The 144,179-nt window shown below is 46.6% G+C and overlaps 1 protein-coding gene across 2 annotated transcripts; it reads left to right on the top strand.

The window, feature by feature from the left end:
* The first annotated feature begins 3,522 nt into the window (after positions 1-3,522).
* FRMD5 (FERM domain containing 5) lies at positions 3,523-112,917 on the top strand. 2 transcript variants are annotated; one of them, XM_075346098.1, is made up of 14 exons: positions 3,523-3,687; positions 37,992-38,096; positions 47,186-47,228; positions 52,565-52,643; positions 67,983-68,080; positions 68,280-68,403; positions 69,933-70,020; positions 70,126-70,214; positions 96,919-96,982; positions 98,021-98,112; positions 98,207-98,281; positions 100,230-100,298; positions 100,578-100,684; positions 107,071-112,917. In XM_075346098.1, the coding sequence occupies exons 1-14, from the start codon at positions 3,583-3,585 to the stop codon at positions 107,616-107,618; spliced, it is 1,686 nt and encodes a 561-aa protein (XP_075202213.1). In that variant the 5' UTR covers positions 3,523-3,582; the 3' UTR covers positions 107,619-112,917. The 2 variants fall into 2 exon arrangements, with proteins under 2 accessions (XP_075202213.1, XP_075202215.1); XM_075346100.1 differs by lacking the exons at positions 3,523-3,687; positions 37,992-38,096; positions 47,186-47,228; positions 52,565-52,643; positions 67,983-68,080 and having other exon boundaries at positions 68,314-68,403; positions 69,933-70,015.
* Positions 112,918-144,179: the final 31,262 nt, after the last annotated feature.

Here is a 144,179-nt window from a genome sequence, read left to right on the forward strand (position 1 = left end):
AACACACCAGTGGACGGCTTGAGTGGAATAGAGTCACCCACTTGGAGGGTTGGAGAGGGGAGGTCAGGAGTGTCAGGAGAGAGAGTTGAGCTTGGGAAATGAAAGTTAGAGGAGGTCAGGAGCAGGGCTCCTGGGAAGCTATCTAAGTGGCAGATGGTGGTCTGGGCCTAGAGGAGCTGGACCCCCGGTCGCAGGGGATCGTGGCAAGTGGAACAGAACTGTCGAGGAGGACAGCCGTCGGCCTTGCACCATCACCGGGCTGGGACCAAGGCAGAACGGGGTACACGGACCCTAGGTCAGGGACTAACTTCAGGCAACCTGACAATTTACCAGAGGAGAACGGAGTCTTCAAGAGCCATTCCCACCCGCTCCAAAATCGGGATACTAGCGTAATGAGGGGGATAGGACTTTCCACTCAAAACGGTCCATAAAATCCCAAGCATGAACCCTGAGAGCAAGCTCCCACACTTAGCCATAGTGGGGAGCGGGACCCGGCAGGTTTCATACTACTGGGACCAACAGAGAAGTAAACTTAGTGCCAAGAGGCAGGTCACGGATCAGGCAGCACCATTGGGGATGGGACCAAACTATGCTCCCTCAGCGGCAGCGATAACCAGAACTTTGGTTTATCTGGTTGTCGGTATCAACTTAATGGACTGAGTGAGTACGCAAGTGTCCCCTTTGCATCCAACGGCACTCCCCCTAACCATCACCGAGTCCCGGGATATTCCCCCTACCCGTGGAGGGTCACAACACCAGGCTGCCCCATTCCATCACCCCAGGGTCTTCCCAACTGCAGCGGTGGTACTCCTAATTACCACATACCACGGGTGGCATCACGAACTCTAATACATCCCCTGTAAATACCCCCCTTCATTTGAGTGGCCGCACGACCCCCGGGTCCGGAGACCCTTGAGTCACCACGGATCCAGATCTGGGCAGCTTGGCTGCTGGCACGGGGGCGGCACATCACCATCCTCTCTGGATATATAGAATGTACAGTGTGGGACCAGTGCCCTAGCAAGGTGCTGTACCGGCCTGGCTGTACACTCCAACAGCTCCATCAGTATCACCCTCCTCTCTGGGTATTTAGTGTATAATGTGGAGCCGTTGCCTCGGTGCCCCCCGCAGGGTGCTGTGCCAGCTTGGCTGTAAACTTCACCAGCTCCATCAGTGTCACCGTCCTCTCTGGGTATATAGTGTATAATTGTGAGCCATGCCCCTGCAGGGTGCTGTGCCGGCCTGGCTGTACACTCCATCAGTGTCACCGTCCTCTCTGGGTATATAGTGTATAGTGTGGGGCTGGTGCCCCAGTTCCCCCCGCAGGGTGCTGTGCCGGCCTGGCTATACACTCTACCAGTGTCACCGTCCTCTCTGGGTATATAGTGTATAGTGTGGGGCTGGTGCCCCAGTTCCCCCCACAGGGTGCTGTGCCGGCCTGGCCGTACACTCCACCAGTGTCACCGTCCTCTCTGGGTATATAGTGCATAGTGTGGAGCTGGCGCCCCGGTGCCCCCTGCAGGGTGCTGTGCCGGCCTGGCGTACACTCCACCAGTGTCACTGTCCTCTCTTGGTATATAGTGTAAAGTGTGGGGCTGGTGCCCCCCGCAGGGTGCTGTGCCGGCCTGGCCGTACACTCCACCAGTGTCACTGTCCTCTCTGGGTATATACTGTATAGTGTGGGGCTGGTGCCCCCCGCAGGGTGCTGTGCCGGCCTGGCCGTACACTCCACCAGTGTCACCGTCCTCTCTGGGTATATAGTGTATAGTGTGGAGCTGGTGCCCCGGTGCCCCCCGCAGGGTGCTGTGCCGGCCTGGCTGTACACTCCACCAGTGTCACTGTCCTCTCTGGGTATATAGTGTATAGTGTGGAGCTGGTGCCCCGGTGCCCCCCGCAGGGTGCTGTTCCGGCCTGGCTGTACACTCCACCAGTGTCACTGTCCTCTCTGGGTATATAGTGTATAGTGTGGGGCTGGTGCCCCCCGCAGGGTGCTGTGCCGGCCTGGCCATACACTACACCAGTGTCACAGTCCTCTCTGGGTATATAGTGTATAGTGTGGGGCTGGTGCCCCCCGCAGGGTGCTGTGCCGGCCTGGCCATACACTCCATCAGTGTCACCGTCCTCTCTGGGTATATAGTGTATAGTGTGGGGCTGGTGCCCCCCGCAGGGTGCTGTGCCGGCCTGGCCGTACACTCCACCAGTGTCACCGTCCTCTCTGGGTATATAGTGTATAGTGTGGGGCTGGTGCCCCCCGCAGGGTGCTGTGCCGGCCTGGCCGTACACTCCATCAGTGTCACAGTCCTCTCTGGGTATATAGTGTATAGTGTGGGGCTGGTGCCCCCCGCAGGGTGCTGTGCCGGCCTGGCCGTACACTCCATCAGTGTCACAGTCCTCTCTGGGTATATAGTGTATAGTGTGGGGCTGATGCCCCCCGCAGGGTGCTGTGCCGGCCTGGCCGTACACTCCACCATTGTCACTGTCCTCTCTGGGTATATAGTGTATAGTGTGGGGCTGGTGCCCCCCGCAGGGTGCTGTGCCGGCCTGGCTGTACACTCCACCAGTGTCACCGTCCTCTCTGGGTATATAGTGTATAGTGTGGGGCTGGTGCCCCGGTGCCCCCTGCAGGGTGCTGTGCCGGCCTGGCCATACACTCCACCAGTGTCACCGTCCTCTCTGGGTATATAGTGTATAGTGTGGGGCTGGTGCCCCGGTGCCCCCTGCAGGGTGCTGTGCCGGCCTGGCCATACACTCCACCAGTGTCACTGTCCTCTCTGGGTATATAGTGTATAGTGTGGGGCTGGTGCCCCCCGCAGGGTGCTGTGCCGGCCTGGCTGTACACTCCACCAGTGTCACTGTCCTCTCTGGGTATATAGTGTACAGTGTGGGGCTGGTGCCCCCCGCAGGGTGCTGTGCCGGCCTGGCCATACACTCCACCAGTGTCACTGTCCTCTCTGGGTATATAGTGTATAGTGTATAGTGTGGGGCTGGTGCCCCCCGCAGGGTGCTGTGCCCGCCTGGCCATACACTCCACCAGTGTCACTGTCCTCTCTGGGTATATAGTGTATAGTGTGGGGCTGGTGCCCCCCGCAGGGTGCTGTGCCGGCCTGGCTGTACACTCCACCAGTGTCACCGTCCTCTCTGGGTATATAGTGTATAGTGTGGGGCTGGTGCCCCCCGCAGGGTGCTGTGCCGGCCTGGCTGTACACTCCACCAGTGTCACTGTCCTCTCTGGGTATATAGTGTATAGTGTGGGGCTGGTGCCCCCCGCAGGGTGCTGTGCCGGCCTGGCCGTACACTCCACCAGCTCCATCAGTGTCACCGTCCTCTCTGGGTACCAGCAATTAATGTAGTGATGATGGGGATGCAGAGCCACGCCCCCAGACCGCCCCTTTCGCCAATTAGCGGATAGTGCTTCTTTCTTAGGCGATTCTGTAATCCTATTGGCTACCGAGCCATCATTCACATATTCTGCGGCCTTGATTGGCCGGCTGGATTGTAGGGGCGGGCTGTGTCTGCAGCACAGCCCGGCGGGCGCACTGTGACCCGGAGCGGGTGTGTGCCCGTTGTGTGCCCGGTTTCGGGATGATGTTAAGTCGCTTAATGAGCGGAAGCAACCGCAGTCTGGACCTCCCGTGTGTGTGCACCGTGCGGCTGCTGGACGACTCGGAGTATACGTGTAATGTGCAGGTGACAGAGGGAGCAGGGGGACTGGATGGTGGCGAGGGGGACACGAAGGACACAGGGCACGGGTGGGCCTGTGTGTGGGCAGGGGCCGTCTGTGCGGGCAGACTGCACACAATGCTGTGTACACACATGAGCCATGTGTCGGGGTCTCACATTGTATCCTGCTTGTAATGCCATTCCCTGTATCGCTTCACCTGTGCACTCATTACCAGGGGCGCCCTCCACAACTTCACCCCGCAGTACCCAGCCCTGCCGGCAGGGGGCAGCAAGCACCAGGTCATCTCCGGGGGCGGAGGAGGGCTCAGCACTTGTCTCCTCAGGCACAAAAGTTCCTTTATATATTATTAGAAATGTCTTAATAAGTGTCGCCGCTGCTTTATAATGGTGTAACCCTTGTGTGTAACTTCTGTGTGCGGCAATGTGGGGTCCGCAGCCTCCATGTATACCCCTCATCAGCTAATGGCGGTCAGCCCAGGGCTCAGACTGCTGAGCCTTGTACAAGCCAGCGCTGTCCATGAGTAGTCAGGTAGGCGGGGCCATGCGGAATCAGTGGGTGGAGCCATGCGCTAAGCCTGTTGGCCACTCTCAGTGTGCGCCAAGCATTCTAATTAGCACATTTTGCAATAGTAGCAGCAGTTTGTACACTAAAGCAGTGATTTCTGTAGGGGCCTTGTCCCCCATGTGCCGGGTTTATACTGTCAGTTTGGTTGAAAGACTCCCTTGAAAAATAACAGAATTTGCATTACACACTTCACCTGTTTATCCGCCGTTGATCGTGGTGACTATTAACAGGCTGCAGTGGTGATGCCTCGAATGAAGTACATGAGTGCTGCAGCCAATCACTGGGCTCAGTGGCTTATTGCATCTATATCAGCATAGTCACTGAGCCCAGTGATTGGCTGCAGCGGTCCCTTGCTCCATAGTCATGACATCAGTGCTGCAGCCTGTATACAGTCCCTGGGATCAGCGGTATGGATCCAGCACTGTAATAACGCTACTATTTTTAACTGAAGCCAATAAAGGGGTTAAAGAATTTATAGATGGAAACCCCCTTTAAGGGGTTATTACTAGGGATGATCGAATACCACAAATATTCGGCTTCGCGTATATTCGCCGAATAGATCGCCGCTATTTGACTATTCGCGAATATTGGATGCGCAATGTAAGTCTATGGGAAACCCGAATAAACAACTATTCGGGCTTCCCATAGACTTACATTGTGCATCGAATATTCGCATAGTGGCGACTTATTCGTCGGATATTCGCGAGGCCGATTATTTGTGGTATTCAATCATCCCTAGTTATTACCAAAATATAAAGTTGTCCTCTATCTGTTGAATAGGGTATAATTTGCTGATCACTGGGGGTCCAGCAATCCTGAGATGGGGGCTCTGGAGCAAAGAGAAGAGCGCTGTCCTCCACTCTCTTGTCAGTCCTATAGACAATGAATGGAGAGGAGTTGGGCTTGTCCATTCAAGACATGAGCCATAATCTCAGGACAGGACCCCTATCTGGGGTAACGTAAAGGGGTTGTCCAGTCTAAGAAGAAAAAGTCTGTGTTCGCTGCAGGCTGGTGAGTGTTCGGTGCGGTGGATGTCAGGGGACTGGGCATCTGATGGGCATCCAGCTTTTCTCATTATGGGATATAACTCTTTAATAATTTTATTTACATTTCTGCTTTTTGACCCTGATATTTAGTGCAGTGATGGACCCTCCTGTATTATAGTGGGGAATGGGCTTCAGATGAGGAGGAGGATGTGAGCTCGGCCGCTTTCTCTGCAGGAGTGGTGCCCATAATGTGCATGGTCCATGGTTATTTAGGATTCTGCTTCTGTCACAGATAGGACCCCATCTATCAGGAGAACCGGCTTTGCTGTGATATAGCGAATATCACCATTTATTTCTATGGTTGGTCCAAAAATTGCCAAGTGGGCTTTCCCTGCTATTTTCGGAGCGCCAATAAAAATGAATGGAGATAGCGCTGCATGTAGTATTAGAAAAACAAGTATGTTTATTATTGCTTCAGGATTTTTCCTTTTATATAGATGAGTTGTGCAGCCTGCAGTCGTGTGAGATGTGCAGTCATACACTATGCTTCTGTTAGCGGGGGTCTCCTCTGTTGTGCCTTATACTAATACACTTTGTGTGTCTGATAAATAACCACAAGCAAAGGGCAGATGTCCTATTCCTGTGATCTGTATGGTCAGACACAGCCGAGTACAGAGACTCCTCCATAAGGACCAAAAGAGAGCGATCTACTGACGGCCAATTCAGGGTTCTTGAAGCTCAGGGGATCACTTGCTCTCATAAGTATTCCGAAAATTAAACATTGTCCCATATCCATAGGATACACAGTGGGAATGAAAAGTATTCAGACCCCTTTAATTTTTTCACTCTTTGTTTCATTGCAGCCATTTGGTAAATTCAAAAAGGTTCATTTTTTTTTGGGGGGGGGGAGCCTCTGACATTCTTCCTTGCAGATCCTCTCCAGTTCCGTCAGGGTGGATGGTGAACGTTGGTGGACAGCAATTTTCAGGTCTCTCCAGAGATGCTCAATTGGGTTTAGGTCAGGGCTCTGGCTGGGTCAGTTAAGAATGATCACAGAGTTGTTCTGAAGCCACTCCTTTATTATTTTAGTTGTGTGCTTAGGGTTATTGTCTTGTTGAAAGGTGAACCTTCAGCCAAGTCTGAGGTCCAGAGCACTCTGGGACAGATTTTCTTCTGGGATATCTCTGTACTTGGCTGCATTCATCTTTCCTTCATTTGCAACCAGTCGTCCTGTCTCTGCAGCTGAAAAATACCACCATAGCATGATGCTGCCACCACCATGTTTCACTGTTGGGATTGCATTGGGCAGGTGATGAGCAGTGCCTGTTTTCTCCACACATACCACTTACATTTATCACCAAACAGTTCTATCTTCGTCTCATCAGGCCAGAGAATCTTATTTCTCATAGTCTGGGAGTCCTTCATGTGTTTTATTGCAAACTCTATATGGGCTTTCATATGTCTTGCACTGAGGAGAGGCTTCCGTCGGGCCACTCTGCCATAAAGGCCCAACTGGTGGAGCACTGCAATGATAGTTGACTTTGTGGAAATTTCTCCCATCTCCCTACTGCTTCTCTGGAGCTCAGCCACAGTGATCTTGTGGTTCTTCTTTACCTCTCTCACTAAGGCTCTTCTCCCACGATTGCTCAGTTTGGCTAGATGACCAGGTCTAGGAAGATGTGGTGGTCCCAAACCTCTTCCATTTAAAGATTACGGTGGCCACTGTGCTCTTAGGAACCTTGAGGACTGCAGAAATTCTTTTGTAACCTTGGCCAGATCGGTGTCTTGCCATAATTCTGTCTCTGAGCTCCTTGGGCAGTTCCTTTGACCTCATGATTCTCATTTGGTGTGACATGCACAGTGAGCTGTGAGGTCTTATATAGACAGGTGTGTGCCTTTCCAAATCAAGTCCTATCAGTTTAATAAAACACAGCTGGACTCCAATGAAGGAGTCGAACCATCTCAAGGAGGATCACAAGGAAATGGACAGCATGTGACTTAAATATAAGTGTCTGAGCAAAGGGTCTGAATACTTATGACCATGTGATATTTCATTTTTTCTTGTTTAATAAATTTGTAAAAATGTCTACATTTCTGATTTTTTCAGCCAAGATGGGATTGCAGTGTACATTAATGAGAAAAAAAAGAATTTTTTTGAATTTACCAAACAGCTGCAATGAAACAAAGAGTGGGAAATTTAAAGGGTCTGAATACTTTCCGTACCCCCTGAATAGGGTAGGAATCCAGCAATCAGGTCCAAAATAGGTTAAAATTTCATTCTTTCTTTATTTCATGTTAAAGTTAAAAAAAGTTTCCATCATGAATTCATAGGAATATAGGTGAGAGGACGTGTTTCGAACAGGGTTAGTTCTTAGTCTGTCTCAGAGACAGACTAAGAACTAACCCTGTTCGAAACGCGTCCTCTCACCTATATTCCTATGAATTCATGATGGAAATTTTTTTAACTTTAACATGAAATAAAGAAAGAATGAAATTTTAACCTATTTTGGACCTGATTGCTGGATTCCTACCCTATTCATGCTGCTGTTGAGGTCTGCCTACCTCTCCTTCCGTGCACGGTCTGGACTTGATCTCGGGTACAAGTGAGCAGGGTCACCCCCCTTCTCTTTCCGTACCCCCTGTATATAGAATAACGGATAACTTACTTATCATTGGTGGTCTGATTGTCGGGACCTCCAGCAATTCTGAGAACAACGCTTTGGCTATGGAGAACAGAGCTCCTCAGATTTCCATCTTGAAGGGAGTGATGATGTACAGTACAGACCAAAAGTTTGGACACACCTTCTCATTCAAAGAGTTTTCTTTATTTTCAGGACTCTGAAAATTGTAGATTCAAATTGAAGGCATCAAAACTATGAATTGAAACATGTGGAATGAAATACTTAAAATGTGAAACAACTGAAAATATGTCTTATATTTTAGGTTCTTCAAAGTAGCCACCTTTTGCTTTCATTACTACTTTGCACACTCTTGGCATTCTCTTGCTGAGCTTCTAGAGGTAGTCACCGGAAATGGTTTTCCAACAGTCTTGAAGGAGTTCCCAGAGATGCTTATCAATTGTTGGCCCTTTTGCCTTCACTCTGTGGTCCATCTCACCCCAAACCATCTCGATTGGGTTCAGGTCTGGTGACTGTGGAGACCGGGTCATCTGGCGTAGCACCCCATCACTCTCCTTCTTAATCAAATAGCCCTTACACAGCCGGAGGTGTTTTTGGGGTCATTGTCCTGTTAAATGATTGTCCAACTAAACGCAAACCGGATGGAATAGCACGCCGCTAGAAGATGCTGTGGTAGGCATGCTGGTTCTGTATGCCTTCAATTTTTAATAAATCCCCAACAGTGTCACCAGCAAAGCACCCCCACACAATCACACCTCCTCCTCCATGCTTCACGGTGGGAACCAGCCATGTAGAGTCCATCCGTTCACCTTTTCTACAAAGACACGGTGGTTGGATCCAAAGATCTCAAATTTGGACTCATCAGACCAAATCACAAATTTCCACTGGTCTATTGTCCATTCCTTGTGTTCTTTAGCCCAAAAAAGTCTCTTCTGCTTGTTGCCTGTCCTTAGCAGTGGTTTCCTAGCAGCTATTTTACCATGAAGGCCTGCTGCACAAAGTCTCCTCTTAACAGTTGTTCTAGAGATGAGAAGGTGTGTCCAAACTTTTGGTCTGTACTGTATATCAGTGGTTCCCAAACTGCAGTCCTCACTACCCCCAACAGGTCATGTTTTCAGCATTTCCTTAATATAGCACAGGTGATGCCTTGATAATGATTCTATCACCTGTAGAATAGTAAGGAAACCCTGAAAAAATGACTTGTTTGGGAAACACTAATGAATATGCTCGATCCCTGCTCTATTCATTGTTTTGGGGATTGCTGGAAAAAAGAGTACAACGCTCAGTTATGTCTGGCAGTCCCATAGACTGAAGCTGAGGTTGAGCATGTGCAGTGCACCTCCGCTCCAGTCAAGATGGGCCTAATCTCTGGATGTCCCAGCAATCTGACTACCAGAAATAGGGGACAACGGCAAATTGTTGGAACACCCCTTTACAGTTATGCTGTACGGGAAAACCGCTTGGAAGTTAGCATTCCTCCAAAAATAAGAAAACTGTGTCATATCAGCGTGTAACTCATCATGGATGAGACATGCTAACTCTCATCACTTTGCTGGTTCTATAATACGCAGAGGATTTCTGCCCCGTATAACCCTAATTCTCAGAGGGGACCTCTTACCCTACAGACATGTATTTAGTGGGTGTATGAGCCTCTGTTAAGGTCCAGTCACACTAAGCAACTTACCAGCGATCCCAACAACGATAGGGATCGCTGGTAAGTTGCTAGGAGGTTGCTGGTGAGCTGTCACACTGCGACGCTCCAGCGATCCCACCAGAACCTGACCTGGCAGGGATCGCTGGAGCGTGGCTACACGAGTTGCTGGTGAGCTCACCAGCAACCAGTGACCAGCCCCCAGTCTCCTAGTTACAGCACACATCAGGTTAATTAACCCGATGTGTGCTGCAGCTAAATGTGCACAGAGCAGGGAGCAGCGCACAATGCTTAGCGCTGGCTCCTTGCTCTCCTAGTTACAGCACACATCGGGTTAATTACCTGATGTGTGCTGCAGCTAAATGTGCACAGAGCAGGGAGCAGCGCACACTGCTTAGTGCTGGCTCCTTGCTCTCCTAGTTACAGCACACATCGGGTTAATTACCTGATGTGTGCTGCAGCTACATGTGCACAGAGCAGGAGCCGGCACTGACAGTGAGAGCGGAGGAGGCTGGTATCAAAGGTAAATATCGGGTAACCAAGGACAGGGCTTCTTGGTTACCCGATGTTTACATTGGTTACCAGCCTCAGCAGAAGCTGGCTCCCTGCTCACTGCACATTAGTTGTTGCTGTCTCGCTGTCACACACAGCGATCTGTGCTTCACAGCAGGACAGCAACAACTAAAAAATGGCCCAGGACATTCAGCAACAACCAACGACCTCACAGCAGGGGCCAGGTTGTTGCTGGATGTCACACACAGCAACATCGCTAGCAACGTCACAAAAGTTGTTCGTTACCAGCGATGTTGCTAGCGATGTTGCTTAGTGTGACGGGGCCTTTAGAGGACATGTCAGATACTGATCAGGGTGGCTTTGCTTCAGGGAGAACATTTGACATTTTCCAAAACTCATTCATTTCAATAATGAGGATTGTGCATGCGTGGCCCGGTGTCCACCATTAGCCCAGGGGCTGATCAGAATGTCACCGTGCACTGCTGAGCTAATACTCCTTCATTTGTCAGTGATTCACAAAGGAACTCTTCTCGTGGTCTTTATTATCTTTATTGTCTGGCAACCGAGGATAATTCTCAGGATTGTCAAATCCATTTTCTGGTCAGCGTGATCTGATTTCCACAAGATTTAGCTTGTCCCCCATTATCGCTCTGCAGCCAAACTAGCAGTCGTATCCGCACCTATCTGGTCACATTTAGATGTGCTGTGACTGCTATATATATATATATATATATATAGCTGTATAATAAAGCCGCACATTTGTAACTCGTGTATACAATGATAAAGTAGTTTAAAGGGGCACTCCAACAACAAATGGAGATCCTAATAACTATTCATTAGAAAGTCTGGCGCAATCCTTTACAAATATTCTTGGCAGCCTGAATGTCACCCATCCGAGGGTCAGGCGGCTTTGGGCTCTTCTCTCTATAGCCATATAACCATAAAGTGAATTTATGGGGGGTGCATAGAGTAATGGCCTCCCTAATATTAGAGATGATGTGACGCCAGACAGACTTATTGAATCTTTATTAGGAATATGGTGTAACAGTAAAAGCACTTTAGGTCTTAAAACCTGTCTTTTATGAAGTTCTTGGCGTCTTATGTTGTTTTTCAGCACTTCTCACGTGTGACCCTTTCGCATCCTTTGGTTGCTCAGCATCTCTTGTGCGCAGCACCTGTCCTATAAATAAGAATAGGTGCGTGCTGTGTATCGCCGGATGTTAGTCATGGTTGCTGAAAATCACAGCACATTGTGGGACTACGATCTATTTATAACATTTCTATATCCCCCTGTGTTTGCATAGCACCTGCATACTCCACAGTGCTGTACATGGATTGTCATTACATAGTAAAAACAACCCAAAAATCTGTAGCAGTAATTTTTTAGGCCCGTTAAGTACCGTAACCTATTCCTGTGATTTGTCAATCCTTGAATATCTTACATCAGATCCTGTCCCACATAGAGCTCACAATCGAATTTCACTACTTTATGTTATACACATATGCACAGTAGGGCTAAGTTTGTTGAGTCATCACACAAATAAAATTATAATATAATGAGCAATTGATAATAATAAAAATAGAGTAAAAATGTAAATAAATAAAGTAATGAAATCAGAACTTTGACCATACGGTCTGTTTGTCCAGATGGTGAAAGGAACTGAAATGCTCCTCTAAATTGATGCTACAGTGCATCCACCAATGTTGCTAACTAGTGATGATTGAGCACTACCATGCTCGGGTGCTTGGTACTTGTAACTAGTCATGAGCGGGCACTACCATGCTCGGGTGCTCAGTACTCTGTACTAGTGATGAGCGAGCACTACCATGCTCAGGTGCTCGGTACTTGTGACGAGCAGTTGGACGCTTGGACAGGTTCAACTCATCTAGCTAATATAAAGAAAGTCAATTGGGAACTCGAGCATTTTTCCAGAAAATCTTCCTAAAAATTACTCGAGTTTCCCATTGACTTCCATTATACTCGATACTCAAGTCTTGCCTGTCCGACTATTCGTCACGAGTACCGAGTACTTGAGCATGGTAGGGCTCACCATTAACAATGCTAGAGTTCCCCCATAATCTATCCTTAGGAGTAGTCAGTATTTTTCACCTTTCTACAGTCTGCATGCTGCCAGGACGTGACGTGATATAAGGCGCTATGTAATATGATGGCGGTACAGTGGGTAAGGAAAGTATTCAGACACCTTTAAATTTTTGATTCTTTGTTTTATTGCAGCTATTTGGTAAATTCAAAAAAGTTCATTTTTGCTCAGACACTCATATTTAAGTCACATGCTGTCCATTTCCTTGTGATCCTCCTTGAGATGGTTCTACTTTTTCATTGTGGCGAGGCACAGATCTGGACAAGGTTACAAAAGAATTTATGCAGTACTCAAGGTTCCTAATAACACAGTGGCCTCCATAATGATTAAATGAAAGACGTTTGGAATCACCAGAACTCTTCCTAGACCTGGCCGTCCAGCCAAACTGAGCAATCGTGGGAGAAGAGCCTTGGTGAGAGAGGTAAAGAAGAACCCCAAAATCACTGTGGCTGAGCTCCAGAGCTTCAGTAGGAAGATGGGAGAAAGTTCCACAAAGTCAACTATCACTGCAGCCCTCTAACAGTCGGGCCTTTATGGCAGAGTGGCCCGATGGAAGCCTCTCCTCAGTGCAAGACTAATGAAAGCCCGCATAGAGTTTGCAAAAAAACACATGAAGGACTCCCAGACTATGAGACATAAGATTCTCTGGTGTGATGAGACGAAGATAGAACTTTATGGTGATAATTCTAAGCGGTATGTGTGGAGAAAACCAGGCACTGCTCATCACCTGTCCAATACAATCCCAACAGTGAAATATGGTGGTGGCAGCATCATGTTATGGGGGTGTTTTTCAGCTGCAGGGACACGACGCAATTGCAATTGAAAGAAAAATGAATGCGGCCAAGTACAGAAATATCCTGGAATAAAACCTCTTCCTCAGTGCTCTGGACCTCAGACTTGGCCGAAGGTTCACCTTCCAGCAAGACAATAACCCTAAGCACACAGGTAAAATAACAGAGGAGTGACTTCAGAACAACTCTGTGACCATTCTTGACTGGCTAAGCCAGAGCCCTGACCTAAACCCAATTGAGCATCTCTGGAGAGACCTGAAAATGGCTGTCCACCAACGTTCACCATCCAGCCTGACGGAACTGGAGAAGATCTGCAAGGAAGAACGGCAGAGGATCCCCAAATCCAGGTGTGAAAAACTTGTTGCATCATTTCCAAGAAGACTCATGGCTGTACTAGCTCAAAAGAAAGAGGCTTCTACTCAATACTGAGGAAAGGGCCTGAATACTTATGACCATGTGATATTTCAGTTTTTCTTGTTTAATACATTTGCAAAAATTTCTACATTTCTGGGTTTTTTTCTATCGAGATAGGGTGCAGAGTGTACATTAATGAGAAAAAAACCCTTTTTTGAATTTACCAAATGGCTGCAATGAAACATAGTGAAAAATTTAAAGGGTCTGAATACTTTCCGTACCCACTGTATATAAGCAAAGCATAATAAATAATTGTGAGCACCCAACAAGCAGTAGCTTTCTTTCCACTTCCTGGCACTGATCTCTATATTCACTTAGTTTCTTCATACAATACACTCATTTTTGATATGGCTTATAGATGAGTTTTTCATGTGTTTTTGTTTTTTTTTCTGTTTAATTAAATTGGAAAAAAGCCCAGCAAATACGCCAAGAGAATTGACATATTGCGGTTTTAAATGCACTGCAGCTAAAAAAAAAAAATGCATGGAAGAAAATTAACAATGTGAATGAGATTTTAGATATAATATCATCTATTGTGATGCTGCATTGCTGCATATGCTTCATTGTTTTTTTGCCCGGAAAATTGCACTGAAATAAAACCCAGCAAAAAGGCTACATGTGAACAAGCCCTAAGTGTTTCGATGGTGATTTTTTTTTCTTTATTTTCCATCCTAACAGGAGTCTTTTATGAGAGAGACTAGCTTGAATGTTAAAAATAATTACTCCTTGTTGATGACTTTTCACACAGAATATATATATATATATATATATATATATGTATATATTAGTTTTCATCCTTGTCATGCCTAGTTGTGAGACCTTATTCGCACATCAGTATTTTTGATCAGTATTTGCAAAACCAGGAGTGTCTCCACAACACAGAGGAGGTGTCAGTCTTTCAATGATATTTTTGTAAGTTGCACTCCTGGATTTGACATACAACCACGGATACACAAGTACTGATGTGTGAATGAGACCTTAGGCAAAGTTCTCACTATTGGAGGCCTCTTTTCTCTCTTTTAGCTTGGGTCATCAGAACTAAAGAGTACTTTACACACTGCGATATCGGTACCGATATCACTAGCGAGCGTACCCAGCCCCGTCGGTTGTGCATCACGGGCAAATCGCTGCCCGTGGCACACAGCATCGCTAACACCCGTCACACGCACTTACCTTCCCTGCCACGTCGCTGTTGCCGGCGAACCGCTTCCTTTCTAAGGGGGCGGTTCGTGCTGCGTCACAGCGACGTCACACGGCAGCCGTCCAATAGCAGAGGAGGGGCGGAGATGAGGGGCTGGAACATGCCGCCCACCTCCTTCCTTCCTCATTGCCGGCGGGACGGAGGTAAGGAGATGTTCGTCGCTCCTGCGGTGTCACACATAGCGATGTGTGATGCCGCAGGAATGAGGAACAACATCGCTACTGACCAGACAACGATTTTTCATAAATAAACGACCTCTCACAGACAAATGATTTTTGCCTCTTTTGTGATCGCTCCAGCCTGTCACACGCTGCGATATCGCTAACGACGCCGGATGTGCGTCACAAACACCATGACCCCAACGATATATCGATTGCGATGTCGCAGCGTGTAAATGGCCCTTAAGACCCTACCTCTCCTAGAAGTAGGAATAAAAAGTGGAAAGCCACCATAACTTCTGTTCGAAGACCTCTTACAACTCGGGGCACCAGGAATGAAAAATTTTCATTCTTAATTATTGTGGTCTCTTAGTGTAATTTTTTAATTGATCTCCTTACCATTTACTGAGTTCCTTATCTCTGTCCATGTCTATAATTATATCAGAATTACTGCCAACTCTCGGCATTGACTGCTCTCGACTATGATCACTTTGTCTTGTGCACAAAACCCTTTTCTCCTTGTGGCGACTCCAGTGACTGAATGGCGCTTTGTGACTGGTGAATGCTCGGTATTATATCCAGTATAACATGATAACAAGGACAATGAGCTCTATGAGAGGTTTTCTAGCACAATTTGGCTTCACTTCAAAATTATATAATGTCTTGACTGGCTAGTCTGTGTGATACACAGTTCATTACCCATATATATCCTTGAGCTTCCTTAGCAATGGGGTGTAATTCCTTGTAGTCAAGTATATGGACCAGATTTTTTGTAGGAACACCTTTAGGCCACGGCACACATTGAGTATTTGGTAAGTTTTTTTTCCCCTCAGTATTTGTAAGCCAAAACCAGGAGTGGGTGATAAATACAGAAGTGGTGCCCTTTCAACTGATTATTCCACTCATGGATTTGGCCTACAAATATTGAGGTAAAAAAATTACCACATACTCTACCTGTGTGCAGGGCCTTACTTTTCTCCAATGATTTTCCAAAAATGTTGGATTATTGATGTGTGATAGACAACAATAGCATTAGGGAGGTTGGCATTGGGTTACGGTGGATGTGTTTCATAGGGGTTACATGGGATGAGGCAAATGCTTTTTGTGCAGGTGATTTGTTCTTTATACCAATCCTGCCTGGTTTTTTTTTCCCTCGCTATACATCAACAGTGTACTATCAATTATCTCCATCCAATGGAGCTTCCCCAACAAGAAATATTGGGGAAAAGAAGTATGGGACATGTTGTTTTTTTACATTAACAATTCTTATGTTTCCATGCAGTGTATGTACTGCAATGTGGATGGTTTTCTCAGAAAGTGTATGGAGGGTGGAAAGAGTAGACTTTGGGTCAACGAGCACTTGGCCAATCACTATTTAAGCTGCATGACCAGTCATAAGCTGGCCATACACAATAGATGGCTGTGTGACCAACAGTGCTTTGTCAGATTGTTCATCCGACAGCCATCTCCACTACTATCCAATACACATTGGCGCTCGTTTTTACCAGCGGCTTATCTCCAGGAGAACAATGTGATTGTCAGTCTGAAATTGAACATGAGCGATCGATTTGTCTCCTGACCATGAGTCGGCCGTCCCCCCATACACATTAGATTGTCGGCTGAATCTGTTGATATTGCCAGGTTTGGCCGACATTAGTCTTATGTGTATGGAGGTCTTTAGTCCGGTTCTGTAGCCTACTACTTTTTGTCATTGCTCTGAGGCTTTCGTTCTTTATTGTACAGTATTAGCATTTACAGCCGACTCACTGGACTGATGACATTGAAACACTGAAGGTCACTGAGATCCTCAAAACGAACCCCAAACAGTAATACTGCATTGGAGTGTGGAGGGGTACAGTCAGAGCCTGGTATTCTGGACAGCCGCAAGAGAGCAGTCTACAGAAACACATTCAATCATAGCTCCGTTTTAAAACCTATGGTGTGGACAGACCATAAAAAAAGGCTAGTTTCTATAGTTTTTACACTTGAAATCTGCCTGAAAAAAAACCCAAAAAGTTAAAAATGCCCTAAAATGAATTAACACATGAATTGCAATGTCAAAACGACTTACTGTTCATATGTTCAGTTTTTTCTAGCTTCTTTTATCGACTTCCGGCTAAAAGAAGAGACCTGACCATGCTCAGGCTGCTTCTGTTTGAAAGCTTTTCACTAGTTTATATACACAGTTAAAGAAAAAAGACACAACCAAAAATATGCTAAAAAAGACGCTCCGGGAAAAACACCTGAAGCTTCATCTGCTTCAAAAACTCGATGTGCTCGTACCCAGAAAGGAGTATTCTATGGCCGAGACCCTGCAGCTACTAAATGTCTGCTGCTTGTTCGTAGTAGAATAACTTTACACCCATGGTCATTACATTGTAATTTGGCGTAAATAAGCCAAAATGCAGAACGGTAGATATTGTGAATTAGCCCCGATTTCTATTTCTGATCATGTACTTTGTTACTTCCAGAAATTCTATTCACCTGGAGATATAATTCTGATCGGCAGGTAAATAGCGTTTACATCATGTCTGTCAGACTTGGGCATGTGCTCAGTATTTGCAACAGATTTTTGCACCCCCCCTCCACCTTTGCCAAAATAGTATTGGCAAGAAAAATGCTGCTTAAAATACGTGTTTTTGCACATAATTTTTATGCGTTTTTGCCATTTATTTCAATGAGTGAAAAATGCAGAAAGAATTGACAGGCTGGAGATTTAAAAAGCAAACAAACAAAACAAAAACACTTTTGTTGTACAAATCTGCAAGGAAAAAAAAAGAAGCATGTGTGTATACTATTTCATAAAACTCTTTCAAGTTGCTGGTAATTTATAACACTGCATTTTTTGGATAAAAAAAAATCCCAGCGTGTGAACTCACTGGAGCGGAGGCTACAAGGAGAAAACGAGGTTTTATTCTCCCTGCAGCCGCTTGCTTCCACTCATCAGGACGGTGCAGGTTGTTCTTACAGTGACCACTCAGTATACATCAAGTCCAGCTGTAATCACTCCGCAGTACAATGATTGACAACTCTGCCGCATATATGTCCAGCTTACACAAGGTCGTATTTGGAATCCAGACAACAAAGTATCAGCATATGATACCAGACCAGTGGAAATGTACAGTTAGGTCCAGAAATATTTGGACAGTGACACAAGTTTTGTTATTTTAGCTGTTTACAAAAACATGTTCAGAAATACAATTATATATATAATATGGGCTGAAAGTGCACACTCCCAGCTGCAATATGAGAGTTTTCACATCCAAATCGGAGAAAGGGTTTAGGAATCATAGCTCTGTAATGCATAGCCTCCTCTTTTTCAAGGGACCAAAAGTAATTGGACAAGGGACTCTAAGGGCTGCAATTAACTCTGAAGGCGTCTCCCTCGTTAACCTGTAATCAATGAAGTAGTTAAAAGGTCTGGGGTTGATTACAGGTGTGTGGTTTTGCATTTGGAAGCTGTTGCTGTGACCAGACAACATGCGGTCTAAGGAACTCTCAATTGAGGTGAAGCAGAACATCCTGAGGCTGAAAAAAAAGAAAAAATCCATCAGAGAGATAGCAGACATGCTTGGAGTAGCAAAATCAACAGTCGGGTACATTCTGAGAAAAAAGGAATTGACTGGTGAGCTTGGGAACTCAAAAAGGCCTGGGCGTCCACGGATGACAACAGTGATGGATGATCCCCGCATACTTTCTTTGGTGAAGAAGAACCCGTTCACAACATCAACTGAAGTCCAGAACACTCTCAGTGAAGTAGGTGTATCTGTCTCTAAGTCAACAGTAAAGAGAAGACTCCATGAAAGTAAATACAAAGGGTTCACATCTAGATGCAAACCATTCATCAATTCCAAAAATAGACAGGCCAGAGTTAAATTTGCTGAAAAACACCTCATGAAGCCAGCTCAGTTCTGGAAAAGTATTCTATGGACAGATGAGACAAAGATCAACCTGTACCAGAATGATGGGAAGAAAAAAGTTTGGAGAAGAAAGGGAACGGCACATGATCCAAGGCACACCACATCCTCTGTAAAACAGGGTGGAGGCAACGTGATGGCATGGGCATGCATGGCTTTCAATGGCACTGGGTCACTTGTGTTTATTGATGACATAACAGCAGACAAGAGTAGCTGGATGAATTCTGAAGTGTACAGGGATATACTTTCAGCCTAGATTCAGCCAAATGCCGCAAAGTTGATCGGACGGCGCTTCATAGTACAGATGGACAATGACCCCATGCATACAGCCAAAGCTACCCAGGAGTTCATGAGTGCAAAAAAGTGGAACATTCTGCAATGGCCAAGTCAATCACCAGATCTTAACCCAATTGAGCATGCATTTCACTTGCTCAAATCCAGACTTAAGATGGAAAGACCCACAAACAAGCAAGACCTGAAGGCTGCGGCTGTAAAGGCCTGGCAAAGCATTAAGAAGGAGGAAACCCAGCGTTTGGTGATGTCCATGGGTTCCAGACTTAAGGCAGTGATTGCCTCCAAAGGATTCGCAACAAAATATTGAAAATAAAAATATTTTGTTTGGGTTTGGTTTATTTGTCCAATTACTTTTGACCTCCTAAAATGTGGAGTGTTTGTAAAGAAATGTGTACAATTCCTACAATTTCTATCAGATATTTTTGTTCAAACCTTCAAATTAAACGTTACAATCTGCACTTGAATTCTGTTGTAGAGGTTTCATTTCAAATCCAATGTGGAGGCATGCAGAGCCCAACTCGCGAAAATTGTGTCACTGTCCAAATATTTCTGGACCTAACTGTACCTGACCACACTGGACCTCCACGTGTGTCGGATATCATATGTGACAGAGATATTCTCTTTTAGAAGTATTATATTAATTTAGAGATTTCACAGTTTGAGCGCATTTGTAAACTTTGTATCTGCTTGAGTTTTGCTCTTTTCCTACTTTATATTTTGTTCCCTGTGGATATGACTGTTTATTTGCTGTTATTGGATCCACAGTAATGTGTACTGCCAGTCTTCAGGTTGCGTTCACTGATAGGCACAGGAGTGGAACCTAGGGAGGCAAAAATGGTTCCTTTGGCTCATACGAGAAGACCAATACTATTAAAGACCCATAATAATCGTGGAATCTGTTGGAAGTTTTGTATTGGGGTCAAAAAAACTTCAAATTACGCCATTGCATAAACTGTGCATGTACAGAAAGAGTGCTGTCATTCTCGTCTATGGGTGGGTGTCATTTTTTTTACGACCCTGCGTTCTGAAGGTAATGATTACTGTACGCTGCAGCAGGTGATCTCGGGAGGTATAGGGCTGTGTGCTGATGTGACGCCCCTGGACTAGTCAGGGCGTCACAGGGTACTGCATGCTCTTTACCCCTTAGTGCAGGACTAAACCCCCCATGGTTCTGGGTTCCCAACCTATAGTACTGCCTCCATCCGCATCCAAATCCCAACCACACCTCACACCACACCCTGTCAGACACACCAGTGGGCTGCTGAGCTGGAATAGGGCCACCAACCTGGGGGTCGGGCAGACTGGTGGGAGGGAAGTAGAGGAGAACAGAAGGAGCTCCCAGAGAGTGAGGAGCTGGGAATAGCAGCTCCCTGGAAAACAGTGTTAGCCCTCGAGGAGTGAGGAGCTAGGGGAGTGTGTGGCTCCCTGGGAGTTAGAGGTTGGGTCGCAGATGGTGGTCTGGGACCGAATGAGTCGGAGACCCGGTCGCAGGGTATTGAGGCCGGGTGCCTAGACCTGGTCTTGGAGGATGGTCAGCAGCGCGAGTCTAATAACCAGTCCGGGACCAAAAGAACGGCAGGGTACTGGACCCTACGTCGGGGAGTAGCTTCAGGCAACACGGCAATTAACCTGCGGAGGATAGTGACTTTATAGACTGTCCCCAAGAAGCTCAGAGCTCAGGGTCACTTGCGCAACGAGGGAGATAGGGCTTTCCAACCCACGCAGCCCACAGAAATCCCAAGCGTGAGCCCTTGAGAGCACAGCTCCACTACCAACAGTAGGGAGCGGAGCCACGAGAACACTTCAAATTTGTGCACGGAGGCAGTCTCCGGACCACCCGGCAGTACTATAGGGGACGGATACCCAGACTGGCTCCCCCAAGAGGACAGTGGCACCCAGATACTTGGTTTATCTTGTTGTCAGAGTCTGCTGTTCACCACCGATGCTGCCTGAATGAGTGCATGGTCCTCCCCTGCTTCCAACCAGCGCTGCGCTCCATTACACCAGCATCTCACCATCAAGAGTCCCGTGGCCTCCCCTATCCGTGGAGGGAACGTCATCTGGCTGCCCTGCTCCATCTCCACCGGGTGCTCCCATTGGCAGCGGCGGTACTCCCCTTTACCGCGAACCACAGGTGGCGTCACAAACTATTATCCCCTGTAAATAGTCCCCTTTACATTTGAGTGGCCGCAAGCCCCCGGGTCCGGAGACCCTCGAGCCACAGCAGCAAACCCCGGATCTGAGCGGTTCGACCACTGCAGGGGCGGCACACTGACCCAATCACTAATACAATGCAGACGTAATGGGATCTAATAGGGGCGCAGTCTGAGAGTATCCTTGTTTAGCCTCCATTTTGCAGCCAATCAGGACTGTACATAGAACTTAAAGATATGCTGATTGGCTGAGAGCTGGAGGACAGACCGGGATTCCCTTGCAAGGCTGTACATAAAGAGTGGCTAATTAGATCCAATGCATATTTATAGTCTTGGCAAAGTGGGTCAAAATAAACTAACAAAGCAAAGTACGGCCCTGGGGATCTCCTGTGCTTGTTTCTGGTACATCTGATCAAAACAAGTGTGTGTAGTAAATCTGAGGATCCGTTCACCTGGGACTGGTAAGACATCAAACACTGGTGAGCGACGGCTTACCTGAGCTAAGATACTAACTTCATCATCTGAATCAAGAGCCAATGAATTTCTTATGACATCCATTTCACATAGCTGCTGTATGGGGTGCTGTTGTATTTGCTCGCAATATTTAACATTTCACGCTCATTTTTCCATGAAATAGACCCCATGAGCAGAGTTGTGCTCCACATCACACACATCCTGGCACCTATAGAATTCAGTTCTCACCTAGGGGTACTATATGGAGATGCAATGTTAAAGGACTTATTAAAAATAGATAGCTTTTGCTAAGGTTAGGACCATCCTTATTACATTTTTAGGCGTCACACTCTTACCATCGATGACATTGAAGAGTCTGCAGCTCCTGAGACCACCGCTCCACTTTCACTGTGTACATGGGTCCGTACTGCACAATGTCGTCATTTTATTAGCGCTATGCTTAGTATTGCAGTTTTTTTCTATTCCCTTAATGTAATATTGATGTCCAGCGCTGAGGATAGACCAGCATTTTTTAAGAACTGGGTGACTCTTTTACGAGTCTATTTATACACAGAAGCTTCCCGTTCTTCTGAATTTGGGTTGCAGAAAAAAAATCTACTTCCCGCCAAAACAGCCCTATACAGATGCAAGGAACTGATTTTCAGACGCAGAAATGTATACATTTTATATTTTATTTAGTTTAATATGTAGCATATGTTTTTCTGGTTGTTCATTTTTATGTCTTAAGGGAAAACTACCAGAAAAAAACCCCAAAACTTAAACCCAAAGCTTGAAGCTTTCAACAAAAATGGTACTGACCCAAAAACACCACAGAACCATATGATTATGTAGTTGTAGTGCATTTTATATTAAGCATAACATGACAGCACATAAAATGAAGCTGTTATAACACAATGAATGATGCCCTGATAGGTTGGGCCGGGATTGTGGCCATTGTACAGGCACAGAAATGACCCCACCTTATGCATGTGTTAAACGGAACCTCTTACCTTTTGGTGTGCTAATGAGCTTTGCTGGCCACGGGGGCAGGCTGTATTTCTTCCGTTATTCCCCCTCCTGCCGCTGTTCTCCGTCCCCCTGTGTTGATTTACATCGATGAGGCCGCCGCCCACATGTTGCACTGTTCAAATCATGAGCGCCGGTAATTGCGCAGGCGCGAGATTATAGGCGGCGCTGTGAATGTCATCACCAGCGTCATCCAAGTACCCACCCATAATCTCGTGCCCGCGGTAATAGGTAACGTGGGTGATATGGCCAGCGCTAGTGCATAACGGTGGAGGCAGAGGGAAAAGCCTGGACACGAGATTATGGGCGGGTACTTGGATGACGCTGGTGCTGACATTCATAGTGCTGCCTATAATCTCGTGCCTGCGCAATTACCGGCGCTCGCGATTTGAACAGCGCAACATGTGGGCGGCGGCCTCATCGATGTAAATCAACACAGGGGGGCGGCGAACAGCGGCAGGAGGGGGAATAAGGGAAGAAATACAGCCCTCCCCCGTGGCCAGCAAAGCTCATTAGCATACCAAAAGGTAAGATTTTATAAGGTGTTTATTTAGGCCTGAAAGGGGGGCCAGTACAAAGAGGAACCTTTCTAGAATGCAGCCCAGGAGCTGCAGAAGGGGGTTCCTGTAGTTTCATAGCGAAAATTCTGGTGACAGGTTCCCTTTAAAGTGGCTTGAAGGAGTGGATCTGTCAGGAGACTCCATTAAAAAGGCTATTCCCAAAATATACAGCAGTTGAAGTAAGTATTGAAACCGTCACCAATTTTCTAAGTAAATATATTCCTAAATGTGCTATTTACATGAATTTCTCACCAGATGTAACAACCCATTCAATCCACACAGGCAAAGAAATCAAACCTTATATGTCCATAAATTAAGTTTTTTGTGTAATTATGAGAAATGATACAGAGAAAAAGTATTGAACGCGCTGACTGAAATTTATTTAATACATCGTACACAAGCCTTGCTGTTATTGACCGCTTCAAGACACCTCCTGTTTGGAGAAACTAGTGGCATGCATTGCTCTGGTCTGATTTTGGACCATTCTTTCACACAAACTCTCTTCAAATTCTGAAGGTCCCGTGAGCTCCTTCTAAGAACGCTGAGCTATTGTTCCTTTCATACATTTCTGTTGCATTCAGGTCAGGTGATTGACTCAGCCTTTTTAGCAGCTTTACTTTCTTTTTCTGAAACCAACTACATTTCCTTGGCTGTGTGTTTGGGATTATTGTCTAGGTAGATGGCAGCAGATTTTTATCAAGAATGTCTCTGTACATTTGTCCATCGTTCCTTCAATCATATGAAGTTTGCCAGTGCCGTATGCTAAAAAACAGCAGCCCCGCCCCATGATGATCCCACCTCCACACTTTACTGTTAGTATGGTATATTTTGAGGTGCTATCCGGTGCCTTTTTGCCTCCCAACATGGTGTGTATTATGGCATCCAAAGAGATAAAATCTGGTCTCATTTGACCAAACTGTATTCTCCCAGCATTTCACAAACTTGTCTAAATGTTGTTCAGTAAACGTTAAACCTCCTTGAACATGCTTTTTGTTCAGCAATGGAGTCTTGCGTGGTGAGCGTGCATACAGGCCATGGAGGGTGAGTTCATTACTTATTGTTTTGTTTGAAACAATTGTACCTGCTGATTCCAGGTCTTTCTGTAGCTCTCCACAGGTGGTCCTTGGCTCTTGGACAACTCTCCTGATAATTCTTCTCACTCCTCTGTCTGAAATCTTGCAGGGAGCACCTGGTCGTGCCTGGTTTATTGTAAAATGATGTTCTTTCCACTTCTGGATTAAGGTCCCAACAGTGCTCACTGGAACCTTAAAGGGTGCTTTACACGCTGCGACATTGCTAGCGATCTCGTTAGTGATGTAACACGCCAGATCGCACATACGATTTGCCTAGATCGCACATGTGACCGGCGCTACAAAGAATGACCTATGTGCGATCTCGGCAAATCTTATCTGCGATCTGGCGTGTCACATCGCTAACGAGATCGCTAGCGATGTCGCAGCGTGTAAAGCACCCTTACGTAGTTTAGAAACTTCTCTAACCAATACCATACGTATGTTTTGCAACAATAAGGCTACATTCCTACGATAAGGATCAGTTGAGTTTTTGACACTACAGAATTTCTGCACCTTAAGCTGGTGTCACACTAAACGACAGCGACAACGACGTCGCTGTTACGTCACCATTTTCGGTGACGTAACAGCGACCTTGTAAGTCGCTGTTATGATCGCTGCTTAGCTGTCAAACACAGCAGAAGCAGCGATCATAAGGTCGCTGTGCTACATGTTCAGAGAGCAGGGAGCCGCGCTTAGCGCTGGCTCCTTGCTCTCCTGCAGCACACATCGGGTTAATTAACCCGATGTGTGCTGCAGCTACATGTCACAGTGCAGAGAGCAGGGAGCCGCGCGCACTGCTTAGCGCTGGCTCCTTGCTCTCCTTGCTACAGTATACATCGGGTTAATTACCCGATGCATACTGCAGCCACATGTCACAGTGCAGGAGCCGGCGCTGGCAGCAAGAGCGGAGGCTGGTAACCAGCGTAAACATCGGGTAACCAGGGAAAGGTCTTCCCTTGGTTACCCGATGTTTACGCTGGTTACAGCTTACCGCAGCTGCCAGACGCCGGCTCCTGATCGCTTCATTTCGTCGCTCTCTCGCTGTCACACACAGCGATGTGTGTGTCACAGCGGGAGAGTGACGACCAAAAAATGAAGCTGGACATTCAGCAACGACCGGCGACCTCACAGCAGGGGCCAGGTCGTTGCTGGATGTCGCACACAGCGACAGCGACGGGACGTCGCTGCAACGTCACAGAAAATGGTGACGTAGCAGCGACGTCGTTGGCGTCGTCGTTATGTGTGACACCAGCTTTAGTGTACTTGCATTGTTTAAATTGCATTTTTGTGTGGGTTTTTATCATGTTTTTGGCTCTGCATTATGTTATCTCCATTTGGTGTATCATCCTTTTAAATAAAGCTGTTTTGTTGTTGAGACTTCATTAAATGCGGATTACATACGTTTCCGCTCGTAAACACAACATAAACGCATGTGCGTTTTTTCCCTGTGTCATTTCTCATTATTACACTTCACTAAATTTATGGACATCTGTGGTTTGATTTTCTTGCCTGTGTGGATTGGATGGATTGTTACCGACATCTGGTCAGAAATTGATGTTAATTTCACCTTTAGAAATTTATTTTCTTGGAAAATTGGTGATGTATTCAATACTTATTTCACCCACTGTATTGTTATCCCCTATCTATTGGATGGAGGATAATTTGCTGAACGGTGAAGGTCCGACCTCAGGGACTACCAGCGATGACGGGGGCAGCGTCATCCATGCAGAGGAGCTGCAGAAGGTGATATTTTTGGTTTAATAGGGGAAAAACTGGTGACAGGTTCCCTTTAAATAGCCATCCGTTTTCTTTCATTTGAAACTGATCTAGTAAGCAAAAAACGGATCCTTTAGAAATGAAAGAAAAATGGATGGCTAAATCGCAATCAGATAACAGATCCATTTTCCATAGGCTTTAATGTAAAAAACTAATACAGGATCCTGCCTATATTAGTTTTTAAGAAACGGACATTAAAGTGTTGTCCGCACAACGTTTTGACAATGGTTAGCTGTTGGATCCGTTCTAATGGTTAATTGATTACTGTACATGTCAGGGGTCCCCAACTTGTGGCTCATGGGCCTGTGATATGTGGCTTGTGGCTGTCTGCCAACTTGTTGCATTAGCACTAGGTCTAGCAAACAGCTATGAAGAGCAGGTCTCCAAATGATGAATTATGTGAATAGCCTAGAACAGAAGAACAAATCAGGGTGCCCATATATTGGCCTTGGGGGTTTAGAGATAATTTAAAGGGAATCTGTCACCAGGTTTTTGCTCCCCCATCTGAGAGCAGCATAATGTATAGACAGAGACCCTGATTCCAGCGATGTGTCACTTTCTGAGCTTTTGCTGCCATTTTGATAAAATCAATGTTTGCTGCAGATCTAGCAGTTATACAGAGCTCATGAATACGTTGGACTACCTGGTAGCACGTCAATTAGTGCTATCATGATAAAATCACTGTTTAATCAGCAGTAGATTATCAAAACTACACTAAGCAGCCAAGTAAGTGACACATCGCTGAAATCAGGGTCTCTGCCCCTACATTATGCTGTTCTCAGATTAGGTGGGAAAAACCTGGTGACAGATTCCCTTTAAGTATGGTAGGTTGGAGAAAGGATGATACTAACCATCAGAGGAGATACTTGAAGCTGGATGTGACAGTGTGGTGGGAATGCTTGATGAGAGAATACTGAACGGGGGTAATATGGGAACCCCTGAATTTTGGTATACAGCCCTGAAGTGATTTTTGTGGAAGAGCTTTGGCTGTAATTATACCAGTAATGGGGGCTTTGGGTGTCACTACTGTGGAGGGTGGGGGGGAGCCCTCGGGACCCTCTCACACAACTGAATGTGACTCTTGAGGTCAGAAAGGTTGGAGACCACTGGTATGTACACCAATATCGTGTGCCAAAATTTTGTGGTATGTTTCAGAGTAAATGTGATAGATACCGTATATATATATATATATATATATATATATATATACAGTTAGGTCCAGAAATATTTGGACAGTGACACAAGTTTTGTTATTTTAGCTGTTTACAAAAACATGTTCAGAAATACAATTATATATATAATATGGGCTGAAAGTGCACACTCCCAGCTGCAATATGAGAGTTTTCACATCCAAATCGGAGAAAGGGTTTAGGAATCATAGCTCTGTAATGCATAGCCTCCTCTTTTTCAAGGGACCAAAAGTAATTGGACAAGGGACTCTAAGGGCTGCAATTAACTCTGAAGGCGTCTCCCTCGTTAACCTGTAATCAATGAAGTAGTTAAAAGGTCTGGGGTTGATTACAGGTGTGTGGTTTTGCATTTGGAAGCTGTTGCTGTGACTAAACAACATGCGGTCTAAGGAACTCTCAATTGAGGTGAAGCAGAACATCCTGTGGCTGAAAAAAAAGAAAAATCCATCAGAGAGATAGCAGACATGCTTGGAGTAGCAAAATCAACAGTCGGGTACATTCTGAGAAAAAAGGAATTGACTGGTGAGCTTGGGAACTCAAAAAGGCCTGGGCGTCCACGGATGACAACAGTGGTTGATGATCGCCGTATACTGTCTTTGGTGAAGAAGAACCCGTTCACAACATCAACTGAAGTCCAGAACACTCTCAGTGAAGTAGGTGTATCTGTCTCTAAGTCAACAGTAAAGAGAAGACTCCATGAAAGTAAATACAAAGGGTTCACATCTAGATGCAAACCATTCATCAATTCCAAAAATAGACAGGCCAGAGTTAAATTTGCTGAAAAACACCTCATGAAGCCAGCTCAGTTCTGGAAAAGTATTCTATGGACAGATGAGACAAAGATCAACCTGTACCTGAATGATGGGAAGAAAAAAGTTTGAAGAAGAAAGGGAACGGCACATGATCCAAGGCACACAACATCCTCTGTAAAACATGGTGGAGGCAACGTGATGGCATGGGCATGCATGGCTTTCAATGGCACTGGGTCACTTGTGTTTATTGATGACATAACAGCAGACAAGAGTAGCCGGATGAATTCTGAAGTGTACCGGGATATACTTTCAGCCCAGATTCAGCCAAATGCCGCAAAGTTGATCGGACGGCGCTTCATAGTACAGATGGACAATGACCCCAAGCATACAGCCAAAGCTACCCAGGAGTTCATGAGTGCAAAAAAGTGGAACATTCTGCAATGGCCAAGTCAATCACTAGATCTTAACCCAATTGAGCATACATTTCACTTGCTCAAATCCAGACTTAAGACGGAAAGACCCACAAACAAGCAAGACCTGAAGGCTGCGGCTGTAAAGGCCTGGCAAAGCATTAAGAAGGAGGAAACCCAGCGTTTGGTGATGTCCATGGGTTCCAGACTTAAGGCAGTGATTGCCTCCAAAGGATTCGCAACAAAATATTGAAAATAAAAATATTTTGTTTGGGTTTGGTTTATTTGTCCAATTACTTTTGACCTCCTAAAATGTGGAGTGTTTGTAAAGAAATGTGACAATTCCTACAATTTCTATCAGATATTTTTGTTCAAACCTTCAAATTAAACGTTACAATCTGCACTTGAATTCTGTTGTAGAGATTTCATTTCAAATCCAATGTGGTGGCATGCAGAGCCCAACTCGCGAAAATTGTGTCACTGTCCAAATATTTCTGGACCTAACTGTACATATATAGTGGTCTCCACATCATGTAAACGCTCCTGGGTATTCTGAATAGGGGCAAGGGGCCACAAACGGATGCCAAGGTGTTTTCTACGTCTTTGCACACCAGAAACGATTTTGGTTTAGTCTTGCTCTCTAGATTCTAGTCATTACGGTATCTGCAGGATGGTTTATATGGGGGACCTATTTTCTATAAGAACCTATATACTGTACATAAAATTCTCTTTGGGGCTTCTCTCTTGTGGAGTGAGGGTTTGGCGAGTGTGAAGATAGAGGAGCTACGCGGCGATAATAAAGCAGCGGCTGCATGTGCTTGTGCGTTATCACAGGAATTAGTCAGGGTGAATTCTATTACAAGCCGTGCGAGGGAAGGAGGGGAATCTGGAGCTGGAACAGGCCGAGAGAGACTCCAGTAAACCAGAGCTCAGGGAATAAAGAAATTAAATGGCTTGATGAGAAATCTGTGTTCTTTCATCAGACACTTTCTTTTTGTGCGTCGTCTCTGGGGGTATGTGCTAAAGCAAATGCTATTTTAAAGGGTAAATATGCTTGGAAAATGAAGATATAGCCGGCGTACTTCTGCTGAGGCTCAGGAAAGGCGGCGATCACTATCATCTCATTACATGTATTAGCGAATATTATATTACACATAATATGGCACATAGCTCTAGCACATAAGGAAATTAGTTATGGGATTTACCCATTGTCCTGTATCCAAGATGATGGTAATATAGGGTATCTAGTATGTTTAGGACCAGATTCTGTATGGCCAATTGAGGGCAAATCCCAGATGTGCTTATCCATAGGGTGGCCGTAGATTGCTCCGTCCAACACACATTGCACCTCCAAGGAGCTCTGAATTTATTTGTAAGAAACTATAATAAAAAAACAAAATTCTGTGTTCCATTGCACAGATAAAACCATACCTTATAATGAATACCTCAAAGTTACAACACAAAAAACCCTTATTCGTACTGTTCTGTGGATCTTTTGCAAATGGAAAGTGCAGTAATTGTGTTTTCTGATATTCTATAACTATGGAGCTAAAATCAGTATCCCAATTTCTGTCCCCCTCTTAAGGCCCTGTCACACACAGATAAATCTTTGGCAGATCTATGGTTGCAGTGAAATTGTGGACAATCAGTGCCAGGTTTGTGGCTGTGTACAAATGGAACAATATGTCCATGATTTCACTGCAACCACAGATCTGCCAAAGATTTATCTCTGTGTGTGACGGGGCCTTTAGGGTATGTGCACATGATCATGACCCGCTATGTCCTGGATACGGCGGGTCCTGACCTGCGGGGCCACGAGTCTCTTCCACAGGGGACCACATCTGATTATGCCCACAATCCAGGCTCTGGCAGTTGCGGTCTCTTGCTGTGGTCTCCTTACAGAGGGCGCTTGCGTCTCCGCAGAAAAGAAATTACATGCTGTGGCTTGGGAAGCCGTGCAGGTCAGTTTTTGCTGCGGGCAAAACAAGAAATCCCATCCACTGTGCTTGTATTGTACAATGCAGCTTTTTGGACGCAGCGAAAACACACTGCGTCCAAAACGCTGTGAACCCTGATTGTGGGCACGTACCCTTAGGGTCTTGCATGAAAAAGGATGTCTGTTGACGAAGCTTATTTTTTGAGCCAGCCCCCTTCTTTGTGCATCAGCTGTAGAGGAGAAGGAGGAGGAGTTATGAAACAGAGATATTCATGTATTTGTAGGGACTGCTAGAGGAGGGGGTCCGATATCGGGATATTTGTGTCAATGTATTTATAGCAGGTTTTCGCTATGTAAGCTGAAGACAGCATACTGTAAGGGTTAAAACATGGAATTCAGGGATGCCTGTCTTGTCAAGGTCTGATCTGTTGTTTATTTGCTATATTTGTTTAAGCAGCAGGACTTATCATTGCTTGGACTACAAAGTCACTCACATGTCAGTTCAGCACACCCCCTCCTCTGATTAACACCTCACTGTCAATGTACAATCTCCATTGAGAGCCTTATGTGGGTGGGGCAGCTCTCCTAGCTCTGCTACATGACTAACTCTAAAAATTCTGATTGTGTCAGAACGGCTGCATCCAGTAATCTAAGTGATACACCGCTGGAATCAGGATCTCTGTCTCTACATTATGCTGCTCTCAGATGAGGTAGTAAAACCCTGGTGACAGATTCCCTGTAAAGTAAAATAATAAATTCAATTAATTTCTTTTTGCACAAAAGTTAAATAACATTTTATTTTCCCTGACAATCTTTTTAGAGGGAACCTGTCACCAGATTTTTGCGTTCAACTTCTAAAGCAAAACTAGAACCTCAAGCAATGCCTCTGCTGTATTCTATAAAGGTGCATGTTGTCCCCTGACGTCCCTGTAGACCCCACAAATACCTTTACAAAAACTCCCGCTGTATATGCTAATCGTTGGGTGCGATCCGATGGACGTCCTCTTGTCTCTCCTTTCAGCGTGGACTGCTGTCCTCCTTTCATGATGGACGTGGATGATGTATTCGACGCCATCCACGTAGTTGGGCAAAATCCCACGTAGGCTGCGCAAAGACATTGCTGTCTTGCACAGGCGCACTTCGCTCTGCCTATTGTGGGTAGAGCTGAAAACCTCGGTGCACCTGCGCGAGCCAGCAATGTCTGTGTGCAGGCATAAGATTTTGCCTGGCTATGCGGATGACGCAGGTGACGTCATCCACATCATTGGGCAAATTGCACCTGCGCAGAGAACTATCCATCTAGTGCAGGTGCACCAGTGTTTTTGGCTCTGCTCGCAATAGGGCAGAGTGAAGTGCGCCTGCGCGAGCCGGCAATGTCTCTGCACAGACGCAAAATTTTGTCTGGCGTCAGCCATGTCAATCATCAAAGGAAGATGGTGATAAGTGCTGAAAGGAGGGACAAAATAGGACGCTCATCGGACCGTATCCAATGATTAGCATACATGGTGGGAGATTTTATAAAAGTATTTTTGGGGTCTACAGGGGTATTCAATGGACAACATGCACCTTATAGAATGTAGCACAGGCGTTGCTGAAGGTGCTAGTTTTGGTATAGAGCGCAAAAATCTGATGACAGGTTCCCTGGGCATTTTAAGCTGCGCTGTGAAGTTTGTGACTGCACAAGAAATTTGCAGCTGTCTGTCCGGTATAGTCAGGTATACAGAGACCGCATTTAGTCTTGTAGATTATTATAGCACAACTGCAAAACGTGCATCTGCCGTGGTTTTTCTGAACTGAATTCAGATCATAAAAGGATCCTCTATTGCTAATTCAAAAGGTTCTTGTATTGTGGCAGAAAAACAGATAATACAATATATATATATATATATATATATATATATATATATATATATATATATATATTTCGTACACCACCTAAAAATGAAAACGGTATGTAAGAAGTAACATTGGTTTAAAACAAACCCAAAGGTCTGGCATGACCATTGTGTAAAGAACACCCCCCCCCCCCTCTCCACCAAAACATATAATTGTAAAAAAAAAATACATGAACCTTTAACCCTTTAATGACCACCAATACGTCTTTTTACTGTCCTGAGATACAGTATAAGAGAATAGTTTCCCCTGACAGGTGAAAAGACTAATGTTCTAGAATCACAACGGAAAAGAAAACATGGTTTCATGACCTTCAGTTCTTTACCTTGTACACTTGGCAGTAAAACACCTCAGAAGTGGAATCACAACGCAGCCATAGTGTGTGGCGCCTATGGAGAGCTGGCCCCTGACCTAGAAGCCCTGAGAGCGAGCGCTGCAGGTGAGGTGAATACTGCCCAGCCACCGACAGCACATCAGCTCTCTCAAACTCCCATTTCCCTGCTAAGAGATTATAGTCCACTCAAGCACACAATAAGATCAGAGCCGCTCAATTAACCCAGGGCCTGCGAGCCCCATGCCTGGAAATGATAGGGAGAGCGAGGCAAGGCCTAGAAAGAAAGGATTTATTTTTTTTTACCATTTTGTACAATCAAGGATTTTGTTTCTTAAAATTGACTCACCAGTATAGTTGTGTAATCGCCTGTAAAGGATCAGTGCTTCATAGAGACTCCACACTGTAATACAGTCATCTGCTGTGAGTGTGTAAGCTGTGGGGGATGCACCCACCTGTCTAAAGTACATTGCTTTAATCAAATTTTTAACAGATGCATATCTTTTAAAAAGAAGAGATGACAAATGCATAAAACAGTAAAAAGTAGCAAATCATTTTCTATAACAGTGTGCCCCAAAATTTGTGAAAACATAGTATGTAGAGATCCTAATAAATGTCCTCCTATAAACCTAACGCTGGCTACACACGCTAGGTGGAAGTTAGGCCTATGAGTAAGAACTTCGTTCGAAACGCGTCAGCGTTTAGGGGCTGTGTCCCCACATACATTTTTTATTCTTGACATGCAAATAAAATTAATATTAAAAATTAAATAAAATATTGAAGATTTTAATGAAGAGACGACTGGTGCAGGAATTTCTCCTGTTTTTCATGGAAGTTGGACAAACCTGCCTGTGTTACAACCTGGCGTTCTCCATTCCCAAAATGTCTACAATTGGGAGAAGGAGTCACATATTGGGTTTCACCATACCTGATCCTTTGCTGTCTGGTAGCAACTTATTCCCATCTTCCCGATAGACTATACATTAATTAGTCAAAACATTAAGACAACTTGCCTAATATTGTGCAGATTTGCCTCATCAAAGCAAAAAGCCCACAAGACCTCCAAGGGTGTCCTGTGCTATCTGGCACCAAGACACTATCAGTTGATCCTCTAAGGCAGGGCTGGGCAAGGTGTGGCCCATGGGCCACATCCAGCTCTTCAGCTATTCCAGTCTGGTCCGTGGACTGAGCCACCTGAAAACAGTGGACCGCATTGTGACCTTCCTGCTGCCCGTCCGCTGCCGCTTGCCTGCCCGATATCACCGCTGTTTGCATCCACACAGCGGTAAATACATTGGAGGAGGACAGTGCCGCTGGCTGTGTGTTTCACCAGTTAGCTGAGGCACAGCAGAGGTGATGACGTCACATCATCGCGTGTGCTGTACTGTGCTGAGCGTCAGTGCATCGGAGATTGCACTGAGCGTTGAGGAAACAGGAGCGAGGTGAGTATGTGGTGTTTTTTTTTTCATGTGTATGGGATGTTTGCATATATGTCAGCGCCTGTGTGGGGCCTCATAATGTATATAGGGGTCTATGTCGGAGCTCATAATGTGTATTGAAGGCTATGTGGGGGTCAGACATATAGATATAGGATGCTCTGTGGGGTTCACAATGTACTGTATATCGGAGGCTATGTGAGGCTCATACAGGGCCGGCTCCAGGTTTTTGTGGGCCCCGGGTGGAAGAGTCTCACTGGGCCCCATCCACATGCAGACACGCAAATACACAGTAACGTACACATAGAAGCATACGTACATATACATATTTATTATTATTATTTTTATTATCATATTTGAAGACAAACTCACAAAAATACTTATAAACAGACAAATCTATACAGAGTCATTTACAGCGACATACAGATATGATGATGTGAGATACACATCATACATGCATACAGACACATTCCCGCTTGTCTCCATCCAGCTCCTCCTGGGCATGTGGCTGTGCTGCATGATGGTCGTCACTAACAGAAATGGCCACGCACAGTGCACACTGACACTGCTGTATATACATCACAGGAGGGGCTAAGGGCTACAATATATACATCACAGGAGGGGCAGGGGGCATAGACATTACTGGAGGGCATAGATGTTACTGGGATAGCAAACAGCTCTGGGGGTATAAACATCACATTACTGGGGTGGGTTGCATAGTGCTCTGGGGGGGGCTACATGCACAGCTCTGATCCATACATACACACTCACACAGCTCTGCTACACACACCCCTTGATAGCACTGTTGCACACATCTCTGCTGCATATGTACAGACACACACACATACACACACAGCTCTGCTGCATATATATATACACTCTGCTGCACATATACACATGTCTGCTGTCTGAAGACTATATATACACACAGCTTTGCTGCACACATCTCTGCTACGCTGCCCAAACAGTACATATTCACAAAGCTATGCTGCCCAGAGTAAATACACACTCTGCTGCCCAAAGAGTATATATACACACAGCTCTACTGCACACATACACACATCTCTACTTCACACAAACACACACAGCTCTGCTGCAGACAGACACACACAGCACCCAGACACACACTTGGTTCTGTTGCACCCAAACACACACACGGCCCTGCTGCATCCAAACACACACACACGGCCCTGCTGCACCCAAACACACACTCGGCCCTGCTGCACCCAAACACACACTCGGCCCTGCTGCACCCAAACACACACTCATCTCTGCTGCACCCAAACACACACACACACGGCCCTGCTGCACCCAAACACACACTCGGCCCTGCTGCACCCAAACACACACTCGGCCCTGCTGCACCCAGACACACACTCGGCCCTGCTGCACCCAGACACACACTCGGCCCTGCTGCACCCAGACACACACTCGGCCCTGCTGCACCCAGACACACACTCGGCTCTACTGCACCGAGACACACACACACACACACACACTGTTGTAGTTATCTCCTTTTAATGCAGGGGGTTTTAGCTTATGATGGGACATCTGAGAAATGTGCACATGCGGCTCTGGGAGCCCCACACACATGGCTCTGGGGGGCCCGAACACACACCTCTGGGGGCCAGCACATACGGCTTCGAGGGGGGCCAGGAAATACATCTCCGGGGGGAGCCAGGACATACATCTCCTGGGGGAAGGGAGCCAGGACATACATCTCGGAGGGGGAGAGCCCATACAGCTTACTGGGGTCCATAAATCGGGGGGCGGGGAGGGCACTTACAGATCGGGTGGGGGAGGGGTGTAGAACCTGCCACTCAAATCATGGTGGAGAGGGGGCCCACACAGCGCTGGAGGGCAGTTCTGTGCTGGGGGTCGCTGGCTGGCACTGCTCCTCGTCTTCATCTGTGGGACAGTGACTGGAGCAGGACGCTGCGTGATAGCTCCGCCCACAGATAAAGTTCAAACAAGGAGTTCATAGCGAACGCTGTGGACAGCATGCCTTAAAGGGACTGCAGCCGCAGTTTCCTGCCGAGGACTGCGGTCCCCAGAACTCGCGAATGGGCCCCCCCAGCTGCCCAGGGCCACGGCATTTGCCCGGGTGTGCCGGGTGCTGACGCCGGGCTCATACTTTGTATATGAGGCTAAGTGGGGCTCATAATGTATAGTATATCACAAAAGTGAGCACACCCCTTACATTTTTGTAAATATTTTGTAACTTCTTTTGATTTGATAACACTGAAGATTTGACACTGATACAATGTAAAGTAGTCAATGTGCAGCTTGTATAACAGTGTAAATTTGGTGACCTCTATATAACGCAACGCACAGCCATTCATGTGGTCTTCTTGGAGGTGTGTTTGGGGTCTTTATATTGGAATACTGCCCTGCGCCCAGTTTCCAAAGTAATGGGGATCATGCTCTGCTTCATTATTCAGTATTCTGGAATGCTGTATATAAAGGCTAACTGGTGGTGGCCGCAGCTCATAAGGGAAAAAACATATTAATGCACAGTTATGGCCTTTTTAGCTAATAAGGGGGCTTCCCAGAATATTCAGGGGGTTCCAAGGTGGTAATCCTATTAGCCTGGTTGTTCCTGGGTTGAGTTTGCACAGATACTTAGCATTCTTGTATTTCTGGAGCAATTCATTAGCTGCGGCTCCTGAGTATATATATAAAGGCCACAAGATGAATTAGAAGTCACAGTTTACTCATAACAAGCAATAAATGAGGAGCTCCCCGGATGTGAGTGATCTCCAGTAATGGAGTCTCTCATGGGGTGAGATACTTGTGTCCTGCCTCATATTTTCCTCTTGCATTATTTTTCATTACTGGCGTAATCCTCCAGAGCTTTAGAAGACGTGTTTTAGCTGGAGCATACTTAGTATTAGCCACAGTAGGGCTTTGCCTGGGGGAGATAAAGGCTTCCCTCGCACAGAATATTTGTCAGGGTGGATTTATCATTTTATTTTCCTGCAGAAACAAAAATATAAAGTGTGAGAAAAAGCAGCAAATAAATGTGTTTGAGATGATACCTATCCTGATATAAAAGTACAGAAGTACACACATACATATAGCAGCAGTGTAGACATACCAACACTCCAAACAGTATAAACATACTCACATAGCAGAACTAGATACATATACACACATACATACATGTAGAAAGAGTATACATGTATGGACATAAACATACATGTAGCAGCATTACATTTATACTCTTTAACAGCAATGTAGTATGTGTTACATTCATACATACGGTATACATACCAGCAGAATATAGATGGATACATACTGTATATAGAGACATAAGAAGTATATACATACACATTTACAGACCTAGTCCCTTCATATAAACATATACATAAATAGAGTTGCAGTTTATACATACACACAATAACAATACACTATGTAGGCTAGCTATAGAAAATTGCATATTCTGAATACCGCTTTACAACTTTTCATTCAGTTGGCAGAGGATGGTCACTATGGGTGAATTCAAGTCCCCGTTACTCATTTGTTATTTTAGTACCGTCCGCTTAATAGAAATGGCTGTCTGTCACAATTTTCAACAGTGGAGGTTGTAAATGGCACCAGAATTCCTTAAAAAAAATAAATCTTTTTTTATTTCTTAACCAAATACCCTTTAAAGGGGATTTTCGACCAGTATATTTTATGAAATTAATGATAATATGGTCATAAAATATTGATTGCTAGGACAGATTGCTGGATTACCAACCAATTCCTCGTAGTTTTCCTGAGCACCCACTGATTTTCAGTTTTTAATCCAGTATATATATACATATATAACACATATATAACATATATATATGTGTATGTGTGTGTGCGTGTGTATATATATATATATATATATATATATATATATATATATAGTGTATAATCGTCTAATTAGCCAATCCAGACTCCATCTGTAGACAGCAGTTTCGGGCTCTTGCCCCTCATCAGCACAGAGCAGGGCACTGTTTTGCATTTGACTCCTTTGCCGCAGTCCTGGCCCGGGGATTGGGGGGCGGCTGTCATTGAAGACATTGATATTACTTACATCGCATTTTGTCTTGTCTTACAGAGAGATGCCAAGGGCCAGCAGCTGTTTGACCTCCTCTGCCACCACCTGAATCTGCTGGAGAAAGACTACTTTGGAATCCGATATGTAGATCCCGACAAGCAGAGAGTAAGTGATAAAACAGTTGAAAAGGAGGCATCAAGCCATTTATTATATCAATGATCCAAATAAGACTATCAATTACGCAGTTATTTCCACTATACATTGGAGATCAGGCGCAGTTATAGACTAAGCCATTAAATGACATTATAGTTAACATCTTCTCTGACTATAGTTTTACTTATCAATCACAATGGCTTTAATGCTCGACATGATGGCAATATTCTCCCTCATGTATACACGTCTGTCAGCTCTATCTCTACTCCCTATGATGACCACCACAATGCCCTTCATAACAGCTGCTATGCCCTTCATGCCAGCCACACTGCCACCCTTGCTTGCCAGAATGTCCCCATGCCAGCCCTCTTTTGCATTATTCCAGCCCATGCTTTCCTCTGCTAGAGGGAATTCTTTCCAACATATGACATTCTCGCCCGCTCTGTCCACAGGGAAACAGATGTTTCCTTGCTAGCTTTTAATTGTAGTCACATCCTACAAACTGTATAGTGAAAATATTCAATTCCAGATTATTCAAGGAGGGCACTGGGCAAAAGACGTTCCTCACATGCCTCCAATGCTAAGGTCTAGTGAGGACACTAATCCTGAAAAAGGTGGCACAACTTCTATTCAATAGAACCAGTCATTTGATTCATCCTGCCAAAACCACGGGCAGCATGAGGCCGGTGTCACGCTGGCGAGTGACTCGCGCAAGAATCAAGTCACATTACCCGGCACGGCCTGCCGCTCTCCGATCAGGAGTGTGCAGCTGCATAAAAATACATATGGCTGCACGCTCCTGTCCGGAGAGCCGCAGGGCTTGCCGGGTGATGCGACTCTATTCTCGAATGAGTCACTCCCAAGTGTGACACCGGCCTGAACCAGAGCCCGGCTGCAAGATTGCAGATGTGTGATGCTTTTTTTCTGAAATAAAGGCACAACATAGTTTAACGATCCACACTGATCCAGTTGATTGACACGTTTCTCACATATGTGTGCATTAGGGGAAACATACCAATCTCCTAGAGTAGGGCGCTGAAAAGCTGGGCATGTGCAGTATCGGGTAGCCTCGTCTATTTCTATAGACCCTGGACGGATCTTCTCTGAAATACCAGAGCATTACCGAGAAAAAAACATACTTGATACTCTGTGCAACATGAATAAACTGACAGGGTACCATTAAAAAAAAAACCACATGTGTCCCATGTAATGCTGTGTTCGCAAGTCCAGTATTCATTAGAACGGATCCACCAGCAATCCGCTGGCAATAAGGCCTCTTTCACACGTCCGTGAAAATCACACATGTTTTTCACGGACGTGTCAAAGGTGCATATTGCCCTCCATGAGCCGTGTTTATGGCACACGTGTGTTCTCCGTGTGTTATCCGTGATCCGTGATAACACACGGAAAACGGGAACTTTCTACTCACCTGTCCCTGGCGTTGCTGTCCGGGGTGCTGATCTTCGGTCTCCGGTCCTGCCGACTCCCCACTGCTGCTGCTTCCGGCTGCAGTGAAGTGAATATGCAATGAGCATAATGAGCGGCGGTCGGAAGCAAGTGACAGCAGCGGCAGAGACAGCAAGGCTGGAGAAGGTGAGTAAAGTTTTTTTTGTTTTTTTTTCTCGCAGATGTGACGCCCTGGACCCCAGGGGTCACAGGTTACTACACTCACCGCACACCCCCCACACTAGAAAGGTACAAACATTCAACCACAAAGACCTGATTGCCTCCCTCAGAGTCAGACAGGCACACCAGGTGGGCAGAGTCAGGCGGAAAGACACGCCCCCCGAGGAGTCTGCTGGCCTGAGGCAGGAACACAGTAGACAGTTCAGTTCAGTACAGCAGAGTGGAGAATAGTCGAGTACAGTTCTGCCCGGGGCCTGGGTTGGAGCCTAGGACCCCCCCCCCAAACAGTCAGGCAGGCAGACGGCAGTGGCCGCCTGCAGGAGACCGGGAATACAACCGGTGGAACCGTGAGGGACCGGGACAGGGTAGCGGCCCACTGGAACCGAACCGGGGAGCCAACAGGATGCCGGAGCACCAGGCAGGGTACTCAGACCCCGAACTAGGCTATACGCCACCACCATAGTCGAATTAACTGATTGTGGTCTGGACCTCAGGGGTTCATTCCCACCAAAGTCCCGATTGAAGGCAACAGCCCAACCCGTCCGGATAAGAGCCACCGCCAGAGGCCAGAGATCCAAGGGCCAGCGTCTGCGGACAAAAGGGGCTCCTACGTCACATACACGCCGGGGAGCGGACTACCGGTGCCCAAGCACAGTGGTCACACTACAAACACAGGTGCAGGAGAAAGGCGGACATTGCCAACCCGACTAGGAAGCTGCAGCCGGCTGCGGGCCCTGTCCATCCCTCCGTTTGGTTTACCAGTGACTCTGTGGTTTAATCGTGCGTACACCAGTGCCATCCGGCACCGCGCCGCACCGCAACCCTGCGCCCTGCACCCCGGCCCTCTCACAACCGGGCCCCGGGACCAACATTCCCCTACCCACGGAGGGGTCAACACCTAGCTGCGCCACTACACCGATCCCGGGAGTCCCCGTACCTTCACCACAGCGGTGGTGTCCACCATCACCACAACCCGTGGGTGGCGTCACGAACAATCATCCCAAAACCAAACACCCGCATTCCCCCGCGCGTAGCGCCAACCCCCCTTGCAGAGCGACGTGACCCCCGGGTCCGTGAGAGGCTCGAGCCACCGCCCTAAGTACGAGCACGGATCCGAGCGGCTTGGCGGTCGCAGCCGAGGCCGCGGGGGCGGTACATAGACTCATGTGTTTTCTCCCGTGCGTGTCACACGGAACACATCCGTGTGGTCCGTTTGCGTTCCGTGACACCCGTGATGCCGAAGAAAAACGGACATGTCTACATGTGGAGCACACGGGCACACGTATGCTCCACACGTACACACGGTCAATGGCAGAATACGCAGGTGAGCACAGACCCATTGATTTTAATGGGTCTACGTGTGCCCATGTCTCTGGTATGTGAGGAAACGGACCAAACACGTACCGGAGACACGGACGTGTGAAGGAGGCCTAAAGTTGTGCAAACACTTTTTTTTGTCCTGCTAAAAACCTTTTTTGAACATTGAAGTCTATGGAAAATGGATCCATTTTTCTGTGAAAACGATCCATTTTTGCTTACTGAATCAGTTAAAGAAAACAGATGGCTACTTAATGGATCCTCTTTCCATAGACTTCAATGTTAAAAAAAACCCAAAACAACAGATCCAGATGAAAGCATTTTTTTTTGTGTGTTTGCACCACTTTTTTGTCAATGAATTGCTGCTGGATCTGTTCTAATAGATGATCACAGGACATATATCTTAGCCTAAGGGTGGATCACACGATGGTATGGCATCCGATGCAAGATGATATGGCTCCTGCTGTGCTGCCAGTGTGAGCCGAATGTCCATCTACTGTGCTCCGATCCTGCGATTGGATCACAGCTGCGGAGGAGAGGGAGGGATTAATCTCCCCATCTCCTCCACTGTCAGCTGATGCGATTATCGCACTGCACTCGGATATCATCCGAGTGCCGTTCAATATTTCTCTCGCACCCATAGACTTGTATGGGTGCGAGTGACATGGTTCTCGCTGATAATTGCAGAATGCTGCGACTTTTCTCTCATCCAGAATCTGGATGAGAAAAAAGCTGACCATCTGCTCTCCCTCATTGAATAACATTGGACCAAGTCCAATGCAAGATTTTCTTGCATTACACTCGTCCAATTCATACGCTCATGTGAGTGTACCCTAAGGGTAACATTTCATTCAAACACCAAATATGAAAATCAGAATAAATCCCTGGAATCTAAGAATTATGCACAAAGGATGTATACACAGTAGACTGAAAATGCTGTGTGTATTACAATAGCAGATTTGTGGTACATTTTTTTGGCATTTTATGCTGTGGATTTCAGCAGCGGCTATGCTTGTTGCACTGTAAAGGATAAAGTGTGCTGTGCCTTTCTGCAATAAAATCCTCAGCAGTGAAAATCACGCAGCGTGGGGCAGTCTTACACTCCTCTAGTCTTACTGCCCACACAGTGCAGAATCCTCTGTGCTGAAGCATTTCTTTCTTGATGCCGCCTTGTTGTAGCTACAGGCCGGGATATTAAGGATCATTACACAGATCTCTGTGTTGACCTTTGGTATAGTCATACGGGGTAATTAGGTCACCACCTAATCCGCCTTTTCTTCAAACTAAATAACTACAAATGCACTAAGCTTTCCTTCTACTGACATCCGCACATTCCCTTAATTACTGTGGTCGCCTATAAACCCTCTCCAGCTCTGCTATGTCCTCCTTACATAATGAAGCCCAAATCTGTACGTAATACTCCATGTGTGGTCAGACGAGTAAGTGGAGATGGGAAAACGCTGTACACATAATGTACATCCAGTCCTCTGTTGATGTGATTTGCTTTACGCTACTGAGACGGATGTTGCATCTCCGCGTGCCGCTCGGGGCAGGAGCTGTCGGCCATTAAACCTAGCACTATATCTTCCACAAAACGGAAAATGCAAGCGCATTCTTCCCATAAGGATGCTGCTCTCCTAGTAGCATTTCTGCCATGTTTTTGTGGCACAGAACCCCATTGTGGCCAGATATTTACTAGGAGACTGTAGAGAAATATTAAACACGATGCATGGAAAAATGTAATCATGCAGAAACACAATGGCTGAGTGTTCTCATCAGGAGTGGTGCTTGGGCAGATCGGAGCTTGGGTTTTATGCATTCACTTGTCTTGGTTTCACGTACATCTTCTACCTGTGTTTTTTACAGAAAGAGTTTGTACCCATTAATTGCCTAAGGATGTCACGGGTGACAGACAGTCATGTGGTTTCTGGCAGTAGAAGGTCGCAGTGTTTGGCTGTGCAAAATGCTCCCTGACTTTCTGTTGTTCCTGCTGTTAGTATACATTGTACTAGGTAGCTTTCCAGATGGATTTTCATCTATTACCCTTTAGGACCCAGGGGAGCTAAATTTCTGTCCAGCTGCTGATAATCGCTATTCCCCTTGTGCTTAAATGCTCCCATCTTTCCTGGACTTGTGCTGGTGATATTATTCAGCTCATACAAGCTCTGGTTGCAAGCAGGAGGCTTGTACTCATCTGTGGTGTCATTGCTGAAGCTTTGCTGAACTTCTGCATGAGTCATCTGTGTATAAGTAGTTCATGCACTTGTCCCCCATGTGTCCTCCTTATGTCTTCCTTTAGCATTTAGTGGGGTTGATGAAGAGCCCCTCCTACCCGTTTCCTATTTAGGGTTCAGCACTAGGGATACCTAGAGTCAGGTGTCAGGTTCCACACCTATGTGCCGATCCGATCTAGGGTGTTGAGGGACCCCAGGGACCAGGGGTAGTTTTGGCCAAAGGTCACCACCTCCCCCTTCCCTAGACACGGGTCCCATTCCCTTCTTACCTTTTGCCACTCACTTGGTACTTCCCCGTACCTAGCGTGACAAAAAGGCTCTTTACATGTCGATAGCTTTTTTTGCGGCCTAAATGCCTGAAAAAAATAAAATGGACACGTATACATTTCAAACATACGGGTCAGAGAAAAAAAACCCAGACAGCGCATGGATGAGATCCGACAGATTATTTCTTATGTGCAAAACCCCCATATATCTGAATAAGACCCTGTTGACAGCTTGCTCTTTTCCGGCAGGTGTACTCCCTTAGCATGCTGGCAACTTTTCTATCTTCTTGTAGTTGTGTATCTCCCGGTAATTATAAAGATTGTTCGCCACCCCTCCTAAAATTTGCCCTTATTTCCCATCATACTGCCCCCACACTTTAGGCCATCACAGACATGGAGGATTTGGACAATGTGCTGCAGTAATACCCGAATCTGTGCATTATACTGTGCATACACCAAGCAGCAAATGTGCAGATCTAGTGTGGTGACTATGGCCGGCGATGTCTAGACAGCCAGGGATATTATCATTAATCTCTGTCTTCCCTAGACGGCCATGGATACTATTTTTACCCATCCACTAACCTAAATCACCCGCAATATTAAAAGCAAACAATAAAACTACTCTCCACCAGCAGGACTATTAGTTATTAGACCCCTAGACTACCCATCAGGGATATTATGTGCTGACCTATTGATTGCCTGGAAAAATACTTTTTATTAGAATTACCTCCACAGATCACCGCACTTATTAAAGGGACTGTTCAGTATTGTTCCCTGTGGTTGCAGAGCCACAGTAAACATTGAGCCTCCCATGGATCCAGAAAACCGCTGTTACACAGGGTTATAGTTTCCTAATAATGTTAATGATATTGCATGTTGAAAATTCCTCCCATTGGCTTAAGCTGTTACCTTTATTTACCTTGTGTCCTCAAAATAAGTGTCGCTTGCAGAGGAGGGGACGCTGCGCTCACCCACTGCTCGGGTCCGGCTGCTTCTGCTGCTCGCTCGGTCGGTGGCTCGAGCGGTGGGCCGGATCCCGGGGACTTGAGCGGCGCTCCTCGCCCGTGAGTGAAAGGGGTGGTTTGGTGTAGGGATATTGTCCGTGACACCACCCACGGTTGTGGTGAGGTTGTGACACCACCGCTGCTCTAGACGGGGATCCCGGGAGCGGTGACAGGGAGTAGCTTGGATGTTGTTTCCTCCCCTCCGTGGGTAGGGGGGTTGGTTGTCCCGGGGCCCGGTGAGGGTTAGGGATGGCAGGCGGGTTACGGGGCCTAGGGAGGTGCAGGGTCGCGGGGGCAGCGCGGTGCCGCACGGCACGGTGGTACTCACTCAGCCAATGATCAATGCAAAGTCTCCGGTAAAACAAACGGCTGGATGGACGGGTCCCACAGACTGCTGGGGTAGTTCTCCCGGTAGGTTGATGGTGACTGCCTTTCCCTGCACCTGTGTTGTGTTCACGGTTCCAATGGCTTCCCACCGGTAACCCACTCCCCAGCTTGGATGGATGCTGAGGGAGCCCCTTTTGCCCGCAGGCTCTGGCCCTGGGAACTGTAGCCTTGGCGGCTACTGTGTTTCCCTTCACGGTGTGAGCTGTTGCCTTCAATCGGGTCTTGACTGCTGGGAAACCCCGGAGGTTCCCTTCGCTAACGGATTTGACCGGTTTTACGGCGACTCCTAGCCTGGTCGGGGTCCGTAGGCCCTGCCGAATGGTGCTGGCTTCTCTTCGCTCCCCGATCCGGTACCGGCGGGCCACCGCCCGTCCCCGGTCCTTACGGTTCACATCAATCAGCCTCTCCTGCAGACGGTCACCACCGTCTGCCAACCTTGCTGTATGTGCCCGGGCCACGCACCCGGACACGGTCAGTCTCCTCTACTACCACTTCACTCCTTCAACTCCCTAACTGCACTGATCTGACTCCTTTTCCCGCCTCCAGGACTGTGAACTCCTCGGTGGGTGGGGCCAACCGCCTGGCCCACCCCCTGGTGTGGACATCAGCCCCTGGAGGGAGGCAACAAGGATTTTGTGTTTGACTTCGGTGTGCCTAGCCGGGGTGTGGGGTGTGTTGTTGTAGTACCTGTGACGTCCTGGCTTGTCCAGGGCGCCACATAAGCCCTAGTTCAATTTTAAGGGCCTTTTTAATCATGCTTAAAATATAAGCCCTACTCCAAAAATAAGTCCTAGTTGTGTTTCCATAAGGAAGTGTCCAAGTAGTGAAATACAGCAGGACCCTTCATCAAAGTAAGCAAATATCCCCAAAAGAAAGCAGACATCCCCAAAAGAAAGCACCCCCGACGAAAAAACCCAAATTGAACTCACCAGACTACAAACAATTACAGTTGGCAAGTGCCGATGGTGGATGGGCTCTCACACAGAGATCTGCATCACTGTCAGGTCCCTTGCCATACCTGCTGCATTGCACTGCAGCTCTCATAAACAGATCGGGTACCAGTATCACTCTGCGTGAGCGATACTGCTTCTAGTCACCAGGGGGAGCCAATCGCTGTAGAATGCAAGAGGACCTGACAGCGATGCAGATTTGTATGTGAGCCACCATTTATTTGCCAACTCTAATTATTTGGGGTCTGGTAAGTGCAATATTTTTAGGGGGTGTCTGCTTTCTTTTGGGGGTAAACTTAGCAATACATAGATAATAATACATTTAAGCAGGTAATTTTAAACCTTTGTAAATATGGTATCTACCCACCGCTATAGGACTGCTTCTGCACCATGGGAATAGCAGATCAGATAAGACAATGTGAATTTGAACCAGTAATAGGAGTAACACAAAATGTTGATGATATTTGAATGAATGTTGATTGACTGTTCAAGAATAAATGTGGATTGTTGTTCATGGGGAAATATAAAACCTCCCCAGAAAATAAGCCCTACGCATCTTTTGGAGCAAAAAATAATATAAGACCCTGTCTTATTGCTGATATTTAGGCAATTTGAAGAATACCATGATTTGGCCACTAGGGGTCACTGCAGCTTTAGTGGTTATTGACACATACTACCTGATGCGGTATTCGGCGTTGGGCATCTCTTGTGCATACAATGTACCGTATGTAATCACAGTTCCCTCATCCACTCTATGTAAAGAATTTGTTAATTTTACAGGATATTAAAGAATATTCATTTTTGCCAAGATCGAGGTAGATCTCCACATTGACCCTACCTTGGGCACACCTAAATTTTCATCTTGTTGCACATATATTATATTTTAAAGCTTAAAGTAGTTATTCAGGATTTTGATATTGATGATCCACTCTTAGGTTTCTGGAGGTCTGATCCCTGGTACCCACCGATCAGATGTGTGCAGCTCAGTACATGTAGCCAGGACACTGGAGGCACTGTTACGTCTGTTCTTGGGTAAGGTAGCTCAGCTCCATTCATTCCAGTCAGTGTGAGCTGAGCTGCAGTACCTGAGCAAGGTCACTACTGTGATCCAGCGGTAAATTAATTTTTGCAGAGGTGGCACTGCAATCATATATGTAGGACCAGAGAATGCATTGCTGTAATCACCATCTGGTCCGGTCCTAAGTGTTGGTGAGTTCTTTCTTTGATTCAGCAGCAGAGTAACCCTGGATGTTATAATGTTACATAGAAGCTGTAGTCAGTATATGACGTATTCTCTCTTCTTTCTTTTTCATTTAGCACTGGTTGGAGTTTAGTAAAGGGATCGGCAAACAAATGAGAGGTAAAGTAAAACTTTCTCCACACTTCATATACTGTATGTGTGTCTGTGTGCCCAGTGCATAAGGTGAGTATAGAATATAACCAGTGTTGTCCGAGGGCCTTGAGGAAGCTAGCTACCTAGGATGCATTGCTTCCCTTGCTGAACGCCCATGCAATACCACAGTTAGACTGTATTTACATGAACATATTACACGGTCCGTGTACGGACTAACATGCCCAACCTGGATACTGGCCTCTTAACTCAAACTAACAGTCTCATAGGTATATATATATAGAAATATACACACATCACAGGATGGGCTGGGGACATATACACATCACAAGGGGGCTGGGGGTATATACCCATCACAGGAGGGGCTGGGGCACAGACAGTACTGCTGGGCATGGACAGCACTGGCGGTGGCAAGGACAGCACTGGTGGTGGCACGGACAAGAGTAGAGGGGCAAGAACAGGACTAGGGGACATGAACAGGATTGAGGGAGCACAAACAGCACTGGGGTGGCACACAGCACTGGGGGGGTGGCACACAGCACAGGGAGGCATACACAGCACTTGGGGAGGGGGTGGCACTCAGCACTGGGAGGCATACACAGCACTGGGAGGCATACACAGCAGCTTGGAGGCAGGAGGCTCAAAGCACCGGGAGGCAGGAGGCTCACAGCATCGGGAGGCAGGAGGCTGACAGCAGTGGGAGGCAGGTACAGCAGTGAGGCAGTCGCTCACTGATGCCATAATCCACATCTGTAGTAGATCTCCCAAAACACCATCTGCCTTCTCATCAGGAGCGTGGCCCTGATGTTAGGAGAACATATTCACTTTACGAGTTGAAGGTTGGATTAGCCTGTGATTTCAATTTTTTCATTTTGGGTTTCGGTTGAGGGAAGGAAGCAGAGTGATTTGGAATACAGCTCTGAGTTGGTTGATAATTTTGCTCCCCTTTCACTATTAATACGTCTTATTATTTTACAAAAACTACACTATTTATATCAGTAAAGATTGAACTTAAATCTTTCCTTCACTGAGATCAGATGAGTGATTTAGGCTATGTACACACGCTGCGTTTTTGTGCGTTTTTGGCCGCTAAAAGCGCACAAAAACGCACCCGCGGCAAAAAAACGCAGCAAAAAATGCATGCGTTTTTACCGCGATGTGCGTTTTTGGCTGCGTTTTGCTGCGTTTTTGATCTCTGCGTTTTTCTGCGTTTTTCCAATGCATTGCATGGGGGGAAAACGGAGAAAAACGCAGGAAAGGATTGACGTCCATTTTTTTTTTTAAGCTCAAAAGCGCAGCTTTAAAAAAAAGTTGTGTGCGAACAGCAAAAATGAAAACTCATAGACTTTGTTGGGGAAGCAAAGTCACATGCAGTTTTGAGGCCAAAAACGCACCCGAAAAATGTGCAAAAAACACTGCGAAAAACGCACTGTGTGCACATAGCCTTAACTGGAATCTGTCAGCAGGTGTTTGCTATGTAAGCTGAAGCCAGCATGCTGTAGGGGTTAACACTAGAACTACTGGACTCGTGACACCTATATAGAAATACATGGTGCAAAGTAGTCAAAATGACTACCTCAGTAGTTCTAGTGTTAAAAAACAAATATCAACTATACCTCTCTTATCAGGCTCCTGCTGTTGTATATGTAAACTAAAGGCTTTATCACTTGTGATTATCATTGCTAGGTCTAGCTGGCATGTACATGGCAGTCCAGCACACAAAATCCTGTAATTGACACCTCACTGTCAATGCACAATCTCTGTAGAGAGCCTGGTGTGGGTGGGATAGCTCCCTGGACTTTGCTACATGGCTAAAGCTAAAAATTCAGATTGTGTCAGAGTGGCTAAAGGGAATCTGTCAGCAGGTTTTTGCTACCACACCTGATAGCAACATAATGTCGGGAATGAGATTCTGAAACCAATGGTGTGTCACATAGATTACTGGCTGCAGCTATTCTCACATAATCAGAGAATTGAGTTTTAAGCATGTATCTGAGCTGGGAGAGCTGCGTCCCCCCACCCTCACCCACACCAGGCTCGCAATAGAGTATGTACTTGTCACTGAGGTGTCAATCACAGCTGGTCTTGCCTGCACTTGTGTTTCTAGTCCTGCAATGTTACTCACAGGGTAATAAAGCCAATAGTTTAAGTAAACAATAGCACATACACAGATAAGAGAAGCAGTTTTTTTTTTTTTTTTAAAACCCTTACAGCATGCTGTCCTCAGCTTAGATAGCAAAACCATGCTTTAAATGTACCAGTAATATTTTTATGTTTTTGACCAATTTTTTATGTTATGAGAGATTATTGGCAATGAATGAGAGCAAATTCACATATGGCAGATTAAACAGTAACCGTTGTTTCAATTTTTATTTCAGAAATCAATAATAATCAATAGTACACATTAAAATAAGTAACTTTGTAATATATCTTTTGATAGAATTCTCCTTTTATCTTGTGTTTGGTCTAATTTTTCACTCTCAATTTATATGTAAAATCTGTATTCATTGAAGACAGATTTCCCCATTACTGAGATAGGAGATGGCAGTTAGTGTTTATAAGATTCTGTGGACATAGGAGGTGGCAGAAAGGATATTCTGCTGCAAGTTTTCCTGAAAGGAGTTACATTTGAAAGTGTAACTGTCATTTCCTGTGAACTTGCAGCAGAATGTCCTGTCTGCCTCTGGCTTCTTATCCATCCCATCTCCATAGAATTTTATAAACAACTGTCATCTGTTATGTCAGTACTGGGAAAATGTCTTCATTGAATACAGATTTTACCAATAAATTAAGAGTAACAGATCAGCTCCGGAGGATAAAGAAGCAGTTTTCTCTTATAAAATATATTGCAAATTTGCCTATTTTCATATGGCCTATTGATTTTTTAAATAAAAAATGAAAGCACCACACTGGTGTTTTTTTTTAATGCCTGGAGTGGTGCTTTTATATACTTACCCTCCTGCATTTTCACTTTTTGTTGGTGCCGTTCCCATCGGTCTCAGGCAGTTTGTGAGCTCCAGTGTTCCACTCTTCAATACAACTCGGAGAGCCTCTTTCTGGCTTCTTTGTGGCTCTCATAGACTTGCATTGAGCGCTTGTGACGTATCTTCTCAGTTCCGGCCAGTCAGAAGTTACGGTTACAAGATGACGCCGCGGGAACGGAGCAGTGGCGATAAAAGCTGAAAACGCCGGAGTGTGAGTATAAGACCAAGGACTTCAGATTAATCTCATCCGCATGCCAATATTTTCTGTCCAGAAAAATGACCGTGCTATGGATTTTGAAATAAGCGGTAGTCTTTTTCTAGTAAGGTAGGGGGACCTTAGGGGCTTCAGCAATTTAATGGGTTTGTGTTGTTCATATTAAAGGCCTCTAGACACATTAGCTAAGTCGTCTAATCTTGACGATTATGGCTGGAACGTCCAACTATCTAATATATATATGGGGGCCTGCTGACTACTACGACAGGTGAAGTCAGGAAAGTGAAGGATCCGGTTTGTTGAATTTCTGAGTCTGATCCTTTTTTGTGTTACATTTATTTTTAAAGTGTTTACATTTTTTGGCAATTTTTTTTATATCACAATTTCTTTAAAAAAAAAAATAGTAATCTGGTAAATATTTATACTGACTACTTTAGACTCAAAGGCCTTGATTCATTAAAGGCTGCTTTACATGCAGCGACATCGCTAGCGACGTCACTCGTGAAAGCTCCCGCCCCCGTCATTTGTGCGTCATGGGCAAATCGCTGCCCGTGGCGCACAATATCGCTAGTACCTGTCACATGAACTTAACTGCCTAACGACGTCACTGTGGCCAGCAAACTGCCTCTTTTCTAAGGGGGCGGTTCATGCGGAGTCACAGCGACGTCAGGCGTCCAATTGAAGCATAGGGGCGGAGAGCAGCCGCAGGAAAGTCATGCCCACCTCATTGCCGGAGGACGCAGGTACGGTGCTGTTCGTAGTTCCTGGGGTGTCACACGTAGCGATGTGTGCTGCCTCAGGAACGACAAACAACCTGCGCCCAGCACCATCAACGATATTTGGGATTTGAACGACGTGTCAACGATCAATGATTAGGTGAGTATTTTTGATCATTAGAAGTCACTCGTACGTGTCACACGCAACGACGTCACTAACGAGGCCGGAGGTGCGTCACGAATTCCGTGACCCCCAACGACATCTCATTAGCGATGTCATTGCGTGTAAAGCCCCCTTAAGACCGTCGTTTTTCTTGGCTGAGCTGGGAGAAACGGGTGACAATTTTGTGGGTGTTTCCCCCCCTCCCCCCAAAGCAATTTACATCAGAATTCGTTCTAAATTGCTTTGATGTATCAGGGCACTATTTCATGTCATTTTAGGAAGATTTTTCAGCAGGTTGTTTATCATCAGAGGCAGGATAACATTGACATGTAACTAGAGATGAGTGAACCTATGGCGCGTGCAACAGAACTGTATCTCCACAGGTTCTAACTTGGCCCGAACCACAATGGAAGTCACTGATTGACAGTTAGAGTCTCCACCCACATGCAGTCAGCCATAACTAGATCACTTCCAGGGAAGACATTTTTCCATTTTTTTTTTATGTTTTTGGTGCACACTACATCCGTTCACTGTTGTTCCCCCCAGTGCGAGCCGATCAAACACTGCAAGTGGCTCTCACTGGGCAGAGCCCCGAGTGTACCCGAGCACAGCGATGCTCACTTGAGTGATGTTCATACGTAAAGATCCCGAGCTCTGTTTTTTTTAGTTTTATATTTTTTAAATAGTTTGTGTTCAGCCATAAAATGAACACAGAACATCAGGTTCGCTTATTTCTACAGGGAACGCGCCTATACACAGCTGATATCACAGAATCCACCTATCACAATAGGTGATGTCTCGAATAACCCTTTTCCCCTTCCATTCATAATGACCTTTGCACACGCACATTAGATGCGTTAATACAACACATAGTATCAGAGTCTGTTCATTTTGGCTAATGTATGTGTGTATTTATTATTATTTCTTCGAACAACAGGAAGAATTAATCTAAAAAAAGCTCCAGTGGCCAGTGTGAACATTGCAAGATTTATAGTTTTGATTTCTCATACATACAGATTAAGATATGGGAAAAAAAGCAATATACATGTAACACAAAAAACCTGACTCAAACAATAGGTCACTCTCTGATGATAGCTTCCATGTAAGAAACTGTTTCCTTGTCTTCATTGATCTGTATACATATGCTTATGCACGTGTTGATGTTTTAGCTGAAATATGTAGCTGTATAAATTGCTGCAGATGGTAAATGTATTTGCTGGAATAGGTAGACAGATTGTGTTACTAACCTCCTTATGTTTCACCTCCAGCTCGTCCTCCCTTTATTCTCTGCTTTCGGGTGAAGTTCTATCCTCCAGATCCATCAGATCTGAAGGAAGAAATTACCAGGTGAGTAACGTGTGTCTGTCTATCATCAAGTCTTATGCAGAGATTTAAAGGGAATCTGTCACCAGGTTTTTGAGAGCAGCATAAAGTAGAGACCGAAACCCTGATTCCAGCGATGTGTCACTTAGGGTGAGAACGCACTTTGCGTTTTCACCTGCGTTCTTGGTGCTTTTTAGGTCCGTTTTGAGAAGCACCTTTTTCATGCCAAAAGGCATGCGTTTTGATTTCCCAGCAAAGTCTATGGAAAATGGGGATTTCTAGACTGCACTTTGCGTTTTAAAACGCTGCGTTTAATTTGCATATTTTGTGGCAAAAACCATGCGTTCAAAGAAGCAGCATGTCAATTGTTTTTGCCATTTTGGGTGCGTTTTGCTAACATTGAAGTCAATGAGAAATGGCAAAAACCAAGATTCCAGCAAATTCCTGCGTTTTACCTGCTTTTCCAGTGCAGAAAACATGTGTTTTGGACTTCAAAAACGCATGCGTTTTGGACATCCAAATAATGATTTCATATGTCCCTTTACACACACACATAGTCCGACAATTAAAAATAAGAATTTTAATAAATTATTGCTATTTTTCCATTAAATATCATATTACCGCTATAATTTCTTTAAATTAATCTGTTTTCATTATTTTTCACAAAAATATTGATTTGTTTCTTTTTTTTCAAATTTTTTCATTGAATTTGACTATTTAAACTTTATTTAGCAGTGTCATGATGTTCAAAACGCATCTATCAAAACGCAGGTGGAAAAGCAGGTAAAAAGCGCTGAAAACGCATCTAAAACTCGGTAAATACGCAGGCGTTTTCAGCGCTAAATTACTGAAAAAGGCGACTTTGGTCAAATCAATTAAGCACAAAACGTGCGTTTAGAACTGCAAGTAGCAACGCAAAGTGCGGTCTCACCCTTACTGAGCTGTGTGCTATCATTGCTGCAGATCTAGCAGTTATACAGAGCTCTTGAATATGCTGGAGGACTACCTGGCAGTCCTCTAATGATAATCTACTGCTGATTAAGCAGTGATTTTTTTTAAAAACTACACTAAGCAACTCAGTAAGTGACACATTGTTGTAATCAGGGTCTCTGCCCCTACATTATGCAACTCTCAGATGAGGCAAAAACCTGGTGACAGATTCCCTTTAAGTCTTTCCAGCCTGTGACTTTCCTGGAGATGTGATACAGGCTCTTATCGACCAACCAAAACCGCTCTTTTTGAATAGGCGCTGTATACAGCGATGGTCTCAGGTTCCATTAAAAAAACAGCAATGTCTGATTAAGTGTATTAAACCTTACTCTCCTTGTTATTCACATTCATTGCTGCATTAATTAAAAATGTGCACGCTTTGAGGCTCCATACATTAGGAAAATGCTTGTCTGGCAGTTTCCTTATATACTTGTATGAGGAGTTCTGCTCCTTCCCGTCTGGGCTTGCAGCTGCCCCTGTACAGTATTCCTGCCTCCGTCAGCAGTGATTTATGGCCACCTGTAGTTTACTTATCACACTCCTACTACAGACTGCTGTCCCAAAATTTACTGGAAAGGGTAGCTGAACGTTGAATGACCTTTCCACGGCCACTAAAACTAAAGTGGCCAGATTATAAGAGACGAGCTCCGACTCCGGTCACACATATTTATAGAAATGTTCCTGGATGGTGTCAGGACTGAACATACGTGAGACGCAGCTAAGGGGCAAACTACTGTATGTCCAGTCAGTCCTTTTTTTGAAGGAGAATATAGTCAAACGCCCTGCAGAAAACAAAACTGCAACGTGTGAACTGGACCTTTATAGGGAACCATTGATTGTATTCAGTAGCAGAACATCTGGAGAGAATCTCACTTTATGGCTGCAGACGAGCGGAAAAGAAATCCTCCAAGTTTTTGGGTATCAGATTTTCACTCCTGTGCCATCCATGTGTTTGTTTTTTACGTCCATGTACAAACTGTTTTCATACAATTACATTAAAAAATATACATTATCAAATACAGTTTTCTAGGTTAATAGAAATGTATTTGTAAGGATTAGAAGTTACTTGTGGGATCTGATTTTTCTTTGCACCCATAGTGAGTCTCATCCCAGATTTAGAAGAAAGTAGTGTATGTTGTGATTTTTTTTCTCATGGATAGTCAGACCAAGAGAGAAATTGTTCACCTGAACTGCTTTATTGAATAGCAGTGTTCTGTTCGTGTACTATCTGATGTAACACCACCACCACCAAAGGCTCGTCTGGTGACAGCAGTGGCTGATGCATAGCGCTCTGCTAGATGCCTTCAACATCATTGGTGGCTGTGAGGGAAATCCTGGGATATTAAGAGGAATGATGATGTCCCGTCATCATTTCTCTCATCACCCCCTGATGGCAACCCCCCTCCCTTGTCCCTTCACACACCGAGGTACTTCTCAGATGCCCAGCATCTGGAAAGGTGTGAAGTCCCACTTACACCTCCAACAGCCATCTCCTCTGATATGGAGATTGCTTGTTCTCTCAGGCCTTTAAAACAAAGAGAGAGAGGAAGACCCCCTGGGAGTTGTGTCCACTCATCAAAGAAAGTGGACAGTGACCTAGCAAAACCAAAAGGAAGCTAGTCACCGCAGGAGAGCATACTGCTGGCTCCGTAATATCATACCCAGTTATGATATTACCGTGCGTCTCAGCTAAACACCCTCTACATCGTTAGAATTGGGACTTCGAGTCGAATCTGTGCATATCCTCGAAGTCTATATGGCACCCTGGGGCGGCGAGATATAGAGAACTGCTAGTAGGAGTCCGGTAAATGAGTCGTGCTTGGACTCAAAATGCAGAGGGGACCCGGGCGGACCTGATGGCACCAGAACCGTCCCGATTGGACCTCCCAGTCCGGAGTTACGGGTAATAGCCCCTTCTGGGATATTACTCTGACTCAATGCAGGGGGAGTGGCAGTGCTTCCCTGTGAGGTCACTAAGGTAGGAGGGGACCTGGATTTGCCCAGGTTGATAACCCCAATTTGGCCATTTTTCAGTGTTCTTTTGCTCGGGGGTCTGGTCAGGGAAGACCTGTGAGGGAGATCCTGGAAACCTGGTCCACGGCGCCCCCCTGTGGCCAGACACACAAGGTAACTGCTGGAACTGTGTATGCCTGTTTGCAAACCATGCTTTAATTGTAACTGTACTCTGACCTATGCACTGTATATATTCTGTAGATTCCGTAATGTATATATTGTAGTTCTAGTGTGGCTTAGGCTAGCGCCACACATCCGTGCCTCCGGTACGTGTTTGGCATTTTTTATACGTACCGGCGGCACGGAGACATGTTCAGCAATGCTACCCTATGGTAGCAGGCACACACACGTAAAACCACACGGAACGTGTGTCCGTGTGCGTTTGTACGTGTGTGCGATTTTCAAAGCGCTGACATGTCAGTGTTTTCTCCGGCAGCACGGGTGTCACACGGCCCGCACCCGTACCACACGGGTGTAGTGTGGATGCGGTCCCGTGTGACACGCGCCGGAGAAAACACACATGTCAGTGAAAAAAAAACAAAACATTAACTCACCTTCTCCAGCCCTCCTGTCTCTGCCGCTGCTGCCTCTCGCTGCCGACCGCCGCTCATTATTCTCATTGAATATTCACTTCACTGCCTGGCAGCAGCAGCGGGGAGACGGGAGGGCTGGAGACCGAGGATCAGCACCATGGACAGCAGCGCGGACATCAGGAAGGACCAGGTGAGTATAATAATTACCGATTCTACGTGTGCTATCGCGGATAGCACACGTAGAACACACGTGTCACGCACGTACCAGAGACATGTACTTACCTGCACGCAACACGCAGGGAAAATACGTGTCTCTCGGCACGTGCGTGAATTTCACGTGAGTGTGGCAGAAGCCTTAGGCCGATTAAATTATATAATTAATCTTGGGCTGTTCTGTTATCTCGATCTTGAATCCCACGTCTGTGTGTTCGGCTAATAGTTACCGTGAAGTGGTTGGTGGCAGCGAGTTGTGCCAAGGATTATTGTGGGGAGGCCAGTGAGATTCGGGGGAATATATACCCTACTCTCACCGGGGACCCTTCAATAATCTGCATAAGTAGTATAGCGGCCTCCTTGCTTATTGTCGGGCAATTCCATAATTGGCCTGACTATAAGAGGGGCGCTAGAGAGCGCGTCACGTGCTCTGTCTGTCGGTCGGGAGGTATAAAGGAGGGGTGTGACTCCCACTTGTTACCCCCCGATTGTGACGTACTGGTAGACAGCACGGGGGATTTCTGAGTGACCCTCCCTGGTGGTTCGTGACATATTGGTGGCATAGCGGTGGGATCGAAATAATAGTGTGTGAGTGTGAGACCCATACTCCCAGATACTAAAGACTGCCTGCAGCAGCTGTGGCTGCTGGGGTCTTCAGACTAGCTCAACACTAGAGTGTCAGAGTGCAGATACTGTAAGGTGTGTGGGTGCATCAGGTGTCAGTTCTGTGTCAGTGACCAAAAGTCTGCAAGAATGGCTGATGGCACCAGGAGCAGAGCTATGCAACTGGCCCATGCTAAGGCAGGAGCCGAAGAGAGGGAGGACGATGCTGTGGACAGTAATGAGGAGGTTGACCACGAGTCCTCCAGGAGCCCGACGCCAGAGAGCCACTCTGCAGAGGACAGTGCACAACCTGGCACTCATGGACAAGATGAGGAGGAGCTCGCCCAAGGGTCCTCAACGAGCCAGATGCCAGTCCTCCGCTCTGAAAGGGACAGTGAATCGCCTGGCTCTGCAGCGGGCCGCAGATCACCACTCGCCAATCCACTGAGCCTGGCAGGCTCGGATGCCCTTCTACAAATGGCTATGGCCCGACTCCAGGCTGGAGACCGGGAGGGCTACAAGGAACTCATGGCGGAGCGCAGGGCAGCGTGTGAGGCTGAGGCTGCGGAGCGGCAGGCAGCGCGTAAAGAGCGAGAGCGCCAGGCAGAGCGTGAGGCTGCGGAGCGACAGCAACAGGCAGAGCGTGACCACCAGCTGCAGCTAGCTCAGCTCCGGCCCTCATCAGCCACACGTGACCTTCAAGACACCAAACTTCCAAAGGTCCGTGTTGAGGACTTCCCAGTGCTGGAGAAGGATGGAGACTTGGACTCTTTCCTGACTGCTTTTGAACGGACTTGCCTGCAGCACCATCTGGACAAGGACCAGTGGGCCAAATACCTGACCCCCCGTTTAAGGGGTAAGGCCCTGGAAATCCTTGGGGACTTGCCTACTGAGGCAGATCAGGGCTACGACACCATCAAGCGGGCCCTGATCCAACAGTACAACCTCACTCCGGAGTCCTACCGCAAGAAGTTCCGGACCCTGCAGAAGTGACCAAAGGACTCCTGGGCTGACCACCGGCGGGCACTTGCCCCAGCTGCCGACCACTGGACCCAAGGCCTGCAGCTTACCACCGGACCAGAGATCCTAGACTTGGTCATCACAGAGCAACTCTTGTAGAACTGCCCTGAGGATCTCCGCCAGTTCATCCGAGACCAGAAGCCAAAGGGGTCCACGGCTACAGCTGCCCTGGCCGATGACTACACCAACAATCGGGCCCCTGAGGTCAGGAGAGCGGCCACCAGCAGCACCTGGAGAGGGGGTAAGATGAATTCTGCGACTGCCCCACCTGCCCCTAGACTGCAGGGGGTGTCCCCCTCAACTCCCCTCTCCAGGCCCGTGGCAGAACCAAGACGGTGCCACCAGTGCAACCAACCCGGACACTTCAAGGCTGTGTGCCCTCAGCGCCCTAAGGCCCCGTTCCCGTCCCCAAAACCGCCCACGGTGCACTGTGTAAAGGGGGGTGGTGGTAGGTCCCTGGACAGCTTCCAACCTGTCACCGTCGGCCGGTCTGTGACCATGGGACTACGAGACAGTGCCTCGGAGGTGACTCTGGTGCGGCCTGAGATGGTGTCCCCCCAAGACTTGGTACCTGGAAAAACCCTCGCTGTCTCCGGAATTGGAGGCATTGACCCGGCGCTGCCCATCGCCAGCGTTTATATGGACTGGGGCGCAGGACGAGGGGTGAGGGAGGTGGGGGTAACTGATTGGATCCCCGCAGACGTGCTACTTGGGACAGATTTGGGGCAGATAACCTCCCAGTTTGGGCCCCCCCCCAAGGGCTGAACCTTCAGCCAGTACTGACATGACTCCTGACAATGTTAATGTGGTATCTATGAATGATGTAAGGGAGGAGGGAGTGAACTCTGATTTTTCTGCTTGCACAGACACCATAGACACACACACAGCGGCAGCTGTGACAGGGGAGGGGGTCAGAGAAAGGTGTGACAATGCCTCTACAAGTGATCAGCCAGTGAGCTGGGATCTGTTGCCCTCTGCAGGGATAAGCAGAGAGCAGGGTGCTGCAGGGGGAGAACCAGTGTGTGGGGTGGGGGCTACCACAGCAAATGTGGGGTCCCCAGAGATTTCACAGCGGGGTTCTGTTGCTGCAGGGGGGAACAGGCAGGTGAGATTGGGGCCGGTCCAGGAGCGGAAGTGCTCCCAGGTAAGATCTTGGTGCCTGGTTCCCCCACAACCGGGGTGTCCAGAAGCCAGGTAGGTCTGCCTGAACCGGCGACTTGGTCAGCAACGGAGGAGGAGCAGGCACGACCCACGGTCGCAGCGGCTGTGGCCGCTGTCACCCGCAGTGGGAGTGCTGGAAGCCAGTTGGTGGTACCCTATCCGTTCCGGACGGAGTTGTTGCGGATCGCACATGAGATTCCGATGGCCGGACACCTAGGGATCGCTAAGACCAAGGCCAGGTTAAACCAGCATTTCTACTGGCCAAAAATGGGGGCCGATGTGGCTGCCTACTGCCGTTCGTGTGACACCTGTCATAGAGTGGGGAAGGCGGGGCCACACCCCAAAGCCCCACTGGTATCTCTGCCCATCATCGATGAGCCTTTCAGGAGGGTGGCTGTGGATCTGGTCGGCCCGCTGGCCATCCCCAGCAGCTCCGGGAAACGCTTCATACTGACGGTAGTGGACTATGCCACCCGGTACCCTGAAGCAGTGGCCTTGTCGTCCATTCGGGCTGACAAGGTGGCCACCGCATTGCTGGAGATTTTCTCCCGAGTGGGTTTTCCCCAGGAAATGCTCACTGACCGGGGGACCCAATTCATGTCACAGCTGATGGAGGCCCTCTGTAAGCAAGTCCAGGTGCAACATCTGGTGGCCAGCCTGTACCATCCACAGACTAATGGCCTGTGCGAGCGGTTCAATGGCACCTTAAAGCAGATGCTTAAGATGTTGGTCGACTCCCACGGGCGTGATTGGGAGCGGTATCTCCCACACCTGTTATTTGCTTACCGGGAGGTTCCACAGGCCTCAACAGGATTCTCACCGTTTGAGCTCCTGTACGGGCGACGTGTGCGGGGCCCCCTGGCTCTGGTGAAAGAGGCTTGGGAAGGGGGATTTGGCCACCCCTGGAGTGTCGGTTATCGAGTATGTCATGCGCTTTCGGGACAAAATGCAGGCCTTGACGCAACTGGTACACGACAATATGGCTCAAGCCCAGGCCAATCAGAAGCGTTGGTACGACCAGAACGCTTGTGAGAGGACCTACCAAGTGGGTCAAAAGGTGTGGGTACTGGTCCCCGTACCACAGGACAAGCTTCAGGCAGCCTGGGAAGGCCCATACCTCGTGTACCAGCAGCTCAACCCTGTAACGTACCTGGTCACCCTGGACCCTGCCCGTGGAAGGCGGAAGCCCTTCCATGTGAACATGATGAAGGCACATCATGAGCGGGAGGCGTGTGCGCTCCCCGTGTGCAACCTGCCCGAGGAGGGAGAGGCGGAAACCCTCTTGGATATGCTAGCCCAGGTTAGGGCAGGCAGATCCATTGAGGATGTGGAGGTTGGCCACCAGCTTTTGGAGGACCAACGGTCCCAGCTGTGGGCCACCCTACACCCCTTCCGGGGGTTGTTTACCAACCAGCCCGGAAGGACTGACTTGGCTGTCCATCACGTGGACACTGGGGATCATCCCCCGATCCGGCGTTCAGCATATCGGGTCTCCCTGGAGGTGCAGCAACACATGTGCCAGGAGATTGACGAGATGCTGAAGCTGGGGGTGATCCAGGCATCCAACAGCGCTTGGGCCTCGCCTGTAGTCCTCGTCCCTAAGAAGGACCGAACCACTCGGTTCTGCGTGGACTACAGGGGGCTCAATGCTGTCACGGTCGCCGATGCGTACCCAATGCCACGCATCGATGACCTGCTCGATCAGTTGGCCGGGGGTCAGTACCTGACCATCATGGATCTGAGCCGGGGATATTGGCAGATCCCCCTGACTCGCAAGGCCAGGGAACGCTCTGCCTTTTTTACCCCATTTGGACTGTACGAGTCCACGGTGATGCCATTCGGGATGAGGAATGCCCCTGCCACTTTCCAGCGGATGGTCAACACCCTGCTCACGGGACTTGAAGGGTACGCGGCCGCGTACCTGGATGACATTGCCGTCTTCAGTCCCACCTGGGAGGACCACCTAGAGCATCTAGCACAGGTGCTCAGGCGGATCCACCAGGCAGGTTTGACCATCAAGCCGGGAAAGTGTCAGCTGGCCATGAGCGAGGTCCAGTACCTCGGTCACCGGGTAGGCGGGAGAACTCTGAAGCCCGAGCCTGAGAAAGTGGAGGCTATCGCATCCTGGCCCACCCCCAGGACCAAGAAGCAGGTGATGTCCTTCTTGGGGACCGCCGGGTACTATAGGAGGTTTGTTTTGTTCCACGCTATAGTAGCCTGGCAAAGCCCTTGACGGACCTCACCAAGAAGAAGCTGCCCTCTGCAGTCGATTGGACTATGGACTGCGAGGCAGCTTTCCGGGCCCTAAAGGACGCCCTGTCCAGCCCGCCCGTGCTACAGGCAGCCGACTTCACGCGGCCGTTTGTAGTACAGACCGATGCCAGTGACTTTGGCATCGGTGCGGTGCTCAGCCAGGTGGACTGTGCGAGCCAAGAGCACCCAGTCTTGTACCTGAGCAGGAAGCTGTTACCGAGGGAGGTGGCCTATTCTACGATGGAAAAGGAATGCCTGGCCATAGTGTGGGCCCTGCAGCGTCTGCAACCCTATCTATACGGACGCCACTTCATCGTGGAGACGGACCATAATCCCCTCAGCTGGTTGCACACAGTCTCTGGGACGAATGGGCGGTTGTTGCGATGGAGCCTTGCGCTCCAGCAATACAACTTCACCATTCGCCACAAAAGGGGCCGTGACCACGGTAACGCAGACGGGCTGTCCCGACAAGGAGAGGTCGCGGACGGGCGCACGGGGGAACACTGGAGTGTGCTGCCCCCTAGCGCCCTCAAAAGGGGGGAGATGTGCGGGAAATCCTGGGATATTAAGAGGAATGATGATGTCCAGTCATCATTTCTCTCATCACCCCCTGATGGCAACCCCCCTCCCTTGTCCCTTCACACACCGAGGTACTTCTCAGATGCCCAGCATCTGGAAAGGTGTGAAGTCCCACTTACACCTCCAACAGCCATCTCCTCTGATATGGAGATTGCTTGTTCTCTCAGGCCTTTAAAACAAAGAGAGAGAGGAAGACCCCCTGGGAGTTGTGTCCACTCATCAAAGAAAGTGGACAGTGACCTAGCAAAACCAAAAGAAAGCTAGTCACCGCAGGAGAGCATACTGCTGGCTCCGTAATATCATACCCAGTTATGATATTACCCTGCGTCTCAGCCAAACACCCTCTACATCGTTAGAATCGGGACTTCGAGCCGAATCTGTGCATATCCTCGAAGTCTATATGGCACCCTGGGGCGGCGATATATAGAGAACTGTTAGTAGGAGTCCGGTAAATGAGTCGTGCTTGGACTCAAAATGCAGAGAGGACCCGGGTGGATCTGATGGCACCAGAACCGTCCCGATTGGACCTCCCAGTCCAGAGTTACGGGTAATAGCCCCTTCTGGGATATTACTCTGACTCAATGCAGGGGGAGTGGCAGTGCTTCCCTGTGAGGTCACTAAGGTAGGAGGGGACCTGGATTTGCCCAGGTTGATAACCCCAATTTGGCCATTTTCCAGTGTTCTTTTGCTCAGGGGTCTGGTCAGGGAAGACCTGTGAGGGAGATCCTGGAAACCTGGTCCACGGCACCCCCCTGTGGCCAGACGCACAAGGTAACTGCTGGAACTGTGTATGCCTGTTTGCAAACCATGCTTTAATTGTAACTGTACTCTGACCTATGCACTGTATATATTCTGTAGATTCAGTAATGTATATATTGTAGTTCTAGTGTGGCTTAGGACGATTAAATTATATAATTAATCTTGGGCTGTTCTGTTATCTCGATCTTGAATCCCACGTCCGTGTGTTCGGCTAATAGTTACCGTGAAGCGGTTGGTGGCAGCGAGTTGTGCCAAGGATTATTGTGGGGAGGCCAGTGAGATTCGGGGAAATATATACCCTACTCTCACCGGGGACGGACCCTTCAATAACCGGCATAAGTAGTATAGCGGCCTCCTTGCTTATTGTCGGGCAATTCCATAATTGGCCTGACTATAAGAGGGGCGCTAGAGAGCGCGTCACGTGCTCTGTTGGTCGGGAGGTATAAAGGAGGGGTGTGACTCCCACTTGTTACCTCCCGATTGTGACGTACTGGTAGACAGCACGGGGGATTTCTGAGTGACCTTCCCTGGTGGTTCGTGACAGTGGCCATCAATTCTGCTCAGTATGAATCGACTTTCAGCATTGGACAGCACTGAGGCCCCTGTCAATGTTGATGCCTGTGCCTGTTGGTCAGGTACCCTTGCAGATAGTGTAGCACACAGACCACACTGATGTAAACTGTGTTGAATAGTATGACATGACACTTGGGTGCCTCTCACTTCCTTTAAATGTGCCTGGAGTTGAGCGGCATTCATTATCCAGTTCTGAAGGGCGTTGTTCACAATGAAGCGTTCATCAGTGGGAAGTGGTCAAAAGACATCCACTTCTCTGCCTTTCCGTGAATCCTCCAGTCTCTCTGTATAGATGTTGCAACCTGCTTATGACACTCTAAGCTTCGTGTCCATTTCCATCTGAGAACAACCTGCTTGAAGCCTCGCAATAATGAGGTACTGTTGATCAATCGTTAGGTGTCTTCTTGGTCTCATAATGTCAAAATGTAACCAGCATGATGAGGAGGACTGTTTATATACCAATTCTAATTGAACACTTAAATTTATTGGGGCGATTCATGGTTCAAACACCTGTTGTCAATTTTACCATTAAGCTCCTTGTTTGAGAACAGCAAGTTGTGCAAAAAGTACTGAAGCATTGAACAGATGGACATGTGCCTTCAAAGGTTTAGAGAGGGTCAGAGTAAGCTCACCTGAAAAGGTCAGGGGGCATTTTAGGGTCATCCTTAAATCTCACCTGAAAGCCAAATGTCCCTAACTTTTCATGAAAAGTGTATGTATATTCACCGAGAGAGAAGTCCACTGAATTGTTTGGCCACGTCGAGGGTGAACCAACTGCTTCTGCTTGGTTTGATGAGGCACATTTTGTACAGAGAGATCCCTTTAAAAACTATTATTTTTTATTAAGAGAATATATTTAATATAATTAACATAACAGGGCATTACTTACATGGGTTGTACCATCTGAAAACAGCTTTTTGGTGTGAAGATCTTTTGGCAAAAGTCCAGCCGCAGAAATCACATCAATCCACTGTTACGATCAATGGAAAATATGAATGGCTGAACATTTGTACTGCAGTGGCCACGTGCTGGAGAAATGTGGCCACGTGCTGGAGAAATGTGGCCACGTGCTGGAGAAATGTGGCATTAAGTGCTGGCCAATCTATTGTATGGGTGACTATAATACATGTTCACACTGAGTCCTCCAGAATTTGTGCTGCTCTCTGCACTTTCTGCCCTGGCTATGAGAGGGGTGTACATATGAACAGGGGTTCTCTTAATGGTAAATATAAAAATATACCATTGTGTTATAGTACAGAAATAAAGGAACATTTAATAAATAAAATAGTGCCCTCTTATTCTACATTGTATGCTGCTACAGTGGTTACAAGTTGAACCTCTTAGTAGTGTTGAAACCTTCACACATCCATCTCCAAAAATCAGATACTTCATCTTTTCTTTTTCTATCTTCCTTAAAAGGAATCTATCACCAGTTTTTGGCCACGTAATCTGAGAGCAGCATAACGTAGGGGCAGAGATCCTGATTCCAGCGGTGTATCACTTACTGGGCTGCTTAGTGTAGTTTTCATATAATCCCTGATTAATCAGGAGCAGATTATCATTACAGGACTACTTGGCGTTCTGCCAGGTAGTCCAGTATATTCATGAGCTCTGTATAACTGATAGCTGTGCAGCAGAGAAAACATTGATTTTATCAAAATGACAGCAAACAGCTCAGTAAGTGACACATCGCTGGAATCAGGGTCTCTGTCTCTACATTTTGTTGCTCTCAGATGGGGTAATGTTTTATGGACTTTATAAAGCCAAAGCACGGAGAGGATAATAAAGAAGGTGGAGGTGTATAGGGAACATTTTACGTCTCTATTATTAATCCAGGCCAAGTTTTGACTTAAAAAAGTGCATGAAAACAGCTCATGGGACACCGCTGTATTGTTCTCCCAATGAGCGGTACCACAGGATCCTTCTCTGCATCTGCGACTTCCTTAGCCTTGAGCCGCTGCCATGTATCAGTTCACTTGTGTCTTAATCTTTCCATCTTGTATCTCACTACCCAACAAATCCTTTGCTCGTTACGCCGGTGTCTCATTACCCTCTGGGATGTTTGGAGCAGTCTGCCAAGCATGTGAAAGTGATGTAATCTCTAAAAGGTGTTCACTGCGTGGAAACCGTGCGGCCGCCTGGAATTGTTCTACAAATGTTACGTTATCCGCTGACTTCTCACAAGTGCCAGGAATCGCTCGCTGATGTAGAAGTCATAAATTAAGAATGAATCTCCAGTTTGGAGCCACAGTCATGGATATAGTAGGAATCCGCATAACTGGCCAATCACTGATATAATCTTATTGCTGGCATCATGCCCTATACAAGTGGGAATATCCCGGTAATAATCCTGCACTGTAGGGAAATCACTGGTCATCAGCAGATCTCGGCAGTAGAGGTGCACCGACAGCATACAGGCTGCCGTAAACCATCTGAGATGTGAAGACCATTACTGCAGATTTGAAAATCCAGTGGTCCGCCAGGCTTAAGCCCCCCATGCACATTAGAATAATGTTGTCTGAACCCACCTTTATAAACAGGTTTACTCTACGGTCTGAGGCACCGACCAACTAATTGTTGATCGGTGATGTCCAATTCCAGACTGCCAATCTTATTGCGCTCCCTGGGATAAGTCACCAGCAGACATGTTTGTCGGAGGCTTTCTCATAGAGAACAGATGTGTTTGGCCAAAAGATTGCCCCTGTGTATGGGAGAGCCGGCCACGGTGGCTGAACGATCGTCCACCAGCCATCTAATGTATATAAAGGGCTTTATGCCGGGGTCAGATGGGTGCACTAAATATATATGTTAGTCATGTCTGCAAATTGTGGACTTGATCGGCTCGTTGTGCAGTTCTGCGTGTTCATCCCCGGATGGGTACAGGTGCTAATATATACTCTAGTCTGGTCCATAAAACAGACCACAATAGTGCAGGCTGCAATCCTCCATTCCCCTCCTCTTCTACCCCTTCCCTATTAAAGTTTTTCCCATCCCCTTACCCCATTCCTTAACCTACCCACTCTTTCCTTAAGAATCTGCTTTACGGAAAGAATTTTTTTGCTTTAATTCATTTGCTAATGATTCCTTCTATTTCCTGTATTATTTCCCCTTTAAAATTTAATAAAAATATCTGGAACACAATAGTACAGGCTGCAAAACTCATCAAGTTTATAAAAATTCATCCACATGAAGTGGAGAAAATCCACATCAAAATTAGAACATGCTGCAGATTTTCCTGTCTATCCTATGCTCATCCTCGTGCAGATTTTCACAGTAGATTTCATCCTATGCAATGCATTGTAATCTGCGGGCAAATCTATTATAAAGCCCACATAAAATCACAAATGTGGATTCTATTGCGGATTTCTGCTGACATTTTCTGCTCTGTAAAATTACCCAAATCTTCACAGTATTAGTGAATAGTCACTGAGCTCTTCTTTTGGTCAACTTCACACCATGAGTCAATCGGTATCATAGGTCAAGAATCTCTCACAGTAAACAACTGTCTTCCAGAATAGAAGAGGATATGGCAAGACGATATATCGGGACAGTGCGATGAGACCCAGAATAGATATTACTCAGGAAAGGTCCTAACCTTGTTTGACTGTGATTAGTGATGAGCGAACACTACCATGCATGGCTGCTCGGTATTCGTAATGTTGGACGCCCGGATGAGATTCGACTCCTGCACCGTATATAATGGAAGTCAAGGGGAACTCAAGCATTTTTCCAGAAGATTTTCCCCATTGACTTCCATTATACTCTACATAGCGAAGATGCACAGCAGGATATTGGAATAGATTGCTGCCAAGTAGAAGGTAGATCTGTGAGATTGGTCTAAACAGAGGAGTTCACATGGTTAATGAAGCAAATGACAGATTCACAACCGCTTGCCAGTATCTATATTGGGAGGCACACATTCTAACAAGTGACCACTGCAGACAATCACTGGTCTTAACATGCCGTAATCATTAAGATCACTGGTTATCAGAGACTTTTATTTCTTGTGGTTTATCGACAATATCTTTTAAATCAGCTGTGAACTAGTTATAAGCCTGGTTTTAAGTGATTTTAGTACATTGTGTGTGTTGGGTTTGTTCAATAAATTTCATATTTTTCTACTTACAATTCCAGTATTATGGTCTCACTTTGCGGTTTGCGCGTCCATTATGCATGAGCTTTCTTCTCCCCAGTTGTTGTCTAGTTATAAGCCTTTGATCACTTAAAGTGGCTTTTTAACTTTGGGGCCAATTTTTTGTTCTTATGTAACTAAATTCTTTTTTGGTTAAAAATAATTTTTGTGTTTTTCTTCAAAATGTTACACCATCTGCCTTCTATAGCATAATTGCATTGTTTGTTAATTGCTGGCTGTAAAAAGGGTTAACTGAGAATCTGTCAGTGAGCTTATTTCTGTAGGTTTAGTTTCTGATGCTTTTTTTTTTAGCTTTTCTCAGTAAACGTCAAAGTGGAATTGTGCAGGGAAACAAAGAGCTTGTAAAAGCCAAATAAATGCAAAATATTTAGTGAAACCAGATAGCAAAAATGTTTTTTAGCCCTCAAATACATGTATTTATGTAGTGAAAATGTCCCCGGGATATATATCTGCCATGTTTGCTGTTATGTGACTTTTGGGCACCCTAATGATCTGAGTGATTGATTCTTACAGGTATCTGGTATTCCTACAAGTAAAGAGGGATTTATACCATGGCCGTCTCCTTTGTAAGACCTCCGATGCTGCTTTGCTGGCTGCGTACATACTACAGGGTATGTTCTGTTACCAGATTGTTCGTGCTACTTCTGATTATTTTGTGCTTGTTCAGCGTTGTTCACTCTGACAACATTATTTACGTAAAGCCTGTATCTCCTGACACAAGTGTGAACAGAGCCTGTAAATATTATTGTCTTCCTTTGTAACCTTTGGAAAGTGATATTTCTGTCATTGATGTTATGTCCCTCTTACCAGCTGAAATTGGGGATTATGACCCTGGGAAACATCCGGAGGGCTATAGTTCCAAGTTCCAGTTCCTCCCCAAACACTCAGAAAAGCTGGAGAGACGGATTGCTGAGATTCACCGCCATGAGCTCAGGTGAGGACAAGTTTTCAGAGTCTTGTTCACTTAAATCAGTTTTGTGAAATTTTGCACTTGTTTTTTTTCCCCCCAGTTTTTTTAAACCAATGAATGTTTGAAAAAAAAAAACCCAACCCCCCCCCCAAAAAACAGAACATGAAAATTTCTATTGTGAGAAGATCTAATAGTGATCCACAGGTTGGTCGGAATTTGGATTGCAGAATACGCAAAACAGTATTCTGCTTAGAGTCAGACATCCGTGCAATACAGTCTGTGCACGGCAAAGAATGCACAGACCGGCATCGGCTCTCCCAACCAGAGCGTGATGATGACTTCATATACTGTATGTCTATAGCTGTTATGCTCGGCGCAGGAGACCCGCGGCCAGTCTGTGCATAGACCGCAATTCACGGACTAGCTGCGCCTCTCCCGACCAGAGCGTGACCGTTTCATATATTGCTATGAGGCTGTTACACTCGGCGCAGGAGACCCCTGGCCAGTCCGTGTACAGACCACAATTCACAGACTGGCCGGGGCACTCCTGTGCCAAGTGTGACAGCCTCTTTTGTCAGTCTTTCTCTGAGCTCCTCTCAGGTAAGACCACCTCACAGCTCAGCTCTCCTTTGATGTGGTCAGGGGTCATAAACTATCAGAATTTGTTCACTCACAGATCCTCAGTTCACTCATTCTTCAGCAAAAAATGTGCAAGGAAACAAACAGCTTCAAAATCCAAACGGTGCAAACAAATTTAATGAAACCCAATAGCAAGATTCATTTTTAGCTCTAAATATATGTGTTTAATTAAAAAAATGTCTTCAGAGGTTTTTTAAATGGGTTGACTGGTGTAAAGAAAAAAAAAATCAAATTTAACAGAATACTGGGCATCTTCTATTAGCCCTAACAATGAGCGACAGTAAAGGGTATCTCTGTTTCTGTAAGGACCGGACCTGTCTGTGTATTACAGGAATTGATTTAAATTACCACCTTGTAATGTCTCATTTTCCTTGTGGTGGCGCTGCAGGGAAATTGTGCCATTGCTGCTTGTTTTCTTCAAATTATGGCTGATCGTTTGACTTGGGGACTGCAATTAAATCAATTTTCATCTCCAAGATCCTCTCCCAATATGTAGTAGGTATATTAATGATACCTCAAATTAGAAATATAGTATAGTTCTCCTTATATAGCCATGTCTCTTACCTCATGTGCAGGGCATTGCAGCTTAAGTATCCATGGTTATGATCACAAGTAACTAACTGTCACTATATGAATGGACAATAACATTGGATACTTAAGCTGCAATGCCCTGCACATGAGGTAAGAGACATGGCTTTATCAGGAGTACTATACTACATTTCTAATTGGAGATATTTGCTAATATTATTATTATTATTATTACACATACTACATATAAGGATATAATATTGGAGATGGGAAAACTCCTTTAAACAACTCGATGGAGAGTTCCCCTTTACCTAATACAGTACTGGTTTTCTTGTGTACGTGCGGAGACGTTGTTGTTGAGCTCATCGCTGTCTCTTTCCTTGTAGTGGCCTGTTACCTGCACAAGCAGAGATGTGTTTTCTGAGGAAAGCTCAGACTCTGGAGACATATGGCGTGGATCCTCATCCGTGTAAGGTACCGCATACCCCAATTGTCGCCTCTGTACCATCTCTGCCTTCCTCTATGGCTTCTACTTTTTCTTTCTCTGTCCTTTCTATTCTCTGTCTCCCTATCTTTCAGGATGTCTCTGGGAACTCTGCATTTTTGGCCTTTACTCCTTTCGGCTTTATCGTGTTGCAGGGAAATAAGAGGGTTCACTTTATACACTGGTGAGTCTAGAAGGGCATCTCCACTTGTATTTTTTCTTGCTCTCTGTCTCTCCTGACTCTTGAGGGTGAGTTCTCCACCTCATACAGTTATATAATCATATGCGTATTGTATAGGGTAAAACCACCATACATAATGCACAATAAGCTCTCTGCCTGCACCACATGATGGGCAGTGACAGCGAACTGTACCCTGCATGGTTGTCCTACAGATCAGCCACAGTGGAGGACTAACCATACATCGCTGTGGTCTTTATGTTTGCTGCATTTTGAAATAGCTGTAAAATTGGAGCATTTTGCAATATATATATATATATATATATATATATATATATATATATATATATATACATACATACATACATACATACATACATACATACACACAGTATATATCTATATATATATATACATACATACACACAGTATATATCTATATATATATATATATATATATATATACACACAATATATATACAGTATATATCTCACACATAATGCTCGGTATTTGAGTACACCCCCTTTGAAAAGTAGGATTTTAATCAATATCTCACTGAGCACAAGAACTATTTCCAAAATTTTGGCAAGAGTCTCATAGCACATTTTTTTAACCCATAACATGAAAGTAAGGTTAATAATTTAACTTTCATTACAATATCTTCCATTTTACTCAAATTATTGATGCAAAACTGAATGCACCCCACATCAAAAACCTCCATGATTTTTAAAGAAAGCAACAAGTCTTCAAGATATGATATGAACAAGTTGGTGACAATTTCAACATCTATGTTTTTCCAATCATTAAGAACAATGTCTCTCAGAGCCAGGATGTTGGATGGAAAGTGATGACAACTCCTCTCTTCAGAATTCCCCATAGGTGTTTTGGTTGTTTTCATATCAGGAGACACTTGCCACTGAATCACTTTCACCCTATTCTTCTTCAAAAATGCAGCACTGGTCTTAGATGCTTGTTGTGGATCATCGTCAGGTGGACGTCTACCAAGGGTACAGAGTGACGATGGCATCTTCTCTTTCAATATAGAGCAGTACGTCTGTGAATTCATGATATCATTCATGATATGTACGTCCCCGACACCAGAAGCTCTCATGGAGTCCCACATAAGGATACTGCCACCGCCATGTTTCATTGTAGGCACCAAGAAAAAATGCATGGTGCCTACAGTGAAACATGGTGAAAGTTATATTATTATTAACCTTACTTTCATGTTATGAGATAAAAAAAATGTTCTGCGAAATGTGAAACTCAGTCTTGTTCAAATTTGGAAATTGTTCTTGTATTCAGTCAGATTGTGACGCCCTGGGCAAGCCAGGTGTCACAGGTCATCACACCACCACACCCTACACCCCAGTTAGGAACATCTAAGCTAAACCAGAAATCCTTGTTGCCTTCCTCCAGGGGCTGGTGTCCACACCAGGGGGTGGGCCAGGCGGTTGGCTCCGCCCACCGAGGAGTTCACAGCCGTGGAGGCGGGAAGAACCAGGCAGATCAGCTAGGGACGTGAAGGAGTAAACAAGCTGATGAGTGTTAGAGTGAAGGAAGTGAAAGTAGAAAGAAGTGAAGTAGTAGCGGAGCTAAAGTGAAAAGTGACAGAAGTAAAGCCTGAAGTTAGTCCGGGTGTGTGCCCCGGGCTGAGAGACAGCAAGGTCAGCAGACGGCGGTGATTGTCTGGAGGATGACTGCTCGGAGGTTGCTGGAAGGACCGTGGACGGGTGGTGACCCGGCGGTCTGGAGCAGTATACGAAGAACAGTCAGCACCAGGGCAGGGGCCTCTCGGACCCCGGCAAGGCTAGGAGTCGCCATAATTTGCCAAATCCGTCAGTGAAGGGGACGTCTGTCTCCAAACAACCAAGTCCCGATTGAAGGCAACAGTCCAACCGTAACAGAAAGACACCGCCACCGCCAGGGCACCAGTTTCTCAGGGCCAGCGCCTGAGGGCAAAGTAGGGCTCCTCCGGCCCGTAACCAAGCCGGGGAGCGGGTTACCGGTGGGAACCCATCGCAACCATCATCAACATAGGTGCAGGACAGAGGGACCGTCACTGTCACCTACTGGGGAAAGCAAGTGCAGCCGTCCGTGGGAACCGTCTTTCCAGCCGTGTGTTTTACCGAGAACTGTGTCATCGTCTCAGGCTGAGTGAGTACCACAGTGCCGCAAGGCACAGCGCTGCCCCCGCGTCCCTGCGCCCACCAAGCCCTGCATCTCCCACCTCATCACTGGGCCCCGGGATCACCAACCCCTACCCACGGAGGGGCAACACAACAACTAGCTGCTCCCTACCATCATTCCCGGGATCCTCATACAGAGCAGCGGTGGTGCCAACAAATTACCACAACCGTGGGTGGCGTCACGGACAATAAACTATCCCAAATCCCAATCCCCTTTCACTCACGGGCGAGGAGCGCCGCTAGAGTCCCCGGGATCCGGCCCATCGCTCGAGCCACCGAGCAGCAGCAGGCCGCAGCAGCCGTGGTAGCCGGACCTGAGCAGTGGGAGAGCGCGGCGTCCCCTCCTCCACCCGCGACAAGATATTGATTACAATCTTACTTTTCAAAAGGGTGTACTCATTTATGTTGAGCACTATGTATAGAAATTAATTCCTCAACCTAAAATTGCAACATCAAGTAGAAAAAGTTGTAGAATGATGGAAATCACAGGATGGATAGACGTGTTAACGATGTGCAAATGTAAAAAAAAATGCAACATTTTCAAAATCCCTTGATTTCTTCAGCATCAAGTATGAGCATCACATGCAGGAATCCCTGCACTTGCACATCTTGGCTGCTGTCAATGAGGTTATTAATGATTCATGATGTCTGAGGAATATTCTGCCACGTTGAATACAATTGGCAAGTCATCAAGATCTGCTGATGGCAGCTGCTTTAGCAATTGTTGACCAATGACGTACCAGATGTGCACGTATGAAACAAAACAGAATATGTGGGAAACACATTTCTTCTTCTGAGAAGGCTTTCCACAAGATTTTGGAATTTTTGCCCATTCATCCACAAGATCGCTTGTAATGTCAGACATTGCTTCGGGTGACAGGTAGATATATATACAGTATGTGTATATACTGTATATATGTGTGTGTGTGTGTGTGTGTGTGTATATATACACATATATATGTGTATATATATATGTATAGACACACATATATATATACACACACATATATAATATATATATATATATATGTGTGTGTATATATATATATATGTGTGTCTATACATATATATGTGTATATATATATATATATATATATATATATATATATATATATATAAAATGTATGTATGTATGTATATATACATATATATGTGTGTGTATATATATATAAAATGTATGTGTGTGTGTGTATATATATATATTTATATATATATATATATATATATATATATATATATATATATATATATATATATATACACACACATACATTTTATATATATATATATATATATATATATATATACTAGAAGGTGGCCCGATTCTACGCATCGGGTATTATAGAATTTACGTATTGTGTAGTTCATGTATGATTTTTGTTACATATATATATAGATGTTGTTGTGTGTAGTTACCAAGTGTTTGTGTAGGACGCTGTACATGTTCTGGGTGTTGTCTGGGTGTGACGGGGGGTGAGAGCGGTGTTGTATGTGTGTTGCGTGTGTTGCGTTGTTTGTGGAGTGCTGTGTGTCTGTAGCGTTGTGTGTGTGTGTGTTGCGCGGTTTGTGTGTGTGTGGTGTGTTTTGGGGGAGGTATGTTTTGTGCAATGTGTGTGTTGTGCGGTATGTGCGTATATTTGTGTGTGCCGCGGTGTTTGTGTGTTGGGTGTTGTGTGTGTGCAGCGTTGTCTGTGTGTGTGGGTGTCTGTGTAGGGCAGTTGTTTGTGGTTCCCAGTGTGTGTGTGTGGTGTGTTGTGCAGTGCGCGCGCGTGTGTGTGTGTGTGTGTTGGGGGGAGGTGTGCACTTCCCATCGTGCTCCATCCCCCATGCAGCGCACTCCCCATCGTGCTCCATCCAGCATGCAGCGCACTCCCCATCGTGCTCCATCCCCTATGCTGCGCACCCCCCATCGTGCTCCATCTCCCATGCTGTGCACTCCCAAACGTGCTCCATCCGCCATGCTGCGCACTCCCAAACGTGCTCCATCCACCATGCTGCGCACTCCCAAACGTGCTCCATCCGCCATGCTGCGCACTCCCAAATGTGCTCCATCCGCCATACTCCGCACTCCCCATCGTGCTCCATCCCCCATGCAGCGCACTCCCCATCGTGCTCCATCCCCTATGCTGCGCACCCCCCATCGTGCTCCATCTCCCATGCTGCGCACTCCCAAAACGTGCTCCATCCGCCATGCTGCGCACTCCCAAACGTGCTCCATCCGCCATGCTGCGCACTCCCAAACGTGGTCCATCCGCCATGCTGTGCACTCCCCATCGTGCTGCATCCCCCATGCTGCGCACTCCCAAACGTGCTCCATCTGCCATGCTGCGCACTCCCAAACGTGGTCCATCCGCCATGCTGCGCACTCCCAAACGTGCTCCATCCGCCATGCTGCGCACTCCCAAACGTGCTCCATCCGCCATGCTGCGCACTCCCAAACGTGCTCCATCCGCCATGCTGCGCACTCCCAAACGTGCTCCATCCCCCATGCTGCGCACTCCCAAACGTGCTCCATCCCCCATGCTGCGCACCTCCCATCGTGCTCCATCCCCCATGCTGCACCAGCATCAACCTCTCTACCCACAGCATCAGCCTCTCTGCCCGCAGCATCAGCCTCTCTCCTCCCAGCATCAGCCTCTCTACCCGCAGCATCAGCCTCTCTCCTCCCAGCATCAGCCTCTCTGTCCCCAGCATCAGCCTCTCTGTCCCCAGCATCAGCCTCTTTCATCCCAGCATCAGCCTCTCTCCTCCCAGCATTAGCCTTTTCTGTCCCCAGCATCAGTCTCTCTCCTCCCAGCATCAGCCTTTTCTGTCCCTAGCATCAGCCTCTCTCCTCCCAGCATCAGCCTCTCTCCTCCCAGCATCAGCCTCTCTCCTCCCAGGCTACCCCAGCCTCAGCCTCCCCCAGCATCAGCCTCTCTCCTCCCAGCATCAGCCTCTCTCCTCCCAGCATCAGCCTTTTCTGTCCCCAGCATCAGCCTCTCTCCTCCCAGCATCAGCCTCTCTCCTCCCAGCATCAGCCTCTCTCCTCCCAGGCTACCCCAGCCTCAGCCTCCCCCAGCATCAGCCTCTCTCCTCCCAGCATCAGCCTCTCTCCTCCCAGCATCAGCCTTTTCTGTCCCCAGCATCAGCCTCTCTCCTCCCAGCCTCCCCCAGCCTCAGCCTCCCCCAGCATCAGCCTCTCTCTTCCCAGCATCAGCCTCTCTCCTCCCAGCCTACCCCAGCCTCAGCCTCCCCCAGCATCAGCCTCTCTCCTCCCAGCATCAGCCTCTCTCCTCCCAGCCTACCCCAGCCTCAGCCTCCCCCAGCATCAGCCTCTCTCCTCCCAGCATCAGCCTTTTCGGTCCCCAGCATCAGCCTCTCTCCTCCCAGCCTACCCCAGCCTCAGCCTCCCCCAGCATCAGCCTCTCTTCTCTCAGCCTCCCCATCCCAGCCTTCCCCAGGATCAGCCTCTCTCCTCCCAGCCTCCTCCAGCACGCCGTGCTCCTCTGCCGACACTCACAGATCCGATCGCATACACTCACACACACCCACCCGATCGCATACACTCACACACACCCGATCGCATACACTCACACACACCCGATCGCATACACTCACACACACCCGATCGCATACACTCACACACACCCGATCGCATACACTCACACACACACACATTGACGATATTGCACATACGTGCTCATACTCACAACATCCGGAGATAGCACATGCTTCTGGCCATGTGATCCTCCGGCAGGTCCTGGAAGCTCACAGCACAGTATCGCCGCCGAGAAGCAAGCGATATCCCAGGATGTTGTGAGTATGTGGATGCGATGTGATGTGTGTGTGAGGTGTGTGTGAGAGTGAGTGTGATCTAATGTGTGTGTGTGTATGTGTGTGTGTGTGCTGTTATGTGTGTGCGTGTGTGTATGTTCCGCCGCTGCAGGACCTTGATGCGCTGGTAACTATGCTACCATGGTTACCAGCGTATCTCGTCCCCCGCTCGCACGGGAGCCCACACCAGCATACGCCGGCCAGCCCCAGCAATGCGAGGGTATGTGTCGGCTGGTTTGGCGGCGTACGCTGATGTGGGCTCCCAGGGGTACAGTACTCACCTGGTAGTCGTGGCTCCGTGACCGTGTCGGTTCGGGGAATGCGTGAGGGGGGCGGGGCGTGGCCGAGTTGCCAATGCCTGCAGGGTGCCGGGGCGAGAGGCCAATCTGTGTGGGGGCGGAGCCTGGGCGAGCGGCCGGCCAATCCGTGTGGGGGCGCAGCCTGGCAAGCGGCCAATCCGTGCGGGGGGGCGGGGCCATGGCGAGCCCAGCGGCCATTCAGCTTTGTGTCACCGTAAGGACACAATTTTGGAGCAAGACAGACAGACAGACAGACAGAATAAGGTAATTATATATATACTAGAAGGTGGCCCGATTCTACGCATCGGGTATTCTAGAATATACGTATTGTGTAGTTCATGTATGATTTTTGTTATATATATATATATATATATATATATATAGAGAGAGATGTTGTTGTGTGTAGTTACCAAGTGTTTGTGTAGGCGCTGTACATGTTCTGGGTGTTGTCTGGGTGTGACGTGGGGTGAGAGCGGTGTTGTATGTGTGTTGCGTTGTTTGTGGAGCGCTGTGTGTCTGTAGCGTTGTGTGTGTGTTGCGCGGTTTGTGTGTGTGTGGTGTGTTTTGGGGGAGGTATGTTTTGTGCAATGTGTGTGTTGTGCGGTATGTGCGTATATTTGTGTGTGCCGCGGTGTTTGTGTGTTGGGTGTTGTGTGTGTCCAGCGTTGTCTGTGTGTGTGGGTGTCTGTGTAGGGTAGTTGTTTGTGGTTCCCAGTGTGTGTGTGTGTGTGTGTGGTGTGTTGTGCAGTGCGCGCGCGTGTGTGTGTGTGTGCATCAGCCTCTCTTCTCTCAGCCTACCTCTCCCAGCCTCCCTCCTCCCAGCCTCCCTCTCCCAGCCTCTCCAAGCATCAGCCTCCACCAGCATCAGCCTCTCTCCTTCCAGCCTCCCCCAGCATCAGCCTCCACCAGCATCAGCCTCTCTCCTTCCAGCCTCCCCCAGCATCAGCCTCCGCCAGCATCAGCCTCTCTCCTTCCAGCCTCCTCCAGCATCAGCCTCCCTCTCCCAGCCTTCCCCAGGATCAGCCTCTCTCCTCCCAGCCTTCCCCAGCATCAGCTTTCCCCTCCCAGCCTCCCTCAGCATCAGCCTTCCCCAGCATCAGCCTCTCTCCTCCCAGCCTCAGCCTCTCTCCTTCCAGCCTCCCCCAGCATCAGCCTCTCTCCTTCCAGCCTCCCTCAGCATCAGCCTCCTCTTCCCAGCCTTCCCCAGGATCAGCCTCTCTCCTCCCAGCCTCCTTCCTCCCAGCCTCCCCCTCCCAGCCTCCCTCAGCATCAGCCTTCCGCTCCCAGTCTCCCCCAGCATCAGCCTCTCCAAGCATCAGCCTCCACCAGCATCAGCCTCTCTCCTTCCAGCCTCCCCCAGCATCAGCCTCTCTCCTTCCAGCCTCCCTCAGCATCAGCCTCCCGTTCCCAGCCTTCCCCAGGATCAGCCTCTCTCCTCCCAGCCTCCTTCCTCCCAGCCTCCCTCAGCATCAGCCTTCCCCTCCCAGTCTCCCCCAGCATCAGCCTCCCCAAGCATCAGCCTCCACCAGCATTAGCCTCTCTCCTTCCAGCCTCCCCCAGCATCAGCCTCCCCAAGCATCAGCCTCCACCAGCATCAGCCTCCCTCGTCCCAGCCTCCCCCAGCATCAGCCTCCCCCTCCATCAGCCTCTCTCCTCCCAGCCTTCCCCATGATCAGCCTCTCTGCTCCCAGCCTCCTCCAGCACGCCGTGCTCCTCTGCCGACACTCACACACCCGATCGCATCCACTCACACACACCCGATCGCATCCACTCACACACACACCCGATCGCATCTACTCACACACACCCGATCGCATCCACTCGCACACACCCGATCGCATCCACTCACACACACCCGATCGCATACACTCACACATACCCGATCGCATACACTCACACACACAGACACTGACGATATCGCACATACGCGCTGATACTCACAACATCCGGAGATATCACATGCCTCTGGCCATGTGATCCTCCGTCAGGTCCTGGAAGATCACAACAGCACAGTATCGAGGCCGAGAAGCAAGCGATATCCCAGGATGTTGTGAGTATGTGGATGCGATGTGAGGTGTGTGTGAGGTGTGTGTGTGTGTGTGAGAGTGAGTGTGATCTGATGTGTGTGTATGTTTGTGTGTGTGCTGTTATGTGTGTGCGTGTGGATCTTCCGCCGGAGCAGGACCTTGATGCGCTTGTAACCATGCGAGCATGGTTACCAACGTATCCACACCACTCCCGTGCGAGCGGGGGCCGGGGGGGGGGGAGTACAGTACTCACCTCCGTGACAGCCGTGTCAGTTCGGGGAATGCGCGGGGGGGAGGGGGGGGAAAGAGTACAGTACTCACCTCCGTGACAGCCGTGTCATCAGTTCGGGGAATGCGCGGGGGGAGGGAGGGGGCGGGGCCAGAGCTAGCGTGCATTGCGTGAGGGGGGCGGGGCGTGGCGGGGCCGAATTGCCAATGCCTGCAGGGTGCCGGGGCGAGAGGCCAATCTGTGGGGGGGGCGGAGCCTGGGCGAGCGGCTGGCCAATCCGTGTGGGGGCGCAGCCTGGGCGAGCGGCCAATCGGTGTGGGGGGGCGGGGCCATGGCGAGCCCAGCGGCCAATCAGCTTTGTGTCACCGTAAGGACACAATTTTGGAGCAAGACAGACAGACAGACAGAATAAGGAAATTATATATATAGATTGCTCTATAAAGTCGTCTCTAAACTACAGAAAATATTCAAAATGATTCTACTTAATGCAAAATTATTGAAGTCACAAATACATTATTAATATATAACATATCAATAACAAAGGAATATAGGACTTAGCACCAGCTATGGCCCAAACACCCATTGCCCAGAATAGACGCTTTTCACTGATATAAAATCGTAAAGTATAAGATCAGCCGCTCAGCACTGATCAGTGAGGCTTGTAGAATGACAACATGATGATAGGAAAACTGCAGCTGCCATGTAAACCCCAACACACAAAACAGGGCACATATGGGACTCGCACAGGGCTCGCACAAAGCGCGCACAGGGCGCGCACAGGGCACGCACAGGGCACGCACAGGGCACGCACAGCGCTCACACAGGGCACGCACAGGGCTCGCACAGGGCTCGCACAGGGCTCACACAGGGCACACACAGGGCACACACAGGGCTCGCACAGGGCACACACAGGGCACACACAGGGCTCACACAGGGCACACACAGGGCACACACAGGGCTCGCACAGGGCACACACAGGGCTCGCACAGGGCACGCACAGGGCACGCACAGGGCTCGCACAGGGCACGCACAGGGCTGGCACAGGGCACGCACAGGGCACGCACAGGGCACGCACAGGGCTCGCACAGGGCACACACAGGGCACACACAGGGCACGCACAGGGCTCGCACAGGGCTCGCACAGGGCACACACAGGGCACACACAGGGCACACACTCTCCTCTCAGCCTCCTCCAGCACGCCGTGCTCCTCTGCCGACACTCACAGATCCGATCGCATACACTCACACACACCCACACACACCCACCCGATCGCATACACTCACACACAAAGACACACACACTGACGATATTGCACATACGCGCTGATACTCACAACATCCGGGGATATCACATGCTTCTGGCCATGTGATCCCCCGGCAGGTCCTGGAAGCTCACAACAGCACAGTATCGCCGCCGAGAAGCAAGCGATATCCCAGGATGTTGTGAGTATGTGGATGCGATGTGATGTGTGAGGTGTGTGTGAGTGTGATCTGATTTGTGTGTGTATGTGTGTGTGTGTGTGCTGTTATGTGTGTGTATGTTCCGCAGCTGCAGGACCTTGATGTGTGGATGCGATGTGATGTGTGTGTGAGGTGTGTATGAGAGTGAGTGTGAGCCGGTGTACACTGGTAACTATGATACACATCGGGTAACTAAGGGACCTTAGTTACCCGATGTGTATAATGGTTACCAGCGTTCACGGCCTCCGTCAAGATCCCAGCATGCAAGGTTATGTCTGGCGCTGCCGGGATCCTGACGGAGCCGGTGTAGAAGCAAGCGATATCCCAGGATGTTGTGATGTGTGAGGTGTGTGTGAGAGTAAGTGTGAGAGTGAGTGTGATCTGATGTGTGTGTGTACTCACCTGGGAATCGGAGCTCCGTGTCAGTTGGGCCAGAGCGAGCGTGCATTGCGTGAGGGGGGCGGGGCCTGCAGAGAGCCGGGGCGAGAGGCCAATCCGTGTGGGGGGGCGGGGCCATGGCGAGCCCAGCGGCCAATCAGCTTTGTGTCACCGTAAGGACACAATTTCGGAGCATGACAGACAGACAGACAGACAGACAGACAGACAGACAAAATAAGGCAATTATATATATAGATATATATATATATATATATATATATATATATATATATATATATATATATATATATATATATTAGTGTCTTGCATCGGTTCATGTAAAGAACATGCCTACAACTGTGAACATTTGGTTTTCTTTTTATTGTGATACAAACAACAAATAGGACAAAATAGCTAAAAATGTCAGTGTGCATAAATATTCACCCCCTAAAGTCAGTACTTTGTAGAGCCTCCTTTTGTGGCAATTACAGCTGCTGGTCACTTTGTATAAGTTTCTATGAACTTTCCACATCTTGCCACTGGGATGTTTTGCCAATTCCTCAAGGCAAAACTGCTCCAGCTCCTAGTTAGATGGTTTCATCTGGTGAATAGAAATCTTCAACTCTGACCACAAATTCTTAATCGGATAAAGGTCTGGGCTTTGACTTGGCAACTCCGATACATTTACATGTTACCTGAAAATGGCTGTCCACCAACGTTCACCATCCAACCTGATGGAACTGAATTCTTATGACCATGTGATATTTCAGTTTTTCTTGTTTAATAAATTTGCAAAAATTTCGACATTTCTGGGTTTTTTTTCTGTCAAGACGGGGAGCAGAGTGTACATTAATAAGAAAAAAAATGAACTTTTTTTGAATATACAAAATGGCTACAATGAAATAAAGAGTGAAAAAATTAAAGGGATCTGAATACTTTCCTTACCCACTGTATGCCTGTTGGCTGGACTTTTTCTTGCCTCCGTTATTAAGAGAGTATCTTTATTAGATCACAACAGCTCTCACCTCATTCCATTAGCGGAATGTCGGACACTTGTGGTGATAGTTCTGCATTCTTCAGAGGCAGAAAATATTAGATGGCCTCCCACCATCAGCAGGCTCACATTCGTACAGTTGAAACCAGAGGTTTACATACACTATCTAAAAAGACACATCTGCATGTCTTTCTCACTATCTGACATGAAATCAGAATAAACCTTTCCCGCTTTAGGTCAATTAGGAACCAAAATAATTTACATTTGTGAAATGCCAGAATAATGACAGAGAAAATGTTTTAAGGCATTTTTATTACTTTCTGCAAAGCCAAAAGTTTACGTACACTAAAAGTACTATGCCTTTAAAGAATATGGGACAGCCCATATGATGATGTCATGTCTTTGAAAGCTTCCAATAGGTTTATGGGCAACATCTGAGTTAAATAGAGACACACCTGTGGATGTATTTTAATGCACACTTGAAACACACTGCTTTTTTTGTGGAACATCATGAGATAGTCAAAAGAAATCGCCCAAAATCTCAAGAAGAGTATTGTGGACTTGCACAGGCTGATTCATCCTTGGGTGCAATTTCCAGAGACCTGAAGGTGCCTTTTTCATCTGTACAAACAATTATACGCATGTACAAACAAGATGGCAATGTCCAGCCATTACACCGCTCAGGAAGGAGATAGGTTGTATATACTAGAGATGAACGTGCTTTGGTCAGACATGTGCATATCAACCCAAGAACAAAAACAAATGACCTTGTGAAGATGCTGGTGGAAGCTGGGAAGATTTTGTCATTATTCACAGTGAAACGAGTACTGTATCACCATGGGCTGAAAGGCCACTCTGCCAGGAAGAAGCCATTACTTAAAAAACCCCCTAAAAAAGTCAGACTAATGTTTGCAAATGCACACAAGAACAAAGACCTTAATTTTGGGAGACCTGTCCTGTGGTCTGACAAAACTAAAATTTAACTGTTAGACCATAATAACCGTCGTTACATTTGGAGGAAAAAGGGAGAAGTTTTGAAGATTAAGAACACCATCCAACTGTGAAACATGTGGGTGGCAGCATCAAGATGTGGGGTTGTTTTGCTGCAGAAGAGACTGGTGCGCTTCACAAAATATCATGAGGAAAGAAGATTATGTGGCAATACTGAAGCAACATCTCAAGACACCAGCGAGGAACTTAAATCTTTGGCAGAAATGGGTCTTCGAAATGAACAATGACCTGAAGCATACTGCCAAACTGGTAACAAAGTGGTTTAAGGATAACAAAGTCAATGTTTTGGAGTGGCCATCACAAAACCCTGATCTCAATCCTTTTGATAATGTATGGGCAAAGCTGATAAGGCCGGTGCGAGCAAGGCGATCTACAAACATGGCTCAGTTACAGCAGTTCTGTCAGGTGGAATGAGCTGAGATTTCTACCAACTATTGTGAGAAGCTTGTGGAAAGATATCCAAAATCTTTGACCCAAGTCATACCGTTTAAGGGCAATCGTACCAAATACTAATGAAATGGATGGCAACTTTTGACTTAAAACATTCCCTCTCTCATTATTCTGGCATTTGGCAAATGTAAATAATTTTGCTTCCTAATTGACCTAAAATGGGAAAGGTTTATTCTGATTTAATGTCAGATCGTAAGAAAACATGCAGATGTGTCTTTATAGAGAGAGGAGGGAAACTTCTGGTGTCAACTGTATGTGCTAGGGGTGGTTATTACTAAATGCCTATTGCCTAATATACAGGTGGAGAATAAACAAAGATAACCACATCCTCTTGTGTAGTAGGATCAGCATGTCCTCTCCAGTTCGGCAGCGTCTTTTCCTGTAGTATGGCTGCTGTTTTCTAATTTGGTCAGACGGCCTTGTTGCTTCTGTAAAGTGATCTGGCTCAGAGTGTGGTGACTGTGTCTGATAGGCACACAGTTTGCGTCTCGTCCTGTGACCTGTTCTGCAGTGTGTGTCGCCATCATCCGTGTCTGTGTTCTCTGCTCGCGCCTAAAGTCCTCTTATAGGTTGTAGCCTTTTTGACTCAACCCAAGTAAAGCCGCGTCTATTCTCATAACATTCCTAGATTGTTTTCTATATCTTCTTACCAGAAATCACTCTAATGTTATTATGACAATTATTACATGTGATGTGTTGTACTAGAATATAATTGCATCTCAGATTATCTTCTCAGTCATGCATCATCATCCATACTACAAATCACAGATTCTGGTTATTAAAGTTTTTACCAGTGAAATAGAAATTATAGATCATACAATTTCTTATTGCAAGAAAGGCTTTTTTTTCCCAATGAGAAAAGTCTTAGAATTGTACCAAACTGTTACTTATAACTGTATGAATGAGAAAACACCTGATGGGGAGCAGTTTGCTGCTATTAGATTTTCTAGTGGTATATTTTTTTTTTTATCAAACAATGTTCCTCTTGAACAGTAGATGTAAGTTGGCCAAACCAACTGATTATGGCAAGAACGGTTGATATCTGATATGTATGAGAGCTTCGAGAGTCAACTCCCTTTTCTCCCCAACAGATGATGTCAGGAGAGAAGGATCGGCAATTGGAATTTCAACAACCAATCCTTTTGTTTTCTAGGGGGGATAAGCCACTGCCAGAGGAGTCTGTCAGCATCTTTCTCTGTTCTCTCCATTGAAGACGCATGCGTGCTCATCAGAGTTGAGCATTCATATGTATGGGAAAGTTGGGAGAGACAGCTGTCTTATTACCATCTACTTATTAGTGAGATGTTATTCCTAGAGCTGGTCGAACTTGCAGAAAAATGGAAACAGCGGGTCCCTGCTGAATTTTTTAAAAAAAACCCGGATCCGGTCCGGAATCTGGTACCCATATAAGTCTATGGGAACCAAAATCCACAAATTAAAAACGTTGGTAGAAGGGATATGGGAGTAGGAGCGAGCGTGGTGTACTCACTGAACCTCCGTCATGGCAGCAAGGTACTTCCAAGTTATGCTTTCCCTTCTGGAGCCACAATTAACCCTCATTGAATTTTCACTGCTTTCCCCGCCCACCGGCGCGTGTAATTGGTTGCAGTTAGACGTGCCCCAACCCTTAGTGGCAGCTTGTCAGCTGACTGCAACCAATTACAGGTGCCAGGACAGCCGGTGGGCGGAGAAAGCAGTGCAACTGTCTGTGGGTGAGTATGGTGGTGTAAAATCAATGAATAAATAAAACAATCAGTGCAAGGTCCCCTTATCCTGATACCAGAACCGATAAAGCCCACGGCTGCAGCCCCCAGCTGTCTGGCTTTATCATGGCTTTGTATCAGAATAAGGCCGGAGTCACACACTTGCGTGAGTCTCTCATTGCATCCTTGGCACAGCCGCACACTCTCCTGACAGGAGCGCATATCTGCATGTATTTCTATGCAGCTGCACGCTCGTGTTCTGAGAGTGTGCGGCTGCCAGGTGATGCGATGCGAGACTCGTGGGAGCGCACCGTAAGGCCAGAGTCATACACTTGCGTGAGTCTCGCATTGCATCATCCAGCAGCCACACATTCTCCTGACAGGAGCGTGCATCTGCATGTAGTTCTATGCAGCTGCACACTCGTGTCTGCAGAGTGTGTGGCGGTGCCGGGTGATGCGATCCAATACTCCTGCGAGTCCTACGGTTCTTGTGAGCGCAGTGTAAGGCCGGAGTCACACCCGCGCGAGTCTCGTATCGCATCACCCAGCACGACCTGACGCTCTCTAGACATGAGCGTGCAGCTGCATAGAACTACATGCAGCCGACCCACTCCTGTCAGAAGAGTGTGCGGCCGTGCTGTGTGATGCGATGCGAGACTCTTGCAAGTCCCTTGCAAGTGTGACTTGACTCAGCCCTAAGAGGAACCGCATGCAATTTTTTTTTTTTTTTAATTATTTAAATAAATAATTAAAACGACGTGCGGTTCCCCCCAATTTTCATACCCAGCCAAGATAAAACTGACAGCTGGGGCTGTATGCGCAGGTTGGGGAGGTCCAGCCTAAAAATATCAGCCTCCAGCCACCTGGAATTGCCGCATCCATTAGATGTGACAAGCCCGGCGCTTTACCGGCTCTTCCCGATTGCCCTGATGCGGTGGCAATCTGGGTAATATGAGGTTAATAACAGCGCACAGCTGCTACTAAACCCTAAATTAAGGATGGCACAGGCGTCTGACACCCGCATCATTAATCTATAAATGAAAGTAAATAAACACAGACACTGAAAAAATCTTTTATTTGGAATAAAATACAAAAAAATCCCCCCTCTTTCACCACTTTATAAACCTCAACACACCCTGCAGGTCCAACGTAATCCACACGAGATCCCACAGAGATTCAGCTCTGCTACATCTGAATATCACAGCGAGCGGCCATAGAGCACGACCGCTCGCTGTGAGCTCCAGAGAATGAATGAGATGCGCGATGAGCGGTGACTTTACTCAGGTAATTTGTGGTCACAGCTGGAGGTTCCCACGGTCTTTCACCTGTAACTGCAGGTAACCTGACCTCAGGTGGAGGTCACTGAGTTCACAGACCTGCATCTCCTAGCAGAAAACCAGTTTGTTGGTTTTTTTTGCCAAGAGATGCAAATTTGGTGCTGAAATTTTTACACCACATTCGTGCACCCAATCTACACCTCCTGGCAAAAAACCCCACAGGTTTTTGATATATTTTCTTGCCGTGGCTTTTTGTCAGGAGGTGTACATTTGGTGCATTTGGTCACCGTCCCCTGACGAAGGTTTCCACCGAAACGCCGTATGTCGGGTAGACGCTTACTCCTGGGTCTAATTTATCCTGCAGGTACTGCACAATATCTTTCATCTACCGTAGGACCTCAATATGTCCATTTTTTCTTATTTGACCATTCATTTGGTTTATTATTGATTTGGTAATCAGGTATTCTATTTACCTTGGTCTGTGGTAGTCTTTTTGGCTATATTTGGCTATATTTGCTATCCCTCTGCAGTTTTATCTAGGCATATATCCTCTTACCCATATATTTGCCTAGCAATATACTAATGTTTCTCCATTATTTGCACATATTTGTGTATTTGGGTTTCCTGTATGTACTTTTTTAACCCAGGTGTTTTTTGCTATATCCGCCATACTTTGTCACTACTTATCCTTTCTTTTGGTAGTTTAATAAAAATGTCATTTCATATTTGGACTTTTGATCGTTTTTCCTCTTTTTTTCTGCGAGGAGGTGTAGATTGGGTGCAGAATATGGTGTATACATGTCAGCACCAAATTTGCATCTCTTGGCCCAAAAATATATATTAAATGTTTTGTTTTTTTCTGCCAGGATGTGCACATTTTGTGCTGAAATCTGGTGCAGATGACTTCAGCACCAAATGTGCACTTCCTGGCAGAATACCATAGCAAAAACCAGTGGCAAAAAAAAACCAAAGGCAAAAATCACGGGAAAAAAATGCGTAAAAAAAAAAAATGCAGATTTTTGCCAGGAGGTGTAGTTTGGGTGCTGGAATATGGTGTAAAATTTTCAGCACCAAATCTACATCTCTTGGCACAAAAAACCCTGCGGTTTTCTGTCAGGAGATGCAGGTCTCACCGGAGGAGATGTCACTGACTTTACTGAGGTCACCTGAGGTGAGGTTACCTGCTGTTACGGGTGGAGGACAGTGGGAATCTCCAGCTGTGACCACAAATAACCTGGGTGACATCATCGCTCATCACAGCTCATTCATTCTCTGGAGCTCACAGTGAGCAGTCTTGTTCTATGGCGCTCGCTGTGAGATTCAGATGTAGCAAAGCTGAATTACCCTGGGATCTTGTGTGGATTACATCAGACCTGGAGGGGTGTTTGGGGGGGTAATAAAGAGGGGAAATAGGGTGGTTTTTGTCTTTTGTTCCAAATAAAGGATTTTTTCAGTGTTTGTATTAATTTACTGTTACTGACAGATTAGTGATACCAGTGTCTCATAGATGCCTGTGCCATCACTAATCTGGTGTTTAGTAGCAGCTACAGTTAGGTCCAGAAATATTTGGACAGTGACACAAGTTTTGTTATTTTAGCTGTTTACAAAAACATGTTCAGAAATACAATTATATATATAATATGGGCTGAAAGTGCACACTCCCAGCTGTAATATGAGAGTTTTCACATCCAAATCGGAGAAAGGGTTTAGGAATCATAGCTCTGTAATGCATAGCCTCCTCTTTTTCAAGGGACCAAAAGTAATTGGACAAGGGACTCTAAGGGCTGCAATTAACTCTGAAGGCGTCTCCCTCGTTAACCTGTAATAAATGAAGTAGTTAAAAGGTCTGGGGTTGATTACAGGTGTGTGGTTTTGCATTTGGAAGCTGTTGCTGTGACCAGACAACATGCGGTCTAAGGAACTCTCAATTGAGGTGAAGCAGAACATCCTGAGGCTGAAAAAAAAGAAAAAATCCATCAAGGAAAGAGCAGACATGCTTGGAGTAGCAAAATCAACAGTCGGGTACATTCTGAGAAAAAAGGAATTGACTGGTGAGCTTGGGAACTCAAAAAGGCCTGGGCGTCCACGGATGACAACAGTGGTGGATGATCGCCGCATACTTTCTTTGGTGAAGAAGAACCCGTTCACAACATGAACTGAAATCCAGAACACTCTCAGTGAAGTAGGTGTATCTGTCTCTAAGTCAACAGTAAAGAGAAGACTCCATGAAAGTAAATACAAAGGGTTCACATCTAGATGCAAACCATGCATCAATTCCAAAAATAGACAGGCCAGAGTTAAATTTGCTAAAAAACACCTCATGAAGCCAGCTCAGTTCTGGAAAAGTATTCTATGGACAGATGAGACAAAGATCAACCTGTACCAGAATGATGGGAAGAAAAAAGTTTGGAGAAGAAAGGGAACGGCACATGATCCAAGGCACACCACATCCTCTGTAAAACATGGTGGAGGCAACGTGATGGCATGGGCATGCATGGCTTTCAATGGCACTGGGTCACTTGTGTTTATTGATGACATAACAGCAGACAAGAGTAGCCGGATGAATTCTGAAGTGTACCGGGATATACTTTCAGCCCAGATTCAGCCAAATGCCGCAAAGTTGATCGGACGGCGCTTCATAGTACAGATGGACAATGACCCCAAGCATACAGCCAAAGCTACCCAGGAGTTCATGAGTGCAAAAAAGTGGAACATTCTGCAATGGCCAAGTCAATCACCAGATCTTAACCCAATTGAGCATGCATTTCACTTGCTCAAATCCAGACTTAAGACGGAAAGACCCACAAATACACAGCCAATATAAGGGGGGTTGTATCCATTGGCTTTATCTGTGCTGGGTATCAGAATACTGGGGGGAAACCCTGCACAAATTGCTTTATTTATTTATTTTTATACCTCGGTACTGACCCGCATACAGCATCTCTCAGTGCAGGCAGACGTGGGTACACAGGCTGGGGGCGCGTCTGACTGCAACCAATCACAGGCAATAGGATGGTTGGTGGCCGGGGAAAGCAGGGAAAGCTGTGTGTATGCGATTGTTACACACGAAGTGAATGTGTGACCCATAAGCAGTGTGCCGCCATGACACAGTGCCTCAGTGAGTATGAAACGCTCACTTCATTCTTGTTTTCTTTCTTTTTTTTTTTATTTCTCCAGTGGCGAATCTTGATCAAACACTCGGAATCCCCGACCTGGGTCCAGCATCCGGACATCTTTGAAACCGCGTGGATCTGGACTTTTACAGTCCGGGTCCGCTCAGCCCTAGTTATTCCTACAATATGCTGGTGAAAACCTTGAGATATTGTGACATTCACTTTTTTCAGTGATCTTATAGCTAGATAGATAGATACTTAGAGAACACATCTCAACACTTTCAAACTTGTTAGAGCTTGAGATAAAATCCTGAGCATGCATGTTTACTATAATGGGGAAATGCGAATACGCTTGATTTCTGGCTGCTTGTTATATTCTGCAGGAAGAAAGGATTGGGCATGATAAAAATCCAACATGTCCAATTCATTTCCCCCCAAAACATCTGCATTTTTTAGGCCCCTATATATGAGTTTTGTGCTGTAACTGTTGTCAAAATGGTGGTTCGACTGATCTTTTGGCCAGTAGCCATGTATCCTGGCTCTTCCATAAGCAGGAGCCGCCTGCTCTGCCTTGTGCTAATGTGTTTTCTAGGAGAGATCCACTGCTAGTCTGGCGGTGGCTTGTCTTGCTAAGAACAAAAAAGTAGATTTTGGGTACTCACCGTAAAATCTCTTTCTTGGAGTCTTCATTGGGGGACACAGGAAACCATGGGTGTATACTGCTGGGACTAGGAGGTGACACTATGCAAATAAGAAAAGTTGGCTCCTCCCACGCAGTATACACCCACTGACCGGAGCTGAGGAGATCAGTTTGTGTAAAAGCAGTACGAGGAGAAGCTTGAAAACTATAACATTCCGGATCCATTTAAGACGTAGAAAAGGGCGGGAGCTGTGTCCCCCAATGAAGACTCCGAGAAAGAGATTTTACGGTGAGTACCCAAAATCTACTTTTCTCTATCGCTTCATTGGGGGACACAGGAAACCATGGGACGTCCTAAAGCAGTCCCCAAGGGTGGGAAGAGAAAAACCCGAAGACAGGGTTAGCAGAGACGGGATTCTGTGACCTGAACCTGGCCCTAGACACCGTAAGGAATACCTACCCGGCAGGAGCCGAGGTAGGGGGGAAGAGTTAAGAGTACTAGGGATTACTTAGATCTAGTATAAACCGCATGTGCGGGGAATAGGATGATCAGGGGAAAAGTTGCATCCTCTGAAATCTGCACCTAGGAATCTAAGACGATTGATAGCAACAGGTCAAAACAGGAGAAAAAACCCGTGACCTGACCCTAGTGTTACATTTGAGAATGGAAGAAAAAGAGGGGGAGCTAAGGCACCTGGTAGAGATAGGTGTCAGGTAAGCGGAGGCTCACCGAGCCTTGGACCCTTACTGTCGTAAAATGAAGAACGAGGAACACCAACTGCCTGAAAGTGTGCAGGGGAGTTGGGCTGAGAGAAGAGACGAGTTACTCGAGAAGAGAGTAAGGGAACTCCGCCGTAGGGGGACCTGACCTGTTGATTCTACAGGACCGAGGGAAGTGAGCTGACCCTAGAGGACGGAACAGCCTGCAGGCGGGAAAAAAATACATGAGATAATTCCCCTGTGTAAAGGAGTCCAGAAAGAACCTGCAAGGACTAGAGACAAAAAGAGAAGGTTAAGGAGCCAAGGGAAATCCAATAACCAACTACCACCTTCGTATGACAGACTGTAGAAGAGAATCCGGGCGTCTACGATGGTGTGACTGGGGGAACTCGAACTCCGGATTCGAGTACTAGATGACTACTGAAGAGAAATACAGGAAGGAGGACCCCCTATGAGGGGGTGCTCCTGCGACTGAAAATTGGCACAGACCTGGGATGTACAACCTGGGATGGGGAAAAGAAAAACCCGTTCCAAGAGGTTCGTAAGGAAAGGCTTGGACTATGACACTGGCCTAAGCACTAGCCGACCAGAGGGGAGACGTCTATCCTGGGAAGGAGACAAGGAAAACGGAAGAGTGACGTGAAAAACGCGTTATCCCATCGCGACCAGAAGAGACCACGAAGGAGAAGAAATGGCCGAAAATAGGTGAGGATAAATGGTCTGGCACAGACTTCAAAGAGACCTAGCACATCTCCGCGAGCCATCTAGGATGGCAACAAGAGAGGAAAGGGGAGGCAGACCCCTCTTGGCCTGAAAATGAAGCAGGTCCTGTCTAGGTGTTAGCGTAAAACTGGCAGAACAGATGGGTACTACTCGCCGTAGCGTTGAGTGCTCAGGTGGAAACTGAAGAATTCTGTCGCGGAATATGGCCAGAAGACTATGCTTAGAACCTACAGCTGGTCCGGAAATGCTAGCCCAATGACTGCGCCGTCAGGATACCAGAAGTCCGTTGGTGAAACTGGTCCTCCGTGGAATCGATACTTGCTAGACGATCCTGTGTCTGGTTCTTAACTTCATCTGTTATCTGTGAAGGGACTGAGAACATGTGAACTCCATCTGGAAGAGAGAGAATGTAAGCAACGACCTATGGATTTAAACATATGCAGTACCTGGCCGGAACCCGAGTAAAGGGCGCGGCTAAAGCTGGTCTAGGCCAAACAATGGTCGGATACTAGAAGTACTATGAACCACCCGAGGAGGGTGGCAGGAAGTAAAACAGACAACATACCGGTTGGCGGACAGAGCCGTATCCTGCTTACCTCGTCTGAGAAACAAAATGACTGCTGCCTCAAGAACGGCGTAGTCAACATACTGTCAGAGAAAAAAACCTTACCTCGTGGCTACCGTAGATGAATGGTGTGAGGTAGGAAGAGGTCCCGGGTTACCGGGGAGCGACTAAATGAGAGTTGCCGCTGTGCGGAGTCATGGGGTCCGTGGCTGCTGCGGGGAGTGAATCACACGACCCTCCAGTCGGATGGTCGCGTGCTACCTTACCTCAAGATCTTGTCACACGTATGGTGTGAGGTAGGAGATGGCTGCCGATCGCTCCTGTTAACCCGGATGAGTGGTTGGAAGTAGGGGAATATCTCGGGTCACTGGGAAGCAACCTAATGACAGTTGCTGCCGTACCGCGCTAGGGGTCCATGGAGACCACAGTCCTCGCTTCAGTCGAAGAGGAAGGAGATACCTGACCCGTCAGGTGAGGTAGTACATTTGACTCGCTGGGTCGCGAGCAGGGCAACACATACCTGTTACGGTATCCAGCTTCTGGTCTGGAGAACGCTAGCCCTTTGGATAGCGGGCAGGATCATCGATCTTGAATACTGGCACAGAATGTGACAGTTGCTGCCTTACCAGGAGACCACAGTCCTCGCCTCAGTCGAAGATGAAGGAGATACCTGACCCGTCAGGTGAGGTAGTACGTTTGACTCGCTGGGCCGTGAGCAGGGCAACACATACCTGTTACGGTAGCCAGCTTCTGGTCTGGAGAAACGCTAGCCCCTTGGATAGCGGGCAGGATCGTCGACTCTGAATCCTGGCACTGCCTGCGACAACTGCTGGCTGGCCGCCTCATGGGGCAGTGTTGGATGGAGCTCTCGCCTAGGTCAAAGATGAGCGGAAAGGCTGAACAAGGCACTCAAGCCTGTTGCTGTATCCGGCTTCTGGTTCTGATAAGTACTGACCCATAGGTAAGTGGGTAGGCTCCTCAAACCACTCTTACACTGTAGTAGACAGGGGCATATAGAAACGCTGCACACCATATAGAGGGTACGTTTTGGAAACACTAGCACACCGGATGGTAGGTAGGTGGATAGAGAAAATACTGGATAGTGGCTACTGGCACTCTGGGAGATGGGCCGACATATAGAGACACTGGCACACAAGCAAGTGGACAGGTCTATGGAACCTTCAATCTGGATGGTGGACGGGTTGATAGAAAACCCTTTAGCACGCTGAAACTGACAGGTGCAAGTAGAGACCTGACACCCTAAACAGTGGGAAGGTTCACACAACGCTGTTACAGTGGTGTGGACAGGTGCGTATAGAAACCCTGTTACACTGAGTAGTGTAAGGGCTTGTGATAACCCTGGTACACCAAAGTAAACAAATGTATTGTAGAAAACGCTGGCCCACGGAATAGCGGGCAGGATCCCCAAAGCACCTGTGTATTGGAGCACACAGGCTTGACGCAGACATTGGCACACTGGATAGTGGACAGGTACAGGGGAATGCTGGCACACAGGAGTAGGTCAGTGCCTAGAGAAACGCTGGCCCACTGGATAGAGGACAAGTACGAGGAAACACTAGCACACCAAAGAAGACTAGTACATAAAGAAACACTGGCACACTGGTGTCACTTGCACACAGGTAAAGACTAGTGTAGAGACAAAGCACCTGCGCACTGTAACAGACAGGTAGCACGCAGGGACACTGACACCTGGGATAGAGGACAGGTACCTGGAAGCACAGGGCGTAAACATGGAACACACTGGAAAAACTGAACGGTTCACGGATACACTGGAATGATCACGGAAAGGGCCATGTTATGGACCGCCGGGTAAACAATGTGTGTAGCGAGATATGAGCTTCTGACTGCTGGGTAGAGCGCCATGATCTATCCGTAACCTGACGGAAAATGGGGTATAAGGACAATACTATGGGGAAGATCTAGAAAGCTGTAGTGACGTCCGTAATTGGTGCCACAGGCGCATAATACCACTAGACACATAGGATTAGTAATTAGTGCTACAGGCGTAAAATACCTGGGAGACAGAATGGCAAACTGACAATGAATACCCAGAAATCAGGAGCACATCTGTGCTAGGTGGGAAGTGAGGAGAGTGTCTGTGAGTGTACATCACAAAGACAGGAGACAATAAAATTGTGCGACATACAGCTTCTTTACAAAGCAGTACCCTAGTGAATGGGCTTGCCCCCTCACAAACAGCACCATGGTGAACAGGCCAGCCTCCCCACGAACAGTAAGGGTATGTGCGCACGTTGCTTTTTACCTGCTTTTTACCTGCTTTTTTGCTGCTTTTTCTTCTGCGCTGTTTAATGCCAAAATGGATGTGTTCTTCTATTCAAGCAAAGTCTATGGGAATTTGGGTTTCTTGTTCACACTATGTTGTTCAAAATGCTGCCTTTTTGTGGCAGAACTTTGGTCAAAAACTCAGCTTTTCAAAGAAGCAACATGTCAATTGTTTTTGCCATTTGGGTTTTGCACTGCAAAGCTGAGTTTTTGACCAAAGTTCTGCCACAAAAAGGCAGCATTTTGAACAACATAGTGTGAACAAGAAACCCAAATTCCCATAGACTTTGCTTGAATAGAAGAACACATCCATTTTGGCATTAAACAGCGCAGAAGAAAAAGCAGCAAAAAAGCAGGTAAAAAGCAGGTAAAAAGCAACGTGCGCACATACCCTAACACCGTGAATGGGCCTGCCCCTTCACGAACAGTACCATAGGAAATGGGCCTGCTTCCGTACAACCAATACCACAGTGAAAGGGCCTGCTTCTTCACAAAAAGTATCACAGTGAATGAGACTGCGTGTTCGTGGCAGTACCCTGGAGAATGAGCCCTGAGGGAGAGTTTAATGCCTGGTGAGCTCAGAGATGGCGCACTGAATGCTGCAGGGAAGCGCTGGCTGACACCGAGGTCAGGGAGCCGTGGACTAATCGCTGCCAGTGGGGTGCGCTGGGTCCAGCACTGCCTGCGGGTGAGCGCAGTGCCTGAAATCTGCGGCGGTAGTGGCACAGATTGCCAGGGAAGAGGGGGTCGCGGTGGCGCTGGGAGCGCTTAACCGGTCAGTGGAGCGGGCCTGGTGGCGGCGTAAGCAGCGCTAACCCGGGACGGAGGCACAGGCGTGGCGGCAGCGCTGGGCTGCAGAGTCGACCTACCCGGGGGAGGAACGGACCTCGTGGCGGCGGTAGCGCCGCTTACCCGGTGGGAAGGGCCGGTGGAGGCACAGGGATGACGCGCGCCGGAAATAGGCGCCAGGAAATGACATCAGACGCCGGAGGAGGACTGAGGCCGCGCGGGGGAAAAAGGGGCGGGAGATTTGAAAAGCCCGCGGACAGAATACCGGCTGGGGCGGGCCTGGAGGGCGCGCAGACACTGAGGGGCCGCAAAGCCGGGGGCTAAATTTTAAAGGTAGGCCGCCGGAGGGGACGCCGGGCCGCAATGGAGCCGGGGGCTAAATTTTAACGGTAGGCTGTCGGGAGGGGCGCCGAGTGGGGGACGCCACGGCAGGAGGAGGGGGTGATCGGGGGAGCGCAGGGAGGCCGTGCTACGGGGAAGGGAGGCTACAGGGGGCCTGTGGTGGGGACTCTAAGGGAGAGATGGGACCCCCAGACCGAAATGGAGAAGGGGCTGAGACAGGATCCCTCCCCCCCTAACCCGGGACGGGGGAGTGCAGAGTACTTACCTTGAGGTCCCGGCTTGTCCTGAGGTGATCCTGGATATCCTGGAAGGCGAGTGAAGACATATTGATGGTCGTCCCGGGGATAGTCGAGGGGAGACCGGAAGGGTACCTCTCCATCCTAGGTACGGTCTTCGTCTTCCTACCCACAATCAGGCTGTGGGGCGAGAGAGTTTGGGGAGGGGGAGCAAGGACCATCCGCCTGTCCCTCTGTGCGGATGCCCCCCAAACAGTCTAGAGAGTGTTAGGGGGGTAGGGTCCTGCCAGACAGACACGGAGGACAACGGAAGTGGCGGACGGACCCCACTTCTGTGCGACCGTTCTCTATGTGGGAGAGCAGGGTGAGCGATTACACCCTGTCGCCCGACGAGCTGTGTCTGAAAAACAAAGGGAAAAGATTAATAAAACACAACAATACAAACCTGAGGGGCTGAGAGCAGCCCCTGCGTGTCCAACCTCCTCGGACACTAAGCAAAAACTGATCTCCTCAGCTCCGGTCAGTGGGTGTATACTGCGTGGGAGGAGCCAACTTTTCTTATTTGCATAGTGTCAGCCTCCTAGTCCCAGCAGCATACACCCATGGTTTCCTGTGTCCCCCAATGAAGCGATAGAGAGAGATGGGCAGTCTGATATTGGACATGCTGGGTCCTTACCACATGAGGTTGGGGGAGAGTTAGATTTGGGCCAAGCAACCGATATCAGTGGGTTTGAATGACGTTAATCTAATGGATATGTGCCTTTAATTTACAGAATCTGTTTGTAAATTTCATTGCTTAATTTTTTAATGGTAGATGGCCAATTCAGTTGGCAACTATCTCTCTTGACTTCCCCATACACTGACATTAGGTTCATCCGAGTATTCAATAGGGAGAAAGAAGAAATCTGATACCAGGCAGCTCTGATGGTCGTTTATCTGATGGGGTAACAAAAAGATCAGGTGTTTAAATTCACAATGTCGTAGGAGGGGGTCTATAGATCAAATGGTAGTCCAATATATGAGACTCTTAGGCCAAAGTAGGAAGACTTGGGTGTACATATTTCAATGATTCTTGTAGGGATCACAAGCTGTATTCATTTTTAGGAAGTCGTTAATATGGCCCATATAGAAAAAAATACGGATTTACCACCACTACCAGTTAGGACCCTGATACTATATAATGCCTTGATGTGTATTTTTAATGTGTATTTGTATTTAGTGAGTAATTGGACAAATCGTTCTACCATCACAATCATAGCCCATTGACCTGATCAGCTTCTGTGTGGTTTGGCATCATAAACCCACCATCCTCCACCATCATGTAGTCCACTAGTAATGTCTCCCTCTTTGTAGCTTCTTGCACTTGTTCTTGTCCTATGTCCTGTCGTTCTGTTTTTCCTTGTGGAAGTCTTTGTGATTTTTTATTTCTTTTTGTTTGTTTCAGGAGTGATGCCACAAAAATGAAATTTGAAGGAAAAACTTTTCATTTATATGTGAGAGAGAAGGAGGTAAAATGTTAATATATACCCTGACAGACTGGTATATACATAAGGACTGGTATATATACTGGGTGACTAGATGATGTGAAGATCTTACATATATATCTATATATACACTAACTGACTGGAATGTTTATTACACCTGATTATCACAAATTAGGGGCTGTGAGCTAAAGCTGTATACGATATATACCTTTACTGAATGACTGATGTGTATACATACAGAATGTGACAGGTATACACAGCATCTGAATTACTGGTATTACATATGTCCAGAAATATAGACCTACATACATTTATATTTGGACGGTTATGAACTAGATCTTTTTGTATGGAGTTTGATCACTTTTTGCCTTTGAGAGAGGTCAAGATTGCACATGGAAATATCCTGTTATAATGAAAATCCCCCAGGGATGGCATTACTCTTTTTTTTTCTCATGGAAAACATAGGGATCAGATCTACGCCACCACTTCCTCGGCATAGAGGGGTTTAGGAACTTTCAGCAACCATAAGATGGAAAGTATATAGAGGTGGCAAGTTGCGATATACGTTGCGCTATTCTATTGCTCTCATGAAATGAGTGATTGGGATCAGTCTCGATATGTTGTCACTGTTGTATTAATACTCTGCTATACATCCAGTTATTACCACCTTTTATTTCTAAATGACCAGCATTCTACTCCTCTCTATACAAGATATAATAGGGAGGAGAAACTCAAAACCGGACATGCAAAACACAAAGACGAGACCCAGTCACGGTGTAGACTTCATGCCTCTTATTTCTTCAGTGCTCCGGGCTCCAGCCTTCATGTGTGAATTAATATTCGTTTCTGAGTGTGTGTATTCATCAGTCATATAAGCCCTATATATACCAGTCAGTCAGGATATATATAATGTACATGGCCAACCAACTATCAGATAGCGAGGCTGTCAAATTCTAGGCCCTTCCCTCGTCAGGAGTGACATGCTTTGACAGCACTTTACTTGTTCTCTTCAGATCTGTTAAATTTAGAGTAAAATCTACATTTCCATGTCTGCCTCTGTAGGAAAAGCGCTTGGTGCTGACGTTCCTGGCACCCACTCCAGAGGCCTGCAAACACCTGTGGAAATGTGGCGTGGAGAACCAGTCATTCTACAAGTCAGTATGCATTGTCCATGCTATCCTGTATATCACATGGGTTCTCCTGCCTCCACATCTTCCATCTAATCACTTTTCTTGTCTTTTCCTGAAGACTTGACAACTCCAACCAAGTCCGTACGGTTTCCAGTAGTAACTTGTTCTTTAAAGGGAGCCGCTTTCGATACAGGTAAGTAAAAGGTGGAAAATGCTTTTAATTGTGTTTTTAAAACTTCTTATGCAAGAATTAGGCTGGGGCTACATGACAACTTTGGCCACGACATGTTGCACGACCAGTGGTTGCAATGTGTTGCTGCTACATAGTAGAGCAATACAAGTCAATGGGGATGGAGGTAACAGTACCCTCAAAAATTACAATGTGACTTCCTTCACTTGTGTTGCTTTGTGATGTAGCAGCGACATGTAACCAAAGACGCTGTGTAGCCCCAGCCTTATTCTCACTGAAAAGGATTGTTCCAATTTTCCCAGGAAAATTTGCTACTGATGACATTTATCAATTCCAAAATGCTCTCATATACATACTGTCTATGGATCCTAAAGTAAACGGAATCTGTCAGTAGGATCAACCCTTCTAAGCCGTCTATATGGGCATGTGGGTCATAGGAAGCTGAATGAAATGATACCTTGATATCTGTGATCCTACGTCTTATTCCAGAGAAATCCACATTTTTCTTATATGTAAATGAGCTGTTCCAGGCTATGGGCCGACACTGATCTCCCTGAGAATCTGCCTTCAGAGATTATTTTTAATAAAGGCAGGCGATACCAGTGTAAAATGTGACGTCCGCTCTCCTGATCTCACTGCAGAGCTGTGTGTGATTATATTGGACACATTTGCAGGCTCCTCTTAGCTTCAGCTTCCATCTCACAGCCAGTGCTGCAATAGTGTTATAATACAGCAGAGCTGTGAGAGCTGCAGCTGCTAATGTGTTTCTAAGGCTATGTGCGCACTTTGCTTTTTTACCTGCTTTTCCACTGCTTTTTCAACTGCAGCGTTTTCATGCCAAAATGCTGCGTTATGCTTTTCAAGCAAAGTCAATGGGACATTGAGCTTTCTTGTGCGCACTTTGCTGTTCAAAACGCAGCGTTTAATTTGCATAAATTTGGGCAAAAACTCAGCGTTTAAAGAAGCAACATGTCTGTTGTTTTTACCATTTTGGCTGCGTTTCCCATCCATTCAATTTAATACAAAACTGCAGCGTTTCTAAAAGCACCGGAAAAGCACTAAAAACTCATGAAAACCGCAAGGTGCGCATAGGCTACTTTCTTTGCGTTTTACATGCATTTTTAAAGCCAAAAGCATTGTCCTTTCTGCCAGAGGATGCTTTTTGAACTGCAACTACCTCGACGCACATAGCCTAAGAAGACAAACTGTTCGGTATTAGTTCCATGTCTCACACTGGAAATGTCCCCTTTCATTTAATATAAGCCCTGGAGGCCAATTCTTATGCAGATGAGTGCACTGCATGTGGATTTTCCACACATAATTACAGTAGCTGCAGAAAATCTAGTGGGAATAACCATATATACACTTTTTGTTTAGTTATGTGGAAACACATGAAAAATCCATGTGATATGCACATGACTGTACGAGTATCAATAAAGTTTTGTCAAAACTAAATAACAGGAAGTATCAAAAACAAAGCAGCTTTATTTAAAACATGACACTAGCAAAAAGTGCAGAAATCCAGCAGAAAGTCTGCAACCTCTAAGCCCACATGCACATATTGAATATTTGGGGAGTTTTTTTTACCTCAGTATTTGTAGCCAAAACCAGGAGTGGAACAATCAGAGGAAAAGTATAATAGAAACACGTCCCCACTTCTGCATTTATCACCCACTCCTGGTTTTGTCTTACAAATACTGAGGGAAAAAAACCTCATCAAATACTGAATGTGTGCAAGTGGCTTAAAACTCACCAAACACTCACTGTGGGAACGTGGCTTCATGGAAGGGTTGGCATACAGGACAATTAGTGCATGGGTGTCATTATGCCAAATAAACTCTTTTCCCACGGTTTCTAACGCCTCCATATGTTACCTCCGCTCCTTGGTTCTATAAATCATACTTCTTCTTCACTTCTGATACTTTCCAATCTCTTTAATATATTTTCCTAGTGGTCGAGTTGCTAAAGAAGTAATGGAATCAAGTGCCAAAATCAAACGGGAGCCTCCTGAAATTCACAGGTACGTAATATTTACCAAAAACCTATTATTCCTTCCTAATTATTTAGTCTTTCTTAAAGGGGATGTCAAGGATTAAAGAAGAAAATCAACATCATAACAGAAACAGCAACACTCCTGGCCATGTATCTGTTTGTATTGGTGCTTTATTCACATGGAGAATTGTGATATCCTCCATAATGGGAAAATGGCCAATGGCATCCTTCCACTTGATGTCTTCTATGTTCAGATGCTGTTTGTTAAACCCCCCCCCCACTTACATTTGTCTTGTTTGTGGTACAGAGCGGGAATGGTGCCGAGTCGTAGTTGTCCATCAATTAGCCATGGACTGAGGTTAAGTAGTGTACCCCGGACACGGAGACGTGCTGTTCACATATCCATCATGGAGGGTAGGTATTGCTTTATATGTTTGTCAGTCACAAATCTACCCATAATGCTTAATGTTTTTTTGGGGTTTTTTTGTTATCGAGATTAAAGGTGATCACCAAAGGAGTTTTCAAAAAGTTGCCGTACAGCAGAAATTGCTATAAAACAATAAAACAACCGTCACTTACCTGTTCAGTGCACAGGGACTTTAGATTGTGAGCCCCAATGGGGACAGTGTTGCCAATGTATGTAAAGCGCTGTGGAATTAATAGCGCTATATAAATTAATAAAATTATTATTATTATTATCTCTGCTAATCCTGCCAATTCTGCAGCGATGATGTGATGCCCTTCAGTCCCGTGACTCAGCAGTCCAATTTTCATGTACAGAACATGACTGTAGCAGTAACGTGACGGACAGGTGGGACACCATCGCTCCAGCACTGGCAGGATCAAAGGAGCCGAGGGGGATTGACAAGGTAAATAATGGCTTTTATATTATTTTAGTTCAGTTCCTGCTCCTGGGCAACTTTTTGAAATCTCATTAACCCCTTTTCTGTTATAGTACTTTCCACAATATAGTTTTTATAAAAGCTAGATTGCTATTTCAGTTTACAATATTCTGCTCTTGTGGAATTTGCCAGAGTTCTGCTGGTAATTTACAAGGAGCTTTCTGTTCATAATTTTGACTTCCCCCGAGAAAATACACAGTAAGCAACCTAACATGAGCTTACCCTACAGGTACGTGCCCATGATGCATTTTACTCTCGTTTTTTACGGCATTTTTCGCAAAGCAAAGACATCAACATCCCGATACACACAAACACACATATACAGACAGATGATAGAAATACATTAGATAGATAGATATCTTGCAGATATCTAATTTCCCAGCCCCCCTATATGTTATAAACTTACAAACTTTAGTGCCTTGCATGTGGCACTGTTTAACCTAATAAATAAATGATTTATAAAAGAAAACCAAAACAAAACATGGGATCCCCCCTATTTTTGATAACCAGCAAAGGTAAAGCAGACAGATGTGGGCTGGTATTATCAGGCTAGGAACGTCCATGGTTATTGGGCACTCAATTCTGGTGTTTTTTCCAGCTCTTCCCAATTGCCCTGGTGCTGTGGAAAAAGGGGTAATGGTAGTTGGGGGCTGATGTCTGCTGTGTAGAGTCAGCTGGCATCAAGCTCTGGTGTTAGTAATGGAGTCTATCAGGCACCCCCTTTACTAGTCCAGTAAGGGAAAAGAAAAACACACACACACGCACACACACATAGTCTATTTGAAAAAACACTCCTCACACACTTTCCCTGTGTTAAGAAAAAAAAACCCATGCAGTTCTGACGTAGCCCACAAATGGAAACCCGAAAGACATAAAAAGAGAGCTAAAAACAAGACACTGTCCCTCATTGACCAATTTATTAGAAAGAAAAGTTCCGAGCTCCAACATAGTCCACGGTTCCTACGACATTGATTTACCCAGATCAAAGACTATGGAGCCTCAAAACGAGCCTTTAAAGGCTTTGGGTAGCCGGCGACTGTGATGTCAGAAATGCCACTGTTCATCAGCTGACACTACACAGCTGACCTCAATACCAACTACCATTACCCCAATTGCCACCGCACCAAGGCAATTTGGAAGAGCCGAGGTGAAGCACCAGTTCTGGGGCAGATGCGGGCTGGTAGTTTTAGACTAGGAAGGGCCCAATAATTTTGGACCTTCCAGCCTGAAAATATCAGCCCGCAGCTGTCTGCTTTACTTTTGCTGGTTATCAAAAATATGGGGGAGCTCACGCTGTTATTTTTTTATTATTTATTTATTAGGTTAAACACCCTTTAGTGCCACATGAAAGGCCCTAAGGGGTGCAAGTGTATAATATGTAGAGGGGTTTGACATTATAAAGATGTAGAATATCTATCTCTATCTAATATATGTCTATAATCTATCTAGCTACATCTTTATATCTTTTAGTGTTTCTTTACATGTGTTTGTCTGTTTTGGAACGTGGGAAGTTATAGTGTTTATTACGAGATGGTGAAGGTATATAACTTTATTGAGTCAAAAACATGTAAGGGTATGTGCGCACGTTGCTTTTTACCTGCTTTTTACCTGCTTTTTTGCTGCTTTTTCTTCTGCGCTGTTTAATGCCAAAATGGATGTGTTCTTCTATTCAAGCAAAGTCTATGGGAATTTGGGTTTCTTGTTCACACTATGTTGTTCAAAATGCTGCCTTTTTGTGGCAGAACTTTGGTCAAAAACTCAGCTTTTCAAAGAAGCAACATGTCAATTGTTTTTGCCATTTGGGTTTTGCACTGCAAAGCTGAGTTTTTGACCAAAGTTCTGCCACAAAAAGGCAGCATTTTGAACAACAATAGTGTGAACAAGAAACCCAAATTCCCATAGACTTTGCTTGAATAGAAGAACACATCCATTTTGGCATTAAACAGCGCAGAAGAAAAAGCAGCAAAAAAGCAGGTAAAAAGCAGGTAAAAAGCAACGTGCGCACATACCCTAAAAAGCACAAGGAAAGACGCAACTGAACTTAGGCTATGTGCGCACGTTGCGTCGGAGTACCTGCAGTTTATTCTGCACGTTTTCCTTCCCTTGGTTTTTGACCAAATGGCTTTTGACCATTTTTTAGAGCTAAAAACGCATGCGTATTTACCGCGTTTTTAGTGCGTTTTCAGCGCTTTTTACCTGCGTTTTCACCTGCGTTTCTGCAGATGCGTTTTGTAGATCAAGACACTGAGAAAGTTGGAATAGTCAAAAAGAATGAAAAAAGAGAAAAAAAAAGGATAAAATTAACTTTTAATAAAAATATATGGAACATTATCAATTTTAATGAAATAATAGCGGTTATGCACATTTCAACAGAAAAATAGGTAAAGTTTATTATTTTTTAGCATTTAAATTTTCGGTTATTGTGTGTGTGTGTGTGTGTGTAAAGGAACATTATAACCCTTTAATTTTATGCCAGAAAAGCATGCGTTTTTGAAGCCAAAAACGCAGTGGAAAAGCAGGTAAAAAGCATGAAAAATGCAGGAAAGTTGATTTTGGTTGCGTTTTGCCATTTCTCATTGACTCCAATGTTAAGGAAACGCTGCAGAAATGGCAAAAACAACTGACATGCTGCTTCTTTTTCTGCATAGTTTTTGACCACAAATATGCAAATTAAACGCTGCAGAAAAAAAAGCAAAGTGCAGACAGGATTTCATCTTTTCCCATAGACTTTGCTGGAAAACAAAAACGCATGCGTTTTAGCGCAAAAACGCTGCAGCTAAAAACGCTGCAGAAACGCGGGTAAAAACGCAACGTGCGCACATAGCCTTAAAACTCAACAAACACTGATCGTGTGAATGTAGCCTGAGGGTATAGGCATGTGTCCTTTTCATGCAGATTCTGGTAGGAATCTGCCTGAAAAACCAACACAATAACCACTACAAAAACAGCATTTCTGTTCACACGTTCAGTCTTTTTGTAACTTCTACTAAATGTTTCAGATTTGGAAAGCGTGATACACTTAAAAGGAGTAGTATGATTATTCTTCAGCCACCCGTTAGGCTATGTGCGCACGTTGCGTACAGTCACTGCAGAAATTTCTGCAGCGATCTGAAGAGCACATGTGCGCTTTAAATCGCTGCAGAAATGTCCGTAGTGAAAAAAAAAAAAGCCGATTCCATGCGCTCTGCCTGCAGCTCCAGCCATAGACAGAGCAGGAGCTGCCGGCAAAGCGCACGGAAGAAGTGACATGTCACTTCTTAGAACGCAGCTCTTCGGCAGAAGCCGAAGCGCTGTGCTCTAAAACGCCACGTGCGCACGGCCCCTGCACAATCTCCATAGACTGTGCAGGGGACGCAGGACGCATGCAGTTACGCTGCGCTACAAAGCGCAGCGTAACTGCATGTATTTACGCAACGTGCGCACATAGCCTTAGTTCGGGAAAAAGACTTTCGGCTGCTTTCTGAAGTGGCTTCACTTAGGCTATGTGTCCACGGTAGAATGTACCTGCGGATTTTTCTGCCTGAAAATCCGCGGATTTGCCGCGGATTTACCGCGGATTTTGATGCGGATTTTTTTTCTTTTTTTTTTTTTCCCCCATTCTATACCCAAAATCCGCACCAAATCTGCAACAAACAATTGACATGCTGCAGATTTTTCCGGATCAAAATCCGCGGCAAATCCGCAGCGGAAAAATCCGCAGCATGGACACAGCATTTCCAAAATGCCATTGAAATGGCTTGGAAGTGCCGCTGCTGCAGATTTTCGGGAAATCCGCGGCAAATCCGCGGCAAAATCCGCGGTAAATCCGCAGCGTGGGCACATAGCCTTAGGGTATGTGCGCACGTTGCTTTTTACCTGCTTTTTACCTGCTTTTTTGCTGCTTTTTCTTCTGCGCTGTTTAATGCCAAAATGGATGTGTTCTTCTATTCAAGCAAAGTCTATGGGAATTTGGGTTTCTTGTTCACACTATGTTGTTCAAAATGCTGCCTTTTTGTGGCAGAACTTTGGTCAAAAACTCAGCTTTTCAAAGAAGCAACATGTCAATTGTTTTTGCCATTTGGGTTTTGCACTGCAAAGCTGAGTTTTTGACCAAAGTTCTGCCACAAAAAGGCAGCATTTTGAACAACATAGTGTGAACAAGAAACCCAAATTCCCATAGACTTTGCTTGAATAGAAGAACACATCCATTTTGGCATTAAACAGCGCAGAAGAAAAAGCAGCAAAAAAGCAGGTAAAAAGCAGGTAAAAAGCAACGTGCGCACATACCCTTAGGGAAAACCTCAGTGTCTGAACGTCATGTGCACATACCCTATAAAAACTACAATGTAACTGAACTAGTTAGTTTCCTCCACATGGTGTATGGATCTCATCCACACTAGAACCCACTCCCCATTTCCCCCCTTCACAACCATTAGGCTACATGCGCACGCTGCTTTTTTGCTGCTTTTTTGGCTGCAGTTTTGTTGTCAGAACTTTCTGACATTTGACTTCCCAGCAAAGTTTCTGAGAAGTCAGATTTGTCATGCGCACATTGCAGTTTATTTGTCAGCGTTTTATTTGTCAAAGGTTTGTGACAAATAAAATGCAGCATGTTCATTCTTCCTGCGTTTTTGTCAACATTTGTCACAAAAACGCAGGGTGTGAAAAACGCACCAAAAACGCACCGAAAACGCACCTAAAATTACATGCGTTTTTTTGTGACATTTCCAGGCTCTCTCTGACAAGGTGCAGTTTTGGCTGCAGTTTGTGAACACGAAAAGATGCAGCGTGCGCATGTAGCCTAACAGAGACAGCACAGGGTACCAAGACTGAAAAAAGCGCATCTGTCACATAATGCAGGGTGTGTATCTAAGCAAGTCCTTTATTGGTTTTAATTAATTTTCAACTATTTCGGTCACATGAATGTCTGTGGACTTGGCACTATTTCTTCTGTATATTCCACAATACTACCTAACGGGGCTTTGGTCGCTTTGTAGAAGGACGTTCTGTTTGCATCCTTCGTTCTGGTATTATGCGGAGTTTGGAGGTAGGTGTACAGACATATCTGTTCTAATGTTCACACACTGCAGTTTGGAAAACCTGTGCAGCATGACCACGTAAATACTGAAGGGTTAACCCCAAAAAAAATCCTCTCCACTTGTGTCTGGGAAGTGGGACAGTGTCTGTAAAAAGCTGCCATGCCATGGGGGAGTGGTAAATGACAGCTGGGGCATGGGTTCTCCTGATTCTGCTCAGTAGTAAATATACTGGTTCCTAAAATAGCGTCCAGGAGCCAGAAGCTTCACCTTGTATGTCAGAGCATAGGGAGAGGGGAGGTGGGGAAATACAGTGCGGAGATGAGGAGTCAGACGCCGGGAGTGACGAGAAGTGGAAAGTTTATAGAAAGTGTCTAGAGAGAGGGGCAGGCAAGTGTGGTGATCCGGGTGAGTTGGATTATAAGTGAAAGTGTTAAACAGAAAGTGAGTGCAACTAGATATAAGGACTATCCTCCATTCATCATGGTGAAGTGTCTCATCCGTATCAAAACCAAAGTGAACGTTCACCTGCGTATGATCAATCACTGTTACCGCGATGTGAAGATTCGGGTGCTGAGTCTGGGGCCTCGGCTTCTGGGCCGGGCATTAGGGGCATTGCCCCTCTTCCCAGCTCTTACTGCTGCGATCCCTGTGTTTACTACACCACCTGCAACATCAAGAGACATGGGAATGACAGAGAAAGTAGTAGGGCCTCCTGCTCCGCATGTACCAGCAGCGAAAGAGCGGGAAATTGGATTAAAAGGTAATTACCATAGTATGGAGCATGACTATATCCTGATCCCTTATTGTGCTCATTCGTGTATCTGTTGTGTGTGTCTACGTCATTTTCTTTCTCTAAATTTCACTGTCCCCCCACCGACAGGTTTGGAGTCTCTACGTGACAGTAACCACTCTACTCCAGTTCGTTCTTCTGACAACATTGATGCTTTATCTCCTTGCACCTCCCGAGAGACGGTGATCAGCGATGAGGCGTACACTCCATGTTCCAGCATCCTTCCTACTCCTGTGTCTGAATCCAACCTTGAGTTATCAATTGGGCAGCAGGTGAATGGTACAACCTGTACAACCCAAGATGAGGAGAGTGACCTGGCTGCTTCCAGCATTCCTGACCTGGAGATACCCCCGCCAGCTCTGCCCGGCCCAGAGCGAGCAAGTCAGAGGGAGCCTGAACAGGAACAGGCAAATAAGTTTCTGCAAAGTGTTCTGCGGCTGCTTGCAGTCACTCTGTGTCTTCTGTTGGCATTACTGTTGTTGCTGGTTATATTGGCAGAGTCTGACCTGGAGTTAGCATTTTTGAGGGACATCAGGTTGACCCCTGAATTCCAGCAGTTTCATTATCAATACTTTTGTCCTCTGCGCAGATGGGTATCATGCAAACTACATCCTCTCATTCGCCTCATTGACTCTTGATGTTACGTGCAGTGGCCCCCATTGACTGTGCGGAGTGATGTCTTCCAGTGTCCTCCCCTTTTCACCCCTGTCTTGTCTCACAGAACCTTCATAATACAAAGGTTGTCAGAATAAACCTTTGCTTAGGGTTGTCCAGTGTGAATGGATGGATGATGATGAGAGAGGTGGAAGGTATACCAAGACTTTGCATGGGGCTTCAGTAGCCACTTTCAGCTGTGTAATCTCACACCCGTGTATCCTATACATGGGTCAGGCAGGATTACATTTCCTCAACTCAATAAGACAGACTAGGATTTCTAGCCACATGCAGCAGCTCAGCCAAGAACGGATACTTGATAGCAGATGTGCTGCAGCCTGTCAATACCTTACTTACTGCTGAATTACAATTTCCAGTGTAACCAGAGCATCTACTGTATAATAATAATAATTTTATTCATTTATATAGCGCTATTAATTCCACAGCGCTTTTACATACATTAGCAACACTGTCCCCATTGGGGCTCACAACCTAGAGTCCCTGTCTGTATGTCTTTGGAGTGTGGGAGGAAACCGGAGTACCCGGAGGAAACCCACGCAAACACGGGGAGAACATACAAGCTCCTTGCAGATGTTGTCCTTGGTGGGATTTGAACCCAGGACCCCAGCGCTGCAAGACTGCAGTGTTAACCACTGAGCCACCGTGCTGCCCGGTGCACTATAGATAATAGTGGTCTAGAGTAGAAACATTGGGAGAAATTTACGAGAATGGTGTCTAACATATGTACAAGATGCGCCACATTTATTACGCATTCTGTGTCACAGTGGTAAATTTGGCACAGGTTCTTATTGTTTGGTCTCATTTTTAAAGATGAGAAATTCCATTTACGCTGCCCTATTCTGTCTGGTCCTCCATGGCGGCCGGTCTCCACTTCTGTACCCAACATCATTGGCGCCTCTGGTGGTGTGACACATATCATGAGGTTGAAGCTTGCCTCATGCAAAGCCTTGATGAAGTTGGGTCTAATAAGCAAAAGAGGGGCCCTTCCATCAAGGATGACCAAGGCAAAGGATGCCAGTATGAACATAGTGAGTGGAGAAGTGAAGACCGGCTGCCATAGAGGATGCCCAGCAGCCCTAATCAAATTGCTCAGCTTTATCTAGTTTCATGCTGTGACAATGTTAATGTATCAGCCACACAGATTTTTTGGGTCCCTGTAAAAGCGGGACTCCTGCCTGAGGCTGGTGTAACAGTAAGAGTTGTTCGGATTCCTTTGGCTACATGACGATATCATGACAGCTGACCACAAGAAAGGCTATAGTGAATTACCCACAACGGACGTACTAGTCAATCACTGGTTTGCTATTATTTTCTACTGATTATTTCCCCTGAGCATTGATCCCAGCTCACAGAGTATCAGCTTGCATCGTGCATACCCAAGTACAATTAGCATAAAACTAATGTAATCCACTGATCTGGCACTGTCTGGTGTAAGTAGTACCCGGTGCCTGGTTAGTAGTAGGTCACAGCAGATATTTACACCATGTCTTACATGCTCATGAGCTGTAGAGCTTCGTCAGCACTGTTTAAATCAAGGGTCCAATAAATGGCCATTAAATAGCATGCAGCTGTTACTGTTTCCACTACCTACTGCAAGTGAATTATTTGTGCTGGGATCAGGCTTTTTTTATTTGCCTAAATAGTGACACCTGGAGGTTAAAAGTAGATACTGCACCCCAAATTGTAATTCCTGCACTTAAATGATATAGAATTGAGTTATATAAAATAGGTTAATCTATTTTTTATGATGGCTGTTCTGTAAGAAACCCCTTAATTGCATTATAATTCAAACCAGTTTTTTTTTTTATACTAGATTGCACTACAGTGACAAACGTGTATGATTTCTCCAAGTCATGGTCTGAATTTCTTTGCAGTGATTATATCTAAATAATTTTGCCACAATGTAAACAGAAATTGCAGCTAAACAGACACCATGGGCAGGACTTATATGCCATGGATGCGTATGTAATAGCAATGTGATGTAATCATCAGAATCCATAAATGATAAAAACACATATCTATGTAGAATTTGCCCCAGATTCCACCAGATTTGGAGTTTTTCAAATTTTGAAGTGGTTTTTTTTTTTTAGGAAGATTTTGGAGATTATCTGCTTCATAAAACTCTGAGCCTGATCCAGCAAAGCCTTCACTTTTGGCGTTATCACACGAGCTTCTCCCAGCACCAACAAAACTGGGCAGAGCTGGGACATGGCCGGAGCATGACATCACATTTCATCTAAATGATGACCGATGAGCTGTGACGTTCTCTACACCAGAAATCTCACTCGATACCTGACCGGAGCGAGATTTGTGGCATAGCCACTCCAGGTTCATGAAGAGGTATGTACGTATTCATGAATCAGGAGCAGCTGACTCATACATGTCCTCCACATCAAAACATGCCCATACGCAGCATACTGCAATTTTTTTCAGCCCAATTACAGCTGAGCAAAAACTTGCAGATGTACGCTGAATGATTGAATAACATTGATGCAAGTGCAATCCAATTTTTTAATCAGATTGCAATCATCCATATTAAACACAAGGGGGAGCGAGGCTTAACATAAATAATAGAAACATAACCCTACAGGTGCATGTTCCCCAATTTAACTGGATACTACTATCCCACTGTATCAGATGTACGGTTTGTGGCTATTACAGTCTGCATTGATAAGACTATAACATGCGCCTTCATTCTACCATATATCATTAAACTATCCATATAGATATACTGACTTGCTCAACTGGCTTTGTAGGAGAAAAGTCACATATCACTATCAGTGAGAATCCTAGTAAGAATACAGCATCTACTAGTTTGTAAATCACAGCCTGGGACTGGAGAGACCTCAGCTGAAGAATGGCGCACTATAGTGTTGAGATACGTGAAAACTGTACTAGAAGGAGATTGTAAGCTGTACTGGAGGCACATCGCAAGTGGAGTGGAAAGTCCAGACAGAGAAAACTGGAAGTCCTAGAAAGTGAATGTGGTAACTGGTTTTATGGGGTATTAGGAGGTGGCCAGAGCCCTGTATTACATCTAGAAATTAGGAAGTGACAGTTCTGTAATGTGATTCCTGCATATACTGAGATCGATCTGTGCCTTGATGTCTGGATGTGAAGCGCTATACCATATCCTAGTATATTATAGAGATGAAAGCTTCATGTCCTGATGTCTGAGTATTAGGAGGTAAGCACTCAGTGTCCCAATGCCTGTGAATTAGGAGGTGTAAGCTTGGTGTCCTGATGTCTATTAGAAGATGAGTGCTCTGTGTCCTGATGTCCATGTATTAGGAGGTGAGAGTTCTATGTTATGTCTTTTATTAGGAGAGGTGAGCTCTGTGTCCTGATGGCTGTTTATTAGGAGGTTGGGTGCTCTATGTTCTGATGGTTGTGTATTAGGCTGGTTTCAGATGTCCGTGTTTTAGGTACGTGTGATATCCGTTTTTAACACGGATGTCACACATACCCATGTTACCCTATTGTGTACTCTACATGGCCATGTTTTCACACGGACTGTGTGGCCCCGCTATTTCACAAGGAGACGTGTCCGTTTTTTCTCCGGCAGCACGGGTGTCACACGGACCGCACATTGATGTGATCCGTGACATCAGTGTGACACGGACCGGAGAAAACACGGGTTTTTAAATAAAAAGATTTTCTATATTTACCTGTATCCAGCGATTCTGTCTCTGGCTCTGCTGCCTCCCGCTCCTGACCCCCGCTCCTTATTTTCATTGATTATTCACTGCAGTGAGCAGCTGGGAGCAGGGGCATCGCGGTGACAGCACCGCCGAGGACAGCATCACTGAGGACATCGCTAGTGACAGGTGAGTATCCTGCCAGCAGTGTGTGTGCAAGGACGTCCAGGTTCCAGGAGGTCATCGGATTTCCCAATCAACTCTGATGACCTCCCGATGACACCCCTGCGACAACTGCGCTACAGCGAGTGTCACGATGGTGACTTCCAAGGGTTCATGAGAGTTCATTGTAAACTCAGATGACCCCCTGGATGTAACTGCACAAACTGCTGTATACTCCCCTGTCACCGGCAGTGCTGTCCCCGGCTTCCAGATCCTCAGGCAGTGAATAATCAATAAAAAAAAATAAAAAAAATAAATAAAATAAATGAGCGGGGGTTAGGAGCGGGAGGCAGCAGAGCAGAACACAGCATCGCTGGATACAGGTAAATATAGATCATCTTTTCATTGCAGAGACACGTGTTTTACCTGGTACGTTTCACACGTATGCAAACACAGATGTCACACGTGTAACACACGTATGACACGTGTGACCATAACCATGTGTGTGACTGGTACCTGATTACCGTATTTTTCGCTTTATAAGACGCACCGGAATATAAGACGCACCCCAAACTTAGACATAAAAAAGGTAAAAAAAAGAAAAATGGGGTCCGTCTTATACTCCGGTGTTCTCTTACCGGAGGGGGGCAGCAGTGGTGGTGAAGCGGGGTCACAGGAGGCACAGGCTGTGCTGGCAGGCGCGGCAGGTCAGTGGCAGCGGGGTCCGTGGTTGCAGGTGCCGTGGCGTCCGTGGTTGCAGGCGCGGTGGCATCCGCGGTGGCAGGATCCGTGGGGTCCGTGGTGGCGGCAGCAGCTGTGGCGGGTGAGCCGTGCAGCAGGCCAGTGCAGTGAGTGTCCGCGGTCCCGGTTCAGTGGTGGCAGCGGCGGCGGCGACTGCTCAGTGGTGGAGTGTGTCCGCGGTCCCGGTTCAGTGGTGGCAGCGGCGGCGACGGCTCAGTGGTGGGAGTGGCGGCGACGGCTCAGTGGTGGGAGTGGCGGCGACGGCTCAGTGGTGGGAGCGGCGGCAACTGCTCAGTGGTGGCAGCGGCAGGGACTGCTCAGTGGTGGAGTGTGTCCGCGGTCCCGGTTCAGTGGTGGGAGCGGCGGCGACGGCTCAGTGGTGGGAGCGGCGGCGACGGCTCAGTGGTGGGAGCGGCGGCGACGGCTCAGTGGTGGAGTGTGTCCGCGGTCCCGATTCAAGTAATGGCGCCCGGAGTGACGCATTCGCAGATGGAGCTCTCATCCAAGGGCTCCATCTGCGCACGCGCTGACTCCCGGAGCAGCACGTGCGCAGATGGAGCTCTCATCCAAGAGCTCCACCGGCGCCATCATTTGAAAGTGGGACCGCGGACAACTGGTAAGCTGCACAGCCGCCCGCCCCGCATGCACAGAGTGGCAGCCAGCAGGCTGCCCGCCCATCCTGCGTACAAGCCTCCGGGTACCTGTGCTTGCGTGCGGTGGCAGCCGGGTACCCATGGCTGTGTGCGGGCGGCAGCTGGGTGACTGTGTGAGGGCGGCAGCCAGGTACCTGTGTGAGGGCGGCAGCCGGCTGCCGCCCGCACGGGCACCCGACTGCCGCTCGCACACAGCACCCGGCTGCCGCCCGCACACAGCCATGGGTACCCGTCTGCCACCGCATGCAAGCACAGGTACCCGGCTGCCGACCCCACACAGCACCCGCTGCCGCCCGCATACAGCCATGGGTACCCGGCTGCCGCTGCACGCAAGTACAGGTACCCGGCCGCTTGCATGCAGCCACAGGCACCCGGCCGCCTGATCGCCTCAGACAGGACCCCCCCTCGGTACCGCTTTATAAGACGCACCCCCCATTTTCCTCCCAAAATTTGGGGAGGAAAAGTGCGTCTTATAAAGCGAAAAATACGGTAAACACGGACGTCTGAAACCGGCCTTAGGAGGGGAGAGCGCTGAATCCTGATGTTCCATGTATTAGGAGGGCAGAGCTCTATGTCCTGATGCTGTGTATTAGGAAGAGAGTGACGGCTCTATGTTGTCAAGTCTGTGTATTAGGAGGTGAGAGCGCTATATCATGGTGTCTGTGTACTAGGAGGTGCTTTATATCCGGAGGTCTATGTACTAAGAGAAGGTGAGCTCTGTGCTGTGTCTGTGTGGGATAACGTTACCAAGTTTTATGATATTAGAAGTCAGACACACACTGAACTGTTCTGAATATCAGTGAGATTATATATCGGTTACTTGTGTGGGAACAGGCTTGGAGCTATCAGTTAAGAGTTTGCTATGTGTTATGTATATCCTTTTTGGTAGTGAAGAAGTCAAATGCACTTGTGGAGCGATAACTTATCAAAAGAGTGTGGTATATGCTGTGTCTGTCCTAGCCATGTGTCTATCATCTCAGTCCCTGGTCCTATGAAACGTGACCCTGAGAGCTCAAAATAAACCCTGAAATGTTGGGTGCCAAGGACTATAGAAGTGTTGATTATTTCAGCACAGTGGTCATGTATACTGCTGGACTGGAAGAACCATTCTGCATAGATGCATATTAACCCATTGAATGGCTGTTTAGCAAGTGCACAAGCCCAGGACCTGTCCATAATAGAATGACTGCTGTCGTTTCCTCCCCATAATCCTAGTTGTTATATGTTGTGCTTCGTAGTTAACTGCCTGTGTCATCATTAATGGACCTTCTACCCATTCCCTACAAAAGTGGGGATCTATTTGCCTCCAAACATATTATTGTACCTTACTTTTGTATTGCAGAGACTGTTTCAAGGTTATATTTTAAGAAAATAGTATTATTTTGTTATCAAAATTATCTTTACTTTTTTTAATTGCTTTTTAGAATTTGTTTTGTTGGCGTGCTATGTGTAAAAAAATAAAAAGTAGACTTGTAGTTAAGTTATAGTCACAGAGCAACTTTATGACAAAAACAAAAATCAAGGCAGCTGAGAAAGGAAAGTGCAAGGCAGGACAAGACCTGTAGGATGGGTTGGTGTGAACAATAAGGAGGTTAATTAAGGGGACTGGTGCTTGAACATCATGGTGTGGCCAAACAATTAAGAACATCCTCCATCCTTGACAGTTCTAGCTTCAAAGAGCCAGAAAAGTACAGAGCTAAATGGAAAACAAGCAGGGGGTAAAATGCACTTAAAGTGAATGTGGCTGGTGATTTTTGTAGTATAATACTAATCTTATCTTTAAATAGGGCTTAAGGAGACATTTCAGGATCGGTAAGTTTATTGCTGTACATTATCCTGTTATCTTGTTGTTAGCTCTGTAGGATCCAGTGTGACATAGTAACTAGTCAAGCATATGTAAATAGAAAACGGCATATGACCTGCTCTCCCCTCTCAGTGCTGATAACAGTGAAAGTAAAGCTAGGGTCACACATAGTGACGCAGCAGCGATCACAACTGACGACCTGACCTTATGACCTGCTCTCCCCTCTCAGTGCTGATAACAGTGAAAGTAAAGCTAGGGTCACACATAGTGACGCAGCAGCGATCACAACTGACGACCTGACCTTATCAGGATCGCTGCTGCGTCGTTACATGGTCGCTGGTGAGCTGTCAAACAGGCAGATCTCACCAGCGACCAGCCCCCAGCCAGCAGCGACGCGTGGAAGCGATGCTGCGCTTGGTAACTAAGGTAAATATCGGGTAACCAAGTAAAATGCTTTGCTGGTTACCCGATATTTCCCTTTGTTACCAGCGCACACTGCTTAGCGCTAGCTCCCTGCACTCCTAGCCAGAGTACACATCGGGTTAATAAGCAAACCTTTGCTTATTTACCCAATGTGTACTCTGGCTACGCGTGCAGAGAGCAGGGAGTCTGCACTGGCAGCCTGAGAGCGGCGGACGCTAGTAACTAAGGTAAATATCGGGTAACCAGCGAAGCACTTCGCTTGGTTACCCGATGTTTTCCTTGGTTACATCTTACCGCAGGCTGCCAGAAGCAGTCTCCCTGCTCCCTTCAGTTCGTCGCTCTCTCGCTGTCACACACAGCGATGTGTGCTTCACAGCAGGAGAGCAACGTACAAAAAATGAAGCAGGACATTCAGCAATGACCAGCGACCTCACAGCAGGGGCCAGATCATTGCTGGATGTCACACACAACGACCGCGACGGGACGTCGCTGCTACGTCACAGAAAATAGTGACTAAGCAGCGATGTCGTTGTCGCCGTCGCTGTGTGTGACACCACCTTAATTCTGAACTGAATTTGCACTGCTGCACCCACCCATATTCCCTCCCACCTCTCAGCAGTGATAGTGAATGCACTGGGAGATGGGTGGGGAGCAGTGAATAAGCAAATTCTATTTTACATACACATGACTAGTGTGCACTGAATTCTATGGAGCTAACAGTAAGATAACAGGATAAGGTAGAACAATAAAACTTACTGCTCCTACAAGGTCTCCTTAAGCCCTATTTAAGTATATATTAGTAGTGTACTACAAAATCACCTGAGAAATATACTTTAAATGTTTGGCCATACCATGATGAACAAGCGCCTGTACTTGAACAATCATTAATGCACAAGGGAGAAATTGAGATCATATCTCCTGAGAGTTTGTGAAAATTGAAGAAAATCTCCAATCCATCAAACAGGGAAAATATACGAATGAGGGGAAAAAAATTGTGCCTATTACTTTATAGGCGTTATCTGGTCCGTGTGGGCCACTGCTCTGCAACGTTAATGTATAACTTTATTGCCCTCATATCACCAATGAATTATCAGGTACTTGTTAGTGGACTGGAAACATCTGATGACAGGAGCAAGTCTTTTGCCACAATGGCGAACAAGACTACCAATAGTTGCTTTGGGCTAATAATGTTCATGCTGCATCATACAGGTTAAAACTAAACAGACCTAATGTAAAGGTAGAGATACGCCTTCGACAGCCGGTGGCTCCACAATCCCTCTACATACATTGAAGCTTGGCCAACTATGAATGTGTCTGGGGAATAAGCTGCTGCCAGAGTTGTCTGCTCATCTCCCATGAGAACAAAAGATGGACTGTCTAAATAATCAGACATGCCTAACTGTTCCCCAGTATCTGCCACTTGGGGCCGGTCCTGCAGGAATTAGTGGGTTTGGCTTTATCCATGTAAGGTGTATGGCCACTTTTAGATACCATCCTCAGCCATTTTCTCTGGCAGCTGACATCTTTGCATGCTTTTCTTAGTAATGAATGCAGGTGCACGCAAAGCTGTAAAGGCTTCTGCCATCCATGCTGAAGTGGTCAAGCTATGCAAAATAAGTCAGGAGTGCAAGCAAAGTGCTCACATTGTTTATCATTGTACAGAATTGTTTGCATATTAATGTGCCAATGTCTGATAAAATTGTGAAGTCAAGTGTTGTGTACATTGTGGTTTTGGATTTGTTCCTTAGATGGAATCTGTCAGGAGGACAAGCACCTTTTGAAAATGTCTTCGTTCAGCAGCTACCCCGTAGCAAATAACGAAGCACAGATGTTTTATGGACGCATTGTGCAACTTCCTAGATATTCTCCCGCAGAAGTGATGACTTTAGAGGTGACCATCAAATGGAACGTGCGCAATATTTGTTTAGCACATTCCTACGAATCTGTCCGAAGAACCGCTCTGAAATCTGAGGCATATGGTATGGCATAAGACACAAGGTGAAGGCTTACAACTCTGTATAACTTGGAGGTTTCAGCACTGTCAATCATATGAGGCCTAATGCTGGTTACACATGGCTATAATGCGGCTTAATTTTAGGCTGCAACAGTCAGACCCTCCCCAAGTTTTACTAAAGCAGTTTAGAGCAACATAAAAGTCGGTGGGTGGGTCTGGTTACTGCACTGCAGGCATTCGTATGCGGATATTGTAACTATGTGAAACCAGACTAAGGCTGCTTTCACACATCCGTTTTTTCCTGTGCGGCACAATCCAGCGCTTTGCAGAAAAAACGCAACCGTTTTTTTTGCCGCCGGTTGCGTTTTTTTTGCATAGACTTACATTAGTGCCGTATTGTGTATTGCGTTCCGTCTGGTTTTTGCCGGATGCGGCGGCCGGATGGAACGTTGCCTGGCACGTTTTTTTGTCCGGCAAAAAAAAAAAACGCATCGCGCCGTATCCGGCCGATGGGCGCGATTTGCAATGCATGCCTATGGACGCCGCATGCAGTGTCCTGCGGCAAACCCCGCATCCGGCCGCCGCATGCGTTTTTTTCCACTGCACATGCTCAGTAGCGTTCCGCAAGCAGCAAAAACCAGACGAGCATGTAAAAAACGTATGCAAAGGATGTGGTTTTGTCACCGCATCCGTTGCATAGGTTTTAGAGCCGGATTGGCCAGCTCTGCTAAAACCGGAGGTGTGAAAGCAGCCTAAGCCTTCTATTCCCTTACTGGTACTTTTGGGTGTTATCTATTATAACATGCCCAGTTTTTCAGCTCTAATTGGAAGGAAAGTACTTAATAATGAGATGTACTGGTGTGTTCACTTTAAAAATAGATAAAATATTTTCAGCAACCAGCACATCACTTTCGCTAAAGAAGCCTTTAAGTGACTTAGGAAATAAAGCCACAGATAAGAGGAGCCATTTTATATTCCTTGTGCTTAGTTATCATTCCAGTTAGTCTTCTTCATCCTCATTCATAGCTGGTATCTATGCACTGTCCAAAACGAGCAATTTGATCTGAGCCCATACACAGCTGGCAGATAGGTATGTAGTGGTAGAGAAGTCATATCCATGGTTTGTTACCAGCCTTCTATGCAGTTTACTTTCTAGAAATTTGATTTGTATTCTGGTGCTGGGTTGCTTTGTGGCTGTATCAAGCATATTAGAGAACTGCCATACAGAGCCATTCCCATGGCTGTCATTTGGGCATAGAGAGGTCATTGTGTTTTTCTCATATTTGCCAGTTTCCGGTTCTGCGCACATATAGTGTGGTCGAGCATGAGACTGTAGACCGCATGATGTATTTGCCGGGGAAACATACTGCAACTGTGAATCTTAAGGCTTCATAGACGAAAAATGACGTCCTTGTGCCAATTCCAAGTCTTGTTCTCCATAGCGCCTCTCATGAGGCATGGAGGAGACCTGCATAATTGTCCTGATGGTGGACAGTATTTTTAAATAATAAAAACATTGTAAACTGCTCGGACTCTGTGGTTTATTAGTTCTCGTTATTGAGCCGCATCCGGCAGCAGAGATAAGGTGGGTGAGTTGTCTTTGCACAGAAGCAGACACGATTCTCACTATTTCAGCCGCCAATACAAGACTCCTACTGTACATTCCGCTCGCGGTGGCTTTTGGAGACACTACAGGTTTGTGATCACTTATACTTTATTTTTTTTTAAGTGCATGATTTCATTACTGATGTATAATACTTTGGGCTATTACTCTGTTCAGATCATGCTGCAGATTAACCTGAATAGCGCTTTGGTTTATTACATTGGGATGTAAGCACTATTGTCAGGTACTGTGCTCCTGTCTGGACATGTACATGTTACATGCCCAGTTGAAGGCACAATGTCATCAGCATTGCTCACCCACTGATGGGGAAAGTGAGGTCCACTGGCCACATCCTACTCACCAATATGTTTATTGTTTGGATGGAAAGGGTTATGTCAGCACCGAATCACTATTCAAACCAACTACAGGCACTCAGTGTATCTGGACATGGCCAAACATTTAAATACACCATAGCACCTGCTTGTATTACAACTATCTCCACCCTTCTCTCATTTGAAGCCAAAGTTGTCCATCAACGGAGGTAGGATAGAGCAGAGGTTCCCAACTCCAGTCCTCAAGGCACACCAACAGTGCATGTTTTCAGGATTTCCTTAGTATTGCACAGGTGATAATTTAATCACCTGCAAAGGCGCTGAATCCAACACCCATGCAATGCTAAAGAAATCCTGAAAACATGCACTGTTGGTGTGCCTTGAGGACTGGAGTTGGGAACCTCTGGGATAGAGATTGAAACATAAGCAGGTGAGATGGTTATTTAAATGATTGGCCACACTATGATGCACAAGCCTCTGTACATTGTTAGCACAGAATATTCAAACAGGGTCCCTTTAATGGAAGCTTTCAGCACAAAATGACTATTCAATCCAAGCACAAGGTCAGATGGAAAAGAAAGTTATACTGAACTGTTTAGCCAGAGCAAAGGTGCGCAGAGCAACACATTACTAATCCCTACCTAAAGGTACCGTCACACTAAGCGACGGTCCAGCGATCCCACCAGCAACCTGACGTGGCAGGGATCGCTGGAGCGTCGCTACACGGGTTGCTGGTGAGCTGTCACACAGGCAGATCTCACCAGCAACCAGTGACCAGCCCCCAGCCAGCAGCGACGCGTGGAAGCGCTTGGTGACTAAGGTAAATATCGGGTAACCAACCTGATATTTACCTTCGTTACCAGCGCACACTGCTTAGCGCTGGCTCCCTGCACTCCTAACCAGAGTACATGTGGCACCCCAGGGTTCAGTTGCCACAAATATACCTGTACCTGGGCAGGGAAGGATCTCCACATCAGGTAATCCCACATACTACATTTCCACTCCAAGCCTGGAGGGGGAACTCTACAAGTCGAGTTCAGGCGAGGTCCCCTTTAAAGCCAGGTTTGGAGGCGGAGTCTGAGAGACAGTTGACAGTTGGAGAAAAGGAGACTGTGCGAGCAGAGAGTGAGGGAAGACATCAAAATGGAGAGGGCAGTGCTTAGCCCGCACAAGTAACTGTGTGACCGCCTGAGGGATCAAGAGTGAGGCAAAAGAGGAGAGACCGGGGAGGTGGAGCCAGACCGGTTCATCCCCAAGGAACAGCGCTGATTATTGGACACTGGCATCCGAGATTGTGAGGGATCTAATCTGCCCAGCAATAAAGACCGGGGGCCAGGGAGACTGCAGATCTCCTGGCCACAGCAGCATCTGAAGGCAAAGCCGCTACACAGAGCTTAGGGACCGCAGTGAGTACAGCAGTGCCCGTTAGAGAAGCTCCCGCCGCCTGCCATACAGGTGAAGACAGTGAGAGAGGGACAAGGTATAGCTACAGGCAGCCTAGCACCCAGGAGAGACACAGCGCAGCAGGGAGGCCACACAACTGACCTGGTGCAGAGATCCTGAACTGTTCCCAGAGTACCCAAAAACTGTAACATCAGAAACTGAACCCATTTTTAATAACACCTGCAAGTAAAACCTGGTCAGAGTTAATGAATTGGTGTGACACACTTTATTTCTTTCATCTGAGAAGCCATAGGCTGCTGCACTAAAGTGACAGTTGAAAAGGCTGTGAAGAAAAACCGCTATATCTGTGTACTACTAAAACTGCCCTGGGGACCCCGCTTCACCTACGGGAAGCGTAAACAACTGGCTGCCTAACCATCACCCCAGAGGTCTGACCTGCAGCCCCAGTAACCATACTGGAACCATAGGTGGCGTCACGAAATACTTTTATTTATTTATTATTTTTTTTTTTTATTTTATTGTTTTTATTTTTATTATTTATTGACTTTCAGCGACCACCAGGGCCACGGAACCGGGCACAGGCCCCCGTGACATAATCCCATTAACCAACACCCGGAACCGAGTACCCCACGGCCCTGGGGCGGGTCAGCTTTTGGCGTCACGAACAGGATCTGGACAAGGCCCAGTAACCCTGGGTAACGTGTGCCTTGAAAACTGTTTAATAATAACTGAACTTTGCCGCCATTTTGAGCATTTGAAAAACTAACTGCGCCACAGTGAGGATGGAGATGCAAGGCGATGCTGATGCCGCTGGAGCAGCTGCAGCACCTGAAGCTGTAGCCCCGATCATGCCGCTTGCTCTGCCGTATGTCCCAGGGGCGGCATGGTTATCGCAATATGCTGGCGAACCCAATACCCTAGCTGAATTTAGAGAAAAGATGTGCAATTTCCTGGACATATACTCTATGACTGACAAGCAAAAAGTGTCTGTTTTGCTGGGGCAACTGACGGGTGCAGCAGAGCGAGAGGTTAAATCCTGGCTGAATACAGATAAAAGGACAATAACCCAGATATTTGCTAATTTAAAAGCTGCTTTTGAAACTCATACTGTAGCTGAGCTAATGCTGGTGTCACACATAATAACGACGACGACAACGACGTCGCTGCTACGTCACCATTTTCTGTGACGTTGCAGCGACGTCCCGTCGCTGTCGCTGTGTGTGACATCCAGCAACGACCTGGCCCCTGCTGTGAGGTCGCCGGTCGTTGCTGAATGTCCAGCTTCATTTTTTGGTCGTCACTCTCCCGCTGTGACACACACATCGCTGTGTGTGACAGCGAGAGAGCGACGAAATGAAGCGATCAGGAGCCGGCACTGGCAGCTGCGGTAAGCTGTAACCAGCGTAAACATCGGGTAACCAAGGGAAGACCTTTCCCTGGTTACCCGATGTTTACGCTGGTTACCAGCCTCCGCTCTTGCTGCCAGTGCCGGCTCCTGCACTGTGACATGTGGCTGCAGTATGCATCGGGTAATTAACCCGATGTATACTGTAGCAAGGAGAGCAAGGAGCCAGCGCTAAGCAGTGTGCGCGGCTCCCTGCTCTCTGCACTGTGACATGTAGCTGCAGCACACATCGGGTTAATTAACCCGTTGTGTACTGTACCTAGAGCAAGGAGCCAGCGCTAAGCGCGGCTCCCTGCTCTCTGCACATGTAGCACAGCGACGTTATGATCGCTGCTTCTGCTGTGTTTGACAGCTAAGCAGCGATCATAACAGCGACTTACAAGGTCGCTGTTACGTCACCGAAAATGGTGACGTAACAGCGACGTAGTTGTCGCTGTCGCTTAGTGTGACACCAGCTTAAGAATGAGGTTTTACAACTGCAAACAAAGACCGCAGGATAGCATACGGGATTATGCATTGAACCTTCAGGAGGCGCTGCAGGCTGTAAAGCAGGTAGACCCTGAAAGTGCACGAGAGGAAGATAAAATGTTAATTGAACAATTTCTTGAGGGGCTACATTCACCAATTCATCAAACACAGCTGAGTCTATGGGTCATGGAGCATCCGAGTCTAGACTTTGTAACTCTGAAGAACTGGGCCATTAGAGCACTGCGAGTCCCTGTGACTACAGACCCCGCACCTCAACCGCGGCAAGCCATCACCTCTCCCTCAGAGGTGGCGTCTCTTTCCTTAACTCCAGCAGAAATCAATGGACAGGCTGTAATACCTGGTGCCTCTGATGACTTGCGTGCCCAGGTACAGCAGCTGACAAAAGATGTGGCCATGCTCCTAAAGGCCATGCAACTCCAGCAGAAACCACAGTCGTCGGAGAGGATCCAGTTGGCTGACAGCCCTGAGGACATCCCGTGGATGCGAGGAAGGAGGAAGCCACCGCCCAGAGGAAGACCCAACAACCGCTACGACTCGTCAGGACAACCTATCTGCCGCCGTTGTAACGAGGCAGGCCACTTTGCCAGGTCATGTCCTTTAAACCAGCGACTCCTGCGGCAGCGGGCCGGCCACCAGGAATAAAACAACCAGGCCCATCGAACTGCGTGCGATAGATATGTGGGAGGACGACCATTCCTATCTATCGTGCTAGATGGCATTCCCACACTCGCTCTATTGGACACTGGCTCACAGGTGACGACGATCCCGCATATCCTTTACAAAAGATTTTGGGCCGATTCGGAGCTCACTCGCCCAGACCCAGACCTTACTATATATGCTGCTAATGGACAGCCGGTATCACAAGTAGGGTACAAGGAGGTGACGATAAAGGTGGGGAGGGAGGAGCTACAGGGCCAAGGACTTATTGTGGTGGATACTGATTGTCGTGAAAGAAATCCAACAATGATATTAGGTACTAATGTTGTTGAAAATTGTCTAGGAGAAGTTCTTTTCTTGCTCCAGCAGGTTGCAGAAACTGCCAGCATCGGGCAGCAGAGGGTCCTACAGAAAGAAATCAAAGCCCTTCTGCAGAGACAACAGGTAGAGTTGTCTGGTGGAAAAATCGGCAGTGTACGGGTAAGTGACCCATTCCCCATTGTGTTACCCCCAAGAAGTGAAGATTTGGTGTCGGGCAGCTATAGGCCTCAGAGGGCGGGATTACCAGGCAATGGTAGAGCCCATGTACTCAGATAATAAGCCCACAGTCCTGACAGACAGGGGGATAGTTGATGTACGCAAAGGGAGGGTACCTGTACGAGTTTTAAACTGTGGAGAGGAAGAGGTCAAGCTACCCAGATATGCTACTGTTGCCAAGTTGTTCACTGTCAACAACAACTCAATTCAGGCAGTGGAACCCTTGACCCCGTCCGACCAGGCGGAGGACAACAGCTCCAAGGGACCGCTGGAGGACTGGTGTCAGAAGCTGCATGTCGGCACTGATTCCACCCCTTCTTACCAAAGGCACGGAGTTTATCGGGTGGTGAAGGAATATGAACGGGTCTTTAGTAAGCATCCATTAGACTTTGGGCGGATAAAAGGGGTACACCATCGCATACCCACGGGAGACCATCCACCTATAAAAGAGAGATACAGGCCTATCCCACCAGTTCACTATCAGTGTGCTAAAGATATGTTACGGGAAATGAAGGAAGCTGGGGTTATTAGAGATAGTTGTAGCCCCTGGTCAGCTCCACTTGTCCTGGTAAGAAAGAAAGATGGCACAATGAGGATGTGCGTTGACTATAGGCAGATAAACCGCATAACACACAAGGATGCTTACCCGTTGCCCCGCATTGAGGAATCACTTGCTGCACTGAAAGCTGCTAATTTCTTTTCCACCTTAGATCTTACCAGTGGGTATTGGCAGAAGATCGAGAGAAGACCGCGTTCACGACGCCGATGGGTCTGTGTGAGTTCAACAGCATGCCGTTTGGACTCTGCAATGCAACCGGCACGTTCCAAAGGCTGATTGAGTGTTGCCTGGGGCACCGAAACTTCGAGACTGTACTGATATATCTTGATGACGTCATCGTGTATTCCAAGACGTTTGAGGAACATCTGGAGCACCCGGCCGAGGTGTTTGAAGCATTGTCAAAGTTTGGTATGAAACTAAAGCCTTCAAAATGCCATTTGCTGAAGCCGAAGGTTCAGTATCTTGGGCATGTGGTCAGTGCGGATGGTGTGGCACCAGACCCTGAAAAGGTCACTGCTATCAGAGACTGGCCAAAGCCAACAACCGTCAAAGATGTGCGTCAGTTCTTGGGGCTGGTAGGATACTACAGGAGGTTCATAAAGGACTTCACGAAAATATCGGCACCTTTGCAAGATCTCCTGGTAGGCCAGACCAAAAAGGGCAAGACTTTCGGCCCTCCGTTTGAATGGGGTGAGAAAGAAGAAGACTCCTTCAAGCACATGAAGTGGGCCCTGACCGGTGAGGAAATCCTGGCCTACCCTGATTATAATCTGCCATTCGTGCTGTACACAGATGCCAGTAATGTGGGATTGGGAGCTGTGCTGTCGCAGGTGCAGAATGGCAAAGAACGTGTAATTGCCTTTGCAAGCAGGAAGCTCCGTCCTACTGAGAGAAACCCAGAAAACTACAGTTCGTTCAAGCTGGAATTCCTGGCCTTAGTCTGGGCCGTCACTGAACGATTCAAGCACTACCTGGAATCTGAGAAGTTTACCATATTTACGGATAACAACCCGCTTACTCACTTGGACTCCGCAAAACTAGGTGCACCAGAGCAGCGATGGATGGCCCGGTTGTCAAACTATGACTTCACCATCAAATATCGGGCAGGCCGCAAAAACGCCAACGCTGAAGCATTGTCGAGAATGCCCCATTTACCAGATGCAGGAGAAGACTCGGATGAGCTAGAAGAGATAGAGCTGCCGGCTTTTCACCGCAACAGTGCATCCCAGTGTAACTAAGGTGTTAAAGGCAAACGCCAAGAGGCCACGCTGAACCCGTTACCTTACCACGGGTGGGAGGAAACGCAAGACAGCGATCCGGCTGTTCGCCTAGTTAAAGAGCTAATAATCCAACCAGACTCAAGTCTTAGCCCAGATGCCCCACCGGAAGCGCAGCACCTTTGGAAGGAAAAGAGAAGATTGTTCATCTACAGGGGTAGGCTATGCAGACATTACATCAACCCCCGAACCTATGAGAGGGTGTGGCAAATAGTGGTACCGAAGAGAGATGTTCAGATGGTGCTGGAGGCGTACCATAACGGAGCAGGACACTTCGGGTGGAAGAAGCTTGAGGTACTGTTACGCCACAGATTCTATTGGGTTGGCATGAGAACTACCATTGAGAACTGGTGCCGAAACTGTGGCCCATGCAACCTGAGAAGAAAGGATCGTGACAGTCAAAGAGCTCCACTACAACAATTGTCACCAAGCAGGAACTTGTAGCCTTGGACCATGTGAAATTGACACCTAGTAGATCCGGTTATACGTATGCCCTCACTATGGTGGACCACTATTCCCGGTTTCTGGTGGTAGTACCTGTAAAGGACTTGACAGCAAGAACCGCAGCGAGAACCTTTCAAGCCTACTTCTGCAGACCACATGGCTACCCGTAACAGGTGTTGACGGATCAAGGTTCTGCATTTGAAGCTGAAGTGTTCCAGGAGTTTTTTGCAACCTGTATGGATGTAAGAAAACCCGAACCACACCGAATCACCCACAGACAAACGGCATGTGTGAGAAAATGGACCAGGTTGTTATAGACCTGTTGAAAACCTTGCCCTTGGAAGAAAGAAGCATGTGGCCAGAGAAGTTGCCTGATTTAGTGGACATGTACAACAACATTCCTGTGAGTTCCACCAATTGCACGCCAGCATACTTGATGAGAGCAAGACCCGGGAAGTTACCAGTTGACTTAGAAATGGGAATTGTTGTTCCTGAAACCAGTTCACTTGAAGCTGATTGGGACACTAAGCGCCAAGAGCAGTACAAAAAGGTACAGGAGTGCGTAGAAAGAAGCCTAGACCAAATTAGAGAAAGGCAAGAGAAAGATTATAACAAGAATGCACCAGCTGCTCCTTTAATACCTGGAGAGATGGTTCTAAAAAGAAAAAGACCCATAAGCTTGATGACCAGTGGGAAGCAGAACCATACACAGTATTGCCCTCTAAATTTGACAAGAAAATCTGCTGAATCAGCAAGGATAAGGGGAAAACATCAGCGGCAGTTTCTAGAGACCACCTTAAAAAATGTCCTGAACAGTTGAAGCAAAAAGAAGTAATCCCCTGTATACCTCAACCTAAAGAGGAAAAAAAAGAGAAGATGATAAGAACAGTACTTGGCGATTTTCCTGAAAGTTGGCCTCAGTACAATGGAGCCATAATTATACCATTATTGACTGGCGCTCAACCAGTAGAAGTCCCAGAAAGACTGGAAGAACCGGTCAACGTTTCAGAAGAACTACCTGTCGCAGTAGAACCAGAGAACCCTGCTATTGGGGATCCTGCCAGTCCTATGGTAAGACTAAGACAATATTCACGCATACCAATATTGCATAGATCCTCATGCAGACTAGTAGATAGTGCACGCATAGCACCAGCACTAGGTACCAGTACACTGCACCGACCAGTTGTGACACAGACATTAAGTAGGTCTAGCCGTAGCAACTTTGGTCAGCCCTCGTCCCGTTATATAGAATATTAAATAGAAAGTGTAGTAGTTAGTATCATAGTTTTTAAGGTTGAAGGGAGACTCTAAGTCCATCTAGTTCAACCCGTAGCCTAACATGTTGATCCAGAGGAAGGCAAAAAAAGAAAACCCAATGTGACAAACAAGTTCCAATGGGGAAAAAAATTCTTTCCTGGCTCCACATCCAGCAATCAGACTAGTTCCCTGGATCAACACCCTGTCAAAATAAATTCTTTACCAAGACTAGAACTCCCACCATTATGCTTTTTAGGTAGGCACTTTATCCACTAGTCTAGTGCCTCTAGTAAAATGTAAAAATATTTTATTTATTTGTTTATTGCAACTAAGTAAATCCGTAACCGTCAAGCGTGTTGAGCATGCAGAACTTTTTGCATGAACTTTTGCATCTTCTTGAACTTTTGACCACAGAACTGGTAGTGGTCAAAAACTTTCTTATATTTACCATACTCACATTTTGCAGCGGAAGGACTGCATTTTTCTGTTTTATTTGTTTTTGTAATTTTTATTTTTTAAGACTTTGTACTACTCTTTATTGTTGCTAATGTTTTATAAGTTTGTGTTTCCAGTCCAGGAGTACTGAATTTAACTAAGGGGGAATGTGGCACCCCAGGGTTCAGTTGCCACAAATATACCTGTACCTGGGCAGGGAAGGATCTCCACATCAGGTAATCCCACATACAACATTTCCACTCCAAGCCTGGAGGGGGAACTCTACAAGTAGAGTTCAGGTGAGGTCCCCTTTAAAGTCAGGTTTGGAGGCGGAGTCTGAGAGACAGTTGACAGTTGGAGAAAAGGAGACTGTGCGAGCAGAGAGTATGGGAAGACATCAAAATGGAGAGGGCAGTGCTTAGCCCGCACAAGTAACTGTGTGACCACCTGAGGGATCAAGAGTGAGGCAAAAGAGGAGTGACCGGGGAGGTGGAGCCAGACCGGTTCATCCCCAAGGAACAGCGCTGATTATTGGACACCGGCATCCGAGATTGTGAGGGATCTAATCTGCCCAGCAATAAAGACCGGGGGCCAGGGAGACTGCAGATCTCCTGGCCACAGCAGCACCTGAAGGCAAAGCCGCTACACAGAGCTTAGGGACCGCAGTGAGTACAGCAGTGCCCCTTAGAGAAGCTCCCGCCGCCTGCCATACAGGTGAAGACAGTGAGAGAGGGACAAGGTGTAGCTACAGGCAGCCTAGCACCAAGGAGAAACATAGCGCAGCAGGGAGGCCACACAACTGACCTGGTGCAGAGATCCTGAACTGTTCCCAGAGTACCCAAAAACTGTAACATCAGAAACTGAACCCATTTTTAATAACACCTGCAAGTAAAACCTGGTCAGAGTTAATGAATTGGTGTGACGCACTTTATTTCTTTCATCTGAGAAGCCATAGGCTGCTGCACTAAAGTGACAGTTGAAAAGGCTGTGAAGAAAAACCGCCATATCTGTGTACTACTAAAACTGCCCTGGGGACCCCGCTTCACCTACGGGAAGCGTAAACAACTGGCTGCCTAACCATCACCCCAGAGGTCTGACCTGCAGCCCCAGTAACCATACTGGAACCGTAGGTGGCGTCACAAAATACTTTTATTTATTTTTATTTTTTATTATTTATTGACTTTTAGCGACCACCAGGGCCACGGAACCGGGCACAGGGTCACGGAACTGGGCACAGGCCCCCGTGACATAATCCCATTAACCAACACCCGGAACAGAGTACCCCACGGCCCTGGGGCGGGTCATACACATCGGGTTAATTACCCGATGTGTACTCTGGCTTCGTGTGCAGGGAGCTGGCACTGACAGCGTGAGAGCGGCGGAAGCTGATAACGAAGGTAAACATCAGGTAACCAAGGAAAGGGCTTCTTGGTTACCCGATATTTACCGTGGTTACCAGCGTCCGCAGAAGCCGGCTCCCTGCTCACTGCACATTCAGTTGTTGCTCTCTCGCTATCACACACAGCGATGTGCGCTTCACAGCGGGAGAGCAACAACTAAAAAATGGTCCAGGACATTCAGCAACAACCAGAGACATCACAGCAGGGGCCAGGTTGTTGCTGGATGTCACACACAGCAACATCGCTGTTGCGTCACAAAAGTCGTGCCTCAGCAGCAATGTTGCTAGCGATGTTGCTTAGTGAGACATGGCCTTAACTGTCCCTGTATCTAGTAGCATAGATAGATCTTTAGAAAAAGTATTTCTAAAGATCCTTTATGATATACTAATAAGTGCAGGGACTAGTCGAAGGGCGTTAGTTCCCCCAACTAGTCCGCCCTCTAAGCATGTTCGTACACCCACAGGGGCGTGCTAACATGCTATTCAATGCCCATTGCCCAGTGTCATCAGCAGTGACACGCATACCTGTGTCTGTTGCCACCGCTTCAGAACGCCGGGTTTAGGGTGAGTGCACATGATCACAAGTCCCAGCACTTTCGGTCATGCGCACTATGAAGCCAGGTGCACGCATCCCGGCTTCAGAGAGGTCTAGTGTGCATGACTGGAAGTGCAGTGACTTATGATCATGCACACTAACCCTAAACCCAGAGTTCTGAAGCGGTGACAACGGACATCGGTACGTGCATCACTGCTGAGGACGCCTGGCATTGAATGACATGTTAGCACACCCCTGTGGGCGTATGCTTAGAGGGCGGACTAGTCAGGGGAACTAACGCCCTTGCGACTAGTCCCTGCCCTTATTAGCATATCATAAAGGATCTTAAAAGATCTTTAGAAAAAGTATTTTTAATCTATGCTAGTGTATACAGGGACAGTTAGGCAGGGAGTAGCATTATGCACCCAGAACTGCTCGTGGTTCTGGGTGCATATTGCACCTGACAGGTTCACTTTCACTTAAACAGTCATGGCTTGCTAACAGACTCCCTTTAAAGGGACTCTCAGCACAGAATGACTGTTCAAATGCTAAGTGCATCATGGCGGGGCAATCATTTAAATACACCTATCTTCCCACCTGCTTGTTTTCCATCTATCTCTACTAGGGTGACTGGATCTCATAGAGGGGGGGAGGTGAAATGTCGGAATCTTGTTTGTCTGGACCCCACAAAACTATTCCCCTTTCCAGATATTGAGATAGCCAAAATTTGAGCTCGATCAAACGACGTTAACCTGTGCTGCTCGTTGCTCAAAGTTTGAAAAAAATCCAAATTTTTGGCCAAAAAGCTGACATATGGAGCCATAACTCCAGAACGGTAAATAATAAAAACACGCTTAATATCTCAAAAGAAATCTAATGTTGTTCTTCAAAATTTATGTTACACACAGGGTGCAAGTAATTTCTATTCGACACAAAAATGGGATCAACCACTGGACCTCATCCAGACATTTTCAAAAGATTCCTCACTGCGTGGCCCAAGATAGACAAAGGAAAATACGACACAGGTATTTTTCGTCGTCAATTTAAGATGTCTAAAGAAGAAGAAAGTTCTGTGCGTGCCATTTCTGTTTTCCTAGTTAAAATTTATTGTAAAGCTTGGTTCAATGCTCCAAAAGCTCATCTTGCGCCAAAGCAAGATTTAGGTATTTTGCATAGTCTGTTAGGACTATAAAGAATGTGACAACGACATTGCAGAAATAGCCCTGACCAAATTTTCAAACCATTTGTGGTATTTGAATGCAGAGTTGGTGGGATTATCGTTTTTTGATCCCAACATTACAGACGATGAAAAGTTGTTAATGGCTAATAAATTGCTCAGTAGCACAGATGAACCATCAGAGCACGCTAGGGTTGTAAATGCAAAAGTTAGGAAAGAAAAATTAAAAGAGGTAGTTGATGGAGGATTGGTAAATTTACTTACCAAAGAAACATTTACATTCTTTGACCGATTTAATATAAAAACAGATTTCCTAAGACAAAATCCAAACACCTGGCCTCAAAATAATGACTTCCAAGAAGGATTGAAAATTGTCAAAACATTAAAAGTAGTTAATGATATGGCTGAGCGTGGTGTTAAATTAATAACCGACTTTAACGACCTTCTGACAAAAGATGAGGAACAAAAGCAATATGTCCTGCAAGTTGTAAGCAAATGCCGAGCATTATATTCTGACGTTTCAAAAACTACTTTAACAAAAGCTCTAGAATAGATTAGATAACTATGTAAAATTATCAACTCATGTAGGTACTACGTCTGTATCTTTTCTGTCTGTTTTGTTTGTATTATATACCTCATTTTTATATATTAAAATAAAAAATGTCATTAGACTTATCAGTATTACTTGTTTTTTTGTTATATTTCTACTTTAAACTCATAAATATACCAAAAAAACACAATTTATCACTTAATAACAAAATATATGAAGTATGCTCCTAGTGGTACCAGGTCACGTTCTTGGGGCTAAAAGCTGTTGTAACTCAGTTTGACTTAAAATAACAACAATTATGTATAAAATATAAATTTTGAAGAACAACATTAGCTTTCTTTTGAGATATTAAGTGTTTTTATTATTTACCGTTCTGGAGTTATGGCTCCATATGTCAGCTTTTTGGCCAAAAATTTGGATTTTTTTCAAACTTTGAGCGGCACGGGTTAACGTCGTTTGATCGAGCTCAAATTTTGGCTATCTCAATATCTGGAAAGGGGAATCGTTTTGTGGGGTCCAGACGGACAAAATTCCGACATCGATTTTTTGCGGTCACCCTAATCTCTACTCTTCTCTGGCATTATGAAGCTGGACCTGTCAATCAAAGAAGGGTGGGGATTGAGGTAAAACAAGCAGGTGAGATGGTGTATGTCAATGCTCAGCTATGCCATAAAGCACCAATCACTTGTACTTTGTCAGCACAGAACAACTGTTCAGAGTCCCTTTAAAAGAAAAAAGGTATCAATTATATTAAAACTTCTAATAGAGCAGTATTCTCTACTTCAGATTTCTAGAATCAGTGGCAGTTGCAGTAGTGAAACTACCAGCCATTAGCGAGTTGGATAAGTTAGAACTTCTTAAGATGGGAATAACTCTTTAGGGCACCTGAAAAATGTAGAGACTGCCAGAGAGCTAAAGAATCGCTTCTGTCTTCTCTGTTCTCACATGTACAGCTACAATTTAATACGGTGTATGACATAAAAGGGAGTCATATGATTGCCAGGCTGCAGGTCACTAACTTCTTACTAGACTCAGCACAGTACAGTCAGTGATTCCTGTAGCAGAACTGATTATAGGGGAAAAAGATAAGCCTGAACATAGGATAACCCACATAGTTAGGCTGCTTTCACACATCCGGTTTTTGCAGTGCGGCTCAATCCAGCTCAAAAACCTATACAACGGAAAAACCGGATCCGTTGCATAAGTTTTTCCATGCGGCCCGTCCGTTTGACGGATGCGGCTTGATACTGAGCATGCGAATCCGGTGTCCATAGGCTTGTATTGTAAATCGCGCCGGATCGCGATGCGTTTTTTTCGCCGCACAAAAAAACGTGCCAGGCAACGTTCCATCTGGCCGCCGCATCGGCTAAATATGCAGCATCCGGCAAAAAACGGACGCAACGCAAGGCCATGCAGCACAATACGGCACTAATGCAAGTCTATGCGGGAAGAAACGCAACCGGCGGAAAAAAACGGTTGCGTTTTTTCTGCAAAGCCCCTTATTGTGCCGCTCAGCAAAAACCAGATGTGTGAAAGCAGACTTAGACAATTGAACTAGAATGAAGTATGAAAAAAATCACATGGTTCCAATGCTTGTTTTCTTTGATCACAAATTAAATTGATAGTTCAATTTTTTTTTAGCAGTTAAAGTAATGCCTACTATAAAAAAACCAAAACAAAACGTTAAAAGGAGCGGAATTATATCTTCTCTGTAAAAGGCTATAATAAAGTTCTTAAATGACTTTACTTAGACTTGCTCTTTTTATCTGCTGTTATTCTCCTGTAATGAAAGCTTTTATCTTTTATAATCTACAGCTAGTTTCCGTGGAGCTTGGGCTCAGAGTGCAGCAGTAGTTACATTCCAGGAGAGGCATTAACTCAACATTCCAGTCCACAGATTTCTATTAACTCATGTTCTGAAGAAACACAAAACGAAAAACAAACATTTTGAACACACTTTCCAGTTGTCATCAGTTTGTAATGGTCTTCTCTGGGGAACAACACTTGCATCCCTCACTTGCAGATGCTGCAAATCACTACTCAGCACTTTCTGAGCCTGATAGACAGTTAGATCGGCTGCTGAGCTATGACTGGCAGTGTCTGGGAGTCTGTTTGGCTGCAGAACAAAGAATACACAAATGTGTATATCTGCAATGGAGAGACACAACACCACAACAGAAGAAAACAAAAAAGGGGTAGACTAAGGGCAGCTCAGAAATGTTTACATGGTAGTTAATGCTGGTTTTTTTTTTCCAGTAAGTGACCTGCCCTCTTTCAAAAATGTATCCAGTTACTATGGCGTTTGGCAGGACAAAATAACAAAAACGTACAGACTGTTTTTTGATCCCCTTAATAAATGGGCATCAGTTGGATTGAAGTCAAACAGAAGACAATTTAAGACAATCCCCAAGCAAATGAATAAATCCTGAATTGGATCAATTTCTTCATTCTCTATTTTTGTCATCCCAAAACATCCAAAAATATAAAAATACTGCATGTGTCAACTTAGCCTTAAACTTTCTGGTCTTCAACTGAGCCTATATCTGGCATCAGTAACTTGGGAGCACCCCTTCAACACCTGTGGGTTCCCTACAAATACTACACTACAGGCAGGAGCTGTTGCTATTGATGTCCTGTGGGGAACTACTTTCTAGCGAACCGTTCAATGAACATCACAGGAGCTCAACAACGCTTCTGCCCTTTAACGTAAACATTTTCAACCAGAGCTGCATTTGTATGTAAGGGATACACCATGCCACCAGAAGAGTGTTTTAAATATTTCTGAAGGTAACAACAGTCACCAACAAGTAGGAAGTGTACAGGCCGTCGCTGTGAATTACTTCAGCACATCCGCAACCACAAGACATCACTAGTCTCTCACACTGCTCTGATTCTGGTCCACTCTTCTTCCAGTCTCTTCCACAGTTCTTTAACTGTTGCGGGTTTCTTGGCCATATCTTTGTCACCAAGGATTTTTCAGAGGTTTTCTATTGGGTTTAGATCAGGACTCTGGGCTGGCCATTTCATTGTTTCAATGTTTTCTGATTCAAGGAACTGCTTTACTTGTGTGACAGGAAGCATTGTCCTGCATGAAAATTGCTGGATGATTGAGTGATGAATGCCAGTAAGGAACCACATGTTGTTGAAGAAGGTTCTGATACACACTTACATTCACTCTGCCATGTAGCTGGATGAGAGGTCCATCTCCTGCTGCAAAAAACATTCCCCAAACCATGACACTTCCTCCACCACCTTTCACTGACTTCTTCACACACTTTGGGTTCAGTCTTTTCCCAGTTTCTCAACAATATAATGTTTCCCATCAGACCTAAATAAATTAAACTTGCTTTCATCACTAAAATAAACTATGGACCACTTCTCCTCTATCCACACAACATACTCCTCACCAAAGGTAAGTCTAGCTTTTTTATTTTTTCTGCTAATCAGAAGTTTGGTTGAAATGATTACACATGGAAAGTCTCCGCATTATGCTGTTCTTTCTTGCATTTGTCTTTTGAGGGCGACCAACCTTCTTGGGGGACGTGAAAGAGTTTGTGATGTTGTAAAGATGCAATATTCTCAAAATCACAGACTTGGAACGGCCAACTTCTCTTACTATGGCTGATTGAAACCCGCTGGCAGCAGGTTGTCCAGATGAAGGTCAAAGGGGTGCCTGTCACTTTGGAATGGCACACCATTTGGCAAAGTCAGTGGAAACTGGAAAGTTAGGCTGCCAGTTACATAGGGTTTGTCAGATAATTGAGGAAATTAGCATTGAGTGTCAGTTTAACACCAATAATTTGCAAGTATCTGAAAGTGTTCTCTAATTTTCATCAGTGTTCTTTTTCATTTATCTCATTTACATTTTTATGTGCTTTACAATAAACTCAATTTATGAAATAAGCTTAAAATACTGCGAGTTTACTCATGTTAGGATATAATCACATAGGACTGAACTATGGCCTTAACATTCAGGAAATTGTGTACTCTCTAATTTTGATCTCCATTATATAATCATACTAGCTGTAGTACCCGGGCGTTGCCCAGGATAGTAACTATCTCTCTTCGAGTTTCTGTCTCTCTCTGTGAATGTCTATGTCTGTCTCTTTCCAGGTCTGTCTCTATCTCTATGTCTCTTTCCCTGTCTGTGTGTCTTTTTCTGTCTCTCACTCACACATAAGCTTCTTATACTAAGTTTATTTTGTTCCTATAGCAACCACTGACAGTTGCTATTCATAGCCCGTATCTCCCAGCTCCATTCAGATTAATGGAGGCAGGATTTTGGAGACTAACTGTAAAGCTCGGGGTTAAATTCTCCCGTCCAAACAGTCTATGAACGTTCCCTGAGTCACATGAGGCATCTGCAAAATTTCGTGATTGTAAATGCAACGGTGCAGATTCCTTTAGCAGACACACACACACACACACACACACACACACACACACACACACACACACACACTTAGCTTTAGATATATTAGAGGTTACCCACCAATTCAGGACCTGCACTGAACTTGCGTTACTAATTTGTATTCTAGGTTTTCTTATTACCAAGCACTCCGCAGTATTGCTATGCTGGGAAAACTAACTCTTTCAGATAAATACTTGCACTCTGCCTGCTGTAAGTTATTCTAAGAGTTTTATTTTAAAGAAAAAAAAAAAAAAGGTGATACAAATAAAAGGCAAGACTAATAAGTGGTCATCAAAAGATGGTTTGAACAAGTGAAAAAATGAACACAAAACAGCCAAGAAGATGTACATATACTGTAGTTTCAATACGGAAAGCAAATTATACACTTACCATAGGGAAAAAAAAAAATAGATAAAATGACAATTTAACCCCTTTCCGACATTACGATTTTTTGTAAACTCTTGTTTTTTCCTCCTCTTGTTCCAAGACCCAGACGTTTTTTCTGTCAGTGTAGCCATATAAAGGCTTGTGTTTTGCAGGACAAGTTGTACTTTTAAATTAAACTATCGTCTCCATTAAAATCCATGTCATCATGTAATGTGCGGGGAAAAAAATTCCAATGGTGGTGAAATAGCGTAAAAAGCGCAAATCTACACTTGTTTTTTTAAAATGTATTTACAAAGTTCATTATACAGTCAAAATTACCCATAAACACAATTTTCCGAGTCAGTATGATTATGGAATATACTTTAGACAAGATAAGGAATAAAAGTACTCACAAGCAAATCAAAAATGAAACAAATCTTATAAAATGCAGATTTATTAATACACACATTAAAATTGGGAATGATAATGATATAAGCAATACAATATACCACCGTGTATATATTGTAAACCACTAAGTTATAAATTTAGATAATTATCAGGGAAGGGGCCTCTCACCTTATCTTGCCCTAGGCTTTCCTTGCCTTTCCGCAGAGGTTGGCACCCTCGCACTGCGCTGTTGGTGCCCCCCACTCACCATTGGATTGCCCTAGGGGTCTATTGAACACCAAAGACTGAAAAATAGGGCCTCAATCAATCATAAAGGAAGAAGGCATCACAAAAATTGCATATAAATGGACAAGTTTTGTCCACAAAAATACTGTCAGTATTGGCTGCCCAAAAAACACATTCTTATCAGATATATATACCGTGTAAGTTTATCTTACAAACAAAGCAGACCCCCCTCTCCCAGGAGAAACATACCAGATGGATGTCTTTGTCACTTCCAGGTATGCTCCACAGTGGTCCTCTCCTACCTCTGGCTGACACTCACATACATCAGATCTCTCACACACGGCCAGAAGCAATAGGTAGCACCGGGCGTTGTGAGAGTGTGTCTCTGATCGGCGTCCGGCGAGTAGGATTGCGGGGTCTTCTGCCATCAATCTTCTCTCTTTTGGGGGGTGTCTGTTTTCCATAATGAAGTGTTCTGCAGTTCTTTAACTTTTTTAGCTGCATGGACACTTCAATATTGAACCACGATTAGGGCTTATTTTTAAGCCTTACACCAAAAAAACTGAAAATGAGGGAACCTCCGGCCTGCCATGACCTTTTCTGCGGCCCGCGGGCAGATTTCCAGGGGCGGCAGTGTTACGGCCGCCGCGGTATTACCAGTTGCCGGCCCTTTAAATCTTCACATGCGCTGCTTGCGCGCACCAATGAGCGTTCTCGGTGGCAGGTGCCAGCGTGCTCAGGACTTACTTTGTGGGCGGGTTTATTGCTCTGCGATTCCGTCCCACATCACCTTCACCGCCTCCAGCATTGTGCCGCCCACTCTCCAGCGCTTGTGTTCCCACCGCTCCACCGCGCTGTGTGCCGCCTGCTCCCCGCCCCTTCTCCGGTGCAGTATGCCCCCTCCACTGCGGTGTGCAGCTCCACGGCGCTATGTGCCGCCTGCCGGCTCCACTGCTGTGTGCAGCTCCACGCCGCTATGTGCCGCCTGCCGGCTCCACTGCTGTGTGCAGCTCCACGGCGCTATGTGCCGCCTGCCGGCTCCACTGCTGTGTGCAGCTCCACGGCGCTATGTGCCGTCTGCTCCCCGCCCTCTCCACGGCGCTGTGTGCCGCCCGCTCCCCGCCCCTTCTTCGGTGCAGTATGCCCCCTCCACTGATATGTGGAGCTCCAAGTGCTGTGTGCAGCCTCCCCAGTCTCCTAGTGATGTCTGTTTGCCCCCCCCTTAGTGATGTCTATGTGCCCGTCCTCAGTCAGATCTATGTGCCCCCCCTTGGTGAGGTCTATGTGCCCCCACTTAGTGATATCTGTGTGCCTCCTTAGTGATGTCTGTGTGCCTCCTTAGTGATGTCTGTGTGCCCCCCCATTAGTGATGTCTGTGTGCCCCCCCTCAGGGATGTCTGTGTGCCCATCCCTCAGTCATGTCTATGTGCCCCCCCTCAGTCATGTCTATGTGCCCCCCCATTAGTGAATCTGTGTGCCCATCCCTCAGGGATGTCTGTGTGCCCGTCCCTCAGGGATGTCTGTGTGCCCGTCCCTCAGGGATGTCTGTGTGCCCGTCCCTCAGGGATGTCTGTGTGCCCGTCCCTCAGGGATGTCTGTGTGCCCATCCCTCAGGGATGTCTCCGTGCCCATCCCTCAGGGATGTCTCCGTGCCCATCCCTCAGGGATGTCTCCGTGCCCATCCCTCAGGGATGTCTCCGTGCCCATCCCTCAGGGATGTCTCCGTGCCCATCCCTCAGGGATGTCTCCGTGCCCATCCCTCAGGGATGTCTCCGTGCCCATCCCTCAGGGATGTCTCCGTGCCCATCCCTCAGGGATGTCTCCGTGCCCCCCTCAGGGATGTCTCCGTGCCCCCCTCAGGGATGTCTCCGTGCCACCCTCAGGGATGTCTCTGTGCCCCCCCTTAGTGATGCCTGTGTGCCCCCCCATCAGTGATGCCTGTGTGCCCCCCCATCAGTGATGCCTGTGCCCCCTTAGTGATGCTTGTGGCCTCCTAGTGATGTCCATGCCCCCCTAGTGCTCTGTGTCGCCTTAGTGATGTCTGTGCCCCCCCCGTGCCATCTGTGCCCCACAGCAATGCTTATGCCTCCCAGTGAACTAGTAATGTCTGTTCCCCAGCCCCTCTTGTCATGTATATGCCCCCAGCATCTCTTGTCATATATATGCTCTCAGACCCTCCTGTCATGGATATGCCCCAGCATCTCCTGTGATGTGTATGCCCCAACCCCTCCTGTGATATATACATCACATTGGAGATGCTAGGAGCATATACATCACAAGAGGGGATGGAGCATATACATCATAGTGGAGACACTGGGGGCATATACATCACACTGGAAATGTTGGGGCCATACATATCATAGATCTCACAGGAGGGGTTGGGCGCATAGATCTCACAGGAGGGGCTGGGCGCAAATACTTCACAGGAGGGGCTGGGCACATATACATCAAATGAGAGGCTGAAAGCATATACATCACAGGAGGGGGTTGGGGGCATATACATGTCCCCAGACCCTCGTGTGATGTATGTGCCCCCAGTGTCTCCAGTGATGTAGGTGTCTCCTGGATGTACAGTATATACAGCAGTCTCAGCGTCTCCTATGTGATGTACATACAGCAGTCCCAGCGTCTCCTATGTGATGTACATACAGCAGTCCCAGCGTCTCCTATGTGATGTACATACAGCAGTCCCAGCGTCTCCTATGTGATGTACATACATCAGTCCCAGCGTCTCCTATGTGATGTACATACATCAGTCCCAGCGTCTCCTATGTGATGTATATACATCAGTCCCAGCGTCTCCTATGTGATGTATATACATCAGTCCCAGCGTCTCCTATGTGATGTATATACATCAGTCCCAGCGTCTCCTATGTGATGTATATGCCAACTGCCCCTTCAGTCATGTATATGTCTCCTGTGATTTATATACTCCAGTCCCTGGGTCTGTTGTGTGATGTATATAGTCTACCAATCTTATCACAAAGATTTGCCTGCGCTCCAGACCATGACAAACCTGAAAAAGAGAGAAGCAACATAAGTATCACTGAACATCACAGCCGCACAAAAGAGAAGCCGCTCCAGCCACCACAGTAGGGGTGAGTTAATTAACTTTTTGACCAATTATAGCCGGTTTATTTTCACACTGATAATTTTGTGCGGCCCCCGAAGGTTGGCAGAAATTTCCAAATGGCCCCCGGCAGTAAAAAGGTTTCTCACCCCTGGCTTAAGGCTTAACACTAGAACTACTGAGGTAGTCATTTTGACTACTTTGCACTGTGTATTTCTATATAGGTGTCACGAGTCCAGTAGTTCTAGTGTTAAAGGGAACCTGTCACCACTTTTTCGGTCTATAAACTGCAGCCACCACCACTGGGCTCTCATATACAGCATGTTAGAACGCTGTAAGAGCCCAGGCCGCTGTGTAGAACATAAACACTTTATAAGGCTATGTGCCCACGTGTATGCGCTCTGCACAGCAGCGTAACGTCACTGCATGTGCACTTCAGAGCGCAGCTGAAAAGCTCCGTTCTGAAGCTCCGGTGACTGCCGATTTCATGCGCTCTGGATGCAGCCTCTGCCATAGACAGAGCGGGGCTGCATGCAAATTGCATGAAAGAAGTGACATGTCACTTCTTAGAACGCAGCGCTTCGGCAGTAGCCGAAGCGCTGCATTCTAATACGCCACGTGGACACGGATTAGGCACAATCTTCATAGATTGTGCTTGGGACGCAGGACACATGCAGTTACGCTGCGGTGCAGATCGCAACGTAACTGCATGAAAATATGCTACATGGGCACATAGCCTAATACTCACCTAGAAGGTCGCTCCAGTGCACAAAAGTCGGATGGGTGGCGCCGTTCTCTGAGTCCGGTGTCTCCTCTTTAGGCCATCTTGGTCTTCCTTGTTCTGATGCCTGGGTGCATGACACGTCCTACGTCATACACACAGGCCGGCATTAAGGTCCTGCGCAGTCGCACTATAATACTTTGATCTGCCCTGAGCAGGGTAGATCAAAGTGCGCATGCGCAGGACCTCAATGCCGGCGCATGTGTATGTTGTAGACGCGTCATGCACCGCGGCTTCAGAATAAGGAAGACCAAGATGGCCAAAAGGGGAGGCGCCGGTCCTGGAGAATGGCACCACCCATCTGACTTTTGTACACCGGAGCTACCTTCTAGGTGAGTTTTATAAAGTTTTTTTATGTTCTAAACAGCTGCCTGAGCTCTTATATACAGCATGTTACAATGCTGTATATAAGAGCCCGCTGGTGGTGGCCGCAGCTTATAGGCCGAAAAAGTGGTGACAGGTTCCCTTTAAATATATGCCCCACCCCAAAAATAAGCCCTAGGATAAATTTTCGGCATATTTTAGGAGTAGGGCTTATTTTCAGGGAAACGCAGTAGTAAAGCTCTCAACGCGTTTCCCCTCAGAATAAGAGGTTCTTCAGGAGTGTATTTGAGAACTAAACGTAGAGACTGACTATTCAGGGATCGGATGCCCCATGCTCAACAATCCCTGTGTTATAGTCGTAAAGTGCATAGTGGACTAGAGGTCATAGAAAACAACCACCGGTATTAAATATCTTAAATGGCCATAGTAGACAAGATGTATTAAGATAATAGTTGATAAAGGAATCCAGTCCCATCCAATGATGTCTGGAATAACTATTCCAGACATCATTGGATGGGACCGGTTTCCTGATGGGACTGCACCTCTATTATGATGAGACACCCATGCCTGCCCTGTGTACTAAGCTAAGTTGTCATCTAGTTATTACATGTGATTGTGTATCACCTCTGCACGTTAAACCCAGTTATATGTTTTGTGACTGACACTTTTTTCATGAGTGATCCATTTGTCTGACAGTAAATTGTATCTATGTATCTATTCATATCTTTATAATTCATGCATACTGGCTTATGTATGTATGAGCTTTGCACTGTAGTAGAAAAGTAGTTTCTGTCCACACATGGGGGTATCCTCATCATACTCAGGAGAAATTGTGTAACAAAATATATGCGCTTTCTCCTATTAGCCCTTTTATTAAAAACTTGAGGCCAAAACATTTTAGCGGGAAAAATATGATTTTTGGATTTTCACAGCCCAATATTATACAATTCCGTGAAACACCTGCAGATTTAAGTGATTACTACACACTAGGTTGAATTCCTCAAGGGGTATAATTTTCAAAATAAGGTCACTTGTGGAGGTTTTCATGCTGTTCTAGCATCTTAAGGGCTCTCATAATGTGACAAAACATCCACAATCAATTCTAGCAAAACTTATGCTCTAAAAGTCAAATAGCGCTTCCTTCCCCTCCAAGCCTTGTCCTGTGCCCAAACATGAGTTTCCTATAAGGCATCGGTGTTCTCAGGAAAAGTTGCACAATAAATTATGGGGCCCATTTTCTAAAAACTTGGGGACAAAGCAACATTTTATTGGGAAACATAAGATAAATGTTTTTGATGCTAAATAAAAAATATTTTTTTTAATTTACTCTGCCCAATGTAATGCAATTCTGTGAATTGTTTGAGTGTGAAAAAGAAGGGAATTTTGTTACTTACCGTAAATTCCTTTTCTTCTAGCTCCTATTGGGAGACCCAGACGATTGGGTGTATAGCACTGCCTCCGGAGGCCACACAAAGCATTACACTAAAAAGTGTAAGGCCCCTCCCCTTCTGGCTATACACCCCCAGTGGGATCACTGGCTCACCAGTTTTAGTGCAAAAGCAAGAAGGAGGAAAGCCAAGAACTGGTTTAAACAAATTCACTCCGAAGTAACATCGGAGAACTGAAAACCATTCAACATGAACAACATGTGTACCCGAAAAAACAACCAAAAATCCCGAAGGACAACAGGGCGGGTGCTGGGTCTCCCAATAGGAGCTAGAAGAAAAGGAATTTACGGTAAGTAACAAAATTCCCTTCTTCTTCGGCGCTCCATTGGGAGACCCAGACGATTGGGACGTCCAAAAGCTGTCCCTGGGTGGGTAAAGAAATACCTCATGTTAGAGCTGCAAAGACAGCCCTCCCCTACGGGGAGGCAACTGCCGCCTGCAGGACTCTTCTACCTAGGCTGGCGTCCGCCGAAGCATAGGTATGCACCTGATAATGTTTGGTGAAAGTGTGCAGACTCGACCAGGTAGCTGCCTGGCACACCTGTTGAGCCGTAGCCTGGTGTCGTAATGCCCAGGACGCACCCACGGCTCTGGTAGAATGGGCCTTCAGCCCTGATGGAACCGGAAGCCCAGCAGAACGGTAGGCTTCAAGAATTGGTTCTTTGATCCATCGAGCCAGGGTGGCTTTGGAAGCCTGCGACCCTTTGCGCTTACCAGCGACAAGGACAAAGAGTGCATCCGAGCGGCGCAGGGGCGCCGTGCGGGAAATGTAGATTCTGAGTGCTCTCACCAGATCCAACAAATGTAAATCCTTTTCATACCGATGAACTGCATGCGGATAAAAGGAAGGCAAGGAGATATCCTGATTAAGATGAAAAGAGGATACCACCTTAGGGAGAAACTCCTGAATGGGACGCAGCACTACCTTGTCCTGGTGGAACACCAGGAAAGGAGCTTTGGATGACAGCGCTGCTAGTTCAGACACTCTCCGAAGAGACGTGACCGCTACCAGAAAGGCCACTTTCTGTGAGAGTCGAGAAAGTGACACATCCCTCAGAGGCTCGAAGGGCGGCTTCTGGAGAGTAACAAGGACCTTGTTTAGATCCCACGGATCTAACGGCCGCCTGTACGGAGGTACGATATGACAAACCCCCTGCAGGAACGTGCGCACCTGAGAAAGTCGTGCTAGACGCTTCTGAAAAAACACGGATAGTGCCGAGACTTGCCCTTTAAAGGAGCCGAGCGACAAGCCCTTTTCCAACCCAGATTGTAGGAAGGAAAGAAAGACAGGTAACGCGAATGGCCAGGGAGATACTCCTTGTGCAGAGCACCAGGATAAGAAAATCTTCCACGTTCTGTGGTAGATCTTAGCAGAAGTGGACTTCCTAGCCTGTCTCATGGTGGCAACGACCCCTTGGGATAATCCTGAAGACGCTAGGATCCAGGACTCAATGGCCACACAGTCAGGTTCAGGGCCGCAGAATTCCGATGGAAAAACGGCCCTTGGGACAGTAAGTCTGGACGGTCTGGTAGTGCCCACGGTTGGCCGACCGTGAGATGCCACAGATCCGGGTACCACGACCTCCTCGGCCAGTCTGGGGCGACGAGTATGACGCGGCTGCAATCGGATCTGATCTTGCGTAACACTCTGGGCAAGAGTGCCAGAGGTGGAAACACATAAGGGAGCCGGAACTGCGACCAATCTTGCACTAAGGCGTCTGCCGCCAGAGCTCTTTGATCGCGAGACCGCGCTATGAAGGTCGGGACCTTGTTGTTGTGCCGAGACGCCATTAGGTCGACGTCCGGCACCCCCCAGCGGCGGCAGATTTCCTGAAACACGTCCGGGTGAAGGGACCATTCCCCTGCGTCCATGCCCTGGCGACTGAGGAAGTCTGCTTCCCAGTTTTCTACGCCCGGGATGTGAACTGCTGATATGGTGGATGCTCTTTCCTCTACCCACATGAGAATTCGCCTGACTTCCTGGAAGGCTTGCCGACTGCGTGTCCCTCCTTGGTGGTTGATGTATGCCACCGCTGTGGAGTTGTCCGACTGAATT

This window comes from Anomaloglossus baeobatrachus, chromosome 4 (assembly GCF_048569485.1).
Source record: "Anomaloglossus baeobatrachus isolate aAnoBae1 chromosome 4, aAnoBae1.hap1, whole genome shotgun sequence".
In the NCBI taxonomy this organism is placed as follows: domain Eukaryota; kingdom Metazoa; phylum Chordata; class Amphibia; order Anura; family Aromobatidae; genus Anomaloglossus; species Anomaloglossus baeobatrachus.

Coding starts and splice junctions, on each gene's coding strand:
- FRMD5 (XM_075346098.1), top strand. CDS start 3,583: ATGATGTTAAGTCGCTTAATGAGCGGAAGCAACCGCAGTCTGGACCTC. Junction 100,299..100,577: donor GAGCCTCCTGAAATTCACAG/GTACGTAATATT, acceptor TTTGTGGTACAG/AGCGGGAATGGTGCCGAGTC. Junction 100,685..107,070: donor TCACATATCCATCATGGAGG/GTAGGTATTGCT, acceptor CCCCACCGACAG/GTTTGGAGTCTCTACGTGAC.